This window comes from Cupressus sempervirens, chromosome 3 (genome assembly GCF_028749045.1).
Source record: "Cupressus sempervirens isolate cs-2001-9-10 chromosome 3, ASM2874904v1, whole genome shotgun sequence".
NCBI lineage: Eukaryota > Viridiplantae > Streptophyta > Pinopsida > Cupressales > Cupressaceae > Cupressus > Cupressus sempervirens.
Genome location: NC_143120.1, coordinates 490,504,979 through 490,649,157, shown reverse-complemented (window position 1 = coordinate 490,649,157; position 144,179 = coordinate 490,504,979).

Here is a 144,179-nt window from a genome sequence, read left to right as displayed (position 1 = left end):
AAAGAACGATGCAATGAATCAGATGAAAATGGAAGGTGGTTAAACAAGATTATTTGAGATTCAAAAGCCACGCAAGGCATCAAATGAGGTGGTGTAACCTGATAGTGATGAAAAGTGTCAGAGTGTCAAAGGCCACATAATGCAATAAGGGGAATGAAATGGTGATTACATGAAGTGTAATGCTGACGTGGATGGTATGAAGAAACAAAGTCCATAAGATTTGAGTGCTCAGAAGCTTGCTTTGAGGTTGATGTGGATGTTGTTGTCCATTTTGTGGAGAACCAGTCGTGAAATTGCTGAGTAATGTTGGTGAATTGTACCCTAATTTATTTCCAACCATTTGTTGTGCAAGGAACCCAAGATGAAAAATGCAAATTAGATGAATGAAACTAACTATCAATTTTTTAAAGAGATGCAAACTAATTGTCATCATAGAGCATGTGATAAAAGTGACTAAGTACAACCACCTCTAGCTCAACTATAATGATATGAATACTTTGTCACACCGAGAAGTACCACCAAAGAGGAACAATGTACCAGAAAAACATGACCATCACTAAGAAACATAAGCTATAGCCGCAGAATAATAAAAATAGGCACACCAACCAATCACATGTCAAAGAAAGGACCTCACCTAAGGTAGTGCACAAAATTGGTCGAGGTACACATGATGTTCCATCCGAGAGGAGGCTCTTATAAGTGGACACTAGTAATGTGTGAAACCAAAGGATCACATGAGTTAAAAAATGAAAAATGAACAAAATATCATGACTTTATCCTAGTACCTCTAGTTGAACACATCATCGAGGTACTAAAAGTGCATGATAGCATAGAAAACCATTATGTGTGAATGTGTGAACTAGGCATGCTTCCAGTTGTGTGCAACTGTATTGTGTTGTTGTTGTTTAGATCTACAAGGGAGGAACTTGTTGTACCTGGTGAATGGGAAGGCTTGGGATGTGTCAGCGGTGATTTAGCAATAGAATTCGGTGGTCAATGTGCATCGGCAAAAATTGGGGTGACTAGATGTCAAAGCTAAGGGTCAAATGCACCGAGTACCGGTGGGGCAGGATGCAGGGAGTGGATACGTGGAAAACTAGTACAAAATGGGCCTCGGGTGAATGATGGCTATAAGGAGGCAAATAGTATGATAATGAATCAAGGTGATGTGGGGAGTGAGACGTGATTATTGGAGATAGTGGGAAGTTATGGGAATCATGCAAGTGAAAGTATGTTGGGCTCACCAAATTAGTCACAACAGGAGGGTAATGTGAGCTAGGGAAGGTGGAGGAGGCAAGGGTAGAGAGCGAAGCATGTTAGGCAGACTTTCGAAGAGTGGGTGGATCAATTAGAACTCCAATTGTTAGTTTCAGTTATGGGCGAGACAAGTCAACCAGGAAAAAGGCCAATGCAACCCAAAGAGGTGGGGATGGAAGTAGAAGAAATGCCCCCATCAACTTTAATGATGTTATTCGAGACTGCAGCACAATAGGCATTGTAGGGAGCAGCGAATGACGAGCCAATGACACATGTAGAGCATAGTCTGTCTGAGAAGACGAAGAGTGTGTTGGGAGCAGAGGTGGAAGTGGGGGAAATAAAATCTCAAAAAAAATCTATAGGAGAAATTGCAAAGGATATGGGGGGTGTTAGTGGTGGTGAAGTAATGAGTGGGACGTGACAGTGGATTAGCCTCAGGATGCCAGAACGAGCATTTTCAATGTGGCAGAGCCATGGCTAGAGGTGGAGGACATCGATCAATCATCACGGGACGTGGAAGGATTACAAAAATGGTTGCCTATAGAGAGGGTGCAAATAGAGAACGCATAATAGGAGGTCACATTTTTACTAGGATTGATGGAGAAGGCTCAAGAGGATGGGGCACAAATAGAGGCAAAACAATTGCAGGCAACGATAGATGCAGAGCAGGCATGGGTGCAATCACTAGAGATGGAGTTGCATGTGGAACATGCATGAGTGGAGGGAAGCGATGCAAGAATGTGGGCCGAACGATCAAGGTCTAAGTGGTTGCAAGAATTAATGAAGATGGCATAGGTGGGTTTGGAGAGTGCGCAAAATGAGCTAGTGTTATTGCAGTCGCAGTTAGAGTCATTTAGGGAAGCGATCACGAAGGCAAACTCCTTGGAGTTGAAGTTGTAGGAGCGGTTAGCATTAAGTGAGGGGAAGGTGAGGCAACTGTAGGAATTTTTGGGCGAGGCAAAAGCAAACGTGGAACATTGGTGAATGATGACTAATCAAATGCAACAGGAGTGGGATATAGCCCAATGAGTGATCACTGCATAAGGGGTAAGCAAGTTGGTGGAGAAGGTGTTTGTGGAAATGCACCGAACTGCCAAAGTACACTGAGAAGCCATTTATTGGATGGGACATTATTATCAAGCATTCTCACATGAGGACCGATGAGAGACACAATTTATAGATAAAGAATTTACAAATTTGTTAAACGCGCAATTACGCGACAGAAGGTTTCCAATTCCTATGGAAGCAGTATGGACACGTAGGGGGTTGACACCGGGAGATTCTTTGTTTGGAGCTAGGCCAGAAGAGACACCATTAATCAGACACCCTGTTGTGCCACCTCCCCCAGGAGGCCTAAATAAATGATCCACTAGACATTGTTGGGATGTAACACAGTTAATGCTGTTGTAGGTGAATAAAAAGTTTGTGTTTGTTGCTGCGACAACTGATGTTGATTGTAATGCATTGTCATGTGTATTTTTGAAATATATTTGGATATTTTGTATTTTTTTGAATATTTAAATGTTTTTGGGATGTTTGGCAAATATCTGGGTGTTTTTGTGTTTTTTGCGATAAATGTTGGAATGGTTTAACTCTCGTAAAAATGGGAACAATACCATCCATAGAGTGAGGATAACCGTGATTGGTTAGCAAGAATGTCTGTATGCATATGAAGAACTAGTACAAACAATAATAATGCTAAGAGGACATTTCTCTAGGTGTGTGACGAGACAAGCATTCTTGAGACTTATGAAAAGGCATTTTGGGGCCCAAAAAAGGACACGTGGGTCTCAAGTATGCAAAATAGAACCTTGAAAAGGCATTTTATCTCGAGAAAGGCATGTTGGGGGCCCAAAAGACATTGGGGGTCTTGAAAAATGGTGAAACAAGGCTTATAAAAAGGCGTTTGGGCTGAAAAAGGTATTTGAGGAGCCTAAAAAGGCATTTTAGGGGCCTAAAAAAGGCGCTTTGGGCCTATAAGGTGTTGGAGGGGTCCAAAAAGGGTGCATGGGCCTTGAAGAAGGCACTAGAGGGGCCTAAAAAAGTTCTTTGCACCTAAAAAGGCACTGGAGGGATCCAAAAGGACACTTGGGCCTTGAAAAAGGCGCTATGGGCTTAAAAAAGGCGTTGGAGGGGTCTGAAAAAGGATGCATGGGCCTTGAAAAAAGGCACTAGAGGGGCCTACAAAAGGTGCTTTGGGCCTAAAAGGTGCTGGAGGGGTCCAAAAAGGATGTGTGGGCTTTGAAAAAGGCGTTAGAGGGGGAAGCCAATCTCGCACGCTTATGCCTACTTATTTTGTGCCTCTGGTTAAGTGAGGATGAAAGAGTTTGACCGATATCTGGGCTTTCAAGATAGCATTGACATATTTGTTGAAGGAGGCTAGACTAATCATGGCCACTGTGACTTAAATAAGACTAATTATTCATGGGGAATTGTTGCTCTTGTCAAGCGAAAGAAAATGGGGGCACCTCTTGCGCTATTCATGTTGTGCCAGATTTTCCAAAGTCCCAAGAAATGTTTCAGGACATTACCACACTTCTTCTTGATAGCAACGAGGCATATTGGGAGCTAATTTCTTGATGTATAGCCTTATTAAGGAATTGACAGGAATTGTAGGGTGTTGTTGATAGGAATTGCCCCCTTTTTAAATGTTTTTGTGAATTTTTTTGTTATTTTTATATGATTTTTGAATTTTTTTTGACATTTCGGACAATTTTTGAAGTTTTTAAAAATATTTTTGGACTTCTTTTTTAAATATAGTTTTATGGTATTTTTGGATAATTTTTGAATTTTTTTGGTAATTTTAAGCTTTTTTTTTTTTTTTAAATGGGCATTTTTGGATAATTTTTGAATTTTTTTGATAGTTTTAAGCTATCTTTGAATTTTTTTCACATTTTGGATAATTTTTGAATTTTTTTGATAGTTTTAAGCTATTTTTATTTTTTTTTAGCATATTTGGATAATTTTTGAATTTCTTTGATAATTTAAAGCTATTTTTGAATTTTTTTGATAGTTTTAAGCTATTTTTGAATTTTTTTTTTGGCATTTTTGGATAATTTTTGAATTGTTTTGATAGTTTTAAGCTATTCTTGGGTTGTTGGGGGTGAAACGGAGGATGTGAGCAAAATTTGGTGGAATACGGAGGTAACTAGGACCATGTGAGGCACCTAAAGAGGCAATAAAGGAGTTTATGATGCCAAATGGGTTGACTGAGGGCAAAAATAAATATTGGAGATCATTGGGCAAGGTGGATGGCAAAGATGTGCGTTGATTTTCCTACAATTCATGTCTATGGTATCTTAATACATAATCAAACTCCCTGTGTTGTTAAATTTGTGGTGCTCCCCAGTTGTTGCTATCATACTAGCTATTTCCACTGTTGTGTACATTCATTCAAGGAAAAGGGCTTTGATTTGCTTGTTATTGGTATTATTATTGCCGTTATGAGCTATGTTTCCATTGCTTTACTATTGCTGCCATACTGGTTATTTTTGCTGCTATGAATCCACTTTTGATGCCAAAATACCTCAAAACTGTAACCCCCAAATGTTTCTCAATGGGGTATGTGTGAAATTAATTCTAGATCGAATACCAGCCTGATAGACTACTCTAGTCCAGGCTATAAGCTTCTCAACCCCAGATAAACAAATAATTTTCTTCCAAATAATTCAACTGTAAATGCTACCCCTGTCTCTTATTCCTATCTTCTATTAATTGCAATGGGGAGCCACAAAGAACCAAAATTTGTCTAAGAGACAGAGAATCAACCATTCAACTATAGCCCCTTTTTCAACATTGAAGGCCTTGTGTTGGGCAAGGAAGTCCAAAAGCGCTATCTCTCGCCCCTTTTCAAACCAAAAGTGGCATTCTCACCAATTTTTATTTTTTCTTGTATTTTTGATATTTTTTGATTTTTTGGTGTTTTTGATTTTTTTTTTTGAGTTTTTTTAAAAATGTTTTTCTCAAAGTTTTTAGACATAAAACCATTTGAGATGGATGTTATTGATAGGTTCTGCTAATTCTACACCATCACAATCTGAAAGTCGATAGGTATTGGTCCCAAAGGATTCTGTGATAAGGTAAGGACCAATCCAATCGGCCTCCCATTTCCCTTTCTTTTCCCTTACTGCTTGGTTCTTGGGGTTTTCTTTGAGCACTAGGTCACCAATCTAAAAGACATGAGGTTTGACCCTTTTGTTGTAATGCCTTGATAATCTGTTTGGATACACTTTGAGATGTTCATGCGTTGTATGTTGATGTTCTTCTAACAACTCTAGTTGTTCTAGATAGGCCACTCTGTAATCCTCATCTGATAGGATGTCTCGAAGAGTAACTCTCAAGGAGGGTATCTTGTAGTGCCTGCCCCTAGTTCGCATTTTTGCTATCATTGTCAAATTCCTTAGGCTGATTTTATGCTTTGATTAGTTTTAGAGATACTAGATTTGTAATATTATGATATTATTTCATGACTTTGATTACAAATGTATCAGTTATTATTGCTTAGTTGATTTCATTCATGTGTTGTTAATGATATTTTAATGATCATAGTTAGTAAATGTGGTTTCTTTTATAAAAATGTTAACATGATGTCTTTAATGATGATTATGTTGTATTGATAGAGATGCATTATTATATGTATGCATTTGATATTAGACTTGTGATTTTTATGATACTTACCCCATACTTGCATGTGTATGGTGTGCGTGTTTATTTTATCTTTCTGTCTGATGTGTTTGATGTGGTTAAGGGAGGGAGTCATAGTCACCTACTAGTCGGGATCTACACGATGAACCACTCCTCGCCATTGTCTATTTAGTTTAGATATATTATATACATGTACATGCTCGTCTTTTATGTAGGATGCAGGTACCGGGCATTGACTTCCCTGAATTGCCAGGATGAGCGTGCCCTATTACAAATACTCAAATGGTGAGAATGGGAAGATAATTATTAGGTCCAATCCTAGCCATAGCCTAAAATACTTGTCCTGCAAGGAGGACTCATAACAGACTGTCTACCCTTTTTTTTAAAAACCTGTGAGTATTTTGTGCGTATGTTGTTTTGTGAGTCTTTGATGAATTTTCTGTTAATTAAGTCTAATTAAAAGATTAAATTAATGATTTAATTTAATGAAAATTATTATGACTTTTTGAATATTTAATTATATTTAATTAATTGAGAAATTAATTAAATAAAAAGAGTTGAATTCGAAGATAAAAGTTATAAGAATAAATTTAGAACGTGATAATATTTATTTAATTTAATAATAATATATTTAGAGTTCATTTTTAAATAAATGCTAAATATTATTGTTATTTAAGTTAATAAATATTTATCAAATTAAACGTTCAAAAATAAATTAAAAAGTGAAAAGATATTAAATTATGAAAATGATTTAAGTTTGCATGAATGAGTTTAAAATATAAGAAATTAATTAAAAGATAAAATATGTGCACTTGATCAAGATATTTTAATAAAGTGCGCATGAGATTAAAATTATAAATTAACTTTAAAGCAAAGTCAAGTGGAAAGTTAAATAAAGTAATTTAATGATTCACTTAACGTGCATGAAAGGAATAATAAAAGAATATCTTAATTAAAAAGGAAATTAATTGTGCATGAACGAATTAATAATTATAATTTTTGAGTTGTGGAGACAGAAACCCTAAAAAGTAATTAGATTCTATATTAGGGGTTTTCGGGTCATTATTGCACAGACAGGTTTCAGGGAACACACTTTTGGAATGGGAACAAAGAAATCTTTGGAAGTTTTGAAGGGTTCGGATTAGCAAGGGTTTCACCAGATTGTTAGCATTAGATCAAGGTAGGGTTTGTGAACCATTGTAGAAATACTTTTGGATCTCTGTCTTCTTCGTGCTTGTTGAAAACTATTTCTCAAATTTTGTTGTATGATCTTGCCACCCTTCGTTCTGAATCTTTTGCTATTTGATTTCATCTGTGAATCCGGATTGAAACAACCATTTAGAAAACCTCGTTCTACATGTGAAAGAAATTAGCATTAAATCGAGATTAGGGTTTGAAATAAAAAGAAGATTTTAGTTTGAAATTCAAATTGTGAGAATCATTTCTCTATCAGATCCTATTTGTTATATTAAGATTAAAGTAAAAAATAAAAAAATAAAAAAAAAAGTAAAACAAAATGAAAATATTTATTTAAAGTATTATTATAGAAATTTTAAATAAAATAAAACAAGATTTATTTATAATTGGAAATATATTTAAAAGTTTATTTTAAATTAAATAAAACAAGATTTATATATAATTGGAAATATATTTAAAAAGTTTATTTTAAATAAAATAAAATTGAATTAATAAATAATGGCAGTTATATTTTAAAAGTTTTATTTTAATAAATTCGGGAGTGGGGTCGAAAAAAGGGTCACACGGCTTGGCTTTTATAGCCGGCGACATTAAAGCCTGCGACAACCTTTAAGGCTGGCCGCACGGCTCCTTTAAAAAGGGGCTACCAGTATAATGGGGCCTTATTAAAGTTAGTTTAATAAAAACTTTTAAGTTAATTTTCTTTGTTTTTTTTTTATAATATTAATATTTTTAATTAAAAGGTTTCAATATAATTATTAATAAGATTTTAATAATTCTATTTAAATAATATTTGATAAAAAAAAAAGTTTATGTTATTATTTATTAATATAAATAGTAATGCATTTATTTTAGTTAATTTTTTTATTAATAAAATTAATGACAATTTTATTAATTATTTATAACTAATAATTATTGAGATATTAACATAAATATTTAGTTGATATTCTTTAATTAATTTAATAAAACAAAAGAGTTTGATTAAATTTAATTAATGATGAATTTGTTTAATAAAAAAAAAAAGGATAATTATTAATAAGATTAGTTATATAAATATTAATTAACTTAATTAAATATAATTTTAATTAAGATTAATTAAGTAATTGATTATATAATTATTGAACTATTAATGATTTTGTTTTTAATGAAGTTTGACGGACTAAAGATTATTCTTTTAGGAAACTGACTTAGAATCAATAAGGATAAAATTCAGACTAAGAACGGGCTAATATGTAAAGAAGATCTTTGAGACTTGTTTACTTGAAATATACATTGAAAACAAAATTGAAACCTTATTGTTTAATTTTCTTTCAATCCAACCCAACTGTTAGATTATTTGTTTCTATGTGTTATTTTTTGGAATTTTTGGTGTTGATTAGATGTCGACTAGTCTAGGATGTACACCAAAGGTTTTGTGAGATTTCTTTGATACCATTTATGTGGCTGGATGTTATGATGTGTTTTGTGATTCATATTGGAGATTATATTTATGAGATTTACTTATGGAGCTTTTATGTGTTCTTGGATGGGAGAACCATCTTGTTATCAGGTTGCTTGTTAAGGAACCAAATTTGATCATTATGAGTGTTGTGGTATGGGACACAACTGTGGATTTTTGTTCTTAGGAGAGGTTGTCTAGGTACATGACTTTGGGAGTGGTTTGCAATAGGGGTTCGGGACCCAAAGTGGTCAGTGCCAGGGTAACCTAATGCAAGTTATGTAATAAGTGATAATCTAGTAATTAAAATTTATGGGGGGGGGGGGGGGAACACACTAAAAAGATAAGTTAAAGATTTGATCCACCCATGCCTTGAGTGCTTGTATAGACTAAGGATGGGAATGAGATGAGTGCCTCGTCTTCTTGAGAGGGCTTTCTGGTTTCCATATGTGTGATGTTGAGGGTTCGGGGTTCAGAGTAACCAGTCCAGGGTAACTCAACGCTTGAGGGTCTGGGGTCTATTAAGAGATCAGTCCAAGGTAACTCAAGAAGCCATGTGATGACACTCCCTAGTATGTAGCCTGAGTCTCCTCTGTAGATTATGTGTACCTCTGGTGGTGTATCTATTGTTGATGTGTTTATGGTGGTTATTACTTTCATTGATGATGATTGGCGATTCTTGGATTATGTACTTTTGACATATGATTCTTGACTTGAGGTGGATATCTTTCGTTAACTTTATCTTATGATCTTGGTATTTGTTTATACTTGGTTCGTGTATGATGTTTGGTTATGTGGTGTTGGTATTGGATTGAGTGTTCTATTCTTTCTAGATTATTTTATCTTCTTGAGTAGCATGTGTTACCTTTGAGGTAGTTTTGGCTATTAGGGGTACCTTGCCTAGGAATGTTTTTTGTTTGATTGTCGTATGTGGATCGCTCATTATCTTCCTTGCACGGTGGGAGTGGAAGCCTGACTAGGTAACCACGCGGTCGGGAGGTAGTGCCTTCTTACCATTTGGGTTCCCCTCACATTGCCAACTGTTGGATGTTCATTGCAGAAGATGTACCTTTATCATTCTTATCTCAGAGACTTCTTTTCTGATGATGTATATATGTTATCATGTATTCTGATGTATTGTATCTATTTTCACATACCCTGCGACATGTGCAGTGGATGTTATTTAGTGGACGTACATTCATTGTATTAGTATACTTATGTATTTGCTTATGCTATTATGTATTTTTTATTTCTTTATGTTCATGAGACATTGTACTTGAAACTTAAACTAATTAATTTAAAATTATTAAATGTGATTCAACGTAAAGGAGCCCTTGAGGAATTGAAACTATATCTGTAATTGCAAATGTGTATTTGATGCGTATGTTCTTATTGCTTCCGCATTAATGTTATCTTGATGTTGTTTAAACTTCAAAAAAAAAAAGTTCAGTAAACATTGTAACATGTTAGGTTTATTTCTCTTGGGTTCCTGAGCGGGGCATTACATATTTCAACCTCTAAAGGGAGAATGGCTTCACAACCATAAACCAAAGAGAAGGGTGTCACACTTGTAGGCATCCTGAAACTCGTCCTATAGGCCCAAAGGGTGGGGTTCAATTGTAAATGCCAATCCCTTCTAGTATCATTGACGATTCTCTTGAGGATGTTGATGATAGTTTTGTTGGCAGCTTCTACTTGGCCATTGCCTTGAGGATAGTAAATTGATGAAGAATGGTGTATAATATGAATTTTTTCACATAACGCATCAATTATTTGTTTTTTAAAATACAAGGCGTTATCTATGAGAATTGCATGAGGTATGCCAAACCAACAAATGATATGGTTGAGAATAAAGGAGGAGATATGTTTTCCCATAGAGTCAGCAAGTGGTGCCGCTTCGACCCACTTGGTGAAGTATTCGGTGGTGGTGATAATCCATTTATTCCCATTGGAGGAGGGTGGATGTATGGCTCCAATCAAATCAAAACCCCACTAATAAAAAGGCCATGGCGTGGCCAAAAGATTTAGCTCTTGGGCTGGTGCGTGAACAAGGTTACCATGGATTTGGCATTTTTTAATAGGTTTTGACAAAATCAATAGAATCCTTTTCCATGGTTGGCCAGAAATAGCCCATTCTAAGAATCTTTTTGGATAATGTGAACCCACTGGAGTGTGACCCGCAAATCCTTGCATGGACTTCATGCAAAGCAACTCTAGACTCCTCCTTTTCGAGACACCTAAATAAAGTACCGTCAATCCTTTCCTATACAGTGTATTAGCCCCCAAGGTGTAACAGTAGGCTTGGTGAATGAAATTTCATTTTTGGTTACATGAGAGGTTAGATGGGATTGTGTTATCATGGAGGTAAGTGATAATGGGATCGTACGAAAGGGAATCAGGGGCATTTACATGGCAAACGATAAGGGAATTAGGTTAAGTAAATGTGGGTTGAACCACCTCTTCCACTAGGAACTCATACCACTTGTGTTGTTCCGAGAGCTAAAGTAAGGAGGCCAAGGTGGTCATAGCATCTGTTGCTCTGTTCCTTTCTCTGGGAATTCGTTTGGGGAAGTCATCTTTAGGACATGCTTTGTTTAAATCCCAAAAGTTGATACAGATGCGTATGCTGCCATTCTTCTTTGATATTGGGACAATGTTGGAGATCCATGATGCATACACTAGGGGCCGGATGAAATTGGTACTAATTAATTTTTCTAATTCCACTTTTACTAATAAGGCTATATGAGGATGCATCTTTATGAGTTTTTGTTTCACTGGCTTGACCTCTAGAGAGATGTTAAGATGGTGGAGGATTAAGGTCGGGTCTAAGCCAGGCATGTCTGCATAAGACCATGCAAAGTTTATCTATCTTTCTTTGAAGAATTTGATGAATGGCTTCCTTTCTCCTGGGTTCAAGGACTGTTCCAAGTAAATAACTCTTGGTTCTTGTTCTGTGTTGATGTTGACTAGTTCAGTTGGCTCAATCAAAATAGAAGATCGCTCCTCAGAATGTTCAGGTAAGGTATCAATTATCAATTACCTCATCCGCAGGTGCCACAATTGGGTTTTCAACTTGGGATACATCATTTCTATTTGTTTCCATTTTTTTATCAAGATTAGCCACAACTTGATGGTGGTCAATAAGGTTGCCGGATGCTTGCCCTACTCTAGTGTGACTGAGGTGATTGATACCTGACCTGACCATATGCTCTTCTTCTGTTCTTTATTGTTGAGATGGTTCAACCACATTAAGGTGGATGAAAACTTCATGGTCAGTGTCAAAATGAGGGAGGTGATGAGGTTCGGTTGTATCCCAGTTAATGAGCTCAGGATGGACTAGGGAAAGTGATTCGTAGTATGGGAAAGGTTTGATGGGGTTTAAAGACATAACTTCATTAGATGGCTCATATGTTGTATCTGTCAGATCTATGATGTGGCCTTCTTCTAGAGTGTCAAGGAAAGTAGAGCTTGTGAGAGGCTCGTAGTAATCATCTTCGACTTCTACTAGAAAGACATCAGGGAATAAAGTTTGAAAGTGAAACCCTTCAATGTGTTCATCATCTTCTAAGCCACCCTGATGTATTATGTTTCTTGGTGAAGTGGATCTTGAACCATGAGTTGTTCTTTGCATAGCCAAACTGTCAGGGGTAAGTATGTGGACAATGTCACATTCTTTGTCGTGGAGAAATTCCTCAAATAGTGACTCAAATTACCACTTATAGGATCATCATCATCTTCATTATTGGAGGTATTTATGGGTGTTTCTTCTGCAGAATATGAACTTGAGAGGGCCAAATTATTATTTATGATATCAATTGTTGATGGGGTATGATTGTCTTTTTTTTTGGGTACCCACACCAAGGAGGAAGGATCATTATGCTTTGGGCAAGCTTCAAAAGAGATTTGTGCCTTATCTTGTCCATCATACCCTACCCCTGTTTTAGATTTATGGGACCTGAATTGTGCCATTAGAGGTTCAATGATTCCTTTCCCTTTCCCTAAGGGACCATCTCCCATGTATCCCATCTTTTTCATTAAGTCAAAGCCTTTCTCATATAGGTGGGAGGAGATGTTAATGTTCTATTGACTAATGTCTCCACTGGGTTTGGAGGTGTGCCATTTGCTTTGATGACATGTGCATGATATGATTTGGTGGAAGTTGGTTTCCGTGAGACCTTAGAGAAAGTGGGGGATCAAATAGGGAGACTAAGTACTTGCCTACCCCTTTACGATGCAACTTACACTTTCTATCAAATTCCTTCATCAGTTTATCAATTTCTTCGTAGTGTAGTTGTTTATGATCCTTTGATGATGATGGTGGTGAAGGAGCAGAAGGACCCAAACAAACCACTTTCTCTTTACGCTTAGTTGATGTTGATAAGTGGTTGCTCATTTGGTTAGTTGAGTGTGAAGTGCCTATAACTATGGACTGACTTCTAGTATCTGTTGGTGTATCAGCTTCTTCTTTGTTATGAGGGACAAGTGAGTTACAATACTGGGCAAAGTGTTGATCTCCGAGTATGGTTATCTCTTGACCCATGTATGGAAATTTAAGGCATTGGTGGTAGGTGGAGGGAACATCTTGCATGTCATGAATCCATGGTCTTCCCAGTAGGATTTTGTAAGTTAATTATAGGTCTAAGACCTAATAGACAATTTCTTTCATGACCAACCCTACTCTGATGGGTAATATGACCATGCCTTTGGAGGATCTTTCTTCATCGTCATAAGCCTTGATCGTAATTTTTTTCCTTGGGTCAACAAGATCCTCTGCATACCCGAGGGCTTTCACTAAACTAAGAGTGAAAATATTGAGGCCTACCCTACCATCAACTAATGCCCTCTTAACTTGGTTCATATGGATGAATACTTCTATGTGCAAAGGAGAATTTTGTGGTTGTATGAAAGACATGTCATCTTGAGCTGAAAAAGACACGTAGTGAGGAGCAACTAAATTGCTGACCATGTTTTGGAATCTACTTACATCTAGGTCATTTGGCACTAAGGCTTTGGTTAGTATCTCTTTATGCTCTAGGGAGATTTGCTATAGTTCAAAAATGGAGATGTGGGCCAGAGTCTTGAGTAATTGGTTAACTAGGTTATACTTGGGCATGGAGGAACTTGGAGCTACTCGGTCAGGATTTGTTGCAGGCCCTGGTAGGATAATTTTGGATGCTTGACCTTAGGTGACGATGTTTGAAGACTATTTTTTATTTTTATTTTTGATTATGATGACATTTACAGTGTCATCGAATCCGAAAATCATGCCAATGGTATTATTGTAGTGGTGTACATAATTAACCTTGGTTTGCGGAGGTGTGTTTTGATTGGCCTTGGAAGACTCCCCATTTTCATGACTCATGAAGGGATTCTTGAAGGTTGTATGGTCTTCATTATTGCTAAGATTATTTACTTCAATGGTTTTGTCATTTATTAATTTTTGGATAACCCCCTTGAGGGTGAAACAATTGTTCGTTAAGTGCCCTGATTTCGATGATAGGCACAAATGTGTTTCTCATTCCACCATTTTGGCTTGACTTGAGGTTCATATAGTTTAGCCTCAGGCAACACAATGAGGTCATCGGCTAAGAGTGTTTGTAAAGCACTCTCATAGGACACCACTATAGGTGTATACTCCTTAGGTATATCAGAAGACTGATATCTTCATGGAGGAGGAGCTTGATTGTAAGCAACTTGTTGATCAGATGTAGAGGGAATCTTTGTGTTACATCAATAAAATGGGCAGGCATTATTTTGTTGAGGTGCAACAATGGGACCCATTTGATTTAAAAGGGGTTGAGTTTGAGTTTTGACATGATTGGCTTCAACTACCCCATCATTTGTGATGTTTTTGTTATTGTTTCTCCACCATGATTTTTGTTTTTTAGTGAACCAATCAAAGGAATTATGCGTCTGTGTGGAATTGTTGAAGAAATTTTTTCCATCTTTGGACAATTTAATTATGTCATTGTTTACCAAGGTTTCTTCTACCTTAGCTGCATTTTCTAAGGTGGTTTTAAAATCTTTAGGCCCTTAGAGTTGGAGCCAATAATTCATCGATTTTGAGAGACTATTGATGAAGATATATGTCTTCTTTTTTTTCGATATTTCTCTATAATATTTGGCAAACATGTGCCTCCACCATTGTAGGAAGCCTTTGAATGATTCACTTGGGAGCTATTTAATGTTACTTTCAATGTTATAAGAATATTGGGTGATAAAATTGGAGACCAATTGATCAAAGGTTTTGATATTGGAGGGTAATTTGGAGAACTACTCCATGGCTTGCCCCCAAAGGCTCCTAGGAAATAGACAGATTAGGTATGTTGTGTCATGAACAAACTCCATGCTTAGCATATAGAATTGCCTCAGGTGATCTTGTGGATCCGTCGTGCCAAAATATTTGTCATACTTTGGTATCTGCACATTTGGAGGAAAAGGTGTGAAGGTAATGTTTTTATCAAATGGTAGGGGACACACCTTTTCGAGGCTAAACTCTGTGGGCTGTGTTTTTCCTCTTTTTATCTTTTCCATTTCTAGTTACAAGTCTTGCAATTTTTGTGTGACTACGTCAAAAGGTGACTATTCTTCATCTCGTTTTAAATTGGTCACATCAAAATCAAATGGAAATTTTGCACCTTGTTGTGCTAATGCAAGTATGTAGCGTTCTTTGTGTTTTTCCAAAATCTTGTCCATGATATCGACGAGTTTGGGATTTTGTTGAAAATCTTCGATTTTAGATTCAATACTTTTGTCATCCCATGTATGAAATGATCCCATTGTGGCTAGGGATTCTAAATTTTGATCAAATAAGGGTGACTCATGAGTAACTTTGTTTTATGTGCAATCTGTTGCTGTGCTAGATTTTGGGAGGTTTAAAGGTTTTGTGCATTTGACAGTTCTACTTGGTATCCTAGCACTTACTCGTATAGGTGACCATTTTGGTTTTTTTGGTACACTTTTTTTGTGTGGTGGCATGAAAGGTGAGTTGGGTTCTTTTAGCTTTTAAACATTTTTCAAAAGGTGAGAGTTTTCATTAACCGTGATTTGTTTGTAGCAACAAGCTAGATTGGACAAGGTGTTTGTCAATGTTGATAGAATAAGGTTCACTTTCTCAAAGTCAAGTATGGATGTGTATTTCCAAATGTTCTTGGCTTGATGTGCAATGTTAGGTAATGGTAACTATTGGGTTGATGATGATGTAGCTTTGCTTGTTTCAAAAGATGTTTTTGGTTAGATACAAAAATTCTCAGACTTTGTAAAATACCAACATGAAAAAGGGTATCCAAATTTATTGTTTGTTTGCAAGTATCATGTTTATAAATAGCTTCCATTTCATGTTTTTGCTCAGATGCATCACAGGAATTCTTAGATGCGCTATTTTAGTAATCAAATGCGTTGTTTCTTTGTTTATATGCGTTATTTCAATGCTCAGATGCGCTATTTTAATTTTCATACGCATTGTTTCCTAAATCAGATGCACTGTTTGATGTCTCAGATGCATTGTTTTATGGTGTATGCATCATAATAGAGCTCAAAAGCATTACAGGAATGTTCAGAAGCACTAATTTATGTAGTATATGCATTATTTCAAGGATTGTTCAGCAATGTCTTCATTTTAAACTTGGTTTCTCAAGACCAATTTGAGGTTTTTCTTTCTGTAAGGTTTATGATCAGCACTAGTGTTCATTATTAAGTTCTAAAGCACACAAGAAAAATAGTAGTGAGATCAAAACAAAATGAAAAATCACACGCACCTACAAATGAAAAAAATGGCTTCCTAGCAAGGCTATCTAAGGCCAGTGACTAGTGGGTCTTAGTGTTCCAACTGTGTTCAAATTTACCTCTCCTATAATAGAGAGCTTCCCACCAACGCCAGGGAGGTTTGGCACAATCCCTTGTGGGACTACTAGAGGAAGGCTATGCACCTAACAAAAGTGGCTTGCATTTAATTAAGAATACAAGATTGGGGGGCAATCCCTCTCACTGGCCTTGCTAAGGCAACTTGGGAGATAGCCCTTCTATGGTTGGATTATGCTACCTAGTGAAAAGTGAGAAATGGAAGTTATGAATAGTTTTGGGAATCTGATCACTCAAGAGAGTGAGAGCATATCCCTACTGTTTTGGCTCCCCAAACACGTTAGACACAAAGGATTAACTACCAGCCCTTATACTATTGAAAATAGGGGAGCTCCTAATTAGACTATGTGTGGGTTCTTTTCCTTGTTCAACTGTGACCTAATCTTTACAGAAGGTCCGGCATTTTGATCAACTCAAAGGAGTCGAGAGCATGGCCCCATTTCTTTATCAGATTAGCAAGATTGAATGTTCTTATTAAGCTATGTTTGAAAAACTGAGAAATGCCACACTTTTAATTGACAAGAGCCGAGGTCCACCTACCTGATTCGAAGCTAGAAAAGACTAGGTGCATTTATGAGGGTCTTCATTCCTGTTGCGCGCTATCTACAATCTAAAAGCTTATTTGTTAATGCAAAAGGAACTTGTAAGCAAAGATATTCAGATTAGAAAGTTAGATTCAAGAAACTACAACTTTTATCAAATGCGCTATAGAAATGCTCATATGCGCTATTATATTATGAAAATGCGCTATAAGAAAGTTAAATGCGATATGAAATGCTTCATATGCTCTTCAGAAATGATTAAATGCATCACATAACTCTTCAAAAGTGCTATAAGAGTGTGCATATGCGTTACAGAATAATGCAAATGCATTATAGAATAATGTATAAGCACTATAGTACAATTAAATGTGTTTCATAAGCATTAGAATATCTCTCAAAAGTGTTGAAACAAAGTGCAGAAGTGTCAGAAGATTCAGATTTGACCCTCCTATGCTCAAGAAAGACTTTGGAATGCATATGAGGTCTCCCGGATGCAGTAGAACCTATATTTGATCAGATCTGCATAAGAGAATATCCAAAATAACACAGATCTATACTAGAAATGAAAGATTAGACTGAAAAACTTGAAAATAGAGAGGCTTTTAGTTTAGCCCCATGGTGGGTGCCATTTTGTACACGGTCAGAATGTGTATTCATGAAACCTTACTATAGAAAGCAAATAGACTGATGACAAACTATACTAGACCTAAGATATCATCATCAAAATGTAATCTCTACAATCATCTCATGTCTCCCTAACTACAACTACTAAAATAGCTCTCAAACTAGCATCTTAGTGACAGTTCTAGAATGGGATATTGCTAAAAATGCAGATTATATGTGGAAAAAAAACTCCTAGAAATGCTCTTGAAATGATCATGCTATGAACTAAATATGCAATAAATGACACAAAATGATGCTAACAATGCTATGAAAGTGCTACAATGAAAATACTAAAACAATGAGTCTAAATATGCCTATAGTGTAGATGCATAAAACCTTGGGTCCCTTGCCTCTTAGATTTCCCTTCTATTTATAGGATTTCAAAGTGGGTTGGGGTAAGAACTAGGATTTTCACTTTTGACTTGGGGTGAAAGTGAATTTCAAAATATCTCATAAGATGTCAGGAGGAAGAGTCCAACAGACTTGGTTTTGAGGATAATCTGAGGATTTTCAAATTCTTTTAAATGGTAAAAAGGAGATTTTCAATCTTGTGAGGATAAAATGATTTTGTTGATTTAATAAATGATTTATTTTCAACACTTTGTCTTTTTCCTTTCTCTCTTTTGAATTTCATTTTATGAATTTGAATTGTTTTCTTCTTTTTTTAAAGTTGATTTAGGTCTTGTCGATTTGGTAGGTGATTAATGACCTGATGTGATTTTTGATTTGAAAGTATGTTGCGCTTCTTTTGATTTTCTTTTTAACTTGCATTGATTGATCAGAATCGCATGATTTAAGTCTTTGCCAATTTTTGGGTGTCTACAAGGTGAAGAGCATGCTATTGACTCACACAACCTTCAATTGAACGTGCAAACATTATATGAACTACATAAAGTTACAGATGTTACATCATATTTGCATAGAATGCAATTGTCTGTGAATCTAGCCATAAGCAATACTAAAATTGGACTATGGGGCGATGTCTTTTGCATTCACTGGTTATCAAAATGGTTGAACATACAAATATGTGTTTGGTCACTAACCAAATGCAAGAAGTACTTGCACTTCAATAGCACATCACATACAAAACCATACTCATTACTTTTCAATGACACTAATCCACTCCATGGACACTTTGAGCCTCTTCTGCATTGCAAATTCAATTATAGCAATGACCAAGCAAAAGAACAGTTCAAGAATACATCAAGAGATAAATAACCCACAAAACTTTGCCAAATACAATTACCAACGATTGAAAAGAACAATACTAGTGAAAGATTATCACTTCGTACTATAAAAAAATTGATTAGAAACAATAATCAAATCGATGAAAACAAATTTTTCAATGCATTCAAAAATCAAACAAAAATTGCCCCAAACTACAAAAAAAGGAAACATTCGCCTCGAAAAGGAAAAAAAACATTACCACTAATATAACTATTTAAAAAAAAAATTCAAGACACACCAAAATACTCATGTAGTATTTGTCAAATGTTGTGTTTCAAAAAAAACATTAGAGCATTTTAGAATGAACAAAAACTCACCTACCATAAACTAGTTCAACCACCTATCAATACGCTAACAAATTACATTTGTCAAAAATGCAATATTCCATTAAAACAATCAACTCTTCCTACATATGCTACACCACACAATATCAAAATGAGTGATGCAATGCAATATGCTATAATGTTAACACAATTGGAGGAGCATCTTGTTTCATTATGAATTTCTTTTGCACAAATATGGGAGCTTGGATACAAAATATCTCAATTTGGCCTAACTGGTTCAATCAGTAATGTTCCTGTTGACATAAACATTGTTCAAAGAGCTTTGCTTGTATCTAAAACTAATACAACAACAGTTGTAGTTTCCTTGAGAAGATGCTTAGAATATAGAAATGCTTTCCAAAAAGGCATGGTACGTCTAACAATTATCATGCAAGCTTTTCAAGAATTGACAAAAACAACATTATATAGAATGCAAAATGTAAAACTCAATGACAATTGAAAATAAGCTATCCAAATAGATACTAAAATTATTAACAAAAATGAACCGTCCACAATTGACTTTGAGTCAGATAGTGACAATAAACAAAGACAATGCCAAACTTTAGTGCATGGGTTCATTGAATCTATTAACATACACAAAATGCAAGACAAGTTAATTGAAGTTGTACCTGCCCAAGACCAATACCCTATTGGAATATTCCAAGACAAATATGCCAAAGAAATGAATTTTCCAACTTTGTTCTTTGGTAACCCACGTGATAATGATATCACTAAAGATTTCACTTACCAAAAAATAGTGCTATGGGAATTGTCACATTCGCAAAGGTGATTTGCATACCATACAAATAACCTCTTCTTTAAAATAATTAAAATACTTGTACAACAAGTGATGTCCACAATGTGGATAAGAATTCGAAAAAGCCAACTAAAAGGAAGAAAGTTATTAGCAAAAGAAGTCAAGCATAAGTCAAATCTAGAGAAAATACTAAAGTCAAATATAGGTTATGTTGACTTTAAAGAAATATGCATATCTCCTGATTACATACAACACCTTAAAAAGAATGTCTTTGCAATGATACGATGACCAGGACCACCTACTTTCTTCCTCACATTTACTAGTGCCGAATAGAACTGGTCTGAACTACAAATAACATTGCAAGAACTACATGCAAACCACTATTCAACAAACAAACAAGACTTTGTTACAGAAAATGACACAAATGTCTATGAACTAATCAAAAGAGACCCAATAACTTGTGCATGATACTATAGGCATTGGATAAATGCATTAAAAACATTGATCTTTATAGATCAGTCTTTCTTTGGAAATGTATTAGACTATTTTTCAGTAACTGAATTTCAAAATCATGGAAATGAACATGAACACTTCCTCATATGGGTTCAGAATGCACCTGTATATGGAAGGCATACCAATACAAACATTATAGAATTTATTGATAAACACATTACATGTGACACAAAGGACTTAGACCCAAATATAGTAGTATTACATATACACCACCATACAAAATGATGTAGAAAATCCACAAATGCGTGTTGTAGATATAATTTTCCATTTCCACCAATTAGGAATACAACAATACTTGAACCCTTAGAAGATGCAAATGAAAATTTACATTCAATTGCTAAAAACATCTATACCAAAATTGAAAAAATAACTTACAACAACACATTTACATTCATAAATTTTTTAGAGGAAATAGGTGTCAACGAAAATGACTATATAATGGCCTTGAGATCTACAATCAATAAAATGACCCTTCATCTTCAAAGGGAACCTTCCCAAATATGGAACAATAGCTTCTCCAAAAAAACACCAGAGCTTTGGAGAGCAAATATAAATCCACAATACGTCCTCAATGCATATGTTGTAGCAATGTATTGCAGCTCCTATATGGCAAAAGTGGACAAGTCAATGACAAGTGCATTCAAGAGAATTCGTAAAGACCACCAACAAGACAATATAGATGCCATAAAAATGATATCAAAACTAGGAAATGCTTTACTAAACCTCTACCAAATGTCATCTCAAAAAGCAACACATCTTGCTCTTTTATTGCCACTGAATTATAGTTCTAGAAAAATCATCTTCATTGATACAAGACCTAAAAATGATCAAACATTTATATTGAAATCAATGAAAGCATTAAATGAAGAAGATGATGAATCAAAAAATGTGATGTGCAAATCAATAATGGACTATTATTTACAACGCTTGCAAACTATTTCAAACATGTGCCTTGCATAATTTGTTTCCAAACATAAAAAAAGATGACACTAAGCTTCACCATAAAACTAAGCCAAAAGTAATTCGTTCCATAAACTTCAACAAGCACATTGACATAGAAAGCTATTGTAGAGAGCAATTAATATTGTATAAGCCATTCATAGTAAGTGAAAATATGCTAAAAGAAAACTATAACACTTGGGAAAATGCATATTTGCAAAATGAAACAATTATCCAAATGAATCGTGCAAAATTTTGCTACACCACAAATTTTGCATGGGGTGAAATTGACAAAGCTATCATTGAAGTCAATGAAAATGATGTCAACATCGAAGACATTAGATTTATAGAAAGAAAACCCACACAGGAAGAAAAATATGACATACAACACGATATTCAAGCCACATTTTATAAAAGCACCAATAACCTAGTCCCAAGGGCATTTGAAATTGCAAGACATCCACACATCATGGACAATAATGAATAGTACAAAATAAGAAGAACTTTAAATAGAGAGCAACAAGCAATCATTAAAGACATTATCATGAAAAAGTTAAAGGAACCTAATAGTCCAATACACTTGTTTCTAACAAGAGGAGCAGGAATAGGAAAGACATTTACTGCAACAACTCTTTACCAAGCTCTCATCCGATTGTACAATAATACAATTCATAGTGATCTTAATAAACCAAAAGGCCTTATGACTACATATACAGGAAAAGCAGTGTAAAACATTGGTGGAACAACATTGCATTCAGCCTTCCACATACCTTTCAACAAATCAAAATTTGTCCCACTTAGCACAGAGACATTAGATACAATGTCAAAGACCTATAGCCAATTGCATCTACTTCTCATAGATGAGATCTCTTTGGTAGGGTCCACATTTTTGTGATACCTCGATAAACGATTACGTGATATTATGCAACTGCCTACTAAATACTTTGGCAACATTGACACAATTTTTTTTAGTGATCTCTACCAAGCTCTCCTAGTACTAGACTTAGATGTATTTAACAATGAACCATCTCCAATAGAATTAATGCCTTACAATTTTTGGAGAGACAAAGTAAAGTGTTATTCCCTAAACACAACAATGTGGAAAAATGATACCCAATTCATTGCTACTCTTAATAGGATACGTTTGGGATCACTTACAAATGACAATATACAATACCTCAATCATGCTTGCCTATGCCCAGCATCACTTCACCCAACATTCCCATACCTCTTTTTCAGAAGACAAGATGTTGACAACATAACAAGAATATACTATCCATACTTCCTGGTAACAACTTCATATTAGGTGTAATTGACCTTGTAGACCAAAACTACACTACAACACAAATCTACAACCATTCAACAATTCTACCAAGTCAAATAATCTTAAAACCAAACATCCTTGTTGAAATTATTGGAGGAAACTATAACACAGAAGATGGCCTTGTCAATGGATCAGATGGAATATTCAAAACATACACAAGTGAACAAGACATTGACATAATTTGGATCCAATTTAATGATCTGAAATTAGGTTGCCACTAGTGAAATAAACTAGCTCGATACTATACAATAGAAATTCAAAGAGATTGGGTTCCCATACATAGAATAACAAGGCCATTTCCAAAAATACTTAACAATGGACAACTAAAGATTAGAAAACAATTCTCAATACAAGTAGCATGTGCTCGAACAATACACTAATCTCAATGGCTCACATTGCAAGACCTCACTTTTGATCCAACTTGCATTATACAACATGGCTTAATGTACACAACACTTTCAAGAACAAAAACAATTCAAGCACTATTTTTACTTAAACCTCTACAATCAAAGCACTTGAAGGTCAAAAAAAATATTCATTCTGAAATGTCTCAAGTTCAAACACATGCAAAATGGCAACTTGAAAATCAACTGACTTGCTCAATGCCAAATTCACATCTACTTCTATGCACGCTAAACACCTGTAGTTTAAGAGCACATACAAATGATATTGTCAATGACTATGACATCATGGACTCTAATATTTTGTGCCTCAAAGAGGTCCACTTGCTTCCATCCCATACAAATCTACTCCACAAATACAACAGCCATACAGTATATCATATACATGGCATAACAACTTTTACAACAGACAATCTGTTAGTGTTGAATACAAGAGAACACAAAACACAAAATACCGAAGCCATAATGTTAAGATTGCATCATGATGCCATTGAACTTGTTGTTTCAAACATTTACATACAACCCAATACTCCTATAGATGAGATCCTAACCACAATGACTAGCATCTTAAATTACCCAATTCAACAAACTATTGTTTTCATTGTAGGAGATTTCAATCTAGACATGTCTAAGGACAATAAAACCACAAAAAAACTCATACAACATGTGAAGTAATACAAGACAGAATTTTTTCCCAACAAAACACATATTGAACACAGACCACTAATTGACCACATATGGACTAATTCAATCATAAATATATGTTCCACCTATAAAATAGAAGCATATTGGATAGACCACCTTTCAACTTTCATAAACATTCATTCTATAACATGATATTACAAAAACCAACAGTTACAATCTTTCAACATGGCTCAATCTTCTCATTGTAAATACATTCAATTTGATTCTATTTTCACCAACGATGATGGAAAAAACTAAAGTAGCAGATGAAGCAGATACAAATGAAAGAAAAGAATAAAAAAGGTAATAGCATCAACTACTTCAATATACTGCATTATCTACAAAATGACCAACCTTAATATTATGTTCTTTCCTTTATAATAGACCAATCATAATGGAGACAACAAACCCAGCAACTGAAGCAGATACAAACAGGCAAAAAAAAACCTAAAAGGTATTAACATGAATTGTTCTTTGCATCTTCTATAGTCCTCCTTGCATCTTCTATAGTCCTCCAAATCATGCAACGTAACATCATCTTTCTTGTTTTTTAATAGGCTAAAATTAACTTATGAAAGACTAGTAACAATTGAAGATCTAAATGCTAGAAAAGTTGGTAGCACTTTTGAAGGCACTATACTTGTCACCTACAAAGTTATCCTTGACAAAGGCACAGGAATGCGTGAAGTCTTACAAGTTGATTTGATAGATTGTAAGGATGAAATGATAATAACACTAACTGTTGGTAGCCATCTACTACACAAGTTTGAGGATAAGATAATACTAGGAATTGCAATAGCAATAAAAGAATTCTAGGTTGCACCAAAAATAGATTTTGACCTCGGAGATTCTGATTACATCTTACTTTTAAAAGATTCTAGTGAAATTAAGACTATTCTACCACTTCAAAATGAATATAACTTCATGCTAGGCACAACCATAAAACAACTTATGTCTAGTACAAAAGAATATGCTTATGGAATAGTAGGTGCCCTTTGTTGTGGCAGCAAACACAAAAGGAACACAACACATTCTTGATATCAAAGATGGCCATACAAATATGGATAAAGCACCGGTAAGCTTCTTCATTTTGCTTCCATTTTCTTTTATACTTTTTTTTACAATTTTGATTCATTTCACAAAATAATCATTATTACTTTTCCAACACAACTCTACATGCATCCATCTTTCTCTCAACTCTTCTATCAAATGGAACAACAGTTACAAAAAGGTGAAATTCCAATTTTTCTTTTTAAAAACATTGCAAAAAAGCAAGATCAAAAGCATGCTCTCCGTACAACTCCATCAACATATATTTGTACCCTAAATGACAAAATCACATTAGAAAGACTTCATGCACTCCTGCACACCACATTTGAGGTAACCATTTTGAATACCTTGTACTTATCATTTCCTACAATAAGATTCAACATTTTGCTAATATTCTTGAACCTTTTTATAGGTTGTTGGGCTGTTGACACCTGCAAATGCATATTCAAATCCATTTCATACGTTCTGCCCTAAATGGGACTACAGATTTATTAGCTACACCACACTAAATGACAATAAAGCATACTGTGTGAAATGTAAGGAGGAATTCAACTACATATATTCCCTACACATTAAAGTAGTCATCACTAACAACAACAATCAAACTATCCATTGCTTTGCAGAGAAGAATATTGCTCAGCAAACATGACATATGAAGCATATGTCGCTGACAAACCAGCAACTATATTTATGTTCCGAGACTTCTAGCTAAGAGGAAAGTTCAGTGTCAATCAAAGCAGTCAGATAACTCATGTTCTTGCACTTGAAGATTAGACCACACAATGTTTTCATTGAGGTATACACATTGACAATGCTTTTCGTTTCTTCTAATTTCATATTAAATCACTTTTTCTATGTAATACTAACTTGACTTATACAATCACATCACTATATAGGGCTTCGAGTACATCAAATACTTTTCTCATACTGTAGCTGTTACAAATTTTTGGCTTCAAATACCAATCATAGTACTTGATCAAATCTGCTATAAAACATATATGTCGTCTATGTTATTTTGAATAGTCATTAGTAACATTCAAGCAAAAGCATTTCAGCAAATATTAAATGTTTTGCATACATACTTCTTAAGTTATATGTACAAATTATATCATACATAATATAGATGTTAATTTCATGTTTTCATGCAAAAAGAAAAAGGAAAAAAGGTAATCTACAACATAGATAATGAGTATTACAATCTTAATCCATTTCCTACAACTAAAATGTTGTGTTGATAATCAACTTTTACTATAAGAGTATAGATTCTAATCATCACATTTATATTAACCATTTAAAGCATAACAATTACACTGCTTCTTTTGGTAGCGTTAAGTTTACAATTTTTTATAACTTTTATGATCATTTTACTTTTATGATGATTTTAACTACGACAATGTTAATTATTTTAGCTTCATTTTTAAGTGACATGTAATTTAATTGTTGTTTCATTCTTGAATTGGGAAATGTAAATCTACATATTCATTGCCTGGCTGAGTCATATTCATCGCTGAAAATTTAACTTTTTCCTTTCTATAAGTTTGTAACAGCAATATTCCTCATGAGTATTCTTGCTTTTTGTGTTGCATCTACATCATCATATTAAATAAACCCATTGCATCTTTCACATTTCTTGCCTCAAACTGGCTTGCCTGGATTGATATATCTGAATACATGGACCAGCATTCAGTTTCTAAGCTCATCAGTGCTCCACCTGGGTATGTACTATGTAGTATGTTTATTTCTAATGCAACCTACTATAAATATAATTTCTTATTTATGTCTGAAGCAAAGTACCTACTTAGATTTTGCAGTTTTTTATAACTTTTATTATCATTTTACTATTATGATGATTTTAATTGCAGCAATGTTAATTATTTTAGCTTCATTTTTAAATGACATGTAAGTTAATTGTTCTTGCTTACTTGAATTGGAAAATGTAAATTTGAATATTTATTGCCTGGCTGAGTCATATTCATTGCTAAAAATTTAACTTCTTCCTTTCTATAAGTTTTAAATAGTAATAATCCTCATGAGTATTCTTGCTTTTTGCGTTGAATCTACATCATGATATTAAATAAACCCATTGCGTCTTTCACATTTCTTGCCTTAAACTTGCTTGTTTAGATTGATATGTCTGAATACATGGACCATCATTCAGTTTCTAGGTGCATCAGTGCTCCACCTGGGTATGTACTATACAATATGTTTATTTTTGATGCAACCTATTTTAAATATAATTTCTTATTTATGTCCTCAATGCAAACACACAATATTCCAGCTGAGTCTTAATCTATTATTGCAGATATGCTCAATTAGTTAACTACTTCATCATCATCATGGCATCCAATCTTGAAGCAAAGTACTTGCTTACAAAACTCTCTCAACGCACATCCATGAAAGTTACCCAACAAAGAGTATTGCAAGAAAATATGCCTGAATACATGGAACAACATTCAGTTTCTAGGCTCATCGGTACTACACCTAGGTATGTACTGTGCAATATGTTTATTTCTGATGCAAGCTATTTTAAATATAATTTCTTATTTATATATTCAATGCAAACAAGCAATATTTTTAGCTGAGTCTTAATCTATTAATGTAGATACCATCATCATCATGGCATCCAATCTTGAAGCCAACTACCTACTTGCAGGACTCTCTCAACGCACATCCATGAAAATTGCCCAACATAGAGTACTGCATAAGTTTAGCTACCTTCTCATTCTCTCAGTGCTAGTTCCTCAAGGATTCAGAAACTACTAATGACAGTTTTGACATTCATCAAGCATTTGAAACTATTTGTCACTATCATCAAAAGTCGATGGTGGAGAAAAGAGAGTACAGGGAATAAAAAAATCATGTAATTAAATGTCTTTTAGTTTACAATAGATGCTTAAGTACTAGCTTATTATGGTTTCTTGTATTCTCCATCAACTAGGTCTAGTTGTCATGGAAATATCTATGATTATAAAAAAAAAGATGTGTCAAATCTTCTTTTAACTCTTACTAAAAATTTATATAATTTTATCTACATCTTACACAGAATTAGTCAATAAATATCTTTCTTATGATAAATATTCTTTACGATGTCTAATTTTAATTTACCATGATACTGTACATGGTCTAAATGTATATTCATGAAACCTTAGTGTAGAATGCAAATGGACTAAAGACGAATTAAACTAAACCCAAGATATCATCATCAAAATGTAATCTCTACGAGTGTCTCATGTTTCCCTAACTACAACTGCTAAAATAGCTCTCAGACCAGCATCTTAGTGACAGTTCTAGAATGAGAGAATGCTAAAAGATGAATATATAATAAACTAACAAGTGATAAATGATGCTAAATAACACAAAATAATGCTAAAATGCTATGAAAATGCTACAATAAGAATGCTAGATGATGAATCAAAATGTGCCTATAGTGCAAATGCTTAAGACTTGAGTCTTTTTGCTCTTGAATTCTCCTTCTATTTATAGGATTTTAGAAGGGGTTGGGGTAAGAATTTGAGTTTTACCTTTTCACTTGGTGGGTAGAAGTGAAATTGAAAAGGAGCTCAAAAGTCTTGATTGGAGGCTCCATGTGATTTTCATGTCAACAAAAATGTCTCATGAGAGACAAGAGAAGGATATCAAAAGTCATGATTTGTAGCTAAATAAGGCTTTATTTCAACAAAAATGTCTCATGAGAGACAAGAGAAGGAGCCCAAAAGTCATGATTTGTGGCTAAATATGACTTTTATTTTCAACAAAACTGTCTCATGAAAGACAAGAGAAGGAGCCCAAAAGTCATGATTTGTGACTAAATATGACTTTTATTTTCCACAAAAATGACTCATGAGAGACAAGAGAAGGAGCTCAAAAGTCATGATTTGTGGCTAAATATGATTTTTATTTTCAATAAAAATGTCTCATGAGAGACAAGAGAAAGAGCCCAAAAGTTATGATTTGTAGCTAAATATGACTTTTATTTTCAACAAAAATGTCTCATGAGAGACAATAGGAGGAGCCCAAAAAGTCATGATTTATGGCTAAATTTGAATTTATTTTAATTCTTTATATAAAAGGAGGATTTTCATTTTGCGAGAATAAATGGATTTATTGATTTAATAAAAATTTCATTTATTCTCAAACATTTGTCTTTTCCCTCTCCTTTTTTTTGAATTTTATTTTATGATTTTGAATTGTTTCTCTCCTCTTTTGAAGTTGATTTAGGTCTTATCAATTTGATAGATGATTAATGACCTAATGTAATCTTTTGATTCGAAATTTTGTTGTGTCTCTTATGATTTTCTCTTTAATTTGCGTTGATTGATTGGAACTACGTGATTAAGGTCTTTGCCAATTTTTGGGTGTCTACAGATACTATATAATGTCTACTTGTATATTTTTTTAGAGCTTTAATTAATAAATATCATTGCAGTTATAAAATTTAATAATATACTAATTATATTTTGTTATGTAATTTAGCTTAGTACTATAATACTATATTTTTTCATTATTAGTTATTTGTTATATTTAGTAAATTAAATACATTACATTTAAACCAAAAGCTACTTTAGTCAACCATGAAAATATGAAGGTAGGAACTTTGGCGCTTGCGCCCCTTGTTAGTTATATAATCTAAAAAATTTCATTGACATACTAATGTTTGCAAAAGGTTTATTAACTTGCATGTTTTATTGGAATTGAAAAATACAAATTTTTTTAAAATTGTACTGGCTCATGATGAAAAAGGCAATGAAAAAATTCAATTTTTTTAAACAAAAATACAACTACTTTTTCGAACACCTCTATTAATGCACGCATTAATTGCAACTTTATCTTTTCCACATTTGTGACAAGCGGATAAACTTTTTTTTTTTAAAATCATTTTTTTAACACCTCTATTAATGAATGCATTAATTTCAACTTTATCTTTTCCACATTTGTGACAAGTGGATAAACTCTTTTTTTTTTTTTAAGTCAGTCAGTTTTAATTGATGTTTATTTTTGTAATTTGTAAAATGTTATTCAAATATAAATATTTTAATCAAATCTAGAGTTAAATATATTTCTTATTTTAAACAAATTTATTATTTAAGATAATTTATAAAGAAGAACTCATATGAATTTAAGTGGTAGAAATTTAGTTCATACATTATTATTTGTATTATTCATATACGACATGATTAAATCAAAAATAATAATAAATATTACTTTCTTTTGAAATCTACAAATATTTATCAATTTATTTATAATTCAAAATTTTAATCATGTTATTAGACTTATCCAGTCATATAAAAAAATTCACTAATCTCATATTTTCAAATGGTTGTACATTTTTCTTTAAATTTAACTTAACCATTTTATAGAAATTTAAAATATCACTCCATTAGTGAAAATATAGGTAAAAGTATCACATATATATTATTAAACTTAAGAATACGGTTAAAAACAACACTATTATCATGAAAATTAATTTTTTTGCCCTCAATTCACTGCATTTAATTATATCATTAATACCATTTAATATTATTGAATGAGCCCGTTGTCCTTGATATCTTGATGAAATCTATTTGTCAGCATCAATGTCACAATTTTCAGTTAAACGGGGGGGGGGGGGGGGGGGGGGCGGAGGGGTTTATTTGCATATCAGTGTTGAGTTTGAGAGCATTTGAATCTGGGTCTTTCAGTGTCTTTGTTTAGTGGATATTTTCAAAAAATTTGCTTCAAATTCATTCCCTACAAAACCGACAGCAACACAGGAAGCGATTATATCATTGCTAAAAGTATATCTTTTTCAACCCTCTTCTCTGCTCATCATTTCTTTCTTGTTCTTGAGGTCGTTATGGAGCGAATTTCTAATTTTTTCGTTTCTCTTTTGTTTGTATCTTAAATTTTAGATGCAAGTTTTGGGAAATGGATTAGTGACTTAAAAAAATTTACCACAGTTGGCGTAAGACTTTAAATGCAGAAAAATTGAAAATCAATGCCCACAGTTTAAATTTAAATATATTTCTATTATGTCATTAGTCTTTTTTTTTTTGTGTTATGATAGTTTAATCCTTTGATCTCTAGAGTTCTATCTTACCAAACTGTAATCACAGAACATGAACTCAATGAAAACATCTATGGAAAACCCTAAGATAATTTTTCATTTTAAGTGCTTTGGAGTTTGGAGTTGTGGTAGCTTAAATTTAGTTTTGATTTCTGTGCACAATTCACCCCATTTTCATACAATAGTGGAACATTAGATTTGGGTAAATGCTGAAGTTCTATATTTTAGTTTGCCAAGAGAGAATTCTTCATTGACAGTACTTATGATCGATTCAATTTTTCCTTCACAAAATTCACTCTAGTACACTAATTATTTTTAAAGTTTGAAGTAGAAATGAATTCTAATCTTTACTATTGGATAGTTGTTGAATAATTTCTATTCCTAAAAGCTTTTTGAATTGCAAAATCCATATATTCCACATTTAAGTTTCGCTAAAAGCGGCTATAGTGGCATGGAGTGGGCTTTAGAGGAATAATTAGGAGCTAAGTGCAGAATTAGGGTCCATAGGACAAAATAATTTGGGGATTTGTTGGTTCATGCTTGTCAATAAAGGAATTTTGAAAGAATGATTCATGTATCACTCTTGGTCTTTTAGTTTATACCAAAGGTACCCAGTCCTTATGGAGAATTTCATATTGTAAGATCCATTCGCATTATTATAAAATACTGTAAAAAAGCTCAGAGTCCATATTTCATGTTGGAGGGTTGGCATAAATTCTCAATCATTCATTTATAATGATTTGATAGTCAACTACATATTTTTAAGACCAAGCACTCTCATACGACAGGTCAAAATATGTGGAAAAATATGAGGATTTGTTAAAGTCACCCGTAGAATCTTGCATAGCCTACGTCAGAAAGCCTAGGTATCATTTGCTTCTTCCGGTCTTAATTTAACAAGTTTGAGCATTGTTCTTCTTGTTCTTTGAAAAGGTAGTTTCTATAATATCTGGACGTATGGGATCGCTGAAATTAGACTTACAATCAATTTGGGTGAAGTTCAAATACTGTGGATTCATTGAATCATGCTTCGTAGTGGAGAAAATCTGTTACAATTCTCTGTGTGCTGTGAATTCAGTAGGAACATGGGAGTTGGCCAAATTAATTCCTACCTAAATTTAAAGAACAAATTTCTTTAATTTAAATAAAAATAATTTAGCTTTAATTTTTATTTTTATTTTTGAAGTCTAGTCTGTGTTTCCTCCACACCCATCTTATCCCTTCGGGAGAAGTATATGAATCTCATTCCTTGCGTTTGTTTCTGTCATATGTTTTCACAAAGATATATCTCATTGCCTTTATTTATTTGTTTAATCATTCATTTATTAGCGTTAATTGAGCTAAGTAGAAGTGAATCGGCTTCAAAAGGATAAGGAAAACCATTCTCATCTACTTCTCACTTCCCATCGTATTTAAGAAAATTTATTTTGTCAACAATGTATCCATGCTAACATACTAGGTTCAAATAGTTTAATGTCTTTGAGGGTAATAGGCCGAGTTTTGATTAGTTATTATTATTTGTTATAATTAAGTATTTTTTTATCTCTAAGTTCAAATAGACTCGAATCAAAGAAATATGACACAAAAGCTATCAAAATTACAATTTTGTTATAGACCTTTACCTAACAAATATAACTATTCATATCTATAATTATTTTATAGATATTTTAACTATTTTAAATTGTCAATTTTCAAAAACTAATTTTTATATAGTTTAATTTCATATTTATTTAAATTTTAATTTATTAATCTAAACCGATGCTTTTAATAGAATTTATTTTATTTTATTTTTTATATATAATTTTATTAGATTATAAATTTATGTAACATATATAATTTTTATTATATTGATATTTTTAATTTATACTTTAAAATACATAATATTAATTTTGTATCAATTTTAATCAAGTTCAAATTGTCTAGCTTGGTATATTATCAACTTTATTTGTTATAAGTGTGTTTGGTTTTTTAAAAGCATAAATGCTAATTTTAAATTTATTTATGTTTATTTATTTTTATACATTAGATTTAAGCTTAAGAATATTGTCTAACTTCTTCAATTGGATGAATTTACCGCTTAAACAAGATATATCAAACAATTTAATAATTAAAATTAATCAATTTAACTATTTTTTAAAAAAAATTATATAATTTTATCTATATCTTATATATAATTAGTTGATAAATATCTTTGGTATGATAAAATGTTCTTTAGGATGTCATCTAATTTTAATTTAGCATGATACTATAATGTTTATTTATATATTCTTTTATTGCTTTAATTAATATATATCACTACTTTAATTAATATATCATTGCATTTATATAATTTAATAATACATTAACTATACTCTGTAATTTAATTTAGTTTAGCACTATAATATTATATTTTTCATTACTATTTATTTGTAATATTTATAAAATTAAATACATTATATTTTAACCAAAACCTACTTCAATCAACCATAAAATCATGAAGGCAGGAACTTTGGCACATGTGTGTTGTTTAGTGTGGAGCCTGATCAGTCCCCAAGTGGGAGATTGTTAGATTGTGGTGACTGATCAGGAAAGTACTGTACATACTTCATAATTCTTTGGGGTTTAGGGCATCACCCTAAAAAAAAAATTTGGCCCGTGGCCGACGTTGTAGCCGACATATGGCCGACATGTTGTAACCCTACAACGACATAAAATACTTGTATAAAAGGGTTTAGGGTTAGGTATTTTTCATTATGTTGTGATGCAAAATTGCTTATTGTGGTGGTATTGAGGTGTAAGGGATTACAGATTGTAATCAAGTTGTAATCACTGGATTGTAATAATATCGAACTTGTTGTTTGGTGGACGTAGCCTAGGGATTGGGTGAACCACATTAAATCTTGGTGCCTTGTCTTCATTTTTGTGTAATCTATTATTTTCTGTTATTGGTTATATTTGCATGTAGTTGTTATTTTTGTCCATGGTTTTATCCTAACAATGTGCCCCTTGTTTATATATTGGTATCTGTTGCAAGATCTTTAATATTAGGAAGATTTGAAATGGCTTGTCATTATCAATTTAGTTGATGTTCTCCCACATCTCCATGAATCTCTCAACCTTAAAGCTGGCGTGGTTGAAATCATTTGAAGCTATTTTCTTACATTTTACTCCCAAATACAACATTTTCCCCTCATGATTAAGAATCCTTCTAGATATCTCCATACTTGTATTTAGAAGCTTCCATTATCACTTATATGATGTCTTCAAATATTCTCTTTCAAAATATATAATTGATCAAATAAAAAATTAAAATAAAATGTCATGGTTCATTAATTTCTTTTTTCGCTAAGTTTTATTTTCTAAAATATATATGCAGTTTTGACATTCGCATTTTAGTTGTTATTTATTTTTTAAATCTATATACATTTAGATTATTTATTTTAATATTTCATCTTCTTTCTGTAGCTTGTAACAATACAAGTAAAAAATATCAAATTTAATATTCATAATAATACAAATGATTCAAATCATTCCAATCTATAATATCGAAAGACAAAACAAAAAAAGTATTAGCTTGAATTTATGTTTAAAAAAATTATTACTATACTATGTTATATACCTTTCTCTATCATTTTCTTTATATTTTAACTATTCTAAACAATTTTTATTTTTAATTCTAATAAAAATGCAACACAAGAAAATGTACAAAGAAGAGGAGTCATAAATAGAGCTCTTCACAGATGTGACATGTTATGGGCAAGTGTCACCTTTAATTTGATAATTTTATGATTGTAATTTTGTCTTGAATTTGTTGATTTTACAATTAAATATATGCAACATACATTGATGAAGCTTCTCAAATAATTTTTTCAAAATGTTCAATATTCAAACTATAAAGGGAGACAATTGTGAGATGTTAATTAGATAATATGTAAATATAGTTGAAAGGGAAATATGGAAACAAGCAGAAAATGGATGAATGAAAACAAATACAAGTAAAAAATATCAAGTACAAATACAAGTACAAGTAAAAAACATGCATCTTGTAACAAATACAAGTAAAAAATATCAAATTTAATATTCATAATACAAATGATTCAAATCATTCCAATCTATATAATATCAAAACACAAAACAAAAAGGTGTTAGTTTGAATTTATGTTTTAAAAAATATTACTATGCTAAGTTATATACCTTTTTCTAACATTTTCTTTATATTTTGACTTTTCTACAAGGTTTTTATTTTTAATTCTAATAAAAATGCAACAGAAGAAAATGTACAAAGAAGAGGAGTCATGAATAGAGCTCTTGAGAGATTTGACATATTATGGACAAATGCCACCTTTAATTTCATAATTTTATGATTGTAATTTTGTCTTGAATTTTTTTACTTTACAATTAAATCTATGAAACATACATTGATGAAGTTTCTCAAATAAATTTTCCAAAATGTTCAATACTCCAACTGCAGAGGGAGACAATTGTGAGATGTTAATTAGATAATATGTAAATATGGTTGAAAGGAAAATGTGGAAGCAACCAAATGTCTCACAATTTGCAAGTTGAAATAAAGTAAGAAGTGCAAATATTTTATCAAATGGAAAAATACTCCCATTTTTAAATCTATATTCTTTTAGCAAAACAAGTTTTTGTAGACATTGGTACATATGAAGATGAGATGCATAACTTTGTACTAGAAAGACATACTTTTGTTTACATTTGCACACATGAAGATGAGATGAATAACTCTATACTTGCAATACATGCTTTTGTAGTCACTTATACACACAAGGATGAGATGAATAAATGTGCACTTGCAAGTGATTATGTTAATAATAATAGTGTTGTGGAAATTCATGCACTCATTCAACAAGTGAGGGACATGGACATGGTTATCCTTATGATGATAATATTTAATGGTCCCCCATTAGAAATAACTTCTCATAAGGATGAGGTGGATATTTCTAATATATGAAGAATATAACAATTTGTTCAACAATGATTTTTATCCCATTGATCAAGGCTCCATATTCAGCAATATTGTTTGTAAAAGGAAATAGAATCTCGTATGCCTTAGGTAAAGAATATTTATGTGGTATTATAAATGACTAGGTAAAAAAAAAGGGAACCCATCAATGACTATATGATCCTTGGATAAGTTACATTTAAAGGCTTATTCTTATAGGTCGAGACATTTGGTTAATCACCTAGGAAAAAGGGGTTATCCTCTTGATGAGATGATAACCCTCATCTCAAGTTAGTAAAAAGGTAATGCCAAAACATGACACCTTACAAACTTCTTCTATATTACTAGGGTTTTTCCAATACTTATTTAACATTTTTTATTGATTGCACAAACCCTACACAAATAATGACTTAGAGGACAAGGCACGGAATTTGTTTACAACTATTCAAAAAAGGTGCCAATAAAATGTTGGCCACTTAAATAGTGAATTATCTCAGAGAGATGTGAAACTTAGTTCGAAAAGTTTCGTACTATAACCTCCATTGTGTGGTCACAAAATGTAGGAAGTCATGAGAATGAGAGTAGCTAAAAAGCCATCTCTAATGAGTGAAATCTCCTCTACTGGATCAATCCTCAACCATGTACAAATCATCTACTGGATTAGAAATTCAAACTTTTCTACATGCCAAAAATTGTAGTCTTGTGGAAGTTGAGTGGAAAGGAACAATGGGAGAAACATTGAAATTTTGCTCATGAATCCAATCCTATAGCTAGACCTCATTAGTAGAAACTAAACCTTCATCCAAAATTCTACAATCATAATAATTCTCGACAACTAAAGACTTCAACCTATACATGATTTCACCTCTTTGTAACCCAACATAATGATCAACCAGAAAATAAAAACTACAAATATTCCTTATGAAGGAGAGTATATCTCATATGATGATAAAGTGTAACTCTCTCTATACCAATTATTCATCTCTTCTTATTTTCTTCATAAACATATTCAACTCATCAATTTATAACTGTAAAGAGAAATGTTATGCATTCACAATGCATTCAAGCAAATAAGTAGAACCTTTTTTTTGCTCTACTCTAATACAACCAACATAGATAGAATACTAGCAGAGTACTCTTTGAGTTGCAAAAAATGGTCGAGTTTTTTGGCTTGGCGAGTTTTTTAAACTTTTATTGGCACCAAAAACTTGCAATTTTTTTGGCAAGAACTTGTCAAGCACTTGTTGAGTTGTTAAAAACTTTGTTGTAGTTTAATAATAGTAGTTAAAGGCAAAAAATTGTCCAAATCAGTTTCATTTCTCATTTCTTCACTTGTATTTTGCTAAGAGGGGAAAAGTCTTCCAAACACTTGCAAACTAATTTTGATTGATTTGAAGTGGACTTGAGGTGGGTTTGAAGCACATTTGCAATGAGTTTGGAGAGATTTTTTGCAGAGGATGACAACACAAAATTGTTACAACTCGATGCAATTTTCTCCTAGATTCATAGTTGCATCCTCTTTGTTTTGACATAGTAGTAAAGTCTCATGAAGACAATTCGTCATCCTTGAATTGTGCTTTTTCTGTCTTTATTTGTGTAATATTTTTGAAGGTTTCCTTCAAATTAAGTCCCCAAATGTTTGTTACTAAGAGTTTTTCTTCTCTAATTGCAAGTGCTTGATTTTTGGTAACTTTTTATGTCTTTTATTCTCTTTAACCTTTCTTATTAGTAATTTTTAATCTTATTTTTCCTTATGATAGTAGCCCTTGGAATTCAACTTATTTTGAATTAATTTAGGCATCAAACTGAGTTGTCTAGCTCAAGTTATAAAGGAAAATACAAGGCTTTCCAGGGAAACAACACGTCTTGTTAAAAAATCCTCCAAAAGTAGGCATTTTCTTGGCAATTAGACAAAATAAAATTATTATTGATATCTAAATTTTATTGTAACATCCATTTTAAAATCTCGGCTCATTCTAAGTCACTTTGACTGCAGTTTTTAATATTTTAATTAAACTAACATTTTCTAGTCTATTTTCATGTTACTTTATTAAAAACTATATTGATTAATTAAAATTAATTATACGAGACACTTTAAATGCATAAAGGTAGGATTTTACCACTCATTGCACATCATCAACATGCAAATTACCTTTTAAAACCCACTATCAATAAAATATAAGTCCTAGATGCATATGAGTGAGCTTTTTATATGCAATAACACGTCTTTATATCACCTAAATGCTTATAAGTGGGGACTTTCAACCCAAAAGCACATGTTATTGCACTTTAAAAGTTCATAAATGTGTTCTTCGGCTTGAGTTGTGATCTAAATGCATAATGGTGGGGAATTTGAACCCAAAAGCATATTGAACCCCAAAGCATGTGTTTTAAATTACATGTGTTTTTGTATCTCAAAAACCCATCTATACATCTTCAATGGAGGCATTTGGACTTGTAAAAGCATATGTTGGAGTTTTTGAAGTGAAAAGCACATGCGTTTCCATTTTTTTTTCTATTAAGTATATAGAGTCAACAGGGAAAATCAAAAGAAGAATGAGTTGGGGAGGAAAAACATTCATGAGACAACAATTACAAGAGCCCCAAACAACATAATAGGGGGACTTTCTGCCATCCTATCACCTTAGACAACATGCACATACCCATTACATCACTGGGGTATATCCCATTACATTCTAAGAGCATATAGACAATATAGAAACCATAGAAAGTAACATAGACAAGATTATATATAGTGATAATTTTTTAAAATGGAAATTTTAAAACATTTAGTTCCACCCCCCTTCATAACTAGTATTATAATCATTAGGAGCCGAAACATCAAACTCAGCTTCCCTGATGTCGGTAACAACTTTGTCTTGATTATTTCAGTCCCAATTAGAGTGATCTTCCTGCATAGACCCACTATTGGCTCTGCTTTCTAGGTTATCAACTTGCAGATCAGCATTGAGAGTGCTCACAATAATATGGTATGATCCCTCTCTATCATTTTCATTGATGGTCCTCTCGGCTTCAGGTTCATTGTAGCATAAATTTTTTATGCTTTTTGAAAAACTATCATAACACCTTCTTGAAGCAAGGAATTAAATTTGTCCTCTGGCACCTCCATAACAATAGTCACCTGTGACAATGTGAAAAATGTGAGTTTATGATTAAACTCAGTAAGAACCTAAGGTCTAGATTGAAAAATATCTTCATTCCTTTGATTCAACAGGTAAAGTAAACCAAAATTTGTTAAGGTGCATATCAAAGGACTCAAAAAAACTAGTTATGGTTGTACGCGTGAATATGTGGGCTCTACTAACACACACACTTCAACATGGTCATTATGTGTGAATTCATCCCGAAATGAACATGAGATTGTTCATTTGAGAGAAATCCTACAAGACGACCTGTTGCCTTCTATCTAAGTGAATTTTGCTTACTAAATATCCTCAGATTTGAGGTGTAAGCAACCAGATTAGAGATGCAACTAAGCTAGATGAATGTTCAAATTTACTCTAAATGTATAATGCAAACTAATTTAAGAACTTGTAAAAGAAATTATACTAGATGCATACATTCTAGATGCTAAATGAAATTAAGCTAAATGATGAAAATATGTGAGAATGGATTGAGCTAAGTGAGTACAAAATGCGACAGCAATTCGATAGAAAATCCAATTCATCCCCCCTTTCTTTTTGAAATGAGGAATTGAGAGCTTCTTAAATAGAACCCAAGAATTGATCAATGATCAAGATCAATTTGGATGGACGGTTGAGATTAGAAATGAGATTCAGTTAGAATGGAAAGTTTCCTTATGAAAAGGAAGTTAACTAATTTCTTTTGAGTGGAATAAGAAGTTAACTGTTTTAATTCCTTTTATGATTTCAGTCAACTGAGAGTTTCCATTTTTGAACTGAAGAGAGAATATTGGAAAAGATATTTGAGTTAAAGAAATTAAATATGACCTCATAATTGAGTATTCTAAATTGAATAATTAAATTCAATAATTAGAATGAGAATATTTAATTAAATCAAATATATTTAATTTCTATGTACATTAGCTAAAGAAATAATTTAATTTAATTAAAGTATAAACAGTTATAATTAAATTAAATTTAATCTATAGGTTTAATTTAGCTAATTTGAGTCAATACTTAGCAATTAAATAAAGAGTGTGAGTAATGCAGATTAGGATTTTCTACATTTGACAATTAAGTCAAGTAGTGAGAATCGAAATAAGAATTGCCTAGTGAAATAGGACTTTAGGATTGACCAAAATAGACCAAAATTGGTATAATGGCAATGAGCCAATTTTGGGGTATTACATTTTGCCCATTTTTGAATGAATGTGCGAGCAACACATTCGATTCAAAGAAAATCAAAAAGCATGATGTGAAGACCAAAAGATAAGATTGGTTCCAAAGTTGATGATACAAAGACCAATTGATAAACTTTTAAGGACCATCTCTAGAACAAAGCTTAATCCCAAGGAATCCAAGCAGAATACCTAGATACCCAAAATTGATAAGCATTTTAAAGGTTTCCTTTGGAACAAAGTTTAACCTTTACGAATCCAAACAGAACGTCTAGATACCCGAAATTGATAAGCATTTAAAAGATCATCTCCAGAACAGAGCTTAACCTTTAAGGATCTAGATAGAACACCTAGATACCTAAGAGTGGTAAGCATTTAAAAGATTATCTCCTGAATGGAGATTAACCTTTAAGGATCCAAACAGAACGTCTAGATACCTAAGATCAATAACATTTAAAAGATTTTCTCTAGAATGGAGCTTAATCTTTAAAGATCCAAACAGAATGTCTAGATACCTGAGAGCAATAGCATTTAAAAGATTGTCTCTAGAATGGAGCTTAATCTTTAAGGGTCCAAATAGAACACCTAGATACCTAAAATTGATAAGCATTTAAAATATTATCTCCAAAACGGAGCTTAATCTTTAAGGATCCAGATAGAACACCTAGATACTTGAAATTGATAAACATTTAAAAGATTATCTCCAGAACAAAGCTTAATCTTTAAGGATCCAGATAGAACACCTAGATACCTAAAATTGATAAGCATTTGATAAGCATTTAAAAGATTATCCCATAATGGAACTTAATCTTTAAGGATCCAGATAGAACACCTAAATACCTAAATTGATAAGCATTTAAAATATTATCTCTAGAACGGAGCTTAATCTTTAAGGATCTAGATAGAACACCTAGATACCTGAAATTGATAAGCATTTAAAAGATTATCTCTAGAATGGAGCTTAATCTTTAAGGATCCAGATAGAACACCTAGATACCTAAAATTGATAAAAGATAGCAAGATCAAATTATGAGTCATAGAATCATCCCCAGAATGAGGCTTGATCCTTAGGAGTCGAGGTTTAGATTATCTCGATACCTATAATCAAATGATGACAAGATGAAAAAGATGCCAGAAAGAGGGAAACAAGATGCCCCTAGTGGTGAGATGCCCCAAATGATGAGGACATAAGATGGGAATGAGATGCCCTGAGCAATAAGTATTCAATGATGTAATCATCCTGCCCCCTCGGGAGTGAAATCGAAAGATGACACACCAAAAATGTGACATAAAGCAGTAGAAGAAATATGAGATTCAACATAATGTAAAAGAAATTAGAAGAAGATTCAAAGTTAATTCGGGATGGTTTTGAGGTCTAGAAGACCAAGTTTGACCAAAACCAGAATTGGCCATGATTGACCTGAGTTGACTTTTTCAAAAATAAAATTTGAAAACATGAAGAATTTTGAGTTGAAAAGATTCCAAGAATCGAAAAGTATCAGAAAAATTAGGACTGCACAAGCATTTGATTGCGTTGGTAAAATGCATTTTTGAGCGACTTAAGTGTGTCAGATTTTGAATTCAATCTTGAAAATGGGTTTAGAGCAACCAAAGTAGCCAAGAGAGTGATTAATCAATCATTTGTGTAGTCGTGAAGAACATGATGCTTTGAAGAGATCAACAATCCCTCATCATAGAAGGTGAAAGTAGATTTTCAATTGAATTGCATGTTTATGCAAGTGAAGTATGCAATGCAAGACTATGTTAAATGCAACCCTAGGTCTGGTTATCGAGCCTCGACAATTTATCATCACTAGATATAGAACAAAGCTCATATGTTATACAATTCCCATTAACATTGCAATCATGGGAATATGAATAGACCATACGTTTTAGGTTTGTCGAGATTAACTGTAAGCATTCGAGGCACAAGAAGCTAGAATGACTAGAACATTTGTCCCTTTTAATGTAGCAAGTTAACATAAGCATCAAAGCATAAACGCTAGGATGACCTAAATGTTGCTTGCATGACAGGCACACCAAATACACGAAAGATCCTTCTCATGCTCAGTATTCAGTAAGTATTATGTTCGCAATGACCCTTGCATTCGTAGCCTGAGACAAAAATGTGCTAGGTATACTCGCAGTGACCTGTACATTCACTTAAGAGGACAAGTATCAGTATATACTGTAGCATGAAGAGTTCACTCCAACAGACAAGGAGAAGTACCAACTTTATTGATGTACTCGTATAAAAGGAGTCGAGGTACACCCAGCCATCCAATGCGAGATGGAAGCTCTTATAGTGGACACCCCTCTCATAGGAATATGTCAACCAATTAGAACTAAACCACAAACAGAAAGCAAAGAAAAGATCATGCCCCTAGTCATTACTTCTCTAATCATAAATGACATCATTGAGTTGCTCGAAGGGACATGATAAAGCAAAAACAAAGCAAACAAAGAAAAAAGCTCAGCATATCCAAACAAGTATGTCGTTTCGAAACTATTATTTGTCATGGGATTGATTTCAAGTATCAGTGTCTAGAACATGTTTGAAAGAAATCTCTTTAGTAGGGTGACAACAGTAGGAAGATGTAGTCAAAATGACTAGTGACTGAGGTCAAAGAGGAAACTTCAAGATGAAGAACCTAGGAGGACTGAGCGACAGTAGACAAACACATCCAGGATGACTAGTGACTGATGCAAGGGAGATCTTCCATAAAGGAATCTAGAGACGCAACCCAAGAAATAGTAGGTAAACATAGCTGAAACAACTGGTGACTGTTGCGAAAGAGATTCTATGAGGAGAATCTTGAAAAGAGTGACACTAGTGACAGTAGGCAGACACAGCTAGAACGAATGGTGACTGTCACGAAAGAGATTCTATGAGGAGAATCTCAAAAGGAGTGACACTAGCGATAGTAGGCAGAAATAGCCAGAATGACCGGTGATTGTTGTGAAAGAGATTCTATGAGGAGAATCTCGAAAGGAGTGACACTTAAAGGGGAATTCCCCCGAGCTGTGAGAAGACTCAATCCATGGATACATGAGTGAAAGCAGGAAACCAAAGAAGGAAAGCAAAAGCATGAAAGTGACTGTACAAAATAGCCAGAAGATGCGCTGTAAGATGGAGCATTGGGAACAAGAGGCACATGTTTACCAGGTTTTCACTAATGACGATTTTTTTTGTTTTTCAATTTTTTTGGTATTTTTCTTTTTTTGAATTTTTTTTGCATTTTTCTCTTTTTGAATTTTTTTGTATTTTTGATATTTTTCACTTTTTTTGGTGTTACCAAGGCGCTTATTGCTAGGTTTTCACTAGGGTAACAATTTTTTTCAGGAATTTTCCAATTTTTAAGGATTTTTTCAAATTTTTGAACTTTGTTAGAGATTACTAGCTCTCAAGAAGGATTACCTTGATTTTGTTCCAGTGTCTAGCAAGTTCAGGATAATGTGTAGTAGCAAGCTAATGGATAAGTGGAGATGGATAGGCAAGGAATATGAGGTGGTGAATGTTACCCTTAAGGAAAGCCTTCACAAGATTACCCAAGCTAGGGAAAAGGATATAACAATATAAGCTCATGGTGTAATGAAGGATATCGTGTAAGTAATCCATGAAAATGACCATGTCAAGAGATTGCCAAGAACTGATTTTTCTTCTTTCTTTCGTTGATCAAGACCAAAGGGTTAACTAAATAGGATAGAAAAGTTTGTTATGGAGGTTATGAGTGAATGACTTCAGGAATAAGGACATCTAAAGGATAAGCAAGATCATGAGAGGATGTCATGGATGGAAGAATTATGCATGATGCTTGTTTACCAGGTTTTCATCATGGTACTTATCCAAGGTGCCACAAGAAGTGGTTTTCACCATGGGATAGATTTATTTATCTTTACTTTTGCTACCAAGGCACCTGTTTCCAGGTTTTCACCAAGGCACTTTTTTTTCTTTTTTTTTTGGATTTTTAGAGTTTTTGGAAAGAATTCAAACTTTTCTCAAGTTATATAGCATGCCTATAAGAAAGATAAGTTATGATAAGCCAAGGCCATAGCAAGGTACACTCAAAGATGTTGATAAGGTAATGGAAGGGAAATGATAGGAAAATGAGAGGTAGATGGAGGATAAGGTTGTTGGTTTTGGAAGATTAAAACAAGCAAGGATGGCAAGCAGACATAAGATTTAGAGGATCTCATGAAGGTGGATGAGATATTAGGCAAGATCAACATTGACACACACCTTGCAGGGTAGTGGAATGATGGAGGAAATATGGATGAAATAGATTGAGGCTTAGATATATGAGGTAGCAAAGCCATTTTGGTGAGGGGTGGAGTAGAAGGTTTTGAAACCTTTTTAGGAAGATGTTGGGAAGGAGATGGAGTGGAAACCTTTGGAAGCTTGAATGTCAACTTTGATTTATTTTCAATATTCAAGTCCTTCAAAAGAGACTTGGGAATCCATATAGCTTTTGATTTTTCATTAGATGCTTTGGAATGCATTTATTCAATAAAAGATTTAAGAACTCATACTTTCTTTGGTTGAGCTCTTTGAATAGTGGACCTTTGCAGTCTCTTTTTTGTTTTTTCCTTCTTGACATTCACATGTCGATTAGAGGAGACATAGTGAACTTTTGAGGATGGATTCATGCACTTGTGTTTGATTTGATCATCCAAATTGCTTCTAAAGGACTTGGGACTTGTGGATGAATGAGGCCAATATGACTAGTTTAGATGGAAAGGTGAATGTGAAGAATTCAAGTATGTGTATCTTTGTTGATCTTGGGGTAGGGTAGGAGGAATGTATAATGAGCTAAGAGTGGAAGTAGGAGATCGAGGAACATAAGGTCCCAAAATAGATGGAAGGTTTGAAAGCTTTAGCTTAGATGGATAAGGACCAAGAATAGATTTAGGAGATACAAATGGATAGTGGATAGGGATATCAGCATCCTTAGAGTGAGAAACATGACCTAGGCCATTAATAGACTCATTAATAACTTTAATAGGAGCAACACCTTTAATAGGAGAATGTAAAGCTTGAGTATAGTTAATGTAGCAAGGTAGAACAAGAGGGTGAGGGAACACTTTCTTCAAAAGGAATCTTAGGTAGTAGAGGAAAAATATCCTTCTCTTGGTCTTTAATAGTCTCCTTCGTGATGGTGGAAGGAATATCATGATCTTGCCTAGTAGAGGGGTATGATATAGGAGATGAAGGACTACATGGTTCTTGAGATGAAGGGATGACATATTGAGGGATATGCAAGGGTTCTTGATCTTGGTCTTTAGATTTTTTTAAATCCTCTTGACATGGATCCACTTCTAAGGACAAGGTAGGATGCAGAGTTTGCATGATAAGCTCTTGAAGAGATAGTGAAGTGCTAGTTGGAATGGGAATAATGGGAGTAGCAACGAATGAAGGTTTTGGATCTTTGGTTTGAGTAGTATGGGAGAGGTTTGCAGCTAAGTCAAGATTAGCTTGAGTTTCCTTTAGAGGCAGCCTTTGAGGGTACACATAGTCAACTGGGAGAGTAGCGAGCTCTTTGTTTGGTGAATATGTGTTGGAAATATTGGACACTTTAGATGGTGAATGCATGTTGAAAGAAGTAAGTGTCACATTTAAACCATTACTAGACTTGGTTTCATGATGTTGATCCTTCTTGAGAGTAGAATATTTAGTATATGAGAGCTTAAATTTTTGAATTAGGCCATTATCAAAGAGATCTTGGATCTTGTTTTTCAGCTCCTTACAATGTGAAGTTTTATGTAAATTATGTCTGTGATAGGCACAATAGTTACTCATAAAGGAAACTCCCGCCAAAGTGACCTTAGGTAAAATAATGAGTTTTTCTTCAAGAAGTTCTTCCAAGGTTAATTCGTAAGATTTTCCCAAAGGTGTGAAATCACGCTTTAGTTTAAATTTCCAAGGTTTTTTTTCAAAGATATTCCTAGGTTTTTTGGGTGTTTGTGAAGTGTTCTTAGATATCTTGGATTCAAGATCACAATAATTTAATTTTTGGTTGTCATAGGAGGAAGGGAAATTTTCTCTCAAGGAGAATTTGTTCGATGATGTTTCATCTTCCTCCTTTAGTTTTTGAAGTTGAGCACTCATTGATTGATTTGTTGCTTCATGTTTGCAATAAGTAGCTTTTCTTCCTCACTAGGAATATTGGATTTAGCACATTTCTTGTTAGCCATTTTTATGTACTATGTTTCAAGTAGTGACAACCAAGTTTTAGAACATAAGCCAAGTTGCCACAGTCATAGACAATGACAAAAAGAAAAAAGCTTAGACAAGGACCACACTAGAACATAGTCTCAGAAAAGCAAGATAAGAGTGCAATATACTAAGGAATGAATAGTCTGATTTGAAGGCTAGAACAACAAAAGATTATGACTATCATGACATGGAGTATAGCAAGCACTAAAGGACAAGAGCAAGATAACTGAGAGACAAGACTAGTTAAAGTATGGATCGTAAGTCATTAGCTAAGTGGGATGCCATTGTTTGGGACTATTTTCAAACAGAGAAATAGTGAACTGATGTAGGAAACAAACTTGGTATAGAGCACAGATAGCTCTAACAAACTAACTTGATAGTTCAGACTCAAGATCTCGCATGAAGATCCTCTGAGAGGCCCATGAGAAAGTACATAGGGCTGTGCAAGGACTTAGGACAACATCATAATTTTGTACAAGGATGTGCTCCAGGCTGCACGAAGAAGTGCAAGGTTTGACAACAAAATAAGGACACTAAGGCTAGATCTCATGTGGAGATGTGCAACTATTCGCATAAGAACCTGGATAGAGTCGCACGAAGAAGTGGTAGGACAACAAGTATTCGCGCAAAAGTTTGCAAACTGTGTACGAAAATGGAAACCAAATTGACAACTGAACTGGATTTTGAAAAGACTTTGAGGATTTCAGACAGTTTTGGACAGATTGCTAATTCGTTTGGTAGATTTTAGATAGATAGCAAGGTTGATTTTCAAGTCTTTAAACAACATTTGGTTTTGAACAAGGCAAGTGTTTTCAACAAGACACGGGAAGCAAGCAGTAGTCGAATAAATTCCAACTAAGGGCAAAGCAACTCAGAGAGATAGGGGAGTCTTGACTTTTAGTTTGTTTGAGCAAGTTTGGACATGTTTAGGACTCGATAACAAACACGCTTTATCCCTAGAAACAAAAAATGGTAGAGAAGGAAAAACCTATGTCCCACATCTTATGTGCATGTGTGTACCTCACACAGCCATGTCACCCCCTAAAGGGCACTTGTGTTTTTGGTATATTCAAAGGACTCAATAGTATATGCTGAATGAGCACCCTTGTGGCAGGGGACAAGCATGTACACCACCTTCAAACGTCCAGTAGCATGCCTATGGTGAGTTCTATAGGAGAGATTCTCCCCCCTCCTTGCACAAAGATTATGCCTCCTTTTGGAGGTGAACCGAGTGGCTTCTAACTAAAAGGTTTTTACTTGGCTTTCGTTCATATTAATTCTCAGTGGCTCCGCAAGTGGAGTTGAGACTAGCAGCCCACAACAGCATCTGAAAGTGCACACTACTTGCTTAGCAAGCCAGGAGCCAGCACCGACTAGTGCATAGACAGAGCCTCTCCTTGATATGCGATATCAGGAATAAAAGGGAGGAAATTAATCTAGCTTTGGAGTCTTTCGCTCTACAAAGCTTCTTTATTATAGTGAGTTGGAATCTCTGGCGAAAGGGGTGTGCTCACTTGGGTCATTCCCGGAGGTTGGATCACTCTGGTAGGCCCTCTAAAGGATTGACTCAGACCGGTGGTTTGATCGCAAGGGTCAAAGTTTTTGATTTCCCTCAAGGGGAAAGAGCATACTCCTCTACCTTACTTTCTTGCCCAAACATGCAAAACAAGTTGATTTACCGACTTAGCTTAATCAATCTAGACTTATCCTTTCTCAAGATCCTGATTCCCTAAAAGGAAATCATCATTTCTTCATAGAAAAGGACTCGTACTAGAGAACCACTAAGCTGCTTGCCTTCTTTAGAATGTTGTCTTTCAAAAGCATCTAGGTTTCTGATTCACCCTTGGTCATGACCTCCAAATGGTGAAGAGCATAATCCCCTATTCTTATGTCTTGCACCCTAGGAAGTTCACAAGCCCCTAATTAGACTATGTTTAGAAAGCAGGAAAGAAAACAAATTGTTCAGTGGGTTTTAATGTTGATCTTTGATAAACGTATCTTTGATAGCGTCTTGCAAACACATAGTCAGTTCATGTTTGGGAAAGTTTGTGTAAAGGAGTCTTCGTCAAACGTCCTACAGACAACTGTTAGGCTGCAAAAAATTTAAAAAATCAAAATGAAGATGCTTAAGAGAAAACACATTAGTGAAAATGAAATTTTAACTATGGGAAAATAAAATTTAACTTTTTTTGTACTTTTTTATACCCATAAAATAGCTTAGAAAATGTCGAAACTTATGAAAACATCAAAAGTCAAATTTCGTTTTATACTCTTTCTTTCTTTTTTCTTTTCTTTTCCTTTTTATAATTATAATAAAGATGCTTCAGAGAAAACACATTAGTAAAAAAAAATGATAAACAACATTTTCAAAAACTGCCTTTTAACTGTGTTGTTGCAAGATTTCGTGCGAAATCTTCTGCAGGACCGCGTGAAGTCTTTCACTGTCTTGCACAAAAAAATGAGGTGCTACGGGAGAATCCGCGCAATGGGGCACTTTTTCATGTGAGATAGTGGAGAGTAGTGCACGAAATCTTGTGCAGAGTTGCACGAAATATTTAATCGAGTCACGTGAGAAAATGATGTGCCGCGTGAGAATCTGCGCAATGAGGCACTTTTTCGCATGATACAGTTTAGATCTTCGTGCAAGAACTTCAAATCCTCATGCAAAAATTTAACATCTTGCATGAAGATTCGAGGTTCTGTACAAAGCAGTACAGACAGAATGCTAAAATAACAGAAAAAAAACATAAATGAGGCCAGAGAAATTGATTTCCTCGACCCCATGGCGGGCGCCAGAAATGTATGTGTGAATTGTAGCCTCCGTTTAACACACACACTTCAACATGGTCCTTATTATCAGATTCATCTTGGAATGAACATGAGATTGTTCACCCAAGAATAATCTAGCAAGGCGACCTGTTGCCTTCTATCTAAGTGGATTTTGCTTATTAAATATCCTCAAATTTGAGATGTAAGCAACTAGACCCTCTACGAACAAAGGATTTTAGAGATGTAACTAAGATAGATGAATGTGCAAATTTAATCTAAATGTATAATGCAAACTAATTAAAGAACTTGTAAAAGAAATTATACTAGATGCATACATTCTAAATGCTAAATGAAATTAAGCTAAATGATGAAAATATGTGAGAATGTATTGAGCTAAATGAGTGCAAAATGCAACAACAATTAGATAGAAAATCCAATTCATCCCCCCTTTCTTTTTGAAATGAGGAATTGAGAGCTTCTTAAATAGAATCCAAGAATTGATCAATGGTCAAGATCAATTTGGATGGATGGTTGAGATTAGAAATGAGGTTCAGTTAAAATGGAAAGTTTCCTTATGAAAAAGAAGTTAACTAATTTCTTTTGAGTGGAATAAGAAGTTAACTATTTTAATTCCTTTTATGATTTCAGTCAACTGAGAGTTTCTATTTTTGAATTGAAGAGAGAATATTGGAGAAGATATTTGATTTAAGGAAATTAAATATGAGCTCATAATTGAATATTCTAAATTGAATAATTCAATTCAACAATTAGAATGAGAATATTTAATTAAATCAAATATATTTAATTGCTTTGTACATTAGCTAAAGAAGTAATTTAATTAAATTAAAGTATAAACACTTATAATTAAATTAAATTTAATCAATAGGTTTAATGTAGCTAATTTGAGTCAATACTTAGGAATTAAATAAAGAGTGAGTAATGCAAATTAGGATTTTCTGCATTTGACAATTAAGTCAAGTAGCGAGAATCAGAATAAGAATTGCCTAGTGAAATAGGACTTTAGGATTGATTAGAATAGACCAGAATTGGTATAATGGCAATGAGCCAATTTTGGGGTATTACAATGGCATTAAAGAAAGATATGCTAGGATACACATTCCAAGTAACATTATTGCTAAGGAATAAAGCCCAAATCTTGGAAGCCCAAGAACAATTGAAAAAAAGATGTTCAAAAGTGTTAGCACAATGACAGAGAGAACAAAAGACAAATTTTTAACCATTCTGAGATAGAAAAGTCTAACAACAAGCATTTGTCCTTCTTCTTCTTTTTTAATGGAGGGTTCAGACCTGTGAGGCAACCCAATGAGGCACAAATCCTACAAGCTACCAACTAGCAAAGGCCACCACATAGATATTTTAGGAACCAAATACGAGCCCACTCGTGCTTGAAACCTCTTCGGCTTAGAGCGAAGGACTAAGGGACATCCATGCCATCAAAATCACCTAGGGCATGATCCCAACCTCATTCCTTATGATGTCAAAGCCTTGCACTTAGCAAGACTTGATCCTTGGTGGGCTCTTTGTTAGCCATTCAACTTCACCGGGAGACCAAGGGCCCGTTAATCCACCAAAAGCAACAATTTTTAGGCTCAACATTAGATTTTCGAAAATAATCTAAAATAGAAAGTCACCTATTACAAGGCTAGTTAAAGTCCTAGAACAACTTGATATGGTTGATAATGTCATCATCATCATTCAACATCTCATAGATTTTCTTTCAAGGAAAATCCTTTAACACATTCCCATTACTCCACCTATTTTGATTGAAAGAATCATCAACAAAAATGAGTTTACCAAGAAACCACTTGCCCACTCCTTTTTGAATGAAAGTGTAGGTTTTCTTTTGAGGTCTACAAATGTCAAACCTGGTCTTAAGATCATCCCATGGAATGATACCATTATTAGCCACAATATTTTGAACAAGGGATATGCCTTTGATATATCTATCTCTAATAGCATAAGTAGGATTCTCACCAACAACATTTCTAGAGAAGATAAGAGGTCTAACTTTGTACCATGCCTTCCAAATAGAGGCAAGAACCTTAGAACCAAAGACTTTAATATCAAAATTTCCAAACACCACGTCGTGGAAAGGAATATCCTTCCAAAGCTTCCCCTTTTTGACTTGAGATATACTAATGTTGTTTCTAACAACAACTTTCTAAGGCTCATTCCCATTAAGAGCATTGAGGATCCACTTAGCCACAAGAGAAACTCCTTATAATCTTAGCTCTTTCAACCCAAGACCCCTTTGTTTCTTGGATAAAAACACCATTTCCATTTAACACAATTTCTATTAATATTTTCCAAGCCATCCAACCATAACATCACCCTGAGGATTTTTTCTATCTTATTGGTATAAGCCTTAGAGAAAATCCAAGTAGATGCATAATATAAAGCATGGGAGGCAAGCACTTTCTGAACTAGTTGTACTCTTCCAACAAGGGAGAGCAAGTGAGTTTTCCATTTGATATGTTTTCTCTCAATTTCCTTATAAACCCACTCCCACATATCTGACAAGGAAGGATCAAGAGCAAAAGGGTATGCTAAGATATTTGACCACATGGTTAGCTCCAAACCAATCCTAATTCCTTTCTTTTATCCAATTGGGAGGAGAATCAACCCAACCAATTGCACAAGATTTATGAGGTGCAATCTTTGCTCTTGAAGCCACATAAAAAATTGTTGTCTAGTAAGCACATTATCAAATTTCTTCTCAGAGAGCTCCACAAAAAGAGTAGTATCATATACAAACTATTTAATACAAAGTTAATCTTTATTAGGAAGAGTTATCTCGTTAATAGGAGGACCAAAGTCTCTAGCTTTCAAAATGTAAGAAAAAGCATCAACATCAATGACAAAAAGAGCAAGGGCCAGAGGGCAACCTTGCCTAATAGATCTACCCAAAGGAATAGGCTCAAATAATTCCACATTCACATCGATAATAATGGATGCATTAGTGAAAAGAATATTCACCCACTTGAAAAAGTATTTAGGAAAGCCAAAGGTTTAAAGTACCTTGAACAACAGGTCATTCAATTCTATCATAAGATTTTTCAAAGTCCAAGAGGATGATGCCCATATTTTTCCCAGTGCATGGCATCCCAGTTGGTAATGAGATTTTCAAGAATATATATCCCTTTGATAATATGAGTTTGAGTGACAGAAATGATTTCATTAAAAATATTAGTCATTCTTCTAGCCAACAACTTAGCAATAATTTTATAGGAAAGATCAAGGAGAGTGACTGGTCTCCGTTTTTTCACTTGAGACTTGTCCCCATCCTTAGGGAGGAGATTAATAATCTCTTTGTTTATATTCCTCCCAAGAGAGCCAAACTTAAAAGCATATCGATAGACCTACAAGAGCTCTTCTGTAATCCAATCTTTATTTATTTTTATAAAACTCAGTTGACATACCATCCATACCAGGAGTTTTTCCATCAGCCAAGGAATCTATGGTGTTTTCAATTTCTTGAGTGGACATCTCTTGGTTAAATTTTCTAGCTTGTTTATCATTGATCTTCTTGAGAATGACCTTAACACACATTCACTACAACATTTGGGGTCAAATTATGATGGCAATTCATGATGATGGTGTAATTTGTGGTGATTTTCATGTTGTTTTGTAATTGTTCCCGATGTCATCGCAATACCGATGTCATCATTGTAATTGCGACATTGACATGATTATAAAAAAAATTACATCATTGCCCATTTTTTTTGATTAATTGTGGAGTTTCATGTGAAAGAGATGGAGAGCTTCAAATGAGGGTGGAGAGCTCTGAATGTTGTCATGCCCTTGTGATCGGTGCTTTTCATTGTCACACCCTTGTGATCTCTATGCCCTTGCAGCTCTATGATTTTGTTCAAGGGGAGAAAAGGTAAGTAAATTTTCTTTTTTTTTACTTCTAAAAGAGTTAATCTTTGTTCCATTCAAAGAAATTCCCAATGGTGTATTTTCTTCCAGTGTTGAAATCTCTAGAATGGTGTCATTGTTTGATATATTTCTTGGCACTGCCTATAAAACATGAAGCATTGTTGAGACCATCCACTTGTTTCTTTGTGGTTGTGTATAAACTAGAAAAAGAATAAAATGATTCCCTACAACTTTAGAATTAAAAAATACTTCCTAGAGTATAAGATGGCACTCCCTCCTGCAATTAATCCCCTCCACCTTCATGAATAGGCTAGCAATAAGATTCACTCATATTTTCTTTGATATGTGCATCTCTGTGAATGCCATTTCTTATAGGCATTGATTTCCATATAAATAATCTATAGGTAACACTAGAACCATTCCAAAATAATTTCAAGCAGTGACCAACTTGGCATTTCACATTAGTGTGAAAGATCTGCCACAATATGCAATCACTCTTTACAAGAAGAGGTACTGACCAAGTCAAGAAACATAGGCCCAATTTGATTAGACAATAATAACCATTTTCATTTAGCATACATATTCTAGACTCCAAATAATAAAACAATGAAAATCACTTAACCCATGCTACATGACTTACCTCATGATCTTGCACACAAAAATAATGCAGATTAGGAAAAATGGGCAAAGTTCACAAGAATTTTTACAAAAACATATCATAGTAGATATTTTTGAAAAGTAACAAGTCATAACCTATGTGAATTTTCCTAGTTGTAGATTAGTTGGGTTGATTACAAATTCTAGTAGAACTGTCATTAGAATAGGTACAATAAAATGAGAAATCGGTTGTTCCCAACTAGAAGGATCAAATACAGTTTTCCAAGGTGATAAAATTACATATGTAGATATATCACTTGCATGCCAGGAATGAAGCATATTCTCCAACTTATAATGAATGGTTGGATATAAAGGCTCCATATGTTGGCCCAACAATGGAAGCCAAGGATGTAACGATGCATATATTGGCACAGTCTCCTTGGGAGGATCCCAAGTATCTACTGCTATTATTAATTTGGGCATCAGTATTTAATCCAAATTTTTTTGATTAAGTAAAAATAGGTTTTGAAAGGACCTAAAACCTTGTACAAAGAGAAAAGAAAGATATAGCAATGAAATATCTTAAAACAACTATGGAACACCACACAAGGAACTAGAAGAACTCAACATAGTTCCTATCAAGAGGGCACAAACTCAACCCAAATAAACACAACAAAGGACCAGCAAGATCATTTTGGCCCAATCTTCTAAGAATGTAAAGACATATCAAATGAAGGTTTTTAGGATTTCACTTGTTTTCCTTTAACTGATGTCCATCCATCCATCATCTATAATGTTATGAATTACCGAAGCATGTAGTAACTTCTCCCATGTTGCCAAAAACTGTAGCATAGATTCAGGGTCCCTTGGCTCCCAGGAATTTGTAGCAACTATTCTCACTATTGGAAGAATAACTTCAATGAAGAGTTGAGTGTAAGGATTTGAAGAAGCAAGTTCTACTTCTGTCTAAATGCCATAATTACAAGGCTTCAGAAAGTTTCTTTTCTTGCTTCAAGGTTGGCTATTTTGAGTTTTAGGATGGTAGACTTTTAAATTAAATTTAATCTAGGTCTATTCCTAGGGGTTAAGGTTAAATGGGATTTAATGCTCCTATGTCGACCTTCTCTAGGAGTTAGTGCCCTAGATCATAATATAAGGAAGCCTCCTTCCCTCATTTTGACATCTACCTATTATCTAAAATCTATTCATGATCCATCTACCTTTTTGGAAATCCACTTATTATGCAAGCAAAGAACCTAAGAGCATATATGAATGATTACTATCTATGAGCTAGCATTCTATCATTCAAGCATTCCAGTTCTCCATTGACGATCAAGGATTGAAGCATTCAAGTCTTTGAAGGGATTTGGTTCAAGCAATCAAGATTCATCATTCAAAACCCTAGATCTAACCATCATGATGGTATGATCTTCCTTCAAGATCCTTTGTTCATCTTCAAGATTTATTCATACTTCTTTCAAAGTGGATTCTAAGCATAAAATCATGGAGGTTTTGATTTACATTTGTTAATGTTATCTTCAAGCTTTCATATCAATATACTTATTTACAATTTCATATCTATTGAATATCATAGCTTCATTGTTAGATTTACTTCTACTACCTGCTAGCATTCTCTATTTCAATTACATTATTAAGGTTGATTCCAAATTGGGGTGTGACCGAGACAAACCCCTCACCCAAAAAAAAAAAACCATTTTTCTTGCATATATAAGTGTGGAACAACAAATTGGAGAGCAGATTTGGATACCCTTTTTGTCAAACTTAAGAGATCCACAAATAAAAATTTCATTAGAGCAATGCAAGTCAAGGTCGACTTTTTGGGGTACAATTATGCCTAGGGCAAGATTGTGCCCTACCAACAAGGTCAAGATCGACCTCCCTTAAAAAAGACAAAAGATTTATGAGTTTTCTCCATCTCAATATTTCTAGTCCAAAATAGGTTACAAGTTTTCCAAAAACTACATATAGACATTTGAAAACAACATTTTCCATATTCAAGGTTAGTATTTGTCTTTATCTATTTCAAGATTTAAACACATACTCCCCTCAAAATAGAAAGAAGGTCATATTATGACCCCCTCTATCCCCCTATTTTTCATCACTTGATCCATTTCTGCATTGAACACCTATTCCTTTTGAAAATTAGGGTTGGGAAGAGGGTTTCCATTTTCTTTCTATTCATTTTGGTGAACCCGATGTGCTTACCCTCTTTTCTTTTGTGGAATTAGATGCCCTATCATGTTTTGTGGTGTTATATTTAATTTCATATTTGTTAGGTCTTTTCTTGCATTGAGATTAGATTTAGTTTATGCTCTTGCATTTTAACTTTCAAAAATACAAAAAAAAATCTATATTTTCCATAAAATACAAAAACATTTCTTGCATTTCGTTTACTGTGAATATGATAAAGATGCTTTGGTGTGTGGTTATGTTCCTTATTACCTTTCTTTTAGCATCTATTTACCATAATCATGATTTTTATGAGAGTATCATTCATTTTATTATGTTCACGATATTTCATTTTATTCTTGCTTGTGCCTTTGTGAATTTTACCGATACTAGTCTTTCTACATTTAAAACTTTCATTAAAGATTCATGTGGTAGACTTATTGTTCTTTTGGATTATGTGAAGGATTCGGTAGATGATACACTATCTCCTAATCTTCCCAATCTGAATCCTATTATTCCTAATCTAATGCCTAATTCTCCATCTCTTGTCCCTAGTTCTTCTCATATTTTTGAGGAGGTCCAAGCTATAGTTCAGGATACAGATGTGCAAGACTTCTTTGATTTACCTTCTCCTTTGATTCATGATGACATTAAGGGAAAGAGTAAAGACACTTCTTCAAAACCTATTATTTTGTCTTATACAACTTTTTCTCATAAGCATGATAAACAATCATCTTCTGTAGAATAGTTACATGATATGTACACTACATGATATACAATGATCACTAAACAAGGTTATAAAGGTTTAGGGCTTGGAGTTAATAAGCATGGTATTAAGTATCTAGTTCATATACCCTCTAAACCAAATTTGCATGGTGTTGGATGTTCAAAATCCCAAATTAAGGAAGGTGATGTTAATCATCATCCTCCTCTTCGTAAACTTCTTCCTACACCTACTTTAGATAACTCTAATATTCATCAAGAAGTGGCTAAATAGGTGTATGTTGAATTAATGAATTTTGGAAAAGAAATCTTAAAACCTATACTAAAAGATGCCTTATCCAAGTACAAATGTCCTTTTCATTATTGTAATATACATTTACTTGTTGATTGTAGACATTTTAAATTATATGTTCGTAAACGAGTTGCTTTAGAAATGATCTCTCATTCTCGTGCAATTTTACAATTTCTTCATGATTTTGATATAGGGGATTCCTCTCCTATTGATATAATAAATATTTCTTTTCCTCTTGTCTCTGGACTGGGGGGAAAGAGTTGCATTTTCATCCAGTCTCTTAGGATCCATTAGGCTTTTAGCATATTTTGTGCCTTAAGCTTAATCAATATTCTTTCTCTTCTATCTCTCTATGGTTTTGTATTATGTTTGTAATCATTCATAGAGTCTATTCAAGATATGTTTTCTATGAAATTTGTTTTGCAAAGGTCTTCCTTGTCTTCATCCTTGGGCGGCAAGGTTCTTCCTTCTTTCTCTTTGTCTAGGGAACTACTCTCCTTAGCTTAGTGGTACTTATTTATATTGTAATATTATTTATTCACATTAAAAAATGTTTTGAAAATGGATAATCTTTTTATATGAGAGGTTTTTATCCTGGGTCATCTCCTCTTTTTTATGTTGCAAATTTGGTTCTTTATAAATTCTTACCCTTGCTTTAGTGTTAGAGTTGTTTTCCTCATTCCAAAGATTCCTTTTCCTCTTCCTTGAATAGGGCTTGATGATTGAATCTTTGATCTCATTTGATTTGAAAGATGATATTTTATCTAAAAGCACTCCTCTATGGTGGGGGTCTTGTTAATAAGATTTCTTTCTTTGAGGATCCTTCTTCCATAAGTGACATATCCTTTTCATGATTAGCTATGTTCTTGGGCATAAGGATCAATACCCCTCACTAAGAATATGGTATACAATGTTGTTAAATAGGATATCTCCTTTCATTGTGAAGTAGGTATCCTCTTCCTCTTCCTTATCATGTCTAATAGACAACCACGATAAGGAGGGGGACATATATAGGGTCTCCCTTGCACTATAGTTTTTAAAATTTTATGCTAAATCTTGGAAGGTAGTGCATGTAAGTTGCTAAATCCTGAAGAGATACGCATTTTTCCAAAAAAAATTATATATATGCTAAATCCTTTGAAGGTAACACACATAATTTATTAAATCCTAAAGAGAAATGCATTGCTAAATCCTCTGAAGGTAATGCATGTAAGTTGCTAAATCCTTAAGAGATACACACCTTTTCAAATTTTTAGTATGCTAAATCTTTTGAAGGTAATGCACATAAATTGCTAAATCCTAAGAAGACGCGCATTTCATATTGATATTGATACAAGAAGGTGGATCTATGAATATTCCAAAAGTCATCTAAAGACTCATTTGCAATTGCAAGCACAATTTATGGTTGAACTATTAGGTTTGGCCACCTATCTGGCTCTCCCTCTCTTTTGGTGATTCATGGTAAGGTGGGCATCTTACTAGATGAGGTAATCACTTCTTCTTTTCTTTATTTTTCACTTTCATGCTAGTAGACTAGATCATGAAGCTATGTTATTTATAGTGTTTCTCTTGTCTTTCTTATGTAATCACTTATGTTTTTATGATAGCTTTCCAAATAATATATTAGTCGAAGAAATATTTCTTAGCAAGGTTTCTTGTGCTAGTTGATTTAGGTGTGTTTGTACTAACCCTTTTATGTTGTTGTTTTGTTGCACTCTCATACATGTATGTTGAGTGAGAATCCTTACCATGGGGGCTTATGTCCTTAGTTGTTATGAATCCACTTGGATCACTTCTTTCTTCTCTTCCTTTACTAAGAGTTTACATCGAGTCCATACTCTTGCTAAAGTAAAGGCTTAATGTATCATCTTAAAATGGAAGCACTTCCATGTTAAGACCATTTATCCCTCTGATTAAGTGGTTTTGGGTCATGTCAAGTTCCTTGAATTGGTCTTTGCATGGATATGGTAGTTTTCTTCTGTTCTAGTTCTTTCTCTCTATTTCTTGCCTATTTCTGACAAACTACTCTATGAAACTGAAGACTTTGGCTTCTAGGTCAAGGATGAACTTATGGGTCAAGGTTGACCTCAACCCTGACCTAGGTCAAGGATGACCTCAACCCTAAACTAGGGCAGGGTCAACCTCATCCCTGACCCAGGTCCCATTTTCAATTTCTGGGAGTATCAAGATCTCAGGCTTCGAAAAGTTTATTTTCTCACTTCTAGGTTGTATGTTTTAGGTTACAAAATGGTAAAATTTTTAATTAAATTTAATATAGGTCTATTCCTAGGGGTTAAGGTTAAATGGGATTTAATGCTCTTGTGTCAGCCTTCTCTAGGAGTTAGTGCCCTAGATCTCTATAAAGGAAGCCTTCTTCCCTCATTTTGAGAAGCAGTTCAGAGAAAGTTCCCTCATTTTCTTTTGGAAAATGAACATGGGTATCTTCTTCCATTAAATTGGCCTCAAGTTCAACATCAAAATTGATCTTCCCACTCTTACATGTTTTATCATCAAAAATGTCATCCTTAGTTTGCACCTTCTTTTATTTTTCTGCGCAACATGTATCATTGTATGGACATTGTTGTGTGATGAACGGCTATTCTCATCAACAACAACATTTGAAGAAAAGTTGAACTTTCTATTTTCATTTTGCTTTAGGAGGTTGATGTTACTATCCTCTTATTCAATCTTACAAAACTCAAAATCTGTATCTACAACATTACAATCACATCTTTCTACAATTTCCTTTTGTATATCATTTTCATTAGCAAGATTGGCTTGGTAATGACCTCTCCTAATTTTCATAGCCCTCAATTTAGATGTTTTCCTATATACATGAGCATATTCTAAATCAATTTTGTAGTCTCTGTGAAATCTTGGAATCAAACCTCACTTTGGCAAGCATGAACAATGATCTCCAAAATGAGAACATTTTTGCCCATCTCCATTTTTACTCATTTCACTAAAGGGAATGTCAACAAATTCTGATAAAGTTTCCTTTCCTTCTTTCCCCCAATTGCATAAGTATTCTCTATATCATGACCAATTTTCTCAATCTGCAAAAATTCAGAGTATGATGTGCCTCAATATTCCAAAAAAATGATACAACCACAATGCATTTCTATATATTGAATAATGTTATCTATGGTGATTATGAATGCTTTCACTAACTCAAGTGATTGGAATTTTTCCAAGCTAGGATGATTGTGATCTTGTTTGTGTAAAACAAACTAGCTAATAAATGTGTTACTAGCGAGTCTAAGCGATGCCCATTTATTTAGATCATCATAGTCTCATGTGTTGATGTCTTTCTAATACTATTTTGAATCTCTATAATCATCCCTTCTTTATCCATTGTGATTCCATGAGTTGGTATTAACTTTTATCTGCTAATGCCTTACTCGATTCAATGGGTTTCTTATAAATTCATTCAATACTCCTTTGATATGAGATGTATTCCTTCCTATGTGATTCCTACTATAATCTTCACCTTGGTGTCATCTATTGTGCCAGTAGTTCATGGTGATCAATGGTTGAATGGATGCTCGTGTATCTATATCTTCCTTTATGCTACCCAATGTGGATTCTTCTCCTTGGTGTCATCTGTTGTGCTAGTAGTCCACAATGACCAATGGTGAAGAATGGATGCATTGTGTATCTATATCTTCCTTCTATGTTAGTCGATGTAGGGGAGAGTGATTTTATTTTCTTTGGTTCTTGTGTCTATATCTACTATTAAGAATATGTTTTATGTTGATTAACTTGTATTATATGCATCTTTGTTCATCTTCATGATTTTCCCAAATCGATGTGCAAAGTCTATCTCTATTTCTTTGTTATTGATGGATCAAACCAAGATACCATGCATCCATCCATGTTGAATTTTGGTGCTCTTTGTGCCAAATCCTCACTCAATTATCCTATTGTAATTATGAGCCTTTTATGTGTCTGAATATATCCCTATTCTTATTCCAATCATTCGTACCTCCATCCATCTCTGATCTCTCCATCATATAAAATGGAAAAATGGATAAAAGAGACCATCATCCACAATATGGAGAAGGTTTAAATTAATTAAAAATATATTATCGACTTTCTAGTCCAATTGATGTTTTGTAGTAAATGTATGCTTTGTATTCCTCATTTACATAGCACCTTTCTGATGATCGTTGATTAGTTTGCTGAGATAAAGTTCTTGCAGCAGAGACAAGTTCTTGCAACTCAAAGTGCCTTAACATATGAACTGGAAGTAATTGTTAAAATAAAAATCAATAGATACACTTCCATATCTAATTGGATGTGTACCCAATTTTTGATTTCTAATCTCCATTACATTTATAGATGAACTATGGCATGAACAAATGGTGCTCTGAATTTTATAATAACAAATCTCCAAGATACAAATGGAAGATAAAAATCATTTTTCCTTACATGTTATATTCACTAAAATAGGTTTATTTTTTAACACAGTGGTACATGAGGTTCAACAATCTCAAGGAAAGCTTAGAACTTCACTGGCTTTCAATAATTCATCCCAAGCTTTAGAAGTTGTAGCACTAGGACCACGTACATCATCAATGTCTACATGCTCTACAGAAGTATTTAAATTGACTTATCTTCAATTTTAAGTGAAGAATTTATCCTCCTTAGAGAGGTACAAAATTTGTTTTCTAACATCTCAACAAGAAACCCCAAAGATAAAAATGCATCAGGAGTTCTCTCATTTACATGAGTGAGTTTGTAATTTCTTCTCCATCCAGTGTGCTTTCAAGAAATGAAACAAAATGGCTAGAATTATTTAGGTCAGTAGTTTTCCTCAATTTTTGTTTGTTACTATACATTCTTTAAAATTTGTCTCTAAATTTTGATCTTTCTTCACCAAAAAGTTCATGTGAATATTGCCTCCTAGGTGTACTTGTCTCATGTTCATCAGAAGTGAAATTATGCCCTTCAATTTCAGCAATTGCACCTATTCTACCTTGACCAGAGCTTTTATCATTCATATCTATGTGATGTGAAAAATTATTTCCATAGGTTGACAGGAAATCACTTTCGGGTGGGATGGTGGCATTTATCTTATCTTGGGAGAGATTCCACATTTTCTTTCCTGCCTTTTCATATGCTAAAAGATGATTTCATTTCTCCTTTTACTATTCATTGACCTTCTCCTTTTTTGGTGTCTCTCAAAATATACTTGCCTCCTCTCTAAAGGATCTTATAGGAGATTCTAATTTGAATCCATGAGAAGTATTAATCACTACTTTTTCACCCCTCAAACTGCAATCTACATCATCATAGGCATAAGCAACTGCCTCTTCAGTAGTATAGGTCCCCAGCCAAAGCCTCTTTCCATCAGGAGTTCTAACTTCTTATTTTAGCACCATAACCTCCCCAAGGCTATCATCTTATACCAACAAACTAAGAAGAGGATACATTATGACTAGGCCACCCTGACATTAAATCCTTTGTGTTCGATCTCATCTTATGCTTCTTCAAGGTTCCAAAATTTATTTTTGGCTCTTGAATAGTGTGCTTCAAACCCATGGTTGTGAAGTCCAACTTGCCTAAATCTATAATAGGCATCAAAAGTGGATGGTCGGAGTGCTTAGCTAAAGAATCATTTCCTCCACAATGGAACAATCTTGTAGGAGTCCACATTAAGCCTACCCTGACCAAATCAATTGTTCATGTTTCCACAAAAGAGGGTGCCCCATGAAACCATAAATATTTTCTCTTAGCACTAGAGCCAGGACATGGAAGACACTTATTTTTTTCATACGTCTGGAATTTACCTTCTTTCCACACAGTTTTTGGAGTCCCAGATATAGCATTTGAACATGATGTACCTCCTCCAAACATTTGTTTCTTGAACAAGGGTCCTTCTATTTTCATATCCCTCCCTATACTCTCTATGTCAGTCATCTACCTTGGAGTTGGGACATTGCACTCTACTATCTCAGCACAGCACAATTTAACATGACTTCCATTGATATCTTTGTACATAGCATCAAGTGTTGACTCCTTTTTTTCATGAAATCTACCTCATAACCATAACTCTCATCTCTTACACTTTATGATTCATCATTGACTCAGATACCCTTTTTTTACCATCACTTATACTAATATGGTATGCAGTCTCAATCCTTTGATTATAGACAACATGGGTAGAATTGTAAATGATTATAGGATTCTAATTTAGATTAAGATTTTATCCATCCCTTAGAAATTATCCCAAGTATAGTGGACTAGCTCTTTGTAGGTTTTTTCATTTTAGTTGGATTGTATATTTTGGTTTATGCAAAAAATTTGATGTATATTTTGGTTTATGCAAAAATTTTGATGTATATTTTGGTTTATGCAAAAATCTTGATGTATATTTTGGCAGACAATGGACAGCCAAGAGACTAGAGTTACAATCTCGCAACACATTACACAGAAATTAGAATTCCAGAGAAAGTGTAAAGGACCAAGGTAGGCAATAATTTCTTTACACTTCATAGTATTGCTATTATTAATTAATTTCAATTCCTAGTTTGAAACTAATACTGCTTATTCTCAGGGAATTAAACAGATTGTGAATGGATTGAGATGGTAGGGGAGGGTGAGTATCTAACTAATATTGCTCAGTTTCAGGGAAGTGAAACCAAAGTGGTTGTTAATGGAAGGCTACATGTTGACAAGGGTAAGACCCCCAAGGGTAGTGAAGGGATTAATCTTACATCAAAATTCACAAAACTTAGAGATACTACCGTAAAGGCTTTTTTTGGAATCGACAATATTTTTGGTCCACCAACTTGTGCAACTACAAATGTAGAAGGAAATCACAATAGCTTACCACCACTAGAAGATGGGGTTGTTATTCAGTTAAATCAAAATGCATCAAACGAGGTAACAATGTTTGAACAACACAAGATGTTGTAACAAAAGATAGTATTGATGTTGGTAGGAAGAAAAGAAAAAGGAATGTAAAAATGAGGAGGGAGTGGGAAATGAAAAGGAATTTACAGGTTGATTGGGTAGCAAAGTACTAGTTTATTGAACCAATCACAAACAATGATGAACCACCAATAGAATGCAGGTATACGACTTGTACCTGGAAAATTAAAAGAGAGAAAAAGTTCTAGCTAAAGCTTGACACTATAGAAAAACATATTGGTAAGGTTTATGAAAAATAAATCATAGATGGAAAAAAAGTAGTGGCAGTGAGATGGAAATAAAAGAAAGAATGCCTCCATGTTAAGTATTCCATAGAATATGAAGATCATTTCACAAAAATAGTGATAATTGGTAGTGGCAGTAGTGGCAATCCAATCAAGGATGAGCTTCAACATGTAGCCAATGATGCAAACTTGGCAAAGACCATTTAGATGAGTGTTATTTTTCATATTCTATCTAGAGGGCGTCCTATGAGAGACTTTTAGAATATAGTAATTTATTATCTTTTTTTAGAGTTTTGCACTATCCTATGTCACATTGATCAATATACACTGGATGGGAAATGACAAGTTGTCTTGCTAAGGTGGAAAAGAAAAATGTACAAGAGAGAGTAAAAGAATCCAAGTTCATTTCATTATCCTTAGATGAAGTCACTACAGTAGATAACAGTGCTTAGGTCTATATGTATCTATATACTGTAAAACAACATTTCTGTCAAGCTCATCTACTTTGTGTTCGTAAAATGAGGGCCAATTCAATTCCAGAAAATTTATATTTAGAAGTTAAGAAAGCTTTGAATGAAATTGTTGGTATGGATAACTTGACAATTGGTAAGAAGTTAGTGTGTGTTGGAGCTGATGGAGCTACAATAATGCAAGGGCAAAGGACTAGTCTTTGTGCAAGATTACAAACTAGTATTGGACCTTGCAGAAGTCCTAAACATTTTGTAGAATTTAAGATTTTTTCTAAGGGAGTAATAGTAGGAAATAAGATTCTCAAGGATGTTGAGATCAGATGGATATCTTTGCATGGACTAGCAGAACAAGTTCTAGCAGAATAAAATCCCTTGATTGGAGTTATATATGAGCAACGCCTTATAATAGATAAAATTCCTAATTTTTTAAATAAGTTAAGTGATATAGAGAGCCTATTAACTTTAGCTAGTCTTCTCCCCATGCTGGATTTGATGAAAAAACTTTTTAAGAAAGCCCAAGACAAAACTATGTATATTCATGAGTATAGTGATTTACGTAAAATGACATGCATGGCTCTGGATTCTTTGTATTCAAATCTCATAGGTCATAGCCCAATTTTTTCAAGGTGGGAGATAATTTTAGATTTGAATCATGCTGAGAATTTTTTACGATTCAATGCAAAAAATGAGCTGTGTGTGTTTGTGAAAGGATTTCAAATACCAATGCACCAATCTAAGACAACCAAGAGAGGCAAAGTACTGCCAGTTAGAAAGGATGATTTTGACAAGACTATTAAATCTATTAGTGAAAATGTGAAGTTTATTTTCTACCAACTTTCAAGTGAGATTCATGAAATATTCCCTTAAGAAAAAATTCTTGAAGCCATGAGTTGTGTGTTTCCTCAATTTTGGAAACACTTCAGAGATAATCCAAGTGATGCAAAGTTGTTTCATAATAAACTTCATGAATTGATAAAACATTTTTCAAAGCATACATATTGTAATGGACAACTAATAAAAGGAATCTTAGATTCAAATAATCTTAAAAACAATGTAAACATTTTGCATTGTGTATGAAACACCAAATGGAAAACTTTGAGAATCCATTTGATCCTGGTGCAATAACAAGGCTCTGGAAAAGGATAAGTCGGAGTGAAGAATTGTGTACTTCAATATTAGAATATTCTAGACTTGTTGATTTATGTCAAACAATGATATTAGGGTCGGTGGAAGATGAGAGAGTTTTTAGTGCATTGGGTTTTTGAAATTAAAGGTCAGAAACAAACTAGACAAAAATTTGGAAACTTGCTTGAGGTTATTTGTAACTCAATACAATGTTAGAGATTTTCCTTAGATAGGTCATTGGCCATTTGAAATTCCACGTGTAAAAGATGAGGCCTTTTTAACTCTTCAAAATATGGTGGTGCTATTGTTTATTCTAACATAAATGATGAATTTAGGTCTTTGAGTTAGAATGAAGATGGAGATTTTATGGATTTTGAATACCTGACTCAGAATGAAGAGAAACCTATTAGTACTAGTTAGTTTCAGGATCTGGAGTCCATATGGGATATAGAAGCACAACATTTGAGATTGAGTCAATGAAGTGATTTATCATTCAGTTCTAAGGTATTTATAGCTATACTCTACTTCAGTTCTTCCATATTCAATCATATTACAATTACAATTTACAAAAATAGAATTCAAGTTTTTTGCTACTCTATTGTTGACATAATGTTATTTTTGTTGGGACAACTTAATAGAATAACTTAATGACAACTCTCATATTAGTACATCTTGAGAAAAATGAAAATCTCAAGAAAGAAATAAGAGAATTACATCACAAATTTGAAATTCTTAATGAGTGAATGCTTTTACAAAGATGGAAAATAATTTACAAACTTTATCTAAAATGGTGTTTTCTTTTGGGAAGAATATGCAGACATAGCTGCAGTTATTACAACAACAAGGGCCTTCACTTCAAAATTTTCAAAGCCCTTCTCTTCAGCAACAACAAGTGGGGTTAGGTCTTGGATTGTAATTTCTTTTAGATCAAAGTGGTTTTGAAGTTGATAATACACTGTCCATTTATTTTGGTTGCTCACCCTGAATCTTATCATACTACATGAGTAAATCTCTCTTGTAGATGTTGACATTAAGTCAAGTTTGTTATTAGTGACAATACTTATTCAGATTCTAGTTTAGACTGAGCAGTTCAATGTTTTTCATGCATTACAGTTCAAACTGAGCAGTTCAGTGTTTACAGTTCAAACCGAGCTTAGTAGTTTCTACCGAGTTAACAACTTAAGTGAAGCAAAGCTAGTGTTAATCGAGTTGAATGGAGAATAGTGTCTAACAAGTATAGTCGTAGTAAACAGGGAATGCATTTTATACTAAGTTACACTGTATCTACCAAGTCACCAGTGTATACCAAGTTTGAAACTATGTTAAAGTGATTAGTATGGACCAAGCTTCTACTTCTATTGAGTGCATGATGATGCTGAGTAATGACAGTGGATGTCATGTATCAGAACCTCACCAAGTCAGTTTTTAGAACCTGAGTATCTACATTTGGGCTAACTTCATGGTATGGGTGTTAACTTTTATGATGGATCACTTTGTAATTTTTTAATTTGGATTGGTATATATATGTAATGTATTGTATCATATCCAACGTAGAATAAAAGATAATTTGAATGGAATGTAAGCACACGAATGTGAATCAACAACAAAGTAAAGTGTTTTATAAGGCCATATCAGGAGCAACAAAGTTATATCTATCACATAGAGGTAATCAGTATTCAAAAGATCTTTGTCATGTCCCCTTTTCAAATAATTAAAAATAATAATCTTTGCTAAGGCAGGCAAGCCCAAAAAGGTGAAGTTTCAGCAAAAGGGGATAATCTTTGGAAGTGAATGGACTAATAAATGAAAATTATTATTAAAATATGTTTTATTAACCCCTCTTGGACGTGAGTTAGGGTTATGCCCTCTTTTAAGGGGTTTGGAGGCATTTTGGGCTCATTCCAGACCTTGATTTTTGCTCATTTCTTTGTTATTCTTCAGAGGCTGCCAAACCTGTGGAGAAGGAGACCCAAGAACGAGAGTTTGCAGGTTTCCAGGGAGACCCAAGAATGAGAGTTTGTAGGTTTCTAGGAAGGATAAGGATGGGATTTTGAAACCATTCCATGTGCATGCTCATGCAGAGTTTGCCTCTTTGCTGAACAGTGCAGATTTGTGGGTTTTCGGGTGTATATTTTGTAAGAGTTTGGTGTTTCCAGTTGAGTATTTCATATCAGTTTGGGTTGCTGCTGTATATCAGACTTTTAAATGTTAAAATAGAGCTGAAAATATGTATTTGGATATGATTATACTTCTGTGATAGATTATTAAGTTTTTGTGGTGATTCTGAGCTATTTTGTGCTATTTTCGGGAGCCCGATGAGCATTGTTTTTGTCCTCCATTTGGGAGCTATTGTGTGCATGTTATACAGATCTGGAAATGTCATTTTATAGGCTATTAGGCTGCTCAAATTTTGGTAAAAATTTCCACTTTTAGATTTATTAATAATAGGTGAAGCTGTGAAGCTTTTGGCACTATTTCTGGCATACCCGATTTGGGGTTTATTAAGAAATTGGTGGATCTTTGAAATATTGGTTGTTTGATATTAAAGATCTAATTAGAGGTTGGAAATATCATACAAAATAAGTAAAGGGACATTTCAATCTCAATCAACAATCTAGTTGTAAGTCAGAGATCTATTGTTTCATCCTAACAGGTGAATCAGCTTCAAATCCTTTCACATGGTAGACTTAACAGTCTTTTCTTAAATCTCTTTACAGAGTGCATACTTCATTGTATGTTTGTAAAACCTCTAACAAGGTGGACCTAGCAGTCCTAATTGCTCCTAACAAGGCAGATCATCAGAAGTGATCAATGTAAGCCTTAACAAGCCAACTTTATGTTTTAGTATTGAAGTTTTTTGGGTATCATCCCCACCCTAGTTTTACTTTCTATTTGTAAGGTTTCTAGATCACCAAATATTGTGTTCAAAGTGTTTTATGCTTTCAGTTTCTCATGCATGCAGTGGATCAGATTCATTAACATTAATGCAATTAAGTTCTGAATTTGTTTAAAAGGTTTTGAGGTTACTGATTTACACCTCCTCTCTCAGTAACCTAGCTAGTCTTCAATATTTCCAACAATTGGTATCAGAGCTTTGTGGTTCTCAGGATAAAGTTTGGCAACTTGAGCAAAGATCAAGGACAATGGAGATATTCAGACTTGAAAAAGCTATTGACAATGAAAACTTGGATCTAGAGATGGCCATAGCTCAACTCAAGAAAGAAAAAGAGCATCTTTCCCAATCCCTAAAAAGAAGGAAGGAACTTGCAAATTAGATGAATGACCACCAGTATGTTGAAGAAAAAATTGAAGATTTTCTCCCTTCAAGCAGTTCAGATGAAGCAAATGAGGCAATCAAAGAAATCCTAGAAAAGAAGGGTTCCCTACAAGAAGAAGTAAGAAAACTAAAAAGAGAACAAGAAATTCAATCAATAAGATTGTGTGAAATCTCATAATAAAGAAATAAGGCAAAAGAAGACTTGGATGCAAGGAACACTGAAATTCAAAATCAATCCCTTTAGCTAGAAAATCTTATTTATCAACTCTCCAATGCAAATGAAGAAATCATGAGTCTGAGATCTGAAAATGAAAGAATAAGGAATGATCTGAACTCTGAAAGGCAAATCAATGAAAGGATGAAAATTGATCTAAATTATGAAAATCAACTCAATGAAAGAATAATGAAATCCCAAGCAGACATGGATAAACTAAATCAGCAAAATGAGTAGAATCTCTATAGGCAAAATGGTAAGATAGGAATTAGATACCAAGAAGAAGGTGAGTCCTCCAAACAAGGTGCATAAAAGAAACAAAAACCTACCTACAATTACTATGGTAAGATAGCTCATACATCAAAAAAATGTTGGAGTAATGGAAAATGCTACAATTGCAGTCAGCATGGTCATAAAGCTAATGAATGCAAAGACAAACCAAAGTTTGAGGGCAAGTGTCACAAATGCAAGAAACAAGGTCACAAGGCATCTGAATATAGATCTAAGCCATTCAATCTAGTTGAAAAATTTGTAAAGGCAATATTCAGTTGGGACTACAACACCTGGTGTAGATGTCATTAGTATGGAGAATATGGACACATTGGCATGAATTGTGTTAGACATCACATGAGAAGAAAGGATACCACCATAAGATGTTACACATGTACCAAACTTGGTCATATAGCTAAGAATTTCATGAATACAGGTAGAATTGAAGATGAAAAGAAAGAAAAAATGGATAGTATCAGGAAGCATATGAGATCGCAATGGATTCCTAAATCTACCAGGCATGCCAGTTCAAGTGATAGAAGTCATGTCACTCAAGAAGTGGGTGACTCCACCATTTCCAATTAAGTTCTTAAGGAAGAACTGGAACTGTGTTTTCAAGGGCACATCTTAAACTGTTCCAATTGAAAGGAAGTAAAGATTCATATTGGTATTCAAGATACAGAAGGATCATTAGTAAGATTGGTAATAGTTATCACCGAATTGACTTCTGTACCGAGAAAGGTTGGGTCATGGACTCTACCGAGCAAAGTTGGGAGTAACAAGGTTATGTTTGGTTGCCAAGTTACAAGCTTTTATTGAGAAATCCATGCAAATAATGGATGACAGGCTGTCACTCACAATGTCATTATGGCTCTTTTTGTACCAAGAATTAAAGGGAATTTTTATCAAGAGTGGAGGAAATCGACTTCATTTTCCCTGTGAATTCAAAATATTGCAAACAGAGTGATTTGCAGAGCATCCAAGCAATCTTGAGTAGAATTTGCATCGAAGTTCTTTCAAAAATTTTTTTTAGCTTATCGAGTCATCATGGCATCCAATAGCAGCAGCAAGGTGAAGAAAGGTTCTAAAATGTTGGTGTGAGGTGTTGAATGGAAAGCCCCTAACTTCAAACTTGTGTGTATGATCGTTGAAACCCTCGATTTGAATGGAGCTCAGTCCCAGATACCACCTAAGGTACTTCTCATAAATAATATTTGAAGTCATTTTAAATGTGCAATTTAGGAGATTGGAACCCTTGAAATGGATAATTCCCTAAGTGAACTTTGTGTGGATGAAATTTTCAAACCTGAGCACAAACACTTGGATGAGAAATGTTTAACTCATATTCCTCACCTACCTTGAAACTTTCAAATCAAGTGGATTAGGTATATCCTAAGACGAGTTCATAATGGTCAACTATGGTTAGAGCAACCAGTTTTGATCACCAAGAAAATGATACATCACATTACTGGTCTCCCCGTGCTCACCAAAGCTAAAGCCACTAAAACCCTACGTCGGGATGAGTTACAAAAGAAAACCCTAGTCAAATGGGATGACAGAGGAATGAAAATCAATAATGTAACTGATACAGAAATAAAATTTGGCATCCATGTGATAGCACACAAGATTTATAGTTCAAGCCAACTCAATAGTGTGTCATGTGAAGCAATTGACTTAGACTTTAAGGTCATGAAGAAGAATTTGTCATAGGACTTAGTCGATTTGTTATTAAAGCATTTGAACAAAAACATGGAAAGCATCAGAACTTCAAAGAATAACCCATGCAAATTTGGTTCATTGTTGATATGTTTGTTTTTCTATGTTAAAAAGTTTTTCCCTTCTAAAGACACGATTGTATGGAGAAAAGACATGCTAGTTTTATATCAAATTAATGAATATATTGTTGAAATGGGTGAAAATTTTGATAGTATCATGAATAACTATTTTGAAACCTTCAAAGAAAAGATGAATAACAGATTTAGGATACCAAAGAAGTTAGTTGAAGATTATAAGGATGATGTTTACTTTATGGTAGATAGTGACAAAGTCTACATCTAGGCAGGAAGGCCCAGAGTTGTGTGGGCAAAACCTCTTCCATATGAGGTTAACATTGATGAGGCTAAAGAAATCATTGGAGCCTTGGTAAATGAGCTTGTAGATCTAAAGGCATCTTACTTTGGAACTTATGATGAGGCAAAAGCAAGAGTTGAACTTGAGATGAAGCTTCCATAGGAGGTAAATAAAGGCAAGAGGAGGATAACAAAATTGAGAACAACGAGCACCCCTCTTATGATTACCGAAGAAAAAGGAGAAGATGTGGAAGAATCAGAGAATGAAGATGAATTAGAAAAGGTAGAAGAACTAGTAAGGAAGAAAGGCAAGGTGATCATCACCAAGCCACCAAAGCCATCCATTGCAGTATTTACAAGGAGATCCAGGAAGAAAGCAGGAAAAGAAGGCAGTGATGTAATTTTCAACCGAGCTCCTCCTACATTCCAAGAAAGGCTAAAGACACTAAGAGAAGGTGTTGGAGTGCACAATTTTAAAGCACTCAAGTATGAGACAAGGAATCCAGCAGAGCAGAAAGAAGTTGAAGATCTAATTATGGACAAGTTGGGCAAATGGAAATTCTCTCCAGACCAGCTAGCATCATGGGTCCCTACAATTTATTTGGATAAGGTCAAGGTTAGATGGGAGAACACCATGTAGACTGTTAAAGACATTTTTTCTCAAACATTAAAATAGTTGGTACCCAACTTGACTGATGCATAGGTAAATAAGGCATTAAAAGACAATGAGAACAAAATGATCTTAAAGTTCAACACTAGTCTAGTTTTGGTAAAAAAATATAGAGTATGTTGTGAAGAATGCAACAACCTTATGGAGAAATGTATTCCATCTTCACAAACCAAGTAAAAATCTTGTTGAAATCAAAGATGATGGTGATGACAGTGACAAGGATGAAGACAATGATGAAGACTCTACTCAATTTGTCACAATTGATGCAGAAGAATATCATGAGCTAATGAAGGATGATGAAGAAGAAAAAGAGGAAGAAGCTACAGAGGAAGCTAGGCAAGAAGAAGAAGAGATTTATCCAATCAAGATAGTTGCAATTGTCATAGCCTCTCTTCCTCACTCTCCAACAAAACTTGCTACTACATCAAGCTCGGAGACAACTTTAGCATATTTGAGTGTGACAACTATAGATACATCAAATGTCCAATCACTCCCTACTACCTCTTAGCTCAACACATCACTAATAGAAGTGTCTACCACTTCATCCACTGAGCTACAACATCCTTTAGTTATCAAGCTAGCTTCAGCAATGGATATAGAATGTTCTACAATTTTAAGCTCCTTAGTAGTAAGTACAATTTTGGATTCTTCAATTTTTGCAACCTTAGTTGTAAATACTCCTGTAAGTACCTCAGTTGTGCATACTCCTATAAGTACCTCAGTTGTGCATACTCCTATAAGTGCTTTAGTTGTAAATACTCCTATCAGTAATTCACTTGCAAATATTTTATTTTTGGGAAGTTTGGTAAATACACCAGTTTTGGATTTTTTGAGTATTCTAGTCAGCATTCCTCCAGTAGGCACTATACAAATTTTCACTACTAGTCCTACTATTTCCACTATTGTTTCTATTCTGGAGTCTAAAGCATTAACTACAAAGAAAGTTGAACCAAAGATTCAACCAAGACTTTTGATTAGTGGAAAGGAAATAGATGAAGATATAGATCTAGATGAGGAAATTGAAATTACCAAATTGGACTTTGATAATATCTCTACAAATCAAATGCATATAGTTGGTCAACTTCTTCAAAAGAAGGCAAAGTAGAAGAAACTTAGAGAAGAGAGAGACAGAGAATATAAGATTATTGAGGATGCAAAGAACATTTTGATTGAAGCTATAGGTGTTGAAGTTGATACTTCTCGACACATTTTATTGCAATTAGAAGAACCAGTCAGTAAATTCAATGAAGATTCCAGTGGTCAAGATAAGTTAATTGAAAAAATAGAAAGGAAATTTGATAACAAAGTGCTTGAGCACATTGCTCAAAAAATAGCTATCCAGCAGGTAGAGCTTTCTTCAATTTTGAAAAGTCTTGAAACTTCTTACACAAACGTAACATCACTTTTTGAAAAGTTATGTGATATTACCAAATTTACTAAGGAAATAAAGAGAAAATTGAATAAAATTAATGAAGATCTGATGGCTAGTGAAAATCAGTTGCAACTTGACCCCAGTTCAAGCTCTACACATCATATGAAGATCATATTTCTATCAGATATGCAGGAAAAATTGTTGAGAGAGGAAGCAAGGATATGGTCTACACTCATAGACATTCAGAATACGATCCTTCCCATCATGGATATAATGCAAAAGCACATTGTCTATTCCAAAACATTGATCCATGACAATAATTTCTCAATTGCAGCTCACATGATCAAGCTCTTAGTAGAAGTGCAAGTTTCTCTAAAAACATGCAAAGTTTTGCAAAATAACTGGGATAAGACCTTAACTCTCATTCTTAAGGTACATTCTAATTTTCTCTCACATTTTGGTGTTTCCATATAAATAGATTGTGAATACATCTTTGGCATTATTGTCAAAAAGGGAGAGAGACATTTATATATAATAAAGGGAGAGAGATATTTGTAGATACCAAGAGAGAATCATGCGAAGAGATACACTTAGTATGTCAATATGTCTGACATGATATGTACATTGTATGGGGGAGAATTATGCAAAGAAAAGGTATATATAAAAGAGTTACAAAGACAAATTTTGAAAAATCTCAAAATAAATCAGCATGCCATACCAAGCTAAGTATCACACTATCTTGTACATAAGTTTTGGTTGATAATCATTTTTGTCATTAATGCCAAAGGGGGAGATTGTTGACATTAAGTCAAGTTTGTTATTAGTGACAACACTTATTTAGATTCCAGTTGAGAGCAAGCAGTTCAATGTTTTCCATGCATTACATTTCAAACCAAGCTTTGCAATTTCTACCGAGTTAACAACTTAAGTGAAGTGAAGCCAGTGTTAACCAAGTTGAATGGAGAATAGTGTCTATCGAGTATAGTTGTAGTAAATAGGGAATGCAGTTTATATCAAGTTACATTGTATCTACCAAGTCACCAGTGTATACTGAGTTTGAAACTACGTTGAATTGATTAGTATGGACCAAGCTTCTACATCTATTGAGTCCATGATGATGTTGAGTAATGATAGTGGACATTGTGTATCATAACCTCACCAAGTCAGTTTTCAAAAATTGAGTATCTAAATTTGGGTTGACTTTATGGTATGGGTGTGTAAGAATCTGCCTTAGGGCAAAATTCACCCAAGACCAAGGAACTCAAAACACAAGCACAAATTAGACTAGAGTATGATCAGAATAACTGTATAGTATTCAATACAATGTTCAAGTACACTAGGAGTGCCTCAATATAAAGGCCTTAGAGATGCATCTAGAATGCCTCAGAATCAACATCATGATAAGTTCTACAACCAGGCACATGTCCACCAAATATAGGTTATCCTCCATTATGCACAAAAGTAAGTGTGATGATGAGAGGATAAGCCTACAAAGGTGAAACATGCACATCAATGTTGTAGACAACATGTGCTAAATTAGAAATGCAAAAAATTATGTTGTCTACATGACAACTCGATGAATGATGAAAAATCTTGTGTTGTAGACACCATGTGCATAATTAGAGTTGCATACTACTGTGCTGCCTACATGACAACTGAAAAAGGTGCGCAAACTCTTAAGTGTCTCATAAAGAGAAATAATAAAACAATGCAAAATAATAAAATAATGCACTAACCTAAGTAAACTTAAGTAAAGTGTAAATAGTAAATACCTATTTACACCAACACCCCCCCTTAAGTGCAACTTAGGGGAGTGCACTTAAGCTCATTAATGCATGATGGGTCCTAGCTACTAGGCCATGTTAGGTACCCATGTGCAAAAGTAATGCTATAATGATGCAATGCAATCTCTCATAAAGCAAAGAAACAGGGAAAACCTCATGGGAAAAACCCTCCTATAAAAAGAGAGATGAGTACAATAGAGAAGAAGAGAGAGAAAAAGACCTCAAAAGGGGAAAAAATCCCTCCTAGATGAAGAAGAAGAGAAAAGTCAAGGGGCTCCCCTATCTGTAACATCCTACACCCCCAAGAGATCTTGCAAATGAGTATACTTGACCTTGGTGAAGGGTTTGGTGAAGATATCAATGACCTGCTCTATTGTAGGAAAATAGTGTAGTGCAATGATCTACTCATGTATAATCTCTCTGATATAGTGCATATGAACCTCAATGTGCTTTGTCCGCTGATGCTGAACTGGATGCTTAGAGATTTCAATGGCAGTTTAATTGTCACAATGAATAACTATAGGCTTTGGTAGATCAAATCCAAACTCCTCTAGAATGTGTTGTGACCAAAGGGCCTCTGTAGCTACATTAACAACTCCTCGATACTCAGCCTTTGTGGAAGAAAGAGAAAAATTGTTTTGCTTCTTACTTTTCCAACAAATAGGACTAAAACCAAGGTGAAATATGTACTCTGGAGTGGACTTGCGAGAGTCTAAGTCTCCTACATAGTCTGAGTTTGTGTATCCAATCAATTGAAGCCATGTACCTACTGCATAATGTATCCCATGTGTATATGTACCCTTGATGTAGTGCAAAATGCGCTTGGTAGCTTTCCAATGAAGCTCATGAGGTTCTTGCATAAAGCGTGAAACCACACCAACTACAAAAGCAATATCAGGGTGTGTGTGTGTGTGTCAAGTAGATAAGGCTCCCAACTAACTATCTGTATAGTGTCACATCAACAAGTCGAGTGGTACACTTAGCTTCTAGCTTGACACTTAATAAGAAGGGAGTAGGAACTGGCAAGTCAAGAGCATACTTGGGCTGTGAAAGTGTTACCCCTGCTGAAGACTATGTGATCTCAATGCCAAGGAAGTAATGTAGCAATCCCAAGTCTATCATGGCAAATTTGTCTTGTAGAGAGGTCTTGACACTAGCTATGATGGATGTAGTGCTCCCTATAATGATTAAGTCATCAACATAAAGCACTAATATCAAGTGAGAGTTATCTTTCTGAAGAATGTAGACATTCAAATCAGAGTGACATCTGGTAACCTGCTAAGAGGAGGAAGGAATCCATTTTGGCATACCAAGCCTGAGGAGCCTGCTTAAGACCATAAATAGACTTCTTCAATCTGCAAACCAGAGTAGAATCTTGTACGAACCCTTGTAGTTGCTCCATATAAATTTCCTCATGAAGATCACCATTCAAAAATGCACTCTTAACATCCATCCGGTGTACAACCCAACCTTGAGTTGTAGCAATTACTAGTGTCAAGAGAATGGAGTTCATCTTGGCAACTAGTGCAAAAGTCTCTGTATAGTCAATTCCTGGAACCTGCGAGAAACCTTTGGCAACTAGTCTAGCCTTATGTTTGTCAACACTTCCATCTACTGCAAATTTGGTTTGATAGATCCACTTACATTGAACCACTTTTCTTCCCTTAGGAAGGGGAACTAAGTCCCAAGTGTTGTTTTTCATCAATGAATTGTATTCTTCCTCCATAGCCTTATCCCATTCTGGAATCCCTAATGCTTCCTTAAAAGACTGCGGATCTGAAGCAATGGCTATATATGCATGTGGAAATGACTTGTGCTATGACCTAGTCCTCTGAGTGTCTAAAGGATTTCCCACCAATGAAGTTGTTGCATCAAGGGTTTGTTGTGCCCAATGAGGTTTAGTGGAAGAAGAAGAAGGAATGTCCTCAACTGTTTGTTGACCCTGCAAAGGTGGTGTCCTGCGAGTCAAAGTTGGAAAAATCTCTTCTTCCAAGTCACTATCATCACTATGATCATTGTCCATGAAGGAGGAAGAAGGAGGAGTTGAAGAAGCCAAGCTTGGACATGTCTCTTCAAAATGAACACTCCTCTCATAAAATATTCCATGTGTCTCTGGATCCATTAGTTTGTATGCCTTGAGATGATCATGATATCCAAAAAATATGCATGGTTTTATTTGTGGTGCTAATGCCTTTCACTTTTGTGGAGGTATCCTTGCCCATGCTGGACAACCAAAAACTTTGAAGTGTTTGACACTTGCTTTCCTGCCACACCATGCCTCAAAAGGTGTTATTCCATCTAAGGCCTTATGCAGACTTCTATTTTGGATGTAATTGGCATAGGACATGGCTTCAACCCAAAACACTTGATCCAGAGACTTGTGTTGAAGTGTGCAAGTAGTCATTTCCTTAAGGGTTCTATTCTTTCTTTCAGCTACACCATTCTGCTATGGTGTGTATGCAACTGAATGTTGAAGATCTATCCCCTCATGTGTGCAAAAGTCTATAAGTTTTTAGTTGACATATTCTCTGCCATTATCTGTTCTTAGGATCTTGATGGCTTTCCCAGATTTCTTCTCAACTTGAGCTTTGAATGTGATAAAGTTGTCAAAAACTTCACTCTTATGACCAAGAAAAAAGACCCAAGTGTACCTTGAAAAGTCATCAATAAATGTGAGAACATAGCGGGCCTTACTAAAGGGTAGTACGGGAAAAGGGCCAACTACATCACTATGAACCAATTCTAGAACAACAATTGCCTTCCAAGACTTCCCCTTCTCATATTTCTCTTTGGGATGTTTACGTACTTCACAACCTAGACATACACCCTCTGAAAACTTGACTTGAGATAGACCAATGACCATTTCCTTGCTGCTTAGTTGTTGAAGGTAGCAATAATTAAGGTGTCCAAATCTTTCATGCCATAGTTTACTTTGAGTGTTTGAATGAGTCAAATAGGCATGAGACATGGACTTAGACACAAAATGTGAGAAAGAATAAAGTCTTGTCTCATGGTTTGCCTTTCCAACCACCACCATTGAATCATCTTTGAGATTTTTCACCACTACTGTGTCGGGGACAAACTCTACTTTGTTGCTACATCCATAGTGAATTATTTGATAGATGGAGAGAAGGTTAGCGCTAAGGTTAGGAACATGAAGTAAATCCTTGAAGATGCCATTTTCCAACTCAACATTTCCTTTACCTTCTACTTCAACTTGAGTATCATTGCCAACATAGATGTAAGGTACATTTGATGGTTTCAATGAGGAAAATTGCTCCCTTGAAGCACCCATATGATGTGTTGCTCCTGAATCTAGAACCCATTCCTCAGCATTGTTTGTACTTGCAACTAAAGCTTGGCCCTTGCCCTTTGAAGTGGATGAAGAACCCTTATCCTCGTATGCATTTGGAACATCAATTTTGTGTTTCCTCATAATGTTGACCAATTCATCAATCTTCTTATCTTTGCACTCATATTCATCACGACCATTCCTTTTACAATAGGAACAAGTTTCTCCTTTTTGTTGGAATTGTTTCCCTTTTGATTATTTTTGGAAGAAGACTTTCCTTGTTGTGAAGAAGAATGTTGAGTGGGAGAAGATTGACTTATGGAAGATTGTTGTTTTGAGGAGGACTGTTGTGTATCGTCTGGTGGCTTAGCCTTCCATTGCTTCTACTTCTTGTTGGAGTTTTTACCACTTGAAAAACCTTCATTTTCTACCAAGGCTTTGGTTTTGGAAGACTTGAGAATTCCCATACCCACTAGATTATCATGTTCGAAGATCAACATTTCTGAGAATTTTTCGAATGAAGGCTTAACATAAGCACTACCCATTGTTAATTTGTGTGCATTGAAGCTAAAAACAAAAATAGCATATTCAGGTGGAAGATGAGTCCTAATGTGTTTGATCATCTTTCCATCTTTAATGGGTTCACCACAATCCTTTAGCTATGCCCTATACATTTTTACTTGGGTAAGATTGTCTTTAATTGTGTCAAAATTTCTAGGATCCAAATTGAGAAGTTTATCCTCTATGGTGTAAGCCATATCTTCATCTACTATCCCATACAAAGCTTCTAGTTTAGTCCAAACCTCTATTGGATCTGTAAGCTTCCTAATGTGAATTTGACAGGATTAGAGATATTTTTCAACAAGGTTCCTAAGGCAATCTCTTGTTTGCATTCCCAGTCTTCTTTCTGAGCTTCATCAGCATCAACAGGAGGTTTCTTTGATGCACCAGTGACATAATGCGATAAACTTTTTTCTACTAATGGCTCTTTAATGTTTTCTTTCCAAGTAGCATAATTATGTGGAGTTAACTTTGAAAAATAGCCCATAATGCAAGAACACAAGATTAAGGAGACACAGTACACCCCCCCCCCCTTTTCACTGAATCAAAAAATCCCCTTCCAAAAGAATAACTTTGGCACTTTATATATAGTGTGTTTATAATGGGCCACTTGCCAAATTGGACAAAGTGGACTTTCTAATTTTGTTGATTACAACCTCTGTATATAGTACGATTCTAGACTATTACAATGTAGCTCAAAATTACATCAATTGTGAAGCAATACAATGCAAAATAGGACCTATCTCTAAAAGTGATACTTTTGTCCAAATAAGACTACAATCTAACTATAGATCTAAAAACTAGACAAAAAAATATGCACTTTCAAAAAAAATAGAACCTCAAAAGGAGTCCAGATGAGCCCGTACAATCTATTTGAAGTTGCAAATCGCAAGATTAGATAATACAGTCACCAAAAAATGCTTATACTGACAAATTCATGCACCAAAACCAGAAAATAGCTACACTACTAAAAAAATTCAAGAAATTTAACCCAAAATCAAAAAAAATTACATCTAATTTGGAGTCTATATGACTGAGTTATGGTCGTTTGAGCTGCCAAATTAAAACTGCATCTGAAGAGGGGTCTACAGAGGAAAACATTCTGTTAAATTTGACATTCAAATGACTATCACAATAGTTTTAAAATGACCTGGTATGACAGTCAAATGGTCGTCAATTTTAGGATAACAATTTGCTAACATCAGCATCTGTGCAAGCATATGGTGATGTCACCATGTACGATTGATGATGTGGCACTATACTAATGGTAGAAAAAAATTTGATGTGTACAGTTGATGTGGACTACTAACAAGGCAAGGTACGACACTTTTGTGGCTTTCTGATGTCACTATCTATGTGTGCAAGCTGACATGGCGTGGTGAGTCAGCTTGCTGACTGAGCAGGCGATGGGCACATAGCAGTGTTTTACAAGTCCATGGGGTGGACAGATGGCGATGCGTGTTGCTGTTTCATTGCCACACAGAGGATGGGCTAGACATTGCAGGGCTACGGAGGTTGCAGAGCTATTGTGTGTGGCTCGTTGTGCGGGTGCCACGTGTCCGTCAAAGGAAACTTGTTGGATTTGTCATAGCACGGCCAGAATCTATTTAAAACCCCAGAATATGCCATTCGCATGCCGGTTATTAGAAAAAATGGTGGGGACTATATAAAATTTAGTCCCACATTGGTAATGTGTGGACTTGCAAACAATTTTAAAAGCCAAACCGTGGATAGTTAAAAACAAAAGGCAATTGCTGGTGTTGTTTTCCTTCCACCGATTTGGTGGTGTGTTTGATGTGCCGAAATATTTGCAAGAAAAATTATTGCATGCGCCCGAAAATTGGAGTTAAACGCGCTAAATTTGGAATGGCTAGCTTGAATCTAATGAGTTTGCTACTTAGTTTAATTCACCAAAAAATATTAAGCCACCTGCAAAATAAATAAAATATATCGTGCAGGGCCGGGAGCTGACAGCCCTGTACATGTGTGCTAAATTTTCTCTGCCTTTCTCTGCACGCCCAAATGGGCAATTAATTCCAAAAAAAATTCTTTGAAAGATAGAGATAAAATAGCAGAATAAATCAGATCCAAAAAGTAATTGCAAATTAAATAATGATAATACTCAAATTTGCAAATCGGGCCTTCAAGTTTCGATTTGCAAAAAAAATTTGCCTCTCGATTGACTATGGCCTAAGATAAGAAAATTTAAAGTCAATCTTCACTGAATCATTGCTCCATATGCAATGTCGAGGTCCACTTCAGCTCTAGATGCTCCCAATTGCTATTGATGCTTCGGATCTGAATCAGGCCCCTTAGAGAGATGAAGCAATGATGTCTCCAATGGCTATGTGATAAGTATCTCCCTCAGCTCTTATACCATTTAAAAATCTGCCTTAGGGAAAAATTCACCTAAGACCAAGGAACTCAAAACACAAGCACAAATTAGACCAGAGTATGATCAGAATAACTGTATAGTATTCAATACAATGTACAAGTACACTAGGAGTGCCTCAATATAAAGGCCTCAAAGATGCATCTAGAATGCCTTGGAATCAACATCATGATAAGTCCTACAACCAGGCACATGTCCACCAAATATGGGTTATCCTCCATTATGCACGGAAGTAAGTGCGATCGTGAGAGGATCAGCCTACAAAGGTGAAACATGCACATCAGTGTTGTAGACAACATGTGCTAAATTAGGAGTGTGAAAAATTATGTTGTCTACATGACAACTTAGTGAATGATGCAAACTCCTGTGTTGTAGACACCATGTGCATAATTAGAGTTGCATACTTCTATGTTGTCTACATGACAATCCAAAAAGGTGTGCAAACTCCTAAGTGTCTCTTTAAGAGAAATAATAAAATAATACACTAACCTAAGTAAACTTAAGTAAAGTGTAAATAGTAAATACCTATTTACACCAACATGGTGTTAACTTGTATGATGGCCAACTTTATAATTTTATAATTTGGATTGGTATATATATGTAATGTATTGCATCATATCCAATGTAGAATAAAAAATAATGTGAATAGAATGTAAGCACACAAATGTGAATCAACAGCAAAGTAAAGTGTTTTATAAGGCCATATCAGGAGCAGCAAAGTTATATCTATCACATAGAGGTGATCAGTATTCAAAGGATCATAATCATCAATCTAGTTGTAAGTCAAAGATCTACTATTTCATCCTATCAGGTGAATCAACTTCAAATCTTTTCACAAGGTAGACTTAATAGTCTTTTCTTAAATCTCTTTACCAAGTGCATACTTCATTGTATGTTTGTAAAACCTCTAACAAGGTGGACCTAGGAGTCCTAATTGCTCTTAACAAGGCAGATCATCAGAAGTGATCAATGTAAGCCTTAACAGGCCAACTTTATGTTGCAATATTGAAGTTTTGTGGGTATCATCCCCACCCTAGTTTTACTTTCTATTTGGAAGGTTTTTGGGTCACCAAATATTGTGTTCAAAGTGTTTTATGCTTTCAGTTTCTCATGCATGCAGTAGATCAGATTCATTAACATTAATGCAATTAAGTTCTGAATTTGTTTAAAAGGTTTTGAGGTTACTGATTCACCCCTCCCCTCTCAGTAACCTAGCTAGTCCTAAATATTTCCAACAGTAGATTCCTTAGATATTTTGGCGGTGAAATCCTTGCATTTGTATTGTGAATATTGTGCATTCCTTTTGTTTTCATTGAACACAGTTTTTAGCTACTTTTCTTAATACATCACACTTAATTTCTTAAACAAATCATAAATTGGAGCTTTAAGGAGTAGCTTATGGTAGCTTATGGTTTGCACTTATTGACATTAAACTACTTCAACAAATCAAATGCATACAAGTTGGGAGATGGGAGTTCCCTCTAGGTGGATTATGGAATGCTTGTTTGTTTGGAAAGTAAATGTAAGCCTTAGTTTTTCATTTCAAATGTATTCAATAAGAATATCACATACTAGAGTCTTCGGCAAGGATAACCTAAAGCTAAACCACACCACACGAACCTTCCTATTTCCACATTTACAGCCTCATCATCTTAAGCAATCTAATCCACATTCACAATAGGAGAAGTTTTCTCATCCATCTTGAGTACGATATCCACACTGAATGGGAAAAAAATTATGAAATGGTTTTGCAACTCTCAAGCCTTTTAAATATTTTTGTATCATTGAAGACACCATTTCTCAAAATGATCACCTAATCTTTTTGTTGAGTTCTATAAATTGTAAACCTTCAATCCTTTGGAATGGCCTACAAGTACACACATTTAATTCTTAGGACTCTCATTCAAAATATGAGCCAATGCAAAACCAAGAGGTCTTGATTTCCTAGTAAGATTTTCCATTATATCATGTTATATTCTAAATTAATTTAAGTGCAATTTTGATCTAGTTTTTAGATGGTAGAACTTGGGTGTTGGGATTTAGAAATGCAATCTCCTTAGGACTGTACTTTAACCACAATACACTAGACTATCACTAGAAATGCAATCTCATGGTTTTATTGTTTGCACTTCTCGCACTAGCACATTGTACTGGACTATCAACAATGCACATTTAAATTCTTTTCCAACTGACAAAAATAATCAGAAGTCTTTGGATATGATTTGTTCAAAAAAAACATTTAACATTTTAAGATCTTTGAATATGCTTGAACTATTTACACAATACCAATATGCATCTATAGTTCAATCTATATTTTCATCCACAAATTCTCATACAGTAATTGAAAATGTATGCTCAGCAGACTAGTTTATGTTATATATCATATTGTTAATAGAAAATTTCATAGAAATCAAGGCACAGGTATTAATATAATGTCTAGCTATGATTAAATGAGAAACTACATCCTTTAATATAATATAATAAGTTACATGCTAGAAATTTGATATTGAGGAATACAAGAGACCTCACATATATTTGGGATAAAGTGACAAACAGGGAGAAACATGGAGATTTGCATTTCTTGGGGCTTATCTTCAAACTTGTTGAAAGCAATTAGATTGATGTAAAGGCTTGATTGAGCCAAAACTTGCAAATTTAGTCACATTCCTCTCCTAGTACAAGTTTAATGGCTACTTGGAAACATCACTATTTTTATATAGAAAAGGTGGGCAATATTCTAAGGACTTGAAGTACAAAGATTGAGGCTACATTGTTATTATGAATACTCATCATATATTCACACATTTTGCAGCTCCATCATAACAAAAGCATCTAGGAAGAAGAAACCTATGGGGAATCTAAGCATAAAACATGATACTTGTGGAATATTTAAACAATTGAGGCTATCTAAATGTAAACAAGGAATAAGTGCAATGTTTGAGATCCACAGAACTCTTGACATTCTTGTTAAAATAATCAAAAGTCTTTGGATATGATTTGTTAAAAAAAAATTGCATTCAACACTTTAAGATCTCTACATATGCTTGAACTATTTACACAGTACCAATATGCATCTATAGTTCAATCTATTCATCCACAAATCTTCATACAATAATTGAAAATATATGCTTAGTAGACTAGTTTATGTTATATGACATTGTCAATAGAAAATTTCACAAAAATCAAGGCACCGGTATTAATATAATGTCTAAATATGATTAAGTGAGCAACTATAGCCTTTAATATAATATAATAAGTCACATGCTAGAAATTTGATATAAAGGAATACAAGAGACCTCATATATATTTGGGACACTGTACTGGACTATCAACAATGCACATTTCAATTCTTTTGCAACTGATAATAATTACAAACTATAATAACATATCAATAATTTTAAAATTTGAGACTTTTTTTGAATAGTGAAATTATAAATCTAAATTCTCATTGTTTGTATTAAATGGTACACAACAATATCATTACTTATGAATCTAAATTATGATATATTTATTGTTGTCATACTACTTTTGTTACTATTATTTCTGTTATATTGTTGGCAAAATATATCAAATAGCCTTTTTTTAAATTGTTAGTTTGTAGGACTTCCTCCAACCAAGTTGGTATTAGAACTGTAATAGTTATGTCAACAAAGATCATTTCAAGACTTTCGGAGTTTCAACAGTCATGCTTTTTTGGAGTTGTAGAAGCTTTAGTTATTGAAAGGTTTTACTTAGGCTTAATGCTTTCTATGGTAGATTCCATGAAAAATAGATAGGGAATTGTTGTCTGGAGCCATCAATTAATTAGCCTTCAGCCTTTCTGAACAAAATGCCAACAGCGCAAGTCAAGTGGAATCAGTGAAACACAAGGACTTGCACCCCTCCCAAAACCTCAAAGTAGCCATCCTCAAGACGTCCCCCAACTGGGTACTTGGAGTACCCCAAGTACCTCCACCTCCACCATTCAGCAACCACACTACAGTCAGGATGAGTAAATGTTTTAGTCTATTGACACATAGTGCTATTCCTCATATATAACTCCTCCAATGCATTGGCAACATACTCATCATGTCTATCTAATTACATACTCTTAGCAAAATGCCCAGATTGTTCTTGATCCACACTTATGCCTATGTGCATGACTTGAGCTCCATCTCATCATTATAATCACCTCAATCCAATGGACCTACCCCTCAATACTTCTTGTAGCTCAAGCTTAACTGCTTCCTCCACATTTCAATGTGAGCTATGTCACCTTACTAATTCTTGAAGATTTTTCCTATCCCTTAATGACCATAGGTAATGAAAGTGACGCTCCCAAGTTTTGCAAAAGCAATCTGTATCAAGTGCCTTATTGTTGTTGTAAGTTGTTAGGCTCACAAAACATAAATTGGAGCTTTAAGGAGTAAGGAGTCTTCTCCAGCATATTTTACTTCAAACAACAAGTATGACAGTCAAGAGTTGATTGGAATAGTAACTATCCATGTTTACCTATTTATGGATCATTAGGTCATGGGGGTTATAAAGAAACAAAGGGTGGAAAAGCTAATTGATTTTGGTAGAACTCATAACTTCATTAAGATCAAGTTAGCAACAAACCTAGACTAAATTGTTAATCAAGTATAGTTGATGTTTACTTCAAACTCTAAATTGAAAAGCTCACAAATTACCAGCAATTTAGGTGTAGCATGGAGTTTGCATCTTTTAGGCTTTTGCTATCCTTTCAATTTAAATTGATACATGTCAAATAGCCTAATGAAAATAGCTAGTATTGAATTTACATTTAAAATTTAGACTGTATGGTGTTCTTGAAACTAGATGCTAAAATAAATGCTATGTTCCTAAAGTATCAAATCCTCTTACTAAAGATTAACGCATGCCTTACGAGAGCAATGCTAAGATGAGAAATGTAATTATGAATTGCTAAGATGAGAAATATTATTATAAAATTTAACCATATAATTGTAATGTATATATTTTATGTCTAGCAATAGCACAATTAATTAATTCACCCACAAAATTTATGTTTAATTTTGAAATTATTATTATTCGCTAATGTATATATTTTCCATATAATACAATGAAATGATTCGCCCAAAAAATTAATATTTTACTATGATAATTATTTTTTGTTCGCCAATGTATATATTTTTTGTGGTTTTAAAATAATATAATTCACCCAGATTTTACACATTGTTCAAGAGACTATGAATGATTCACCAATGAATATTATTATTATTTCTTTATAAACTAATTTTTTTGTCAGGTGTTTTACACCTTTCGCCAAGTTTTTACACCTTTTCTAAAGGGGGGGGGTTTCTTAAAGTATGCCCAATGGATGATACATCTACCTTTTTGGACATCCACTTATTATGCAAGCAAAGAACCTAAGAGCACATATGAACAATTACTATCTACAAGCAAGCAATCTATCATTCCAGCATTCAAGTTCTCCATTGAAGATCAAGGATTGAAGCACTCAAGCCTTTGAAGGGATTTGGTTCAAGTATTCAAGATTCATCATTCAAAATCCTAGATCTAGCCATCATGATGGTGTGATCTTCCTTCAAGATCTTTTGTTCATCTTCAAGATTTATTCATACTTCTTTCAAGGTGGATTCTAAGCATACAATCATGGAGGTTTTGATTTACATTTGTTAATGTTATGTTCAAGCTTTCATATCAATATACTCGTTTACATTTCAAATACAATTGCATATCTATTGAATATCATAGCATTGTTGTTAGATTTACTTCTACTACTTGGTAGCATTCTCTATTTCAATTCTATTATAAAAGTTGATTCCAAACTAGGGTTTGACTAAGGCAAACCCCTCATCTAAATAACAAAACCATTTTTTCTTGCAGATACAGGTGTGGAATAATGAATTGGAGAGTAGATTTAGATACCTTTTTTGTCAAATTTGTGAGATCCACGAACATAAATTTTGTCGGAGCAGTGCAGGTTAAGGTTGACTTTTCGGGGTACAATTGTGCCCCGAGATAAGATTGTGCCTCGCCAACAAGGTCAAAGTCAATCTCCCTTCAAAAAGAAATTTTTTTTATGGGTTTTCTCTATCTCAACATTTCCAGTCCAAAATAAGTTACAGATTTTCCAAAAACTACATACCAACATCAGAAAAAAACATTTTCTAGATTCAAGGTTAGTATTTGTCTTTTATCTATTTTAGGATTTAAGCACAACTCCCCTCAAAATAGAAAGAAGATCATATTATAACCCCCTCTTTCCCCCTATTTTTCGTCACTTGATCCATTTTTACATTGAACACCTTCTTGTGTTTAATCAATTTGAATAATTCCTTTTGAAAATTAGAGTTGGGAAGATTATTTCCATTTTCTTTCTATTCATCTAGTAATTTTCAAGATTGGAAGGTACCAAGATGAGGTGATATGTGATATCATACCTATGAACATATGTCACATGTTGCTAGGTAGGTTGTGGCAGTTTGACTAGTATGTAGAACATGATGGGCATGCAAATACCTACACTTTGACAAAGGATGGAGTGAAACATAAGCCAAAGTCATTGAGGATATAGATGGAAAGGTATGTAGTGCTATTAGAGCATGTTTTGTTAATGGAAAGAAGTTCTTAGAGGGTATAAGGCATAAGCATGTGTTATGTTGTAATTCTAAAAGATGGGAAGCAAGAAGTAGAGAAGGTACCTACAAAAGTTGTCTATATGTTGGAAGAGTTTCCAGTTGTTATGTCTAATAATGTACTTGATGGATTACCACTAGTAAGGAAGATTAGTTACTGAATAAACTTGATTCTAGGGGCCAGTTTGTGAAAAAGGGCAACACATAGAATGATAATAGCAAAAAGTGAGGAGTTGAAAAGATGAATGCATGAGTTGTTGCAAAAGGGATTGATTCGAGAGAATCTAAGTCCAAGTGTTGTACCGGTAGTATTAGCACTAAAGAATAATGAAGAATGGAGAATGTGTACAAATTCTTGAGCTATCAACAAGATCACAATTAAATAAAAATTTACATTGCCAAGGATGGATGATATTATGGACTATTTGAGTGGAGCTATGTATTTCACAAATATAGATCTAAAGAGTGGATATCAACATATTCAAATAAGAGAAGGAGATGAATGGAAGATTTTCTTCAAGACTGGTGAAGGATTTTATGAGTGGTTTGTCATGCCTTTTGTGCTAACCAATGCATCGAGCACTTTCATGTGGCTCATGAAATTGGTACTAAAGGAGTTCTTGGGTAAGTTTGTTATTATTTACCTAGATGACATTTTGATCTTTAGTAAGATGTTGGAGGAGCATTTGATGCACATTTGTAATGTGCTTGAAAAGTTGAGGGAAGAAATGTTTCTAATAAAATTTTCAAGTGTAGTTTTGTTAAGGAGTTGGTGTACCTCGAATTTGTAGTTTCAACAGAAGGTCTAAAAATTGACCCTGAGAAAGTGAAGGCTATCTTTGAATGGCCTACCCAAAGGAGTGCTACGGAGGTGAGATATTTTCATGGACTGGCTAATTTTTACAAAAAAAAAATATTGGAGGCTTTAACAATATTTGTGGACCCTTGATTGAAATAATGAGAGGGGATAGGAAAAAATTTAAGTGGATTATAGGAGCATATAAGAGTTTTAATCTAAAGAAACAAAAAGTTATAGAGAAGCCTATTTTAGCACATCCAAATTGTAACAAGGTGTTTCAAGTAGAATGTGATGTTAGAGGTACTACAATAGGAGTTGTTTTGAGCCAAGAAGGTAGATTTGTTTCTTATTTCAGTGAGAAGTTGAATGATGCCAAAAGAAAAATATTTGGTTTATAATCAAGAATTTTATTCTATAGTTCAAGCATTGAAAAAGTGGAGAAATTATGTTCTTCCTAAGGATTTCATTTTGTATACTGATCATCAAGCTTTGCAATATTTGAATAGTCAAGGAAAATTGAACCAAAGACACTTGAAGTAGGTTGAGTTTTTGCAAAGTTATACATTTTTTTTGAAACATAGGATTGAGAAGTCTAACAAAGTTGTAGATGCTCTTATTAGGAGATATTTTTTGCTAACAAAGGTGCAAATTGAGGTGGTTGGGTTCAAGGAACTCAAGAATTTATATCTGAAGGATCCTAATTTTGGTGAAGCATGGAAGGGTTGTACATAAACTCTTACACTTGACAAGATGAAGTGGTTAAATTTCATAATCCAAGATGGTATTTTGTCCAAAGGAAGTCATGTGTGCATCCCAAGAAGTTCTATGAGAGAGAATCTCTCAAGGAGAAGAATAGTGGAGGATTGGCATGATACTTTGGTAGAGATAAAACCATTGCTTTGGTTGCTAAGAATTATTACTAGTCATAGTTGCACCAAGATGTTAACAAGTTGTACAAAGTTGCAAAATATGTTAGATGGCAAAAGGAGTGAAGAAGACTATGAGGTTGTATCAACCATTACCTATGCAAGAGAAGTCATGGGAGGATGTTAGGATGGATTTCATTATTGGTTTTCCAAGGAATTAGTGTGGGCATGATTCTATATTTGTGGTGGTTGATAGGTTTTCAAAGATGAAACATTTTATTCCCTACAAGAAGGTAAAGTGATGTTATTCATGTGGAAGAATTGCTTTTCAGAGAAGTGGTGAGACTACATGGTTTAACAAAGAGCATAGTTTTTTATCAAGATACCAATTTTGTTGGGTATTTCTGGCATACATTGTGGAAGAAATTAAAGATAGGTTTGAAATTCAATTCATCACATCATCCACAGTTTGATGGAAAGACAAAGGTGGTGAATAGGAGTTTGAGGAACTTGTTGAGATATTTGTTTGGAGATAAGCCAAAAGGATGAGATTTGATTTTAACACATGTAGAATTTACACACAATAATCATGTCAATAAGAGTACTGGTAAATCACCATTCTAGATTATATACAGGAGTAGTCCTAGAAATACTTTTGAATTGAGGGTAGTTGGATAAACGAGAGATAAATAGTGCTGAAGTGGAGGATTTTGTAGAGCATTTGAAGAACATCCATGAGGAGGTGAGGAAGCGCATTAGAAGGATGAATACACAATATAAGACTAAGGAAAATAGGAAAAGAGGTATAAGCAATTTGATATTGGAGATGAAGTCATGGTTCATTTGAGGAAAGAGATATTTCTAGTGGGTATTGTTGAGTTGTCATTTTCGACGATGCTTAATGATGGGAATCTTTTCAAATTCCTCTCTTGAAAAGCTTATCTAGGATCAACTCCAAGGTTCTGAGTGATCTTGCGATGTAATGGAATTCTCTTAATTGAAGATAAATGTGTTTGTTCATAGGGAGGCCTTTCCTAGTTCTAACCAATTTTGAATAAGATGTTCAATCCACTTGTTGTCTCAAAATGTAACCATAAAAAAGAGATATATTTTTGGTATTTTCTATTTTTTATGATGAAATGAAATTTTAACAATGTAGCTATATAATTTCTAATTTAACCAAGTGTTAACAAAGAAAATTAAAAAGATAAGGTATCGAGAGATGAAAGAAAATAACTTGTAGGGGAAATTCCTAATGAACATAAACCACCGTAACAACACGTCTGTGAGTTAAATTGTCAAAAAGATCACGTAGGAAACCAATGAAAATAAGAGCAATGCTTCCTCAAATCCATTGATGCAATCATCAATGGGAACTTAGTAAAAACCAAAAGATGTTTCACTTCTCATCGAATCGGATGGCCATGGAAAGTGAGCTCATGCAAGACAAGTTATGCAGGAATAATAGGGTGATCTCTTCTCTAACTCGGTACGTTAGCAAAATTTCTCAACATGCGGTAAACACCATAACTAAAAGATCACATAATCAAATCAACACAATGAATTCATTGGCTCCATTATTATCATGAACAAGAATTCATAAAAATAACACACTCCGACAAGAATAACTACACTTGGAATGAGAGCACCAATAACATATATTATTGCATCAAAATAATGGCCTAGAATACATGTTACATTCCTAAAATTATAAGAAATCACCTCCTTAATTTGTGTTGAGAGTTAGAGACCTCTTATGCAAACATATGCTTCTATACTAATATAAGAAATCTAATTATATACAAACTGACTCTCTAAAAGGTGCTAAGAAGGACTCCACCCTTGTTTATATCAATTAATGGGTGCATGAGCCTTTACATGACTTTAAAAAAATGAAAGAAGAAGAAGATAAGAAGAAGGAAGATATAAGAGGATCTAAGAATCACTAGAAGCTCTAAAAATAGAAGCTCAACCTTCTCTGGATGTTTCTAGGAGTTGAACTACTATCAGAATGCATTTCTGGTGCATGGAAAGCTCTAAATTTGGAATTGGCAGTTAACTATTAGTGCACCTCTATGAAAAGCATACCTTGTGCACCTTGTGCACCTTGGTGGCTGACTCAAAAAATCAAAAATATTCCCCCAAGTGTCAAAACTGAATTTCTACCTTCTAGGTTTTCGTCCCCTTTATACTAGAGTTATGTATGGATGTTTGCTCTTGAATTTCTCTATAATCTCTATCACTTGGGAAGATTCTGTCAAATCTAATGATTTATACTTATCTTTAACTATCTATTGGTAGTTACTAATCTCCATACAAATATCTACAAAGTCATCTAATTTAGTGTCCAACTCCAACAGTACTTCTTCAGTCCTAAATGCTTGTCTGATATCTTCTTTTGACAAAGCATCTTCAAAGATTTTTTGGAGCTATTGAACCACTGATTGTACTAGAATGAATTTAGTCCTTGACTCATCTTCAAAAATATCAAGGCAAGCATCATCGTAATACTTCTCAGCTTCCAAAATCTACTTTTGTGTTTGATCTCTCAACTTCTGAATATCTTTGTGAAATCCTTCCATTACCTTATTCTTGGCAGCTATCTTTTTGATCCAATCTTCTATTTTATCAATTTCATACATTTTATACACCTCGGTGAGTGTATGATACCTTTTACCCTTTATCATTTGAAGTGCTTGAAGGTCTTTTCCTGAGGTATGTACCTCATCCATCATCCCAAAATCTTGGTCCACTATGGATACCAATTTATCAGCATTAGTTTGAACATGGTGTAACAGGTTCAAATTAGCCTGTATAATTTGTACACCTTTATCCTCAAAATTATCATGACATTTCTGAGATGTGCCCAAAAATGAATCTATCTATACACTCTCCTTATCTCTGCTCTCTAATGTCACAACAAGAGTGGTCTTTGGATTATCTAGGTCAATGGGGCCCACAAATTCATGCAAATAGCCTCTCAAAAGCTCATTTTGCTTCCTCAGTGTTACCAATTCTAACTCATACCTATCCACATGCTTAAAAACATGTTTCATGCTTGCAGTGATCAAAACTTTAGCAATGTCTAGTGTGGGATTCCCTAGAAGGACCTCCTTGATCTGGTAATCACTAGGAGTCAAATCCTTAACATGAACATGTGGAGGAGGGATGGAAGTATGTGCAAAAAAGTCCTAATTTTAGTTCTTCATTACAAAGGTCAATGTTTGTGCATCACCCGTAGGTGGCTCAGGCTTCTTGATGGCTTCCACTAGCTCATCCACACTCTCTTCTACATTCAAGTTCAGCTATCCCTTTTGTTGAACCATAACCTCCCTCTTTATCCAAGCTAGTGTAGTGCCCATGGGAGACATGTATTTAACTGAAGAGGGGGTTTGCACTGGTGGCCCTTTTCCCTTATCATTCCTTTCTGGAGTCTTCTCCTTCTAAGAGAGATCTACATTGGGCATCCCTATATATGTTGTATCTAAAGTCCTTGCCTCCATATCCTAATAATTTTTCTAAGGTTCTTCATGTGTCTACCCCTCCTCTGATACTTCATTGGTTGGCCTCTATTCTAGCTCTTCTCCATGCACTGCTTGTTCTTATTCTTCACTAATAGGAGGGAGAGGAGTGGTTGAACCTTTGTCCAAGAAAGTTAAGTCTTGAAATAGTGGAGGTGATGCACCTAGAGACCCTTGTGATTGAGGTGGCATTCAATTCCAATCCTCTCCCAAAGGTTGTTTCATGTGTGTAGCTCATATCTTATCACCCACCATTTCAGTTCCCAAAGGCATAAAATCAAAATTAGGTATGTTGAAGACATATGTTTTTTCCCCCTCCTATTCTTCAATCTACTATTATTACTCATCTTCAAAAATGGTAACCTGAGTAGGTTCCCTTTGGAATGGGTTGCGATGTTATGGTCGAGATCCTTCTTCTTTCTTCTATTGTATCCCTAGCTAAATGAGTCCTTTGACTCAAAAGGAGATTATCTTCTTCTTCTTCTTCATCATCCACCTCAGGGATGGTTTCAAGTACCTGAGGGATGGGAATAACCTTCTTTTGTAACTTTTTCCTTCTTGTCCTTCTCATAGTAGGTCCAACCCTAGCTTTCTTTGTTGGTCTTAGATTGGTTTTGACAATTGAGTGTCAACACACTTAAAAAAATTTTAAGTTAATTCCAAGTATAATATAGATACCGAGCTACAATATGCGCCAAGCTAGAAATTCAATAGGTGTCGAGTTATTCAAGTGCTAAGAAAGTTTCAAGTGCCGAATCACTATAGGTGTCGAGTCACTATAGGTGCTAATTAAAGTATAAATGTCGAGCAAGACAGAGTTACTATAGGAGCTGAGCAAGATAGAAATCCTATATGTGTTGAGCATCAGCAATCAGTACGTGTCGAGTAACACAAAATTAGCATATGAGTTTGTGCCTTCACAAACTCAGATGTAAACCATTTCTTAGCCAACTCAAGATGAATCTCGAAAGATCTAAAAGATAAGATCAAATCTTTTATATTATCTATGTAATCAGCATGTAGCCAATCAAAAAAATGGAGAAAGTATGACACCAATAAGAAAAGTGCAAAGATTTGAGCAAGAAAGATGGATGAATCTTGATCATAGATTCATACCTAACCCTAAGTCTTCAAAACCTTTAAAAGGAGGTTGAAACCCCATAATTTTTTGTTGTGTGAGTGTATAAGAGGTTGTGTGGACTATATGGAATGCATGAGAGAATGCAAGTGAAGTTTTGAAGGAAGCAAAAGAGGTGTAAGGAGAGAAACACTACAAAATCAAGTTTTATCAACACTACAAACAAGGATATATCAGATCAGGAAGGATCAGGACAGATTGAGCAGAACAAGGAACTAGAATCAGCAATTGAAGATTGTAAGTCATCAATTCAACACATTCTACTATACTTTCTAACCATTGTATTAGTAGAATTAAAATCCTATGATGATAGGTTGGCTTAACAACTATTTTGTAGAACCTTTAACAAGGTGTTAAATCTTTTAATAGGGTGACATTCCAAATGAATGTTTGTAAATCCTTTAGATAGAACACTTTTAACAAGATGTAAAGTCTTTGATAGGGCATACCTTTCACAGGGCAGACCATTGATAGTGGTCAAACTTTGTAACCTTAATTAGTTACATATTTCTGCAATGATAAGTTGGGGGTGTCATCCCCACCCCAGTTTTACTTTCTCATTTTGGAGGGTTTCTGGGTGACCAAAATCTTGTGTTATCTATTTTCATGCATGTCTTTACTTTCATGTTAATTAGATGTGTTAGATGCATGTGAATAATCTCAGTTAAAAGTTTTAGAGGTTAAAATATTGTTACTTCTGATTCACACCCCCCCTCTCAGAAGTAAATCTTCCCACTTGTAAATTTCAAAAATTGGTATCAGAGCTTGGTTCTCACAAGGAGAATCCTTATAGCTTGGAGAAAAGATATGGAAATGGAAGTCTACAAACTTGGGAAGATCATAGAAATTTAGGAAATTGAGATACATCTCATTCTACATTCTTTAGAAGAAGCCAGGGAAGAACTAAGGAAATCCTTAAAAAGAAGAAGAGAGATTGTCATAGCTAAGAATGATACACAGTACAAGGAGATTGACACCTCAAAAGTGTTTGCAAATGGAGATTCCAAGGAGTTCGATGCAGCAATAGTAGACCTAATGGAGAAGAATAGGGCTCAAGCAGAAGAGATCATAACTCTCAAAACTAAACAAGAATCTCAAGCCATGATGCTTTGTGAAGTGACTGAACAGAAGAAAAGAGCTATTGAAGAAAAGGCTATGATAGAAGAAGACAAAAGAAACCTTTCTAATAGATTGGAGGAAAAGTTAATTGAGCTTGCAAGAATTTTTGACATGTAGCTAGACACCCTAAGCTAGATGATGAAGGCACATCATGAGCTGAATGTTAAGGACATTGAGATATCCACACTGAAGATGCAAAATCAACAACTGTAAAATTACTTGAAAAGAGAAAAGGAGATTGCAGAGAGCTTCAAAAAACCTAATGAAGCTATCAAGTATTTTGAACAGCTACTAAAATCACCAAGATCTAGTAATGACACTTCTAGACTAGGATACACTAGCACTGAAAAAGGAGAGTCATCCAAGACTAATGAAGAAAGATGTGACAAAGGTAAGAACACTAAACCCACTTGTCATTTTTGTGGTAAAAAGGGGCGTGTAGGAGTAAGAATGTCCATCAGCATGACAAACCTAAGAATATGGGTTATTGTCATAAGTGCAACAAGCAAGGACATCACTTAGCACATGACTACAGGACTAGAACCATCAGGACACCAAGATTTGAAGGTCACTGCTACAATTGCAAGAAGTATGGGCATAGAGCTTTTGAGTGCAGATCAAAGCCTATGTGGACACCTAATCAACTAGCAAAGGGAAATAATTATGGACGTTACTATAATTGGGACTACAACACTAGACTAAGTTGTCACTATTGTCAAGAATATGGACACACCCCACAAAATTTCATAAGAACACATTTTAGTGGAAACTACAGTAGATGGTTGAGCCAAACTACATGCTTCGGTTGTTTGAAGACTGGTCATGTCAGTAAGAATTGCCCAACAAGGTCAAAGGCACCTAATTCAGAGTTCAACAAGGGAAAAGAGAAGGTAGATGTTGAACACATCAGAGGAGAAATGAATAAAGCTTGGAAGAAGAAAGATGGAGGCAACACATCCAGTGGAGAGATCACTTCACCCAAAAGGTCAAGTGGTCACTCTTCATCCAACTAAGAAAAATGAGGTATGTAGAACTGATATACAAAGATTTATCATACATTAGTTCCAATACAAGTAAGTATTGAAAAGGAGAGATTTGCATGATTGGAGATGTAAAGTTAAAACTTCAAGTTCTCACAAGTGTTGTCGAGTGAGAAAAGTTGCCTTCAGATGTCGAGTAAAGATCTAGTACATGTCGAGTTGTCTACCAAAATCAGTAGAAGCCAAGTGGTTAGTTGTAGCCGAGTTAGCAGTGGATGTCGAGTCAAGGGAAATTCCAAAGGAAGTTGAGTAAGGGGAACTCCATTGTATGCCGAGTAATTGAAAATCAAAGGAAGTTGGGTAAAGTAGAAATGTTTAAGAAGTTGAGTGGACAGTTGTAAATGCACTAAGCATTAAATGTTATGAAATAAGGGTATATGATCAAATTTTGAATCATTTTTCACCATCATGAGCAAAGATCAAAGATGAAGAAGAGTGTAGAACGATTTCCAAGCAAAATTTTGAGCATTTGAGAAAATTTCAACAAAGATTCAACACAATTTCTTCTAATTCAAGGTATTTATACTTGTTTTGAGCTACACAATTTTGAAATTTCTATGTGTTTAAACCCTAGTTTGAAGAAATGGCCTCCAGCTCTAGAAAACCCTAATAAAAAGAGTCGTTTAGAGTCCAGTTGGTATCTAATGAAGTTGAGCAACCTTATTTTCAACCTATCCCTAAATTTTCCTATAAGAATGACCCAACCAAAGCCTTTTCTTTAATTCCTCCTAAGGTAGTAATGGTTTAGGATGTTAGGAGATGGTATAATTGTAACATTGGTGCTATTGGAGACATGGAAATTAGGGAGGCATATGATATATTGTGTGAGAATGGAGTCTTGAAGGAAGAATTCCAAATCATTGAGAAGAAGGGCTTAACCCATGCCCTAGAGTTCCCTACTATTTTTAAGATCGAATGGATCAGAATTGTGTTGAGTAGGATTCATGATGGTAGCTTGTGGTTAGAAGATGGGTTAGTCAAAATCTCAAAAAGGATTATTTATAGGGTAATAGGGTATCCAACCCTAGATTGGCCTAAAACCCTAAGAAGTGACTCCAAAGAAGCAATTGAGAAGAATACTGGAGCCAAGTGGAACAAGAGAGGCATGAGCATTGATACTATTAAGGATCATCTTGTTGATTTTGTTGTTAGAGTCATTTCCCATAAATTCTACCAATCTAGTAGACTCAACAATGTTCAATGTATTATAGTAGATGTTGGTTATAAACTTGTTAAAAAGGATCATACCTATGATCTAGCTAAACTGTAACTGCAACTAATCAATGAGAATTTAGGAGCTATAAAGAGAACAAAAGGAGCTTAATGTAAATTTGGAGCAATTTTGATATATATATTCTTCTATGTACAAAATGAATTCCCTTCTTTTGGAAAAGTTAGCTACAAGACAAGTAGGTCCATTGTAGCCCAGGTGAATGAATACATTGAACAAATGGGAGCAAATTTTGAGACAATCATGACCAACTATTTTGAAGATTTTAAGAAATCAATGAAACAAAGACTTAGGATTCCAGTCTCACTTGTGGAGCAACATGTAAATGATGTTTGTTTTCTTGTTGATATTAACTATACTTACATTCAAGCAACCATACCAAGGGTATGATGGCTTAGACCACTTGGGTATGAAATAAATATTAATGAAGCATCTGCAGCAATTACAACATTGTTAACTGAGGAAGTAGATAAGAGTGCCCCACACTTTGGCACATATGATGTAGTGAGATCCAAAGTAGATATGGAGTTAAAAAATTCTTCTACACTTAAGAAAAAGGATAAATTGGTGAAGAAGCTTAAGGCAAAATTTGGAGAAGGGGTTGTGCAGAGGAGGAAGAAGGTGATGAAGAGGTAGATGATGATGATGAAGAACAGGGGCAAGGACCACTAGCATTAACCCAAGGCATGGGTGAAGATGTCAAGGAACAAGAAGGTGTTTTGCAGGAAGAGGAAGCACCTAAGGCAGAGCCTAAGAAGAGGAAAGCACGGAAGCAACCTGCAACATAGCCTAAAGGCAAGAAGAAAATAGCTAAGCAAAGCCTAGCCAAACCTGCCATCAAGGCAGATACAAGAGCTACAACAAAGGTATCCAAAGAACAAGAAAAGAAGAAAGCCATAAAGTAGGGAGGGCCAGTAGAGAAAAAGAGGAGAAAATATGTGACACCTCCAGAATCAGATGAGGAGAGGACTGAATCAGAGAACACTAGTCAGTTTAGAGTGGTAAGTCACACCACTAAATCAAATTTAGAGAACATTTGTGATGATATTAGAGACAATGCAGACTTTTTAGGGCTTAAAGAAATTGATTCTAATAAGTTGACAAGAGAGGAACAAAACATAGTGGAAGAATCAATCTACACTATGATGGCCAAGTTCAAGAATACTCCACTTGAACTTGATAATATTATGCCTAAGGAGTTGTATTCATTAATAGAAAATAAATGGCATTATTGCCTAAATATGGAGAAAGAAATAAGGGAGTCAACATTGGCTCGTGTGATGCCTGAACTTACCAAAGGCCAAATAAGTAAGGCAAGTAAGAAGCATGGGAGCAAATTTGCACCCAAATACAGAGCATTCAACATTTTGCAAAATAAAATAGAAGATGTTGTGAAGAAGTCCACTCTCATGTGGAAAGTAATTTATGGCCTCTAGACAGTTAAGGAAGGTCAAGAAGATCCCTTTGAGGGAAGGAATGATGAAGATAATGAAGAGGAAAATGAAAAGGAGGAAGAGGGAGAGAAAGAAAAGGAAGAAGTTACAGTGGAGAAGGAAACACAAAAGGGTGATATGGAAATAGTTGAGGAGGAGCAACAAGAACAGAGTGCGCAAGACACATAGATGCCACCACCTAGTCCTCCACATGTAACACCCACACCTGCAAAGATAGTAATTGTGAAAGTTTTCCTAATACTTCAAGTCAAAACATTAACCCATTGACTGCAGACGATCTTAGAAAGATTCTTCACCAAACTACTCTACAATCACAACTATGTATCAATCTAGTTTTGGTGAGTATGGAGGAACTACATAAGGTAGTAGCTGAGATTGCCAAGGAGAAGGTGAATCCTTAAGAACCACCTTCACATACTCCAACAAATACAAGTGGACAACCACAAGAGAAAGCAACACAAGATGCATCTGCTAAGGTTGATTCCACAGTCACAGTAACTTCAACTGTTGAGGAGCAAGAAAAGGAGCAAATAGGATAGAAGGATATCTCTAATCCTACAACACAAAGTCAAGGTGCATCTCCTCAGATCACAATCATTAATCAAGGTAGAACAAAAGAGAAGAAAACCCCTAAGGAGAAAGAACAAGAGGCAATCCAAACATTGGTTAATTTTCCTACTATAGTGACTCCCACTAGAACAACACAATAGTTGAGCACTGATGCAGTACCCCTACAACTATTAGCACCAAGCTCAAGATCTACCAAGGTAGCAAGGGTACTTCACTATGGAGACCCTACACTTGATGAGGAGATATTCATACCAAGCTATGACTGTAAGACAATGAACATAGATCATATCAATGAAGTGCAAGAGGCACTAGAGAAGAAGAAAAAGCAAGAGATACTTAGGAATGAGTATAGGCAAAGGAAAGCTCTAATTTAAATCAAAGACATTTTTCTTGATGCATTCAGCTTGCAAATACCTGATGAGACAAAGCCCATAATGGAGCAATTATCCCACATAGTGGACTAGGTGCAAAATGAAGACCTAGATACCAATGCTAAATTGCTTGAATGGTCTAAAAAGAAATTCCAGATGAAGGTAAATGAGAAAATATCTAGTGAGATAGCACTGTCACAAGTGGAGTTGGGAAAGAAAGTAGAAAATGTAAAAGCAGTACTTGAGAATATATTCTTATTATACTTCAAATTGTGTGATTCCTCGTACTTCACACAAGAGACCAGCCAAAGGATATTGATCTTGGAGAGGAACCTCAAAGCATCTAGCATGCAACTACCCAAGGATCCACCTCAAAGTGAGAAGCATTTTGCTATAATGCTTCACACTCAAAAGGAATTAGTTGTACTCACAGCAGATGAGGCTAACACCAAGGCCAAATCAATACAAAATCCAATCTACCATAACCCCTCACATGGAAGTTTTGCACAAAGAAATGGCCTATGCAGAGAATGTCTTGAAGAAAGATCCCAATATTTATATATTGGAAGGCCTAGTACACCTTGCAGTAGAGACAACCATCTAGCTTAAAGCACTAAAAATTGTATTAGACAATTGGGATGCTTCTCTGAAGATCATAATGGAGGCAAACAAAACCTTTTCGGCTAAATATTCAATTCATTCATAAAACCTCTTGACATAAGTGTCAAAAAGGGGGAGATTTAATAAATTGGGGGAGATAATACATTATGGAGATAATAAATGAGACCCAAAGGGGAAGATATCCAAAGGGGGAGATAATAAAATGTTTTAAGGAGTGATTAGGAGATAAAGCCAAAAGGATACAAAAACTACAAGGGAATATTTGTGAAAGGGGGAGTAACAACATAGCAGAAATAGACCAGACAAGGGAAGGAATGATAAAGAAAAGATAAAGAGTATCGGAATAATTAGCATGAGACAAATTTAGCATAAGAAGTTTTGGATACAAAAATGGCACATTAGCTCAAGGTGAGTTATAAATTTTTGAGGTATATAGTCTTCTACAAAATTCTAAATAAGTTTTTGAAATTTTGTACATATGCCAAAGAAGATGTATATTATACTCAGAGATCAGATTCATAATGTTAAGTTAAGTGTTTTTGACACTCATGTCAAAGGGGGAGATTGTTGGTCTAAGATTAATTTTGACAATTGAGTGTCAACATGCTTAAGAAATTTCTAAATTAATGTTGAGTATAATATAGATGTCGAGCTACAGTATGTGTTGAGCCAGAAATTCAATAGGTACCAAGTTATTCAAGTGTCGAGCAAGTTTCAAGTGCTGAGTCACTATAGGTGTCAAGTCACTATAGGTGTTGAGTAAAGTATACATGCCGAGTGAGATAGAGTTACTATAGGAGCCGAGCAAGATAGAAATCCTATATGTGTCAAGCATCGGCAATCAGTAAGTGTCAAGTAACACAGAATCAACATATGAGTTTGTGCCTTCACAAACTCAGATATAAACTATTTTTGAGCTGACTCAAGATGAATCTTGAAAGATCTAAAAGATAAGATCGAATCTTTTATATTCCCTATATAATCAGCATTTGTCTAATTCGAAAAATGAAGAAAGCATGTAACCAATAAGAAAAGTGAAAATATTTGAGCAAGAAAGATGGATTAATCTTGATCGTAGATTCATACCTAACCCTAAGTCTTTGAAACCTTTAAAAGGAGGTTGAAACCCCATAATTTTTTATTATATGAGTGTTTAAGAGGTCGTGTAGACTGTATGGAATGCATGAGAGAATGCTAGCGAAGTTTTAAAGCAAGAAAAAGGGGTGCAAGGACTTAGAGGAAGACCAGCACTACAAATTCAAGTTGATCAGAACAAGAGTATCAGCACTATGAATAGAGATATATCAAATTAGGAAGGATTAGGACAGATTGAACAAAACAAGGATTTGGAATCAACAATTGAAGATTGTAAGTCATCATTTCAATACATTCTACTATAATTTCTAACCATTATATTAGTATAATGAAAATCCTATGATGATAGGTTGGCTTATAGCTATTTTGCAGAACCTTAACAAGGTGTTAAATCCTTTAATAGGGTGACATTCCAAGTGAATGTTTGTAAATCCTTTAGATAGGTCACTTTTAATAAGGTGTAAAGCCTTTAAAAGGGCAGGCCTTTCATAGGGTAGACCATTGATGGTGGTCAAACTTTGTAACCTTAATCAGTTACATATTGCTACAGTGATAAGTTGTGGGTGTTATCCCCACCCCAATTATACCTTCTCATTTTGGAGGGTTTCTGGGTGACCAAAATCTTGTGTTATCTATTTCCATGCATGTCTTTACGTTCATGTTAATTAGATGAGTTAGATGCATGTGAATAATCTCAGTTAAAAGTTTTAGAGGTTAAAATATTGTTACTTCTAATTCACCCCCCCCCCCCTCAGAAGTAAATCTTCCCACTTGTAAATTCCAACATTCTTAGCAGCTAAAGGAGAGGCTTCTTCCTCTTGAGTAGGTGATGTAACCTATTGTGCTTCCTACTCTAGTTCATTTTCCTATTCCTATTCAGGTGGGGACACTTGTGCAGAATCTTGAGACTGAGTTGCTTCTTCATCTTGAGGCTTTTCATTCTCAGGTTCTTGAGTTGCCTCTTCTTGAGGCTCTTTAGATTCTGACTCAACTTGTCTTGGGGACTCTCTTTTCCTCTTATTTTTTCCTTTATCTACTCTAAAGTATCCAACATCCCTTGTTAGAAATAGAGAATACAAAGAGGGGTGGTGAATCAATATTCTACAAACTTTTGTTGCCAACTAGATATTATTTATTACTTTAAACCATGCATAAGAAAGTAAACAAGTAATGTTGAACAGTAAGAGTAACCACGCACAAAGAGAACTCATAACACCATTTTTTTTAACTAGGGAAACCTTGGCCAAGGGAAAACCTCGGTGGGAATGATGCCCACAAGGATATACTGATATATATATATATTCCTTGTTAGAGGATGGACCCTATTAGGATTCTATAAACACATTCAGTACATAAGAGTCCCTATTAGGAGACTTTGAATTCCTATTAGGAGATTCCAATCCTATTAGGAGTTGTGGTACAATGGATGCAAGAAGAGCTCACTACCCAAACAAGCACTTTCATTTAGAAGAAGAGCTGACTGCCCAAACAAGTAATTTATCCTCTAAGTTCCTCAAATATATAAATATAGATGTTGTACCTTCTTTCTAGCTAATCTTTTATCTCAACTTGATCTCGGATCACAAAATCAGGTTATCAAAAATTCGCTTCTACATATGATACCAAACTTCACATTCACAACTTTTGCATATCACAAATTGCTTCATAATTCCCTTCCAAATCACTTACACATAATTTTGCAAGATGTCTTTGCATAAATACCATGCCTTTTCACAATTTGCTACTAGGTTTGGCTAAGACCGAAATAAACTTTTCAAATTAGAGTAAACATGTAGGATGTTGTCCCTAATTGGTCAAGTAATTATTTTGTAAACAAAATAAGTCCTTTACCTTTCATTTTGAAGTTCTATAAATCTTAAATATTTATTTTTTGTACTACCTGTACTGATGCTCAAGGTTATACACATCATCATCAATATGTATACTATTTCCATATTACTTCTCTCTCAATAATAACATCGTATAAACAAGTTAAACTTCAAATATTATTCTTTGTTCCTGTCTGATAAACATATAACTGTATTCACTAGAACATGAATAACAAGTGTTAGAGTTAGTATTCCTGCAAGAAATTCTAACCACATGTTCAGCTCACTTCATTCTACCTCCATGTAACCTTTCTATTCATAATATGACATCAGCAATAAGTTGCACACAAAACAATACTCTATTGTAAACCATTTTCATACTTAGACAATTTTCTGATGACCAAAAAGCTAAGTATCTTTATTTCTGAGGTTTACTACAAGCATGTGCATCATGTGTTTCCATAAATGACAACATTTACATATCTACATATATCCAATTTTCAACAATCTCCCCCTTTGGCATTGATGGCAAAAAAATAGAAAAATTGGCTAAGTATCAAAAAACTTTTCCAAAACTAGCAACTTACAACATTACTATACTTACCATCTATTACAAATACTTCATCTTACAAATACTCCCCCTTTTGATATAACTACAAGATGCATAACTTAATTGCATTCTCATACAACTTCTCCCCCTTTGACATCAATGACAGTCGAAATGTCCAAAAAACATGTCAAAAGTTCAATCTAACTGCTGTAAAAAACTATCAAAGCTTGTCAAAATTATTTGTCTTGCTACCTCAAGCTGATATCATCTTCATAAAATCATCAAAATTTTCCTTTAGACTATCCATACCTTTCTCCCATGTGTCCTTGACTGCTTTGGTAATAGTGAGAATTTCATATAAGGCATATGATGCAACCTCAACTGCATTAAGGTCAGAGTATATGAAATTGGAATAAGTGTCCTTTGCTTTAACACATTTCTCCAATTGTCTCTCAATGGTTGATAGTTTTAGAGATGTAGATTCTTTTAAATATGATAATCTTCTCAAAATTATCTCTTTTTCAAGTTGCAGTTTCCTGATGTCAGTGTGAACATCGACAACTTATCCTTCAAAATCATCAACTCTGCTAGAGGGTTGTTGTAACTAACTTGTCAGAGCTTCTAGCTCACTCATCTTCCCTTCCATCTTGTTATCCAAAAATTCAGTCAACTTGTGAGATAAAGTACAATTAAATGTACAATACCTTGTCATCTTGTTGACATCTTTAGAGCTATTTGATATAAGTATCAAGACTCAGAAAATCATTCTTTATGTTCTGACAAACAGTGCTAAAAAGATTGGCATCATGAGAAATTTGAGCCTTAGACTCTGCAACACTTAGAAAATCTATAAATTCATCATCAAAAGATTTTACTATTGCTTTGGCTCTTTGTTTGGGGTTTGCTTCTGTATGTTTGGTTGCCAGAGCACTATGCAATATGTCAGTCACCTCCATTAATTCCCTCTGTAGACTCTTGACTTTCATGTTCTTCTCAATTAACTTGTTCAAGATGAGATCAAGTTAGATTGATCATTATCATCATCTATAATGTCGGCAAGAGATAGTGGAGTGGATGAGTTAGATGCTTTAATCTCATCTTCCTTTTGTTTCTTCTCTGTTGTCTCTCTTTTTTTTCTCTCTTTTTCGTCCTTCTCTTCTTTTTCCTTCCTTTCCTGCTCTTTCTTTTCTTCTTCTAGTTCTTCTCCTCCTTAAGGAACTTTAGCTTAGCTTCTTCAACCTTTTTAAACTACCTTGTCTCCTCTTTAATCAGTTTTAACTGATATTGAATGTTGTTGAAATGGGACTCATGTTGATTAAAAGGATCATCTTCAATGTTAATAGTAATATTTGTTTGATCAATGTGCATTGTATCACCACTTACTAACACTTCTAAAGTTTTCTCTACAGTGTTAGGTGTTTTCTTTAATTCAATTAGAATCTTGTTTATGGCTTTAGTTGTTTCACTTCTTATGACATTCTTGTCACCTCCCATAAATAGAAATTGCCTCATCTTACTTCATAAGTGAGGTACTAGATTGTTCATTAATTTCCTAATTTCTTCTTCATCATTAGTTTTTCACATAGTTCTTAACATAGATTTTCAAAGTTCCATGTCTTCTTTATGAACTAGTGCCTTCTTTGCTATAAGTTTGTCATAGACTTTTTGATTTAAAATGCCTTCATTGTCTTCAAGTTTCAAATTGTTAAGAATCATATATCTCACAATAGAGATATCAATCTATTATTTCTCAATATCATTATACAAATCATAAAACTTATTCATTTGCACAAAGTTCTCCTCATTGGCAATAGTTGTGTTAATCTTTTCTATCTTCAGTTTCCATGGTTGCCTTGTTTTATGTAATGCCTACCCCTAGTTGACTTTTCTGATTGTATTGTCAGATTCTTTTAGGCTAGTTTTCTGATTTCAATTTATGATTATCAATACTTGGTTACCATATTTTATTATATGTCATTTCATACTTAGTTGATTATATATTAAGTTACCTAGCTATTTCATGTATGCATGATTGTTCGATGATGATACATATGTTCGTGTAGTGACTTTCAGTTATTTAATGATGTTAGTTAGATGAATGATTTTTATGTGGTTTCTATGAATATTTACCCCATACTTGCATGTGTATTGTGTGCATGTATGTCTTCTTTATGTTTGACATTTCTAATGTGGTTGAGGAAGAGAGTCGTAGTCGCCTGCTAGTCGGGATCTACACAATGAACCACTTCCTACCATTGCCTATTTAGTTTAGAATATTGTGTTTGTACATGCATGGATTTTATGCAAATTGCAGGTACCGGGTATCAATTTCTTTGAATTGCAAGGATCAACACACCCTATTATGGTATTTCAATGGCATAAGTGGGGAGATAACTTTGAGTCCAAATCCTAAACCCTAAGCCAATTATCCTAGAAAGTAGGATAAGTATCTGAGTTAGTTTACCCATCCAATTCGTCAAGTAACGTGAATTCATGATTTTGACCCTAGAGTTTGATTATGTTATTTGCCTTCAGTTGAGTTGTCATTTTTGGTTTTGAGGGTATGTGGTGATTTTCTATTATAATTAAATAAAATTAAAAGATAATTTAATGATTTAATTTAATGGAAATTTTATAAAGAAATTTGATATTTAATTATATTTAATTAATTGATAAATTAATTAAATAAAAGAATAAAATTTAAAGATAAGAGGTATAGTTCTAATTTTGGCATATTTATAATTATTTAATTTAATAATAATTTATTTAGGAGTTTTATTAGTAAACTCTAAATAATATTATTAGTTAAAATAATAAATATGATATTGTAAACATCTCATGATTAATTAAAGTGAAAGAAAATTAATTTAATAAAAATATTTTTATTTTGATTACTTAAAGTTGTTGCATGAAAATTGTTTATAGAAAATTCAATATTTAATTATATAAAATTAATTGAAAAATTAATTAAATAAAAGAATTAAATTTAAAAGATTAAATTAAAGTTTTAATTTTAGCATATTTATATTTATTTTATTTAATAATTATTATATAAGATTTTTATTTTAATAATATACTCTAAATAATATTATTACTTGAGTAATAAATATTATTTGATTAAAAAGAAAATATTAAAATATGTGAATATTTGATTAATTAAATTTATGCTTTAGATTAGAAGTCTAAATTAGAGGTCTAAATTTAGAAAATTGGTTAAAGAAAGATTAGAATATGACATTATTTAATTAATTATAAATTAATTAAATATATACTTCAGTTTAAAATATTTATTTTAAAAGTCTAATTTAAGAAGTTGGATAAAAATAGAATTAAAAGATTAAAAGATTAAAGATTAAATATTATTTTATTATGATTATTTAATTAATAATTATTAAATTAGAGTTGCATTTAAATAATGAGCTTTAATTATTCTTATTAATTTAAATAATAAACTATGCTTTAAATAGTGCTTACACTAATTAATAAGTGGAGGAAAAGAAAATATAAAGAATATTTTAATTAAAAAGTTCTTTAAATGTGCATGAAAGAATTAAATTTAAAAGATATGATTAAAGTTCTAATTTAGGCGTATTTATATTTATTTAATTTAATAATAATTTATTTAGGAGTTCTATTTTTAATAAACTCTAAATAATATTATTAGTTAAATTAATAAATATTATATTAAAAAAGTCGCATGATTTAATAAGGGAGAGAAAGCTTTAATTTTAAAAAGTTTATTTTAATTAAATTGTATAAAGTGTGTGCACGAAAATTAAAATATAGTAATTAAAGACAAAGGGTTTTGGCATGATTGCATGATCAAAGCTTTGATTTGGGGGAAAACTCTTTATTAAGGAAATTAGAGCTCATTTCTACATACGCAAGTTTGGAAGAGCCAATTTCTAAAAAGAGGGTTTTCAAAGGAAAAGGAAGATTCTTGCATGTTTGTACGTTCATTTTTTTAGCATCAGATCCAAGTAGGATCTTGTGGGTTTGTGTGGTAGTTGCTCATTCTTTGAATTCATGTCTTCTTCGTGTTTGTTGTGTTTCTGTTTTCAGAAGTTCTTTGGGTTGAAACTCTTGTTTGAGAAAATTGATTTCCATTATAGAATTATCTGTGATTTAGTCTAAAAACTTTTAGTAAATATTGAACTTTAGGGTTTTCAAAACCTAATGAATTATGAAATCCACTTTTGTATGCACTTGATGTAACATGTGATTTACCAGTGTTGGGGTTTTTGGGTTTGACCTAGCTTTGGCTAGTCAGGATGTTTACTAGAGGCTCGGGAGTTTTGTTTTGTGATGTCATGATGATGTTTTGATCTCGATCTTTTATACTCAACCATGGTAATGTGTCTAGTATGCTCTATGAGATGTTTTGATGCATTGATTGTTATTGCTTTCCAATGTTCTTGTGTGAAACTAAGGTGAATGGTGTGACCTATCTAATATAACCTTTGAGTCTTCGATTAGATGTATTTGGATTGCTTTCCATTCACTTTTATAGGACTAAGGTGTTTGTATGATTTGTTCTTGGTGATGTCATGTTATGACATGGATTGGTTTATGTATACTTGATTTTGGAATTAGTCCTATTAGAATGATCATATTGGTGGAATCTGTGATTATGATCAGTGTTTTTCAATACTTGTCAGTTGCTTGTTTAAAAACTGATGTATGGTATTTGGTCTTTTCTGATCTTTTGATTTTACTGAGCTTAGGGTAGGTTATTTGTATGGTAAGTTGGGAAGTGACTTGCAATGGAGGCTGGGGCCCAAAGTGGCTGCCAGGGTAACCCATTGTAGGTTATTTAATAAGTGATAACATTTTAGTAAATGGTTTTAAAATGAATTAACAAAATATTGGAACCACAAAAAATCACTAAGGGGCTGGAGGACTAAAAGACTAGCCGGGTAACCTTAGAGTTGACTTGCTATAACCTATTTCATTACATGGAAAACACTTACCTCAAAATTCATACCTAGTTTCCTCAAGAGATACAACTTACTTAGGTTCATCCAATTTCTTAGCTTCATTCTCTTGTCCAACTTCTTTAGATTTATTACAAGATTGATCGGATTCAATTTTATCATCAGATTTATCTTTTTCTTTCAAATCTGATCCACTTTCAGGTTTCTTCGTAGATATGTTAAATAGGTAACCAAGACCAGTCTTATCATAGGTAGGTCTTTGTACTAACATTTTTTCATCAAGCTTTTCTCTACTAGAATAAATCTTTTCAAGTTATAGCTTGCTCTGAGTTAGTTCACCTTTCACAATAGTGTTATACCTTTGAAGTTCTTCATGATCTGCTTTTAGTGCTTCAAGTTTGGATGTCTTCTTTGCTATATTGGCTCTAAGATCTAAATTTTTAGTCTTCAGATCAGATTCAACCTTGTTAGGATCATTCGTCAAACTCAATTTTAGATTGGTAATCTTCAATTCATGCTTCAAGATCTTGTACTCTGTCTTCAAATTTGAATATTCCTCATCACCAATTTAATATTCAATAGATTCAAGCTTGGATTTGAGATGTTCAATCTTATCCTTCAGTTGTCCAATATATACTTTGGAGTCTTCATAGCTATCTTTCAACTTATCTCTTTCTTTAGTAAGGAGATAAATATGTTCAAGCGCCTCTTCAAGGTTCTTCATCAACTATTCCACATCCATAGGGATCTTACTCAAGTTATTAAGCCTCTTCTAAGTAACTATTCTCTGATACTAATTATTAGAAATAGGGAATACTAAGAGGGGGGGTGAATCAGTATTCACAAACTTTTGTTGCTAGTTGGATATTATTTATTACTTTGAACCATGCATAAGAAAGTAAATAAGTAATGTTGGATAGTAAGAGTAACCATGCACAAAGAGAACTCATAACACCATATTTTGTTAACTAGGGAAACCCTAGCCAAGGGAAAACCCTAGTGGAAATGATGCCCACAAAGATATATATATTCCTTGTTAGAGGATGGACCCTATTAGGAGTCTATAAACACATTCAATACATAAGAGACCCTATTAGGAGTTGTGGTACAATGGATGCAAGAACAGCTTATTGCCCAAACATGCACTTTCAATTACAAGAAGAGCTCACTGCCCAAACAAGTAATTTATCCTCCAAGCTCCTCAAATATATAAATATAGATGCTATACCTTCTTTCCAACTAATCTTTGATCTCTACTCAATCTTAGATCACGAAATCAAGTTATCAAAAATTCACTTCTACATATGATACCAAACTTCGCATTCACAACTTTTGCATATCACAAATTGCTTCATAATTCACTTCCAAATCACTTACACGTAATTTTGCAAGATGTCTTTGCATAAATACCGGGCTTTTCACAAATTTCTTCTAGGTTGGCTAAGACCAAAATAAACTTTCCAAATTAGAGTAAACGTCTAGGATGTCATCCCTAATTGGCCAAGTAATTATTTGGCAAACAAAATAATTCCTTTACCTTTCATTCTAAAGTTCTGTAAATCTTAAATATCTCTTTTCCATATTGTTTGTACTGATGTCTGAGGTTATACACATAATCATCAACATGTATACTATTTCCATATAACTTCTCTCTTAATAATAATATCATATATAAACAAGTTATACTTCAAATATTGTTCTCTGTTCTAATATGATAAACATATAATTATGTTCACCAGAACATGAATAACAAGTGTTAGAGTTAGCATTCCTACAAGCAATGCTAACCACATGTTCAACTCACTTCATTATACCTCCATGTAAGCTTGCTAGTCATAACATGATGTCGATAATAAGTTGCATACAAAACAATACACTGTTGTAAACCATTTTCATACTTAGATAATTTTTGGTGTACCAAAAAACTAAGTATCTTTATTTCCAAGGCTTACTACAAGCATGTATATCATGTGTTTCCATAAATGACAACATTTACACATATACATATAGCCAATTTTCAACATCCCTATCATGTTGATATACCATTTCCGGTCCAACTGGAGATTGAGCAAGGAATGTTGGTATTGTAACTTTTGCACATTTACCCTTAATTGGGCGTGTTGTGGCTTGAAATGTAACAACCTATGGAATTGGGTCAAGGTTGAATGGCTTCTTGATCCATTCTCTTGTCAACTAAATTATGTGCTTGGGCCTATGATTAATATCCGCATTCTCATCTCTATCTATCTCTACATTCATGATTGACCTATCAAATATTTTGTCGCAGTTGTTAATGGGTCCAAGACATCTTCTGTGTCTTTTTGAACATCTTTGAGTGGGATCTTTATTTTTAAGGCCTTATCTACCAGATATAGATTCATCCTACAATAATTCCTTATTTAGATATCATAGTCATCTATCGTGTTCATCCAATGATCTTCTATAGTATCTTCATGCACAAACTGCTTCCTTGCCAAATGTTGAACTCTACCAATATTATCAAAACAAGGGTGAGGGGAGTTGTAATCTTCCAAGAGATATTGATCCCACTTTGAGTCAAAGGTCATAATATCTTGCTTCTAATTTACCTCAAATGCACCTATAGTAATAGGCCATACCCATGTCTTCTTGTGTTACTTTCTCACTCTGTCATATGCAAATGTGAGTGTAGACTCTTAAAATTGTCCTAAACACTAAATTAATTTATTTAATATTTCCTTTAACATTATAAATGATTATTTATTAATTAATTATATTTTCCATATCTAATATTTCCTGCCCTACCCATGGCCTGATTTCCTTAGCCCCTACAGCTCCCTTTCTTCTGGTCGTCGACCTTTGTTGCTCCCATACAACTCAGTCTTTGCTGCTCCTCCCTCTCCCATGCCTCTCTCCACTGCCATCAATCCTTCCATGTTCCCTCTACTGCTACACCATGCCTCCTCTACCTGTGCTTTCTTGCTCTCTCTACCTATGGCCACCTCCTCATTGTCCACGTCATGCCTCCTACATTTTCCCTCTGTGTCGCTCGCTCGCTCTAGCTCCCCCACCTCTACTGCCCACTACAATTAGCACCTCCTCCCTTTGTTGTTATTCCTCTTTCACTGGCTCTACCTCCAAACCCTCTTGCACTCTGCCTCCACTAGTGGACCACCACAAACCTGTTGCCTAACACAACCTTCGTAGGTGCTACCATGTGGCACCCACTTAAGGTTCTAACCATGTGGCTCTTCGTCCTGTCAAGCCACATTTTTTATTTTATTATTACTATTTTTTAATTTTTTTTTCAAACTGATACGTAGCCACCTGCCACATCTGTCATTTCCACATCAACAGACAGTACATAGTCAACACCTGTTGGAGGTCATTTTTTGCCTGTGACAACCATATGGCCATCAAATCTAAGCTGACAGGCTATTGAAATCATCACAGTGCATAAGCTTTCCACATACCCTTCTAGACCATAAGGAGTAGTGTTTGGTTTTTTGCTCATAACTTGAGTATCCAGATTCCATTTTTAGAAAACAAAATATCACCAAAAAGTTGGTTCCAAGCCTGTCATGATGGTATTGGTTTCATCAAATTTTGATGTTGTCTAAACACTTGTTTTCACTATCAAAATTTGAACTTTATTTTCTATACTCCAGATATCATATCTTGTTCATTGAAGGGTTATTTCATGTTTGTTATACAATTTCTATGCTCTAACTTGTGGTTTTGTAGGGATTGCTAAAAAGGAACACATGTCAACAACAATCTATTAAGCATATTTGCTAACTCATGCTTGCAGGACGTGTAGCTGAAGACTTTAAATAAGGAAGCAGTCATGGGAGGATTTTAAATTAGGAAGGAATGAATTTGAATGCTTAAACACTTGTCTTTGAATGCATGTTGCACGTAATTGGACAAATCAAACACACTCTTGAATGACTAAAGTTGAAACAAGCAAATCCAATCTTGAATGCATAATCAATTGAACAAATCGTTCATTTGGATGAATGTTGTTAAAACACAATCTTGAATGCTTAAAGGTTCAAAGAACATTGCAATTAATATTTGGATTTGGTGCTTAAAACAAACACTTACTCAATCTTGAATGCATAAAGGAATTGACTATTTCCTTAGTGAATTTCTTATGTTGACGATGCTCAATTTTCTTATGTTGGTGAACTCTCAATTTTTATTATGTTGATGACGATGTCAAGTTGGAAAGAACATTGCATGCTATGAACACGAGTGTCTTCAAAAATTGATTACAACACCTAAAGCTCTATTAGGAAAGAACGAGTGTCTTTTAAACCTCGAGGTCACTTACGTATTCTCTCCTCTCCTACCTTCGAGTAATCTTGAGTTCACAAGAAATAAGTGGCCTTATTTTAACACTTTTTAGGAGGCCTGCTTAGGGATTTCATGACCCCTTGGGACGATCTCTACTCTAGCATTCTGGTAGAGTATAAATATCAGGAGGTGAATCGAAATATGCCTCTCTTGGAAGTAAAATCTTGTCACTCTTGGTTAAGTCCCAAAGAACTCTATACCTTTGGGAAGTGAAGGTGGAGATTTAGGTTACCATCTCCTCCTGGTCGTGTGGCACTATTTTCTTTTATCTACAAATTTGGGCCTCACATACCTTGTGTATATAGAGGACGCCTCTAGCTAAGCTTGTATATCATAGCCAAAACTTTATAGCATAGTTGGTGTGTTTGGCGTGCTTGAGTGTTCTAAACCCTCCCCATTTGAAGGGGACACACCATCTAAACTTTTCTTGTATATATTTCGTTGTATGATTTTGCATGTTATGTTTCAAAAAAATCCAAAAACATCATAAAAGTTGAAAATCCAAAAACATTTCAAAAAACAAAAACAAAAAGAAGCTCGTGTTTTCCACATCACTTCTTCTATCCATTAAATTTATCACCATCATGTGTCTCTTGTCTTAATAACCTTCTTAATCATTCAAATCATTCCTCAAAATCTTAATCACATCTAATCATCCTAATCATTTCCTCGTCTTCTTAATCATTCAATCAAATTCCTAATCTTCATCCTAGTCATGATTCGTAATCCACTTCAAGATCCAATTCCCTCATTCAATGATGCATCCTTATGATTCTTAATCCAATCCCTTGTTGAATTCTTTCCTTTCTAATCAATTTATAATTCAATCCATTCGCATCTTCATCCAAAATCAATCAATCTTTCTTCATCTATTCAAATATTCTTCTACTTCAAAAAATTTCATAAAATCTTCTACTTTAGACTTAGGAACGCCATCATAATCCTTGAAATTTAATCCTACTTATATTGAATGACCCAAATCTTATCAAGGTTATGTCAAACCTTCATCCAATATCAAATCAAATCTAATCTAATCTAATCAATATCAAGTCAAATCCAATCCAAATCAAATCAAACACAAAGTCCAAAATTGCTTCTAGTACCAAGTTCATATTTCATCCATCATCAAATCTTTCATCACCCCTCATCTAAGTTCCATGGATAAAAATTGGCTTAGCCAAATGGTTAGGGACCTTCAAAGGCAATATGGAGTCACACCTCCAGCACAAACCCAATATCAAATCAATCCTTAAAACTTCATATCTAATTCTAATCCATTTCATGTTTATTATTCATCTACCTTTGACAAGGGAGATCCACCTCATTATCCTTCAACCACATACGATTCTATTCATAGCCCACACAATTCCTCAAACATAAATGTCATTGTCAAAGAAATTGAGGAACTCAAGAATTCTATCTTGAGCCTGGCAAATCAAAAGCAAAAATCTACCTTCCAAGACATATGTCCTCTTCCCCATGTTTTGAAGACCATAATCCTCATGTCCCATCCAACCCAAATCCTCCATGTAATTCCCCATACTTTGAGATTAATGTTCAAAACCATCATCCCAATCCCCTACCTAACACCCAATTGCCACACATCCTAATCCTCAAAAATCAACATCATCCCCACCTTGTAATAAGTATGTTTTTGTCCCACAATAATTGGTAGAAAGCTCGTCTAAGTACCAAACTAAAAATGAAGTGATCTAATCACCCAAAGTCATACACCCAATTCCAAAGCATGTCATTTTGGATTCCTTTTCTCCTCTAGATTTGAGCATTTATCCATCCCATTACTCCCTTATCCCTCAAGATCCATTTATCCCTCTTAGTCCATCTCATGATCCCCTTCCTAATCAAGATCAAGATATTCCATGTACCGCACACAATATTGATTTCATTTTGTCTCAAGAGTTAACATCCATAGATTATCCACCTCATGAAGATGATCCTTCTATAGAATTTTCTAGCTCTCCTCCATGTCAATATCAAAATGTTCCATCTTATAATTCCATTCCATCCACTCTATTATATGATCCTATCCCACTAGATGATCCAATAATTCCTTCTATCCCACGATGTGATCCTCTTTTAAGTCAAGATCAAAGTACCCCTTCATATGCATTTAATGATCCCAATCTATTTCATGGTCCGATTATCCCTCATGATCCCTCTCAGGATACCAATCCTCCATAAGACCTTCCTACACCTATCCAATCCACTCATGAACCCCCTACCCATGGACTCGCATCTTGTATTAAAAATGATAAGTATCCCATTGAAGAAATAATGTCTCAAGATGTTGGTACACCTTCCACTCCTTCCAAATCCAAAATTCCTCCATGCAAACCCAAATGTTCCCATCATTCATATTCCAAGTCCATTTTGGTCCCTTATATCCATATTTCCATTCCTTCCTCATTTCCATCCATTCTGGGTCCTTATGTTCCAAATCCAAGCCCTTCATCCCTTCCATCCATTTTGGGTCCTTACATACATCCATCTACCACATCCAATTCTTCCACTTCATCCCCTCATGCTCCTAGTAACGATCAATAAAGGCACACATCCTTGAATTCCTTCCAATGTTCACCCTCCATAGTTTCATCCACCATCTCTCCATACCATTTATCCTCATACACCCATACCATGGCCAATGGAAGAAAATTGGATGCCAAAGATAAATTTCTTCCATCATCTGATCTCATCTTGTCCAAATTCTTCTATTCATCATCTTTTCTCATGACACTGAGCTTCATCCCATCAAACTGAGCTTATCAAAATAGTGATTGTAAACAAAACTTACACAATTTCACACTGAGACTAAATGATTTGAGAACCTTGATCCTTTCACATAATTTCTAGTGAATAGTCACAGTCACAAACATTTAAATACAAAAACAATCAATTTTTGCCTTACAAGATGCATCCTTCCTACACATGCTTTACAAATTCACCATCTAAATAAAATTCATGGCAAGAACTGTTGATTACATGACTACTTGGTCATAAGGTCTTTTGTTGATTTTATCTTTGTGTGTCAATGATAGTCTCCCCAAGTGTGCCTCGATCTTCAATATCTTGGTATTATTTAAATGGCTTAACCTGATTACATGGGTCATTTTGTGATATGATCCATTTTCATGATTCTTTAGTACATCTCGATCAGTTTTTGAGTTATGTTTATGCATTGCTCACTAGGAGCAACAAATTACCACACTTTCTACCAAGACCCCTAACAAGAATTTGGGTTTGCTTAGAACTCTCCAATGCATATATGTCATTTTTTCCCTCATGACTATGAAACCTATATCAATGTTCCCAAAGTCTCTATTGTGTTTGAGTCTAGTCCACACAAAGGAACCTTGTCATCTATGCTACTATAGCATTTTATGCATAACTACTCTTGCAATATCAAACTAGGGTATGCTTTCCCATATGAATATAATTGAATCCCATGCATTCATGTAGTTAGGATGCATTTAGATTAATCAAAATACCAATTCACCCTACTTCATTCTAGTCGTACTGACAAGTCATGCAAGACCTTGTTTTAAGCTTTTTTATTTCCCTTTTCCTTTCCATGTCTATTTTCAAACAAATGGGGAAAAATATATTCCATTTTCATCCCATTTCCTCGAGGGGGCACCCTTCTCCCTTGTCATCACTACGACATGACTCTTGCAACTCCTCTCCTCGCTAGGACAACCTATATTTTCTTTTCTTTGGTATAATCTTTGGTATAATGTCATCATGACATCACATCGAAGAGGGGCAAAATGTAGACACTTAAAATTATCCTAACTCTATATTAATTTATTTAGTATTTCCTTTGACATTATAAATGATTATTTATTAATTAATTATCTTTTTTCATATTCTTCTACTTATTTAATTAAATAATTTCATTTCCGTAATGTATTTAAATTTAATTTAAATGCATCCCCTCTAATGTGTCTTATTTATGTAATGCACAATGCTCCATAAATTCCCTTTTAAATAAATTCCAATTTATTTAATTCCCTCCACTTTACTAAATTATATAATCCTATGGTTAAGTTAAATCTTAATCCCACCCAAAACCTAGTCTACCACCCATCACTCTCATCCTTCTAAGCCTACCCACTAGTTAATCCCACTTAATTGTCCTAAACACCTTTCTAAACACCATTTACCCCCTAAGTGGTTGCTCACACGTGTGAGAAACTAAAGATCCAATAAAGGCTCCCTTTTATTATTTTATCCAAAAAAGTCTTACACACTTGTCCCCCCTTTCCTTTGTCTAAGGTTGCTCACACATGTGTGAGCAAACCTTGAGCCATCTCTTTCACTAAAAAGGCTTATGTTGACCTTTTCATGGCTTGTCCCCTTAGCCCATGTTTCTCCCTTGTGGCACCTCTGTGGATGCCACATAGATGCCACCTCCTCAAGGCCTCTCTCGAGCCTATAAATAGAGCCCTTGTCTCAAGCATTACCAATCTCCTCCATATGCATTGTTATCATGCTAGTTTATGCTTAGAGCCTTCTAGTTTTTTTAGAGATTTTCATGCATTAATACTAACCCCTTTTTAGATGTTAGAGTTCTTGCATTTGTGCTTGCATGTTCATAATAGAATTGCACTCTTAGTTTTATTTCTTGCATCCGTTTCCATTATCCATTGAGTGCTCTCAAGAATGGTTGCTTCCATAGCCATCTCTTGAAGCATTCTTTATCATTTAGCTTAGTTACATATTTATCATTGCATATCATTTATCAAATCATGGGATTCCATAGTTGTGTTTGAGGAGAGCACATCCACATCCCTCCAACTAGAGTACACCAACAAGGCCTCTTGTGGGTGCCCTTGTTGAGCTACTCTGAGGTTGCATCGGGAGTCTTTTCTTTTGGTTGTATTAGTATAGTAAAATGTAAGGATAGTTAGTAGTTCTTTGTTTGATTTAAATCTTGATAAATGCACATGTTATTAATGTTTGCTTGTTTACACATACTATTGATAGCTTAGGTTTTCACGTATACAGTGAGTTGTCTTGCAATCTCCACTAAGATGAGCCTATCCAATGGATACCTTAGGAGTTTCTTTAGATTCACCATAGTACCAGCTACCCTTAGGTAAGTGAATATTTTAAACTAGATGTAATAGGCATTGATCTCTGCAATCCTTTTTGTTGCCTCTACTGACATCCTCTTAGCATAATCACCCTCTATGAATCAGATGATTGCAAATATTAAAGCATCATTCACTATTCAGAATTCCTTCCTCTAATCTGAGAGCTTCTTTTTTACCAACTAAGAGTATACCGCATAGGGCCAAGCATTGGAATCTTGCATGCTTCCCTTCTTGTATAGTCCTGGATAGTTAGTCATCCTTGCTACCAATAAGTACATCAAGTATGATGTCATGTAAAAATTGGAGTTAGCTTTAACTCCTACTAGTTGTTCATCTAAGTTTTCACTCAGTATTGTGGCCCAATCAATTGGCATTTTGGTTATTCTAATGGTCATTATGAAATGGACCATCTAGATGTGAAGATGTCCAGTTGTTGGTAGACCCATAATTCTGCTCAAGAGTACAATAGCATATCCAACATCATCTTTCATATATCCTCTAGTCATGTCTACCTTAATGGCTCTATGTCCCAAGAGTGTTCTAACAATAAAAAATGATGATTGTATGATCTCTATGGCCTTTTTGTCATTGTCCCTATACCATCTCACTGATCAGCTCTAGGGAGATGGAATACTTTCTTGATATTCCTAGGTCTAAGGTTTAGGACCATCTTTCCTATGACACTTTTAACAACTCTTTCCCTTGACATATAGTTTTCTACCAATGCCATGATAAGCTCAAAAGATTGCATGGATGTGGGATGTGATGCAACATTCACCAACCTTGATTTAATAAGTACCGACACTATCAGGGACCTCTCCTTAGGCTTATTATAGAGTACAAGGAATGCATTCCAATCTATGTATCCCAACTCAGTATCTCTTATCTCTGAATGATTATCCTAAAAATGTGATTTCTTTGGTGCACCTTGAAACTTGAAGACAACGAGTTTTGGAGCAATCTTTTTCAGCAAGTGAGGATTATGAGGAAGCCATTTTATCTACACAAAACAAAAAATCATTAGTATGAAGAAGTGAAAATTAAACCCTCAACAAACCCTAAGAAAATCAAACCAAGAACACCAAAATAGTGAAAAACAACTTAAACCCCCCCTTAAAACTCTGGAAAGCAATTTAGTGCACCTTGCGCACCTTGATAGGTACGCTTAATAACCTTTAAAAGGCCATTTTGTATGCAATTGCGCACCTACACACCTGCACACCCTTGTGGAGTGTGCACATACACATGTGTGCTACTACACACATGCGTCTTCCACGTGCAAAAGGGGACAAAGTAGTTTAAACTACTAAGGGTGTGCACATGCACACCTTGATGGGGTGTGCATGTGTGTACCCTTACTTAGTCTTAGGTTGTTTTAGTGTTTAAACAATGGTGCACAAATGTGCATATTGACAAGGTGCGCATTTGCGCACCATTATCTTAAAGTCTCTAGTTAAGGGTTTGAAAGGTGCGCATATGGGCACCTTGGATAGGTATGCATGTGTGCACCTTTCACTTAGGTGCTTTAAGCTTTTTATTTAGGATTTGTGTTTGTTTAGGTTTTTAGCACAAATAAAAATGTGCAAGTTGGTAGAGTGTCACACCTTTGGAGGTGTGGATGTGTAGTTCTCAAGGGCATGAAGGAGAGTAATGAGGAAAGGGGAGGGGGTCTTGGGTATTTATAGACCCAGGACAGTGTGCACCCTTTGGACATGTGCACCTGGGCATATGCGCAGGTGCAAATCTCCAAAGGGAGATATGTGTGCACATGCAAATCTAGCACACTTGTGCACCTTAGATAGGTGTGCATGTACACTAGGTGCACATGTGCACTCTTAAGCACTTAAAACACACTTTTCCTCCAAATTTCTCAATTGTGAATTCTAAGTTTCTTAGTTAGAGGACTAGGGCTTGACCTGAACTCCAAGTGGAGTTCAAAAAGATCCCAGACCCTGGACTAGGGATCTGGGAGACAAATACTTTACTAGGGGGTCCCCATTTCTAAGAGAAATGGGGCATGCATTGTGAAACCACAAGTACAAATAATAAGCTGAAAATGAAGAAGTTTGGACCATGCAAGATAGTGAAAAGGCATGATTCTAGAAATGCCTGTGAAGTAGAGTTGCCTATTAAACTAAATATTTCACTAATATTTAACATTTTAGATGTGATAGAGTATTTGGAAGGAGGTTATGGTGATGCAATCATAGAACCACAATGGAGTATTCCAACAAACACTTCAACTACAAAGGAGATTGAGGACATACTAGACAACTCGGTTGGTAGAAGTACAAGGAACATGGAATATGAAGAATATTTGGTCAAGTGGAAAGGACAAACTACTGAGGATTCATCGTGGCTGACAAGGGAGGAGATTGATCACCTTGGTTTTCCTCTGAGCACCTGAGACATGACAGGGTCACTTCTCAAATTACCCTAGGCATTTGATGCAGAAGCATCTTGGGTGTAAGGGCAATCTTGCATCATTGAAAAATATTTATATTTTGTCATTTTCAATATGGGCTATTTCAGTATAGAGTTACTATTTATAGAAACTTGTTATTTTTAGTAAGTGGATCATACAATCTCAAAATGTTCTGATTTCATAGGTGGAGGTTCATCTTATTCATATCAGCCTGCCAATGGAGTTGCAACGCATACCATATGTATGGAAAAATATATTAAAGTTTTTGGGTACAAAACCTTTGAGCTTAGATTTGAAGGCCTTAGAGGCTCTGGAACAAGGTTGTGTCTAGGATGATTAGCACTTGCACAAATCAAGCATTACAATTCAAGAGCCGATGATTCTAAAAAATACTTATAGTAAAAAATTAGACATGTGATTTGAAAGTCATGGCCTTCAGAAGTTGGGGTGCCTAAAAACATAATCATGGTCGATCTTGTGTAATAAATTAGGGGAAAAATTTATTAGGTGTTTTGTGGGCCTCAATGGCTATGGTTATTTCTAGAACCTTCCCAAGTAGTAAAAATTTGCCTATATAAGGAAGACGTTAGTAATGTTTAGGATGTTCTGGGTGATAGTCAAAACTCTATCTTATAGACTGTTATAAGACACACATTTGAGTTTGCATATTGTAATCTACAATTTTGCATTTGTGGTGACAATAAGAAGCCCATATTTTTCTCTCAAATTGTGTTATTTCTTTGTTTCTATTGTGTGTTGTGGTATTAAATGGATAGCCCTTCATTAAGACCACTATGAACTATTATTAATTCACTTATAGCCTTTTATCTATTGAGTAACATTTTTTCAGATGTTTACAAGTATGAGTTCATTCAGCAACTAAATGGTGATTCTCAAGTCCACAGAAAGAAATTCAATGAGGGAATTTTCTACAATATCATATACCAAAAGAAAATTGTAGCTCATTTTCATGGTGAAATTTCAACTCTTATTCAAATTGAAATTTCAACCTATCATTCATAGTCTACCCTATACCGTATCCACAAACTGATAAGGAGGATCCAACACAAATTGCTCGAAACTAATTATGTGTAATAGTTCAAGAACGGTTTGAATTCCATTACAAATACGTGTTAACTAAATAAGAGTTCAGTCATAGTAAACATAATTTTGAGTTGTTCTAAAGTTATAGTATAAACATTTTATGTCGAACAAACTTACATATTGAAGATGTTTTATTGTAATATTGTGTTGAGATTTTAAATTTCAAGAGTATATCGACATTCCACAAAGTTATAGAAAACAAATTATAGTTCCAACAAAGATCCCTTATTTTTTGTAGAGAAACACTAAAAACAAGGCTCGTGGTTTTATTTACATGGTAAAGGAGTTACCTGAAATACCCAATTTTGAGCAAGAGATTCAAACCTTCTTAGAAGAGTAACAAAAAGTTTTTAAAAACACCAAACATCATTAATACACCAAGAATTTTTGTTGAGATTTATAATAATATAAAAAGTTCAACTGTAAAACTTATTTTTAAAGAAATAAAGGTTAATAAAAATCATAGATTTTGAAATGAAAATATAGAACATTAATGGTGAATGGAGATTGGCTCTCATTAAGTGACCAAATAAAAGATTCAACATATTTACAAAATGTTGGTAAATAGATTTGTCACAGTGAGATCATTTATGAAACTGACCATGTTTTCCCTGTGAATAGTGACAATTGTGCCAACAATTGGAGAGAATGAATCTGACCACTATCAGATTACAATCTCTTGTGCATTTGAGAGGGGAATATCCCTTGTATGATGTGGGTATTTAGGATTTTTATGTACTTTTCACCTAAAAGTACAAAAGGAGAAAGTGTAAAACTAAACAAGATAAACCACAAAATCCTTGATGATACACGTATTAATACCAAATGGGTTCTCACCTCAGATAATAGATGACAAAGGAGTTATTTAGCACATGCAACAATGACAAAGAATGGATAGTAGACCTTGCATATGAAAAGATAAACTACCCTAACACATCTACATCAAGATACAATGAGATGAATGTTTTTCATCATATCAAATTGCATAAGTTAAAAAGATCATCAGATTACACTATTACAAAAGGGACTACCTACTCAACATATGATAATTAAGCAGAAATAATTGGTAAATGCATTCATGTTATTTCTTCAAAGATATACAACTCCAAACATAATTATGTTCTCAGTGCAAACTTTAAAAGACATTTCTCCATGGTTTTCCCCTTTACAAAATGTGTCTCTCCCTTTTACATTACATAAGTATCTATAGGTATAATTTACATCACTAGCCATTTTCAAGTTAGTAACTAACTTCTTTTTGTGCAATTTCAACAAGGTTATTAACCTTACAATTTTTGTGCAAAAAGTGTCAACTTCCTAACCTAAACCAAAAGTGAAAAAATCCACAATTTACAAAAAGAAAAATTAAAGCCTATTATATAATAGAGAGAACATAATTGGTATTTTCAAAATGGCATCGTGTCTTCTCATTGCAATGAATGACTTTATATGCAAGGAAATTCACTCCAACCCTTGGGCCTTTGGCACTTTTACAATTGTTTTCTTTAAATTGTCTCTTGTTCATATATTTTTTGATAATGGATCCAAAAGTATGAACAAAGCTCCCCTCCATGTATTTCAATTTGACTTCTTTTCATAGTCCTATTTGAAGATGATGTTTTGAAAAGTACTTTATCAAGATTCTTATTCTAATTGTACTCATATTTCATCTTAACTTGGAATCACTATCATTAAGTATTTCACAAACAATTAAAGAACATATCTTGTTTTAAATTCTAAATAATGTCTTCCCATAATGATTTATAATGTTTTCCATACTTTGAAGGGAAAATTCTCTTTGATATCCTCATACTCTCCATGTCTCTGCAACCTTGTTTGAGAGGAGAATCAAGCCAATGGAACCTCAAGAAGATCTTCTTTTTGGCATGAGATTGATATGCTAACTTGGAATTCCTTTCTTCAAAATTGTATTTTATCCAAACTTTCCAAAGCCTTGCCAACAATCCTATGTTTATAAATTACAAATGCATTTCCACAATCCATAGTAGTAACTTTTATGCTTCTAGATTATAGATCGTGTGAACCTTTTGAGCCAATGTTTTAGTTTTCACTCTGTGAACCATCATTAGGGCAAAAGAACAACAAGGAGATAAAAATTATAAAGGTTGCAAAGAAGGGGTAGGCTTAAGAAGAAATAGAGGAGGAGAGAGAGGCAAAGAGCGGAAACCAAGAAAGGGGGAATAAAAATTTGATAAAAAAAAACTAAAAAGTAGGATAGAAGGTAAAAAACATGATGGCATGAATTTTCACTAAGCAAGAATTTTGTAAAAAATTATGAAAATCAAGTAGAATTGTGTTTGTCATGCTTAGGGTTTTTGAAATTTGTGTTAACCCTCATAAAATCTCTAAGGAAATTTTATGTTTTATGTTTCAAAGGAGTTCATTCAAAATTGATTTCTAATAATTAAATAGGGATATACGAAAATTTCTTGCTCATATACTTATATCTATAAGCTTTGAATCCATGGTCTTATTATATCTCATGCTTTTATTGTCTCTTAAGTTGTGATGTTGTGAAGAATTGTTGAGCGCAACATCATTGCTCTTTGATCACTAACCTTGTTGAACGATGCGAAGGTGCAAGATAGTTTTTGAACAATTCATTGCGACATCAGAGCAGTTAGTGCAACCACACATTTAAGTTGTGAAAGAGCGATGACTTGGAAAGTGCATGATCTCAAGTTAAATAAGAACTAAAAACATTTATGTTGCGATGTTGCGAGTAGAAGGAAGTGATCAACAAGATGGTTATTGCAACATTGCTAGGCCAAAGGGCATGTTAGAATTGATAGTTGTAAGAATGTGAACAAAGTAAAAGGTTAGCTTCAAACAGTCATCGCAAGGTTGCATGCCAGAAAGCATTAAGTATAACTAAAGTTGCAATGGTGTGAAATACATAAACAACAATGTAAAAGTGAATCAACACATGATCACAAGTGGTCAGATCTATGAAGACAGGGTTGCGAGGATGTGAAATGGTAGCAGTGGTTAAGAGTTAAGACTAGCGCATGCTCACAAGTAGTTAAGTGAAAACTCGAGTCAAAGTAGTGAGGCTACAAAAGCTTGTAATCGTGCCTTTGTAGGGTTACTTGTTGAGTTAACAATCTAAGTTGTGAAGTAGTGATAAGGATAAAATAGTCAAATTAAAGGGTTATTACATGATCACATAGCTAAACCATGAAGAAAGATTATAAGTTATGAAACTACAAAAGATATGTGACAATTAGGCAAAATTATTATTGCTCTTTCACAAGGGTTTGAAGCAAAGTGATAGATTAAGTTGCGATGGAGCAATCAAATGATTAAGTGGTTAAGTTTTAGACCATCATAACATTGCTAAGGTTTATGATTGACTTAGAGTTAAAGCTACAAAGTGGCAAATGCTTAAGATCGCACTGTCGCAAGGTTTAGTTGTGGTTACATCTTTGAAGTTGTGAGTTTGCAAAATGAACTCAAAATAGTTAAAGTTGAAAGTCAACACATGATCACAAGGTTTTCAGTAACAATTGAGATCTTTTTTGTGAAGTTGCAAAAAGAGGTGACAGTTAGACAAAGTATATTTTGCATCTTCACATGGTTTTAATTGTTGTTAACATCTTAAGTGTGAAGTGGTGAAGAACTGTTGATCACATTCTTGCAAGATTTCAAAGACAACTAGAATATCGAGTTGTGACACAGCGAACGATGAAGTAGTAGTTAAAGAAAATGCTTGGTGAAACATCACATGGTTAAATTATACATCATGACTGGTAGTTGCAAGGGAGAAATAAAGTAGCTATATAAAGCATCACATCATTGCCAGCATGAAAGGTGTTAAGTCCCAAATTGTGGTGAAAATGTGAAATGGTGAATAAAGAGCTCATCGCCAGATCACGGTGGTCAGAAGGGTAAAGTGAACTAAAGTTGTGAAGTAGTGAATAAAGGGAATCGCATCCTCATAGGCCAAGCCTAATGGTTAAAGAAAAGAGATGTGAGGTTATGAGACAGTAAGAAAAGGCCTATTTGCATGGTCACGGCTAGAAATAAAGAAAGAGAAGAAACCATGGCAAAGTAGCAAAAAAGTGGTGATTGCATCATCTCAACTCTCAATTGTGGAAGCATAAAATGGTTTTCAATGGCCATGTCTGAGCTGGATAAAAAAAGGGATGAGTTGGATGTATGAAATGTGAAAAAGAGTCATTAATGGCACTCTTGTTGTAGAAACAAATAATTCTGAAGGGCACAGAGATTTTCATTACTAGTTTCATAATTGTTTGATTTCTTTGACCAAATTTCAAATTATAGAGAAGATTTTCAGTGATTATTCAGCATATAGCATACAGAGTTGATTGAATTGTCTTAAGAAATGGATAAAAAAGAAGGAGATTTGATTGCACAAGCAGAAATTGAAGAATCTACATCACAGACAAAAAGCCCTAGTTCGTTTGTTGAAGAATGGATACACATTCTTCCTATTTCTAATAATGCACAAGCTACAAATAATCATGCCTTTAGAGATCCATATGCATTCTGTAGAGATGCAAAGGTTCCTAACAGAAACGGATATGACTTATTCTAGTTCTTCTACAAGAACAAAATGGAAAAGGTTCCAATTTGTAACCCTTCAGTTAGGAATTTGGGTAAACTAATCGTGACAGAAGTTTTTGTGGACATGGACCTAGTGAAGGCCTTAAATAAATGCTACAATCCAGTTAGTAAGTCCTTCCATAGGAGAGACATAAGCATTTTCCTAGCCCTAGATATAGAGACATTCATAGAGGCATCTGACCTAGGAGGCCCAATGTCATTGCCTATTATTATTGATGACCTAACTCAAAATTTTAAGAACTAAAAGAAATTTTATATGGGTCGAGCAATGACAAGGTGTATACCCATGTCCCATAAAGAGAAGGGAGAAATTTTGAAGAAGAAGGAAATAGAAAAGATCATGCCCTTTGAGTTCTTCCAAAGATACTTCCAGAATACTGTCTTTGGTCTGAACAAGGTCCTAGGTTCAGATGGAACCATGAATGCCCTTGGAGGACATTTTGTTATGGCTTTGAACATCCAAGACCCCAACACCAATGTTGGGTATGATTATGTCACATACATAATTGACAAGATCCATGAGGAGATCACTGCTGCTCAACAAGAACGTTTGGATAATTTCAAATTCCCTCATTATTTAATGATTATGCATCTAATCCTGTTCAAAAATGATGATGCATTTGATCAAAGCTTCTTCAAGTCCACACAAGAATGGGGAGAAATGGTACCAGTAAAAAGGTGGACGAGGGTATGGCAAAGATTCTACCCATACTCAAATGTTATTTCTTTCTATACTAATTTTGTTCATCCTATTTTAAAAATGATAGGATTAGTGAATGAATGAATCCCTATAAGTGTTAAAAAGGTTGTTAAACCTAAAATGTATTTTGATGTTGGTAAGAAATTAACACATGAATGGGGAAGTGTCTTTTTGTTTGAGGAATATACTGTTATCATAATTTTTTGATGTCCTCAGCCACCCCACATTTTGCCCAAAGATGTCTTTGAGAGACTGGGGTTTTTAGAAGTGCTCTAGCAATTAATCTCATTAAACAAAGAGTATTTGGGAGAACTTGTCAAGAGAGGAACATTCTTGTGCAGATGTACCAAGGTGGTAGACTTTGAGATAGGCAAAAATGCCATTGAGGAAATGATGCCTATCTGAGAGGCTACAAATTGCCAACTGGGCCAACCAGGACATATGACCCCTATAATGTAGTCACAAATGCCTTAAAGAGCATGAGAGGATATAACTTCCCCCCTACAAAACCTATGTGGGAAGAGGATGTCATTGCTGACAATTCAAATGAGGATGTTTGTAGGGATAGGATACTTAAATATAGAGATATTATTAGTTTTGAATAGGAGATGAAAAAAGTTGATCCATCCTTCAAGGGATTCTATCCTAAAGAAGACTATTGGTCAAGATTGGACAAGTGTGCAGAGAATTTTGATGAGATAGCAACACAAGTCCCTGAAGCAATAAGGAAAAAGGTTGAACATAAATACTTTGATGAAGACATTGTTGTTGAAGTCATTGATGATGAAGAGGATTAGCCTGAGAGCTCAGAGTGGGTAGAGCAAAGAAATAAGAAACAAAAGATGGTGGAAGTGCCACAGAAGGCTCAACAAAAAGCCCTACAAATTCTACCAAAGGGAAGTTAATACTTTGATGATATTAGAAGGAGATATTTGCTATCTCAGGCATTTGAGGATGAAAAAAAAGCCAAGAAGTTGTAGTTGCAAGCCTAGATGATTGATGACATAATCATAGAAGCAACAAAGTTCATGAGTGATGACAACTTCATCAAAACTGAAGATTTTAAAAGCTTCTTATTTAGATTGAAACAAAATGAATTTTGCTTGCAAATGAAATTAGGTGATTCTGATGAGGTGGTTGTTGAGTTAGTTCAAAAGCTACAAGAATATGATCCTGCAAGTGAAACCTTCACTATGGAAGAAGTAAGAGACCTAGTAAGAAGAAGTGGCATGATTATTTTCCCAGGATGGGATATTAACTCATCTTTTCTATTAGACCAAATGAGAAGACAAGATAAGTCTATATCATTTTAAGATGAAAATCAGCTCGAAGAGCTACGAGGCTCTGGATATAACATTGATGCCCAAACAATGACAATATGGAGTTTAGCTCTAGAGGACTAGAAGCCTGCTCTAATGGAAATTGAGGAATTCCCAAGGGGGAATGTTATTTTTTGGAATGTACATTCCACCTCTAGCAGCTAAATTTATGGGATGCACACTTTCGTGGCTATATTGGGTAAGAACAAGATAGATACCCTTCAAGAACACTTAGAGGGTGCCTATGAGATATACATTAGAACTATGAGGAGCTACAAGGAAGAGATGAAGAAGACGTATGTCTTGGAGCAGAAGACCCTCGAGCTGGAAAATGAGGTAGCAACATTAAAGAACATGTTATAATAGCTACAGAAATTCATGACAGAGGTGTGCAAACAAAGGGCCATGTATCTGAAACAGGGGAAGCATCAGGCCAAGAAATGGAGATAGATGAAGAAGATCTGGAATCAGACAAGGAGATAGAAATCAGAACAATCAAGAACTTGTTGATTCACAAAATAGATGCATTGAAAGTGGTTTCCCAAAATGTGCACAACAATTATCTTGTGTTGCAAGGAGCAGAGTACAGATGTTCAGAGGTTGTTGCCCTATTGTCTCCACTTTTCACTACATGGGTCCATCTAACCAATTTTTTGATATTCTTGTACCTCTGTTGGCTCAAAAGAAAGATCTGCCAAAGGTAATGATTATAGGTACTAGAAAAATGATAAAGAAAGTGAAGAATCATAATGATTTCTTTGGTGGTAAAATGCAACTCATCCAGAATAAAATGAAGATAATTGCCACATGAACACCAAATTTTGTACCTACAATTTTGGAGAGTGATGGAAAGGTTAAGGACTTGATAGAATGGTCACCATCTTTTGATAGCATTTTGAACAATCCCAAATTCCTTGCATACTGCAATGATGAGGCAGGTGAAGCAGTGGTTTATGACTTAATTGACATGTTGTACAAGTTAGAATTAAAAAAGTCAAAGATAACTGCAGAGGTGAAGGAAATAACTGATGTATTGCATAAAATGTAACAAAGGGAATAAACAAAAGCAACAAAGTTTATTCCTACACGTTTATGCAAACCTCAAATATGAAATCATGGAGAAGACATGCAAATGTATTGAAATAAAAACACAAAGTAAACTTAATGTACTCAATACAACACATGCAAACCTCCCCAAAATGAAGAAGTGTTGATGTTGTTGTTGTTGAGGGTATGTGGTTGCTCGCAAATCCTACAGCATAACAATGGATTGAATCTTGCTTGTGAAATTGAGGAAAGGGTTCTTCTTTTATAGGAAATGAGATGAAATGGACGGTTGAGATTCAATGTAAGATGAGGGCTAGGATCTCTTAGGATTGATGAGGTGTCCATGAGGTGGAGGCCAGGTGGAATCCATGTGAATTAAGGTTTTGACCATTCAAAAGGGGAAAGATGCTCACACATGTGAGCAACCTTTGATGTGATGGGTCAATGACGCATGTAAGAGGCTGGAAGCTCAAGGTTTTCTCACACATGTGTGAGCAACTTTGGTTCATGTGTGAACGGGGACAAATGTGTAAGTGTGTAAGAGTCACATGTTACATGTGACTAGGGTTTGCTAATCCTTTGATTACGGTTGTGCAAATAATTAAAGATATGATTAGATGGAAAACTAGGATTAATTAGTGGGCAAGTGGATTGTTAGAAGTCATGTGCTCAAATAGAATTAAATATATTATTTAATTCCAAGTGGAACTAAAAGGGATTAATTAAGTAAAATAAGTTATTTATTTAATTAAAGTGAAGGATTAAGATGCACGTGGGATGAGAGGAAATTGGCTAGGATTAAATAAATGTAAATTTATTTAATTAAAGGTAGGATAAGGCTAAAATTAAATTAAAAAAATTAATGTAATTGGTCAAGATAAGGGTATTTATGCTCAATTGGACAATTTTAGGTGTCTACATTTTCCCTCTCTTTGATATAGCATTAGTAATGTTATATCAAAGAAAAATAAAATATAGTGGATGGAAGGATAAGACTAGTAGCATGATGCCCTAGTCATGGAAGGATGAGGAAGGATGATGAGGGTGCAACAGTATGCCCCCTCAAGAGGACATGCGAGTTAGGAGAACACATATGTTCTCTTGAAATGGACAAGAGTGTGGAAGGGAGTGGAAAATGATAAGATTGATAAAGTTATGTTGCAATGGTGTGACAACCTAAGTTTGATATTGTATTCAACACTATGCACCAAGGTATGAGGAACCAAGATGACAATGTGTTAAGTGCATGATAAAAAGGGGTCTACTATAACCATGTGCCTTATGAAATCGTGATATGGAAGACCATGATTCCTTGGGACAATAAGATGCCAAGACCACGATAAATGCAAAATATACTAATACATACAAGTAACAAGAAATCATGCACAATAAACCAAAAGCAAAACAAAAAATTTCCCCTAGTCAAGTTGAAAACTAATTAATGGATTGATTGATGATGATTGGTTGAGAATGACAAAGTTAATGATAAGAACAATGCACATCCAAGGATTGGGAAGGAAACATCCCATGATGATCTTCAAATATGGTCAATGGATTATCAGTTGATTGAGTCAAATTGATGAATTGATTAAAGATCGACATGCTAGATTGCAAGATTGGATTTATTGGATTAGTATTGACTACACTTGATTTAGGATTTTTTTATTGTCTATTTTTAGTTTTCTATTTTTTAAAAAAAATTATGGAGAATTTGATGAATATATTGAATTGAAATGCAATTGGCAGAATGAACTTGAATGAGATTAGAAAAATGATTTTGAGAGGATGGAAATGATTAGAGTAGAAGATAATTTGATTTGATGTAAAAGGATTAGAAGAAGGGAATATTGATTGAATTAGAGGATAAATGAATTTGGTTGAATGGATTGGAATACTTGGATTGAATTTGATATGAAAGGGTGTAAGATATAATAGATTGGGACCAATGATAAGGGAGAACCAAGGCATGATAAATGGACGAGAAGCAATGTGATTCGATGGATGAAAGGTAGATGGATGGAAGGAATGGTGAAAGGATATGAGGGACCAAATGATGGGGGATAGGAAGATGGAGGGCAAGGACCATGTTGCAAAGGATTTGAAATGCCCCACACTAAGGGTAGGAAAATAGAAGGAAATATGGTAGGAAAGGATGCATGGAAATGGATAGATAGTGTGAAGGCTATTATATGGAGAAAGGGAAGGCATGTGTATTTCCAAAAAATATATGAACATTTTTTTGTTGTGCCTCTAGTATTGATCATTAGCATAGGCCTGGAAGTGGAATGAATAAGGGATATGCGAGGGAGGTTATGAAATAGGAATAATGATATGAAGAGTATGGATGAAATATGAGACATGAAATGGACAAGATAACCAAGACCAAGGACATATGAAAGAAGGATAGGAGTGTGTGGGATAATGGAAGGATAATGTGAAAGGGATATGGAAAGTGAGCATGAATGGATGGAAGGAATAGGATAGTCAAGATCAAAAATGGAAAAGGATGGTGAACAATAGATGGAAGTATGGAAGATATATAAGGTAGTGTGTTATGGATGAAGCTTGCCCCCAATGTAGAGTGCAAGTGGAAGGATAAGTGAATGGTTTGATATATGAATTCAAAAGATGGTGGACACATGATAGGGAAATGGAGGGAGGACTCAAGAATATATATACATGGATAGTATCCCTTGCTATTTATATCTCTTTATTTTTTATTTTCAAGGATTTTTTACTATTTTCTCATAAACGTTGGTAGGATGGTGAAAACAAGGATGAAACGGGTTGGAAAATGGAGTACAATGACTTATGAAAAAGTTTGGATTAAGTAGGTGGAGTGGTTGGGAGGAAGACATGGTTGATGGATGCTAGGTTGGAAGACTTGTAAATGAGTGGATGAAGGAGGTGGGAAGATCTTCATTGACACACACCTTGAAGGGTGATAGAAACGAGGAAATTTTGGAGGATATGTAGGAGAAAGTTTGAATTTTGGGATATAGGGACCCAAAATGGATTTGAAAAATGAAGTTTGAAAAATTTATGAATGAATGGAGCCTTTGGATTAGTAAAATTGGATGTCATTTTGAACTTTTCTTTGATATTTATTGCTTCATTAAGTAGCTTTGGAATCCACATAATTTTTGCACTTTTTATTTTTAGCCTTTGTGGCCTTCTGATTTTTTCTTTCTTTTGGATCATTTTTTTCTTTTCTTGAACATGTTTTTTACAGGGGACATGTTGATCCTTGGGTTTTTGAAGATTTTTGGCTTGATTCACTTTATTTTTGGCATCCAATTCGCTCCCATTGGCCATGGTATGGGTGCATGAAGATAAATGGTATGGAGAGATAGTGGATGAAATTATGGAGGGTGAACATTGGAAGGAATTCAAGGATATGTGTCTTTTTTTAATCTTTAATGGGTATATGAGGGGATGAAGTAGAAAACATGGATATGGTGTATGGATGTATATAAGGACCCAAAATGGATGGAAGTAAGGAAGGGAGCAGATTATGGATACAATTTCCCAAAATGCACTTGGAATATGGATGATGGGATCGCTTGGGTTTGGATGGAGGAATTTTGGATTTGGAAAGAGTGGAAGGCATACCAAAATCTTGAGACATTATTTCTTTAATGGGCTATTGATCATTTTCAATACAATATGTAAGTCCATATATAGAGGTTTCATGAGTGTATTGGATAGATGTGATAGGTTCATGTGGAGGATTAGGATCATGAGGGAGATTATGAGGGATAATATGATCTTGAGATGGATTGGGATCATGAAATACAAATGAAGGGGTACTTTGGTATTGACTTATAAGAGGATTATGTGGTGGAATTGAAGGAATGATTGGATCATGAGAGGGAATAGAATCATGGAGTGGAGTGGAGGGAATGGAACCATGAGATAGAGTGATTTGATCTCGACATGGAGGAATCATAGTGGATGAATTGGAAGGAAAATATTCATGAAGTGGAGGATTGATGGATGCTAACTCATGAGATGGAGGGTAATCAATAATGTGTATTGTACATGGAATGCCTTGATCTTGATTAGGAAGGGGATCATGGGATAGATTAAGAGAGATAAATGGATTTTGAGGGATAAGGGAATAATGGGATGGGAAATTGCTTGGATCTAAAGGAGAGGAGTAATCCATAATGGCATGCTTTGGAACAATTGGTTGACATGGCATTGGGTGTATGATTTTGGGTGATTGGATCACTTCATTTTTAGTTTTATATTTAAACAAGCTTTTCACCAATGATTGTGGGACAGATACATACTTATTACAAGTTCAGGATGATGTTAATTTTGGAGGATTAGGATTGTGTGGTGATTGGGTGTTAGGTAGAGGATTGGGATGATGGTTTTGGACATTAAGCTCAAAGTATGGGGAATTACATGGAGGATTTGGGTTGGATGGAACATGAGGATTATGGATTTGGAAGCATGGGGGAAGAGGACATATGTTTTGGAAGGTATATTTTTTCTTTTGACCCCCATTTGATAGGCTAAAGACATAATTCTTGAGTTCCTCAAATTCTTGGGCAATGGAATTTATGTTTGAGGAATTATGTGGGCTATTGTAATGATCCCATAGTTTGGCCTTCACATTCTCCAAAGTCTCAGTAGAGGATACAAAGAAATTAAATTAATTTCTTATAAAGCCATTCAATTAAAATAATAAGGTGACTTTGTATTTAATTAATTTAATTATTAATTACAAGGGAGTAGCTTCTAGGGTATGTATTAATTATTGGAAGCACGAAAGCCTCTCGTGTTTTAATTAATTATAACTAGGGAGGAATTTCTAGAGAACGCATTAATTATTGGAAGGAGGAAGCTTCTAGCTCTTGCAATTAATTAATGTTTTAGTTCCTTCTAGAAGGATGAAGAAAAGGATAAATAGGGGTGAAAGTCTCATTGTTGATCATCGGATTATTGTATGGGATGTTTATGACTTGCATTTAATAAGAGCTTGGATGTGTGAATCGCACTCTTTTTTTGGCAATAGAGGACGTTCATTCTCTGTTATAACATTCTAGATGTCATTCCCTTAGGATTTGGCCTTTGGAATACATCTCTTTGTAATTGATTGCAACATTCTCAACATTAATATAATTTCAGCCTTGGTTCAGCTTTTGGGCATTCTTGGGTGTCCATTATAGTGGTATCAAAGCCATAAGTCCTACCATCCTGTGGAGATCTTAAGCATTTAATCTAGTCATATAGACACAGAGGAGACATTCTTTGAACAAGATAGCGGCATGGGTGACCAAGATGATAGAAATACTAGTTCTGACCAAGAAAATGTAATATTTAGATTACTAGGTACATTAGAGAAGGGGTGACATATGCAACAAGAGCAGAATAGGCGAATGGATATGATGTTGCAACTTATGGCTAAAAAGATGGGCATCAACATTGACGATTTGTATGTTGCTCTAGAGCAGAATGTAGTTGATTCCTCAGGTGGGATCGAGACACGTATAGAGCCACCCATCTATGATGTTGGTGATATGGGTGTTTCAGTAGAATCATTAGAAACATGTGTGCAAAGTAAGGAGACCACATATGAAGCCTTGTCGGGAGATGGTGCAGCAGTAATAGTGGGATTAGTAGAACATGAGGATACTACCATATCAGCAGCCACTTCTGTGTCAATTGAACCATCCAATGAGGAGTTTAATGGTATAAATGCAGTGGTTGATGTATTTTCTAATGAAGCCACAAATGTTAATGATTATGAGTTTTCATCAACTATAAATTCGGTTCTGTTTTCTGTTGCAGTAGTTAATGTTGTTCCTATGTCCATATATTTTGATGCGGCAACACCTATTATTGATACAGTTAGCATGAGTACATATGGTACACCTACAGCTACATCTTTTTCAATGCATGATGGTGATAATATGCATTCCAGTCCAATATATATTATGTGGATGGATACAGGGAAGAAGACATTTCATAGATCTTCTATGGAGTTGCCTTATGGTGACATTCTGACTTCATCAGCACAAGTTTTGAATGTTAGGCTACAGGGGTTGGTCCTGATGATGCGGGTTTGCATTTTGTTTAATGTCCATATGGATATCACATATTACTTCAATTGGGATCCAGGTGGAGGTTGGAGTTCATTATGTTACTTAATTGCTTGAGGACAAGCAGTTTCAAGGAGGGTGGATTTGTAATGGTCCCATATTTTGGCCTTCACATTCTCCAAAGTCTCAGTAGAGGATAAGAAGAAATCAAATTAATTTCTTATAAAGCCATTCAATTAAAATTAAAAGGTGACTTTGTATTTAATTAATTTAATTATTAATTACAAGGGAGTAGCTTCTAGGGTATGTATTAATTATTGGAACCACAGAAGCCTCTCGTGATTTAATTAATTATTGCCAGGGAGGAATTTCTAGAGAACGCATTAATTATTGGAAGGAGGAAGCTTCTAGCTCTTGCAATTAATTAATGTTTTAGTTCCTTCCAGAAGGATGAAGAAAAGGATAAATAGGGGTGAAAGTCTCATTGTTGATCATCGGATTATTGTATGGGATGTTTATGACTTGCATTTGATAAGAGCTTGGATGTGTGAATCACACTCTTTTTTTGGCAATAGAGGACGTTCATTCTCTATTGTAACATTCTAGACGTCATTCCCTTAGGATTTGGCCTTTGGAATACATCTCTTTGCAATTGATTGCAGCATTCTCAACATTAATATAATTTCAGCCTTGGTTCAGCTTTTGGGCATTCTTGGGTGTCCATTACAGCTGTGACGCGAATCATATGTGGATGAAGGATAATGAGGTAGATTTCCCTTGTCAAAGATGGAAGAACAAGGAATGTGAGATGTATTAGGATTGGACATGCAATTTTGAGGATTAATTTAGTATGTAGGTTGAATGGGAGGTATAACTCCAGATTGCCTTTGAAGATCTTCAACCATTTGGTTAAGCCAATTCTTATCCATGGAGCTTAGAGGAAGAGTGATGAAATATTTTATGATGGATGAAATATGACCTTGGGACTAGGAACAAGTTTGGGTATTGTGTTTGATTTGATTTGGATTGGATTGGATTTGATTTGATTTGATATTCAATGAAGGTTTGAGATAACCTTGATGTAGATAAAGACCTTATGATATTGCAAGCAATTGGATGTTGGATTTGAAAAGTGATATCATATTCCGCTTGGAGATACACAAATGATCCCAAGTTGGAATAGGATACAAGATAGATTACTCAATACTTGGTGATGGACAAATGATCCCAAGTGAGAGTGTAACTATGACAATGTTTGTTGAGGATGAAGGTCTACTATAACACATTACATAAATCTTTCTTCCTAAAGATTGGATTGAATCTTGATGAAGAAGAAATATGATTGATTAATAGGATTAAATTCCAAGGTTTATGATGGTGCTCCTATGTCCAATGTAGAAGATTTTATGAAAAAAAATTGAATTAGAAGAAGATTTGAGTAGATGAAATTAGAAAGATTGATTTTGGATGAAGATTTAAGTGGATTGAATTAGGAATTGATTAGAAAGGAATGAATTTGGCAAGGGATTGGATTAAGAATCATGAGGAGGAATCATTGAATGAGGGAATTGGATCTTGATGTGGATTATGAACCATGACTAGGATGAAGATTAGAGATTTGATTGAATGATTAAGAAGATGAAGTAATGATTAGGATGATTAGAGATGATTAATATTTTGAGGAATGATTTGAATGATTAAGACAAGATATGCATGATGGTGATGATTTGGGTAGATAAAAGAAGCGATGTAGAATTGATGTGGACAACTTGACTAAGTGGACTTAAACAAGACTTGTTTTTGTTGTTTTTTTTTTGTTTTTTTTTGTTTTTTTTGAACTTATATGATATTTATGGATTTTTTCGAAACATAACATGCAAAAAATACAATGAAATATATACAAGAAAAGTTTAGATGGTGTGTCCCCTTCAACTAGGGAGGGTTTCGAACACTCAAGAATGTCAAACACACCAACAATCCTATAAGGTTTTGACTAGGATATACAAGCTCAAGTAGGGGTGTCCTCAATATACATAAGGTACCTAAGGCCCAAATCTATAGATGAAAGAAAATAATACCACACAGCTAGGAGGAGACGGTAACTAAAATCTCCACCTTCACTTCCCAAAAGTATCAAGTTCTTTGGGGCTTAGCCAAGAGTGACAAGATTTTACTTCCAAGAGAGGTATCGTTTGATTCACCTCGCGATATTTATACTCTGCCAAAATGCTAGAGTTGAGGTCGTCCCAAGGGTTGATGAAATTCCCAAGTAGGCCTCCTAAAAAGTGTAAAACAAGGCCACTTATTTCTTGTGCACTCAAGATCACCCGAAGGCACAAGAGGAGTGAATAGATAAGGGGTCTTGGGTTTAAAAGACACTTGTTCTTTCCCAATGGAGCTTTAGGTTTTGTAATCTATTATTGAAGACACTTGTGTTTATAGCACACAATGTTCTTTCCAACTTGACAATGTCATCAACATAATAAATCAAGGGTTTGTCAACAAAAACAATTCAAGGGTTCATCAACAAAAATAAATCAATCGATGTCAACATAAGAAAATTGATAGGGATAGAGAAAATTCTTTTATTACATTCAAAATTGAGTGAGTCTTCATTTTAAGCACCATATCCAAATGTTCATTGCAATGATCTTTGAACCTTTAAGAATTTGAGATTGTGTTTTAACAACATTCATCCAAATAAAAGGTTTTTTTCAATTGATTGTGCATTCAATATTGGATTTGTGTGTTTTAAGTTTAGTCATTCAAGAGTGTGTTTGATTTATCCAATTAAGTGCAACATGCACTCAAAGACAAGTATTTAAGCATTCAAGTTCATTCCCAAAGACATTTAAGGAAAACCTGCAAGAAACATGGTTAGTTGTTTCTAGAATGCTCCCATTTTGCAATGTTGCAATAATGAACTTGATTAGTCTCAACAAAATCCAAAAAAAATGAAAGCTCACTATGAGAAAATTTATTTTAACTTTTTTTTGTTATTTTTTATATACATAAGTTGACTTAGAATAGCCCATATCCTACAGAACCACTAAAAGTCAAATTTTGTTATAGACTAATAGCCCATATGCTATGAAACCACTAAAAAATAAAAATACAAGTGTAGATGAAAATTTTTTAGAGACGACAAAACTTTAAAGATGACAGAATGGAGATGATAGAAGAGGAAATAGTGAATACCTGATAATTACTTTGGTCAATCGCAAATGATAGTAGCAGAGTGGAGACACCAATCCACATAGATGATAGAACTTGCAGCTGCCAGATAAATCATAGATGATAAAACTAGTAGTCGTTGACAAATCGCAGATGCCAAAATAGTGGGTTGTCGGGAAATCACAGATGGCAGTCTATATGTGGAGATGCCAATTCAAAGGTGGAGATGACATTCTAAAGGTGGAGATGCTAGTTTAGGTGTGGAGACGCTAGTCTATAGGCTGAGATGACACTATAGATGGCGAAGATGACATTTTACATGGTAGAGACACTAAACAATGGAGATGATAGTTTATCTGTGGAGATGACACTGCACGTGAACAAAGATTAAAAAAATCATGAGTGACAATTTTTAGCTTTAAATATGAATGTTTAGAGGGATGTGGGTCCCACCGGGTGTACTGAAATGTATTGCATAAAATGTAACAAAGGGAATAAACAAAAGCAACTAAGTTTATTCCTACATGTCTATGCAAACCTCAAATATGAAATACATGGAGAAGGCATGCAAATGTATTGAAATAAAAATAAGAAGTAAACTTTTTACTCAATACAACACATGCAAACCTCCCCAAAATGAAGGAGTATTGATGTTGTTGTTGTTGAGGGTATGTGGTTGCTCACAAATCCCACAACATAACAATGGATTGAATCTTGCTTGTGGAAATGAGGAAAGGGTTCTTCTTTTATAGGAAATGAGATGAAATGAAAGGTTGAGCTTCAATATAAGATGAAGGGCTAGGATTTCTTAGGATTGATGAAGTGTCCATGAGGTGGAGGCCAAGTGAAATCCATGTAGATTATGGTTTTGACCATTCAAAGGTGGAAAGTTGCTCACACATGTGTGAGCAACCTTTAATGTGATGGGTCAATGACATGTGTAAGAGGTTGGAAGCTCAAGGTTTTCCTACACATGTGTGAGCAACTTTGGTTCACATATTAAGGGGGACAAATGTGTAAGTGTGTAAGCGTCACATGTCACATGTGACTAGGGTTTGCTAATCTTTGATTAGGATTGTGCAAACAATTAAGGATATGATTAGATGAGAAACTAGGATTAATTAGTGAGTAAGTGGATTGACCTAGGTTAGAACGATGAGTTAGATTAGGAAAGTGAGGTTAGGTGAAGGTTAAAGTTAGAAGCCATGTGCTCAAATAAAATTAAATATAATATTTAATTTCAAGTGGAACTAAAAGGGATTAATTAAGTAAAATAAGTCATTTAGTGAAGGATTAAGATGCAAGTGGGATGAGAGGAAATAGGTTAGGATTAAGTAAATGTAAATTTATTTAAATCAAGGATAGATTAATGTAATTAAATAAATGTAATTTTATTTAAATAAAGGTAGGATAAGGCTAAATTAAATAAATGATAAATATCTATTTAATTGGTCAAGATAAGGGTATTTGTGCTCAATTGGACAATTTTAGGTGTCTACAACTGATGCTAAATGGAACAAATGCCTCGAGGAATTGGATGCAGTTAGGGATGCCACCTGGCTTGACATAGATACAGATATTGCCATATGGGAAGTCATTACAGATATAAAAGCCTTACCATCTAGTGACAGTGATTAGACACTGCAATTATGCAGTTAAGATGTAGTTTGAAGCAAAAGAAAATAAAGAAAAGACAAAAAAAGTGACAAGAGCTTGAACATCAACAAAAAGATACTCAAGATACCTGCTAAAAGTGCCATCTATTAGTTTTGCAACTGCATCCAAAGTTTTGATCCAAATACAAAGAATGTTTGAATGTAACTAAATATAAAATATCTTTGTATTTTCTTTCCAATCAATTTTTGACATGTGTCCTCCCATCTGAAGCTTGTTGCAGTCCTTCCTATAAAAGGATTTTCAAGATCTGGAGTTGAGGTTCAAAATTTGTATGATTTTCAATGTTATGCTAGTTTGCAGTTAGTCTAGTTAGTCTTTATGTTAGATTCTATGTATTGTTTCAATTTTGCATACTGAGAATACAATTGGATCCTAAATTATAATTTTTCATGTCTTGAACTATTCTTGAGTTTATATCATTAATGTATTAGTTTTCAAGGAATATTGATACAAAGGAAAGTGTTACCATATTTATGTCTCTGAATTTTGTCTCAATTTTCATATGTCTATAACTTTGAGGTTGAATGAACAAGGTTCTTTCATTTTAATGCAACTTGGATAGGTTGTATATCTTTTCATTTATTTCTTTTAATTCAAGGAGTTAAGTAAGTGCATTCATGAATTGATAGGGTTTCTAGGTGTATGGGAGGTATATTTATAAGAATAAATTTCAAGGTTAGCTCCTGACAAAATTAATTGTAAGGCAATTAATGGGTAGACTCTGTATACCAATAGATAGGAAACTGATCCTCTATTTAGATGCAAATTGTTAAATATCATATGGTTGCGTAAAGCACAAATTTAAATCAAATCAACTTTTACTTTTTTGTATGAAGAAACAATCGCTAGTCAACACTTATTTGTAATAGTTCTCAACAATTGCTAGTCAACACTTATTTGCAATAGTTCTCTATGTGTCATAGTTAGCTACTATAATCAAGAATTATTTGCAAACCTAAGAAGAATTGTGACCATTTTTGCTATAGGGGATAGATTTGAGGGGGAAAAAAATATCAATGAGTGAATTGTGAAGAAAGTATCAAATATCCAGTCATTTCAATCACTAAGGTGCACCTACCTAGGCCCTGCACAGCCTGAAGTGTAGAAAATCCACATGATTTTGTTAATGTTGGTCTAGATCTTATGAAATTTAAATTGAATATAGGAAGTAGCTAACCCTTAGATTGAAATTTGTCCTCTGCATCCTGGTATTAGGTCCTTAGCAACCTCGTAGTTTTCAAACACCAACAAAATCAAAGGAAGGAAGGGGAACCAAAAAAAAAAAAGATTTAAAATAAATGAATCTAATAAGAATATATATACATGAAATAATATAATCCATCAAATAATATACAAACATAAAATAATATAATCTGACACATAATTTACAAACAACGTTACACACACACACACACACACACACACACACACACACACACACACACACACACACAAAATTGTCCTAAACACTATATTAATTTATTAAAAAAATTCTTTTGACATTATAATTGATTATTTATTAATTAGTTATATTTTTCATATTCTTCTACTTATTTAATTAAATTTATTTAATTAAATAGGTTCACTTCCCCTAATGTATTGAATTTATTTAATGCATAGTGCTTCATAAATCCCCATTTAAATAAATTCTAATTTATTTAATTTCCCTCCACTTTATTAAATCCTCTAATCTTATGATTAAATTAAATCCTATTTAATTTAACATTTTCTTTCTTTTGAATGACATTTTCTTTTGTTGAAAATGTCATTTAGAGGGGACATGTTGATCCTTGGATTTTTGTGGATATTTGGCTTGATTCACTTTATCTTTGGCATCCAATTTGCTTCCATTGGCCATGGTATGGGTGTGTGAGGATAAATGGTATGGTGAGCTTATGGATGAAATTATGGATGGTAAACATTGGAAGGAATTCACAGATGTGTGCCTTTGTTGATCTTTATTAGGAGTGGGAGGGGATGAAGTGGAAAACATAGATATGGTGGATGGATGGATGTAAGGACCCAAAATGGATGGAAGTGAGGAAGTGAATTATGGATATAAGGTCCCAAAATGGATGATGGGAACATTTAGGTTTGGATGGAGGAATTTTGGATTTGGAAGGAGTGGAAGGTATACCAACATCTTGAGACATTATTTCTTCAATGTTATACTAATCATTTGCAATACAAGATGTGAGTCCATGTATAGGGGGTTCATGAATGGATTGGATAGGTGTGATAGGGTCATGTGGAGGATTAGGACCACGGGGGGGGGGGGGGGGATTATGAGGGATTATAGGATCTTGAGATGGATTAGGATCATGAAATGCACATGAGGGGTACTTTGATCTTGACATGGAAGAGCATCATGTGGTGGAATGAAAGGAATGATTGGATCATGAGATGGAATAGAGTGATAGAATGGAGTGGAGGGAATAGAACCATGAGATGGAGTAATTTGATCTTGACATGGAGGAGTATTAGTGGATGGAGTGTAAGGAGCATCTTCATGAAGTGGAGAATTTAGGGATGCTAACCCTTGAGATGGACTAAGAGGGATAAATGGACCTTGAGGGATAATGGAATTATGGGATGGGGGATTGCTTGGATCTAGAGGAGAAGAGGAATCCATAATGGCAGGCTTTGGAGGAGGGTCTTGAGATGGAATTGGGTGTATGACTTTGGGTGATTGAATCACTTTTTTTTTGCTTTTGCATGTGTAAAATTGTAGACACTTAAAATCATCCCAGACAGTATATTAATTTATTTACTATTTCCTTTGACAATATAATTAATTAATTATATTTGTTATATTCTTCCACTTATTTAATTAAATTTATTTTTAAAAATAGGTTCACTTTCCTAAGGTATTTGAATTTAATTCAAATACATCCCCTTTAATGTATTAAATTTATTTAATGCATAGTGCTCCATAAATCCCTTTTAAAATAAATCCCAATTTATTTAATTCCCTCCACTTTATTAAATTATTTAATCTTGTGATTAAGTTAAATCCCATTTAATTTAATCCTAATCTCATCCTAAAACCTAGTCTACACCCATCACTCTCATCCTTCTAAGCCTACCTATTAATTAATCCTAAACACCTTTCTAAGCACTTTTTATTCCCTAAGTGTTTGCTCACACGTGTGAGCACCTCAAGATCCAAGAAAGCTTCCATTTTATTATTTTATTCAAAGCCTCTTACAACTCTTACACACTTGTCCCCCTTTCCTTTCTCCAAGGTTTCTCACACATGTGTGAGCAAACCTTGAGCCATCCCTTTCACCAAAAAGGCTTATGTTGGCCTTTGCATGGCTTGTTCTCTTAGCCCATGTATCTCCCTTGTGGCACCTATGTGAATGCCACATAGATGTCACCTCCTTAAGGCCT